We start from the raw sequence: 122,648 nt of genomic DNA, 5'->3' as shown, positions 1-122,648 counted from the left end.
CTGTAAAACAGCCAAATTGAAGACAAAGGGTTACTTTTCTCAGTCAAATATGATTAAAACAAAAATGATTGACTAACTAACTTACCTTCTGACTTACTTACTATGAAGAACAACTTCAATGTAACGGATGAAGTTGATGATGTTATATGTTATTGGGGGTTTAAAATGCAAGTTCATTTGAAAAGGTTACAATTCTATAAGTATTCATCCTAGGATTAAATTTGTCTAAAATAATATTCAGTATTGACATACATATTTAAAAATAACATGTATCTCATATGGGAATTTAAACTTTGGAATTTTAAACTCAGTACACTGACTACAAACCAAGAAAATATGGATCCAACACAAATATCTGTTTCTGTAATAACTGTTCATGTTGCTACACATGCCTATTTAGGTTTAGAAAATGTGCATTAGCATCTCTTCTAAATGTCACTGTCATTATATCATTATAATGGGAGATGGAGGAGGACAATTACATGGAGATTTTGCCATATTTCTTCCCATATTAGAAGCAAATTACTTTCACATCAGTCAAAAGTCAACAATGTGCACAAAGCAATTTGCAGTTTGCTTTTGAAAGTTTCAGGAGACAGTAAGCATCGCACAGCCTGGTGGCTGTTAGCAGATAAACAGCCCCTAAGGTGCTTTCCTTTAGCCCTGAGGATGAGGAAGACATGCTTTAAAGATTCTGTGGAGCTGCATCAGTTCACCATGCAGTTCTCCAACCATAGGGTTTGGACTTGCATACAGTGTCACAGTGTGTGCGTAAGACTGATATATTGATATCTAGTATAATTTGTGTAGTAAAGATAACTAAACCGAGACCAGAATCAAGACCAGAACGTAACGAGACCGAGACTAGGCCGAACCATCGCAGGCTGAAACCGAACGAAGACCGAGTTCATGTGAAGGGTGCAGAGATGCTTGACAGACGTTTGTAGTATCAAATCATTCTAGTTAGAAATTAGTCACGTTATTGGTTGCATTTGAAGCAGGAGGTCTCATCCATCCTTACACAGTACATCACACAATGCATAAGTAGTTTAGTGATATCCCCACAAGTGTGGTCTTGTCCAGTTTTGGAACAGAGTCTGCTTGGTCCGAGACAAGAGCAGGTCAAATGTGCTTGACTCCTTCAAAAAGTTGTCTTGAGGTCAGCCTCGTACCATGACACTGTTTTTTAGAAAAAAGAAAAATGGGGAAAATATATTTTGTGTATAATCCATTTGGAGCTCCTTCCATAACCCGTCCTGAAAATAGTCCTGAAATTCCCATGACAACTTGATGACTCACTCTGGTCTTGTAAAAATGTAAATAGGCAGTTCAGAAACAGTAAAAAACGAAAAAGTTACACATATACGTTAGTTAAGTTAAGGTGTTAAATTAAAGAGTTGATATATTTATCTCCTGTATAAATATGTAACATATTTATTCATATGTATCGACTGTAGACCAGATCTACTGAATAACTGTGGCTCATTCAGTCGATCTGGTCGTCCTCTAAACTGCACACAAAGGCTGAGCCATCGGCGTAATATTGGGTGCGAATACTTATTCCTGATGGGCAGGTGGCAAAAGGTGTGAAAGCACTTTGAGTAGTTGAAAAACTGTGTCCATTTACAATGTATATCAAATATATACATTACAAAACTTTAGTCGATAAGAGGGATTTTTTAATAATATATTAAATATAAATATATTTTTGCAAAATAAACCAAAAAATCCAATAGTGCTATCTTGGCATCTACAATAAAATATGTTGTAATAATATAAGTAGGGATGTATAGTCATAATAAGTGTTCACAATACAATATATTTAAATATCACATATAGTATATTGATGACCCCCCCCCCCCCCCCCCTGTAAGGGGCCATCTGAGTGCACCCACAATTTTACCATCAAAAGAGCAGGACCCCGTGCTGAAGTCAGGGTTGTCTACTGTGTGTGCTGAGTACACAGTGTGGGGGCTGATGCAATCCTGCACTCATATTAGTAGTTAACATTTAACAGAGTAGAACATTAGTTATGCCCCCGTGTAGATTAGTGCTTATGTCTCACTTCGTACTCCCACTTTTTGGACGGAAGCGTGCACCAAAATACCAACACTTTCTTGCATTGTGTCTGTGTTTGCATGTGAAGATTGAACATTAAAGTTGCAACCTTGATGCAGGTTTCACTTAAAGGAGGTACAGCTATTATTATCATCACAATATTTAAGTCATATTTCTCAATCCAATCTATATGTAAACCAGGTCATCTTCTTGTTTAATTAAAAATAAACCGGCCATGCAACAATAACAGAGACCAGCTGTGACAAAACATTCCATTGATCAGAAAACTAATCACTGACATTTGAATTGATCTGAGCTTTCAACAGTCCACTCAGCAAGAAGATACGACATCATCCATGCTGATATTGATCTGATGAACAGGTTAATCATTGACCTGATTCAAGAAGTGTATATAAAGCCCAAGTTCCTCACCAGTTCCTCTGGAGGAAGAGGGCTGCCAGTTGTTCCCATAACATCGAACAAACACTTCACGACAACAAAATGAGAATCACACTAATTCCCTTATTGTTGGTCGTGGCTGCTGCCTGTGTCCCTGCCCTGTGTGGCAAAAAGGAGCAGCCGGTCCTCCAGCCTGACGTCCCAGTTGAAACCCGGTCCCGCTTTGCTGCTCTCGATGATGTGCGTCTCCTGGCGAATGGCCTCCTGCAACTGGGCCAGAGCCTGCGGGAGTTTGTGCAGAAGACCAAGGGACAGATAAACGACATCGTCCATAAGCTAAACATCTTTGACCACTCGTTTTACCAGCTCTCCGTGCTTGCCAATGAAATTAAAGAGGAAGAAGAGGAGCTCAAGAAAACCACTGTGGTACTGAAGGCCAACAACGAAGAGATCAAAATCCTCTCTGTTGAGATGAACTCCAAAGTGGACATCATGTTGCAGGAGAAGAGTCGGCTGCTGAAGAAGGTGGAAGGGCTGGAAGCGAAGCTGAGCAGCATGTCACATGGCCTGGTGACGAGCGGACAGGTGGCAGAGATCGGTGGCCTCAGGGTGAGTCACCTGTTGGAAAAACCTGTTGCTGAGGTAGAAATGCCTCGAAAAAGCATTTAAATACAACACTAACAACTTCTTCTGGGTGAGCTGACAACTTTCTTTGGTCAGCCTATGCTTTCCTGCACAAGCAGGAATTAGAACTGAAAAAATACTTTATTGAAGCAAACACAAATCTCCTACATATTTTCTGAATATAGCTTGGAGAAAAGAGTTGAACAGGATTTGCTTTTTGAATACTTAATGGAACCTCTTAATAATGAGTAGTATGCCATTTTATCCTAAACTATACTCTGTTGTGCAATTGTTCTCCAAATCTATGTCTGCTAAAATATTGTCTGTGATATTATCAATTAAATAACAGCATTCCTTAACAGTTCCCATGATTCTTTAATGGTCTCTGGTCAGGAAGTGATCCTCAGCCAGGAGCGGAGCATCACTGAGCTGCTCAATGCTGTGAGAGAGCAGAGCGACCAGCTGAACCACCAGAGGGTTAAGATCAATATTCTGGAGGAGAAGGTAAATGTTGGGAACATGTTTTGTTGAAAGAGGGGGTTAAAGATGATGTACTTTTTCTTTTTGCTCAGGGTAAGTTGCAGTTTGTGTTTTGTGTTATCAGTGCAACCCAATAGTTGCATCACATTTATATTTTAAGTTGCAACCTTAAGAAGAAATGTTTCCAGCATGCTGAGATGCTTATCTCAGGTGTCATGTAACTGATCGGTCCGACGTGCACGTCAGGATGTAGCATCATCTGATCTAGTTCATATTTTCATGATATTGCGGTGGTCAGATTCATTAGCAGCCACATATCTGGTGCCTGCTCTTGCTCAACAAACTTACCAAATATTACCCCTCCAGTGCTGGTTTTGGACGTATCAGTTTCCAAATGCTACATGCTGTCTTTTCAAAATAAACCTATATCTTTACAAGAACTTAGATTTGGGCAGCAAAACCATTTAGTAAGGTTTCAGAAAAGGGCGGGGTTGATGTTAAATTTAATTTCAACATTTACTTTTGGTTTCGCAAACAGTGGTGTCCTGGACCAAAGTCCTGTGTTTGTTTGCCCCCCCGCACGTCCCCTCCCGGGAGCCCTGAGTGCACTATCGTGCTTTAGATACTATGTCCAGTTGCTCTAAGCGCCTAATAGTGGCGAGGGTGGGCTTATATACGAGTTAGTTGTTCGTGTGAACTCAGTAGATGTTGGGGTTCGCTGGGTGAGACCGCTTTCCCAGTTCAGTGGCTGTAACAGCTGTACTTTTATTTTACTTGTATACTTCTATATCTTTCATCCCTGTTTCTTATATTTTGTGTTTTGTTTTTACTCTTGTGTGTTGCTGCTACTGTCACGACAAATTTCCCCTTGGGGATTAATAAAGTATATATCTATCTATCTATCTATCTATCTCTATCTACATGTTGTACTCATGAAATATAGTGGGTGTAATATATGCACCATTTTTTAAATTATATTCCATTCCATTATCCAAATCACTTATCCTATTTAGGGTCGCAGGAGCCGATCCCACAGGTCACCAGTTTATCACGGGGCACATGTAGAGACAGACAACCATCCACGCTCACATCTACGGGCAATTTGAAAGTCCAATTAAACTGAGCTGCACGTCTTTAAACTGTGAGAGGAAGTTGGAGAACCCAGAGGGAACCGACTCTGCCACAGAGAGAACCCAGGCCCCTCTTGTGTGAGGTGCAGCCCTAATACATGAAATATATTATTTAAAATGTTGGGTGCAGTGTGTGTTGCATTTTAGGGAGAAGGTCATCAGAAAATATGAATGACACTTTTTTTAAATTTCAGCCCCCATTTCCACCCAATCATTTTCATACAGTCAGATTTTTTCCACTCACAGAGCTTTTCCATTTGTTGCTGTACAAAAGTACGCAATACTGAGATTATTTTTCCATCTGTCATCATAAGGACATTGCTCTGAATGTGCTGGTGGAATGAATCTGGAGTCATGGTACTGTGCGATGTAATTTAGACTTTAAATCATTGGAAGAGGGTGCAGACATAATGACAGAGCTGTCCATATTGTTTAATAATCGCGACCAGTGCCTCAATGTTATAGAACATTCACATTTTCTTTTGTCTTTAAAGCACAACATTCATATTGTTACAGTGAAATATATCATTCATATGTTCCACTCTTGCAGATTGACCACCCAAAGTTTGTTATGTGTGGAATTGCCATTTAATCCGCAGTATTTGAGGATTATGTCAGCTAAAGGAAGTTTTCGCAAACTATTTTCCCAGTTTACAGACACATTGACACAGGAGACCATTGAGAGGATGCCTGACATCTTCAACAGTGACGCACCAACACTCACCCCTTATCTGGCCACAAGCTCGACCAGCACCACCAGCATGACCAGTAAGATTGATCATAAAGCATGAGGAAATGTTGAATATTAAGATCTGGTATTTTTTACTTGTGTACATATATTAGCAAGCATAACGGCCAATATTCAATATCACTGTGTCTCATTACTTTCAAAAAAAGTCCTGTCAATTTACAGCAATGTTCTGCTTCACCTTCATACAGTTTGTTACCTGCCTGCATTTACTGAGCAATAAATAATCCTGCAAAAATCTTTTCTGCCAATGCTGCCGATATGAACAGTTGACCGTGAGGTCACAAGTGCTCTTCCATTTCTCTGCTCCTGATTTTCACATTGAAGCTAATCTCTATTCAGGGAAGTTTCAAATTTGACACCATGTCTTTGTCCGTCTCTAAACAGATCCTCCATCAGACTGCAGCGACCTTTTCAACAGAGGGGAGCGAGTCAGTGGTGTCTACGCCATCAGACCCAGCGGAACGAAGACCTTCATGGCTTTTTGTGACATGAGCAAAGGTACTGTACAGTCACACAAACATTTCACTTCAGCACAGGACGACACGTTTATTAAAGACCTGATTTCAAACCTTGTTCACCCTTATTAGGCTGTAATCCGTAATGTAAAGCAGTAACAGTACCGGATGCAGTCATCTTTTGCGTTGAATTCCAAATATATTTAAAGGCAATTTGAATACAGAGTGGGAAGGACGGACATCACCACTAACTATGAAAACTAATACAGAAGAAGTAATTACATAATGTAAATACATTACACAGCTATGCTTAAAATATTTTGAACATATCAGCGTTAAACTACTTAATGTAAATTGTGAGAATTATAACTTCAAATTAAATAATCACTCTTTTCTATTTCTATTGTTCTAGATCATGGAGCAACAGTCATCCAGCGAAGGAGCGATGGTTCAGTGAATTTTGATCAAAACTGGGAGAAATATGAAAATGGTTTTGGAGATTTTCATGGTGAGAAACAATTCTCTTCTTGAGACGTTACTTAAAAATGTTCCGAATTCTACATTACTACTAGCGTATCTCATGATTATAACAATGTAAATGTCATGAAATGGAATATCAGCATCACTTAATAATGCTTAAAGTGCTTAATATATTATGTTAGCTCAGACGGCTCACGGATGTCTCTCTCATAGGGGAGTTCTGGCTGGGCCTCAGGAACATCCACTCTCTAGCCACTCAGGGCAACTCTGTCCTTCACATCCAGCTGGAAGACTGGAAACAGAACAGGCGCTTCACTGAATACAGATTTAACCTTAGTGGTCCTGAGAGCAACTACACCATTCACCTCACGCATCTGTTTGGAGATTTGCCGGACCCCATGAGCAACCACACAGGCATGATGTTCTCCACCAAGGACAGGGACAATGACAACCACCAGGAATCCAACTGTGCCGACACCTACACAGGTACAGCAGGTACCCTTGTAGGATGTTTATCCTCATGGGATGCAACCAGGGGAATTAATGAATGTTTGTCCTCCAGTATCAGCTGCACAACATGTCATTTATGTCATCCTCCAGGTGGATGGTGGTTCAACGCCTGTGGAGACATCAACCTGAATGGGAGATATTTCCACATGAGACCTAAGTGGCGTTCAGATCGTAGGAGAGGGATTCAGTTAAAGCCGGTCCAAAAGGCATCTTACTCCCTCAAGCGTATCCAGATCTCTGTACACCCCGTGGTTACCCCCAATACCACCCCCTCTACTTCAGCCTCCTATGAAACAGGTGTCTTTCTGTGATCCAGCACCAGCATTCTCCGTGAAAATACTACGTTGAACAGTGGCCTCTTCCGGAGAGTCGTGGGAATGCTTCATGTGGACGGCCATGGTTTAAGACGGCTTGGGCAGAGACGATGATGCTGTGTCAATTTGTGTGAATTTCCAGTAGATTCGTTCACACAGGACTCAAAACAAGTTTCACAATTCTGAGTGCTGTGAGAAAGCCAAAAGAATGCATCACCTGAACCATGATAGTCTCTAATGTAATAGAACACCTGTATTGTGAAATCTGAAATACAGTACGCCGTTAGCATTCAATATTTCTTCACTCACTGTATCTCAGAGGTCAACGGTTATGGAGAAGAAATTAAAATTTACAGCCATGTGTGAGTTTCCAACATGTGGTTTCCAACGTGGCGGTGGCCCTTGAAGGGGTCACAAGATACATCTCAGGAGTCGGAAGAGAATTAAGGGTATAGAAAGTCTACAAAACATAGTTGTGCTACACAACAATCTGGTGAAATACTGTCCACATTGTTCTCTTCTGTCATCTTAAAATATACGTTTTGCATCAAATGGTTATTTTCTTCATAAATCGAAAAAATTAAAAAATTGCTTAGACCCACAGTTCAGAAAACCCCGAAATGTACGATCATAGAAGACGTAGAAAACCAGCAATGAATCCTCGTTGACAGGCTAGAGAGGTCAGGAACTGTTGGCATCAATAATTAAAAAGAAAATGACTAAAATAAATGTTTGATTATCAGTATAATTGTCAATACAATTCCCCGTCAGATTAATCAATTGATTGTTTCACTTCCAATCCGATATTGTTTAATTCTGAGGCATTTTTAAGGGGAAAAAAGGTTAGGAGTCATAGCTGGATAACACTTTGGAAACTCTATTTTTGATTCATGTTTGATATTTTATCAATTTGAATCAACAAAGGTGGTGGTGACCAAATATATCGCTAGCATTCATTAAAGTCTGCAGAACTGAAATATATTGAAAACCTTGGAGTTTTTCCCTGATTTCTATAATGTCCTGTTGGTCATTAGGGGCTGATGATCGATGGCACAGAATGTTCTTTTGATGTCAACAGAGATTTGGCCCAGATTATTGTCATCCTTGAACTAAAAACACAAATGTTATGTTAATACCAAAACCTTTTAAATGGATCACTGATGCATATGTGTGCTATTGGGACATACTACAACGTTCAGAATATTGCACTGGGAGGTCTGGGAACACTTTTGTGTTATGTTGTTGGAGCCCTTAACAAACTCTAGAGGGCAGTGTTGCTCTGCCTCATTCAGATCCCCTCACCCTGATTTGATTGTGCTGCGTGTATAATTAGATTTTACATTTTCTATTTGTTTTGTGAACAGATACTTTATAAGAAATTCACACACTCAGCTTTAAGAAAGCGTAAATTTCCTCTCCCAAACTGGTGCTAAGTGCCTCTCCAATGAAATATGTCATCATTGTAACTGTGAGCACAGCTGCAGCCATTCAGAGACGGACACATAGCTCCCATAAGACCTCAGTACTTTCATCCAGACACACCCAAACATGCACACGCACACATAGCACACGCACACACACACACACACACTTCTTTGTGACTGGGCCTGCGGCCTTGACAGTGATCTCCGTGCACATGTGTGAAGGAGCGTCTTCAGTTACTGCCCCTGCCTCTGCACACACATTGGTTTGAAAAGTTATTTAGGGCATCAGATGTGTCACTGTAACCCTGTACTTCTCATGAAATAACAGGAGGAGTCAAGAGTATACCCTGCCATTCTTCCCCTGTGTCAACTGACAGGGGATCTCCCTCTAAACACAGGCTGCGGCTCTCTTTGCTGCTGCGTTGGGTTGGATTCTCTTTTTGAAACAATGGACAACAGTCCTCTGCAGGTGTTGACTATCCCGACGGCACCATACCCCGACCAGAGACCCGGCACCGGCGGCCTGACGAAAAAGGTCCATGTATTCCAGTCAAGGAGACACTATCTCCACAACTTCATCCAGAGTATCTTCTCCTCCATTGACCTCCGGGACCGACAGGGATCAACAGTGGTGGTGGGGGGAGACGGCCGCTTCTTCAACAGAACAGCTATTGAGGTCATTGTGCAGATGGCAGCTGCCAACGGGGTTAGTGTCCCTGTGTGTGTGTGTGTGTGTGTGTGTGTGTGTGTGTGTGTGTGTGTGTTTGTTTGTTTATGTGTGCATGCTGGTAAATTTGTGTTAGTATGAGGGTGGGTGAGTAAGCATGTATGTGTCACCTTGTTAATATCCCTTTGCTGTCATTAGTTGTAACATCCACTTGTCGTCTTAGAATTCAATTTGCAGCCTTGGTTGAACAATATCATTAATAGAATATTATTATTATTATTAATAATAATAATAATATTGTAAAGCCCTCAAATTAAAAGTGTACGGGATACTCTTTCTAGTTCTCCAAATGTTAACACAATCCAATAAAATATATGTTCAATAATTAGAAAAGAAAAATATGATGTTATATCATGATAGTTGTATTGTAATAATGTATAATACATTTACATGCTTGGTGTACATACATTAAAAATATTAATTTGTCTTTTGTCAAAACGTTTGGTTGTGTTAGAAATGTAATACCACACTTTTTTACAATAGTTTTTTTGTCTAATAATAAATATTCAACAAGATTGTGAGAGGAGAGAGTATAATGTAATACAACGGTAGAATAATGTAACTCTGAGAAATCAAAGGATGAACGCTGCCGTTCAAACTAAAGCCTGCTAGTCGCTGCTGTAACCGTAGCTGATGTCTTCAAATAGAAAAGCATACAACCTGTTTTGTTTTTTACGCTCCTGCCAGCACCAGTAATAAGCTCTCTGTGGTCCCAGGACTTACGTTTCATAACCTTTGAGCTTCTGATAACTTTCTCTGTATGGTTAGAGGGATTCAAAATAAACTTACACACAACAGAACTTGCTCTTGATGTGCTCTTGAGGCACTTTAGCAATAATACATGACACACCAAACCTGATATTCAGTGCTATTCCCTCCCGTCCTCCACTCAGATAAATGAAGATACACACTTGTGCCAACCAACTCACACACACCTGTGTGACATTTCCTCAGGTGGGTCGTATGATCATTGGACACCACGGGATAATGTCCACACCGGCCATATCCTGTGTAATCAGGAAATACAAAGCCATCGGTGGCATCATCCTCACTGCCAGCCACAACCCTGGTGGAGCTGATGGAGACTTTGGCATTAAGTTCAACACTGCAAATGGAGGTATGGTAACTGGAGAGGAGGAGGAATGTAGGGGCATCAGCCAAGTGAAAAATAGTGTTACGAGGGAAGTTAACAAGGCTGTGCAGGCCTCATTCAGATATGTGGCACAGACACAGTCATGAGATATTGTTTGAGAATTGTGTGGACAAAAAATCCGGGACAAAGTAGGTTGTTCTGCATGGTTTTACTTTTACCAATCGGTATCCCAAGCAACCCTGAATGGTAACACCACTCTACTGAATGTGAACATCAGTACACTATATTAAATGTAATATCATGGATTTTCTACTGCATCTAGGCCCGGCCAAGGAGGCTGTCACAAACAAGATCTTTCAGATCACCAGGACCATTGAGGAGTTTGCCATCTGCCCCGGACTCCTTGTGGATTTGACAACTCTGGGCAAACAGATGTTTGATCTGGAAAACAAGTTCAAACCATTCACAGGTGAAGCGTTAGTCTGTAAGCCATGATTTTTAAATTACGAGAGGATGGAGGCAATGAGAGGAAAAAAAGATGGTGGATGAATACTAGAGCAGTGACAACTTTCTCTCGAGATACTTGCTACAAAAGCGACTGTAAAATCAGATCCACTATACGAATGGATTATATGAAACATCTTTGCCGTTCTCCGCTGATCGTTCATTGTAATGTTTTCGGATGACATGTGAATTCACGGATTCAAAATACAACTGTGTTTGTCATCTGTGGTGTCCAGTGGAAATTGTGGACTCTGTGGAATCCTACGCTAACTTGTTGAGGAACATCTTTGACTTTGCTGCTCTGAAGGAGCTTCTCTCCGGTGAAGATCACATCAAGATAAGACTAGATGCCATGCATGGAGGTGAGATGATATTTACCAAGAGTAATCGCAGCCATATATTCTCTGTTGCTCTGGAAAAAAAGAACAGAGAGATTATCACGTTAAACCATACACATTAAGTTTTCAATGAATTTTAAATATGTTGATTATCTTTACTTACAAGTACTAAAAAGTATTATACGTTTTTGTAAAAGTACGAAGGTATATGAAGTGGAAGAACCACTGTGATTGCTAATATACATTATATTGGATTTTTATTACTGATATTATCATGTGTTAAAATCATTTTACTGTTGTAGATGATCAAGAAGTAACTAATTTTAGCTGATGCTAGGTAGTTTATAACAAAGATGATTAGGTTTTATATATATATAAATATATATATATATATATAAATAATGAATTTAAGTGCAGTACTTGACTTTACGTTTTACAGAGTCATAGGTTCTAAGGAAAAACAACATAAAACTCATGTTCCTTAAATGTTTGCTTATGGTCACAACATCTACAGAGCTATTGTATTGTTTCTCTATTGACACTGAGCTTATCAATTATATAAATACATCATTTAAATAAAGAGAGGATATTTGTATGTCTATATTTACATAAATACATGTGTATATTTATACATATACATATTATTGTGTTTTTCATGATTTAAAAACATAAATAAACAAGTGCTTTGCAATGTCAGTGGATAAGTGGAATGGGGTTCTGGGAACTGTTGACTTTGGAATGATTCAAAATGATCATGTTACTGAATCTATTTAGGAATAGGAGCGTCCCCAAACACTGAAACTGAAACTAATCGGTGAACAATCCGCACATCCCCCTGGTCGCCCCTTCACAGGAAGTAGAGTTATTATGGGCTAAACATTTTGACATGATAACACACCTCTATCTTTGTGGTCCAAGACTTTCCATCTCATTCACTCTCAAAACAAATCTACACTATTAATTAACTAGTTATAACTCATTTTTAATGATATTCAGATCATGTTGCCTTCGGACAAAGCCTCGCCGTTTCCCTGACTCCTTTCTTTGTGCAAAGCTAAGCTTACCAGCTGATGGCGGTAGCTTCATATGAACCCTATAAGTGTCAATCCTCTCATTTAACTCTTTTCAAAGCGAATAAGTGTTTTTCCTGATATCTTAATCTGTTTATCTAAACAGAGCAACAAGAGCTGACATGTTTGTTGTTGTTGTTTTAGAAAGGGTCACTTTGTGCCACACAATATTGTACTGCAGTATTCATTGTCTTCTTCACTGTCTCTGTCCCCCTGTGGTCCTCCCAGTGGTGGGGCCGTATGTGAGGAGGATCCTCTGTGAGGAGCTGGGCTGCCCTGTCAATTCTGCCATCAACTGTGTTCCCTTGGAGGATTTTGGGGGTCAACACCCAGATCCTAACCTCACCTACGCTGCAGATCTGGTTGACAGCATGAGAGATGGACAATATGATTTTGGTGCAGCATTTGATGGTGATGGGGTTCGTGTCCTGTTATTTGTCTCTTTCTATAGATTTTCTGAAATACAGTAAAAAACTATCTTTTTATCCGTCTGGCTTTCTAGGACCGTAACATGATCCTTGGTAAACATGGTTTTTTCGTCACCCCACCGGACTCTGTGGCTGTTATTGCTGACAACATCTTCTGCATCCCATACTTCCAACATACAGGGGTGAGAGGCTTCGCCCGCAGCATGCCCACAAGTGCAGCTTTAGACAGGTAAAAATACAGCCGGCTAGTTGCACCTCACTGCCACTGATGAGACAGTGATTTTCAACTTACAATACTTGGCACCACTAGATTTGAACAAGATCAAATCTTTGTATTTAACATTCAAAAGTAGACATTCGTAATAATCATGGTATTATTGTGTTTGTGTCGAAGGTTAACTACACTTTCCATGTATTTCCTGCAGAGTAGCCAAGGCAACAAAAATAGAGCTATATGAAACTCCGACTGGGTGGAAATACTTTGGAAACCTAATGGACGCAGGCAGACTGTCTTTGTGTGGGGAAGAAAGCTTTGGAACAGGTTCTGTATCACTTCAGAAAGTTATCAGATCACAGTAATTTAAATAACTTAGTATGTTGGTGTGGACGGTGGACTTATTTTCATGTCCTCTTTAAGGTGGAGACCATATTCGTGAGAAGGACGGGCTTTGGGCCGTGCTGGCATGGCTATCCATCCTGGCCACTAGAAAGCAGAGTGTGGAGGATATCCTTAAAGACCATTGGCTGAAATACGGAAGGAACTACTTTACCAGGTGACATGTCGATACATCTGTGATCTTTGTTTGAACTGTGATCTTTGTTTGTGTGCAATCAGAGTTGAACTCCATCGACCATCAGAGCCACCAAAGCACAGCCAATCAGTGCTTATGTGTACTCTCTTATCTCTACATTATGACATAATGCACATTGTTGATTTGATTAGGATGGAGAGTGGACTGATTGTACAGATACATGTTAAGAAGATACATACGTAACATGACTGCCATCTAGTGGAACATATATGCCATTACATATTACTTAAAGTTCTTTTAGTTTGTCAATGGAAATGCAACATGATCCTGTCAGCACTTTCCTAAATTCTTATTTTGCCTTTGAGGACATACGGTGTAACCAGACAGATCATGACCTAATTCATTATGATATAGTTAAAAAAGTACAACCATTACGGTGTCTTACAAATATTGACTGCTAAATTACAAGGAATGCATTCTGGTTATATATTATTAGACAAACACTGCATTCATAAATAAATAAACATTTGGACGGTATTGCGGCAAAAAAGTCTGATTCAAATTATTAAATTTACTCTCAAATGTTGGACAGTTTTTACCCCATTCTTCAACGACATATCACGATACAAGCGTTAAACAATAAAGCACTTATTCTTTTGACAATAGATGTTGTGTTTTTGTCCAGATATGACTACGAGGACGTAGAAATAGATGCAGCCTGTGAGATGATGATGGATTTGGAGATTTTGATTGTCGACAAGTCCTTCGTGAAGCAGAGATTTGCTGTGAAGGACAAAATCTACCAAGTGGAAAAAGCAGACAACTTTGAGTACACAGACCCGGTAGACAGCACCATATCCAGGAACCAGGTACATGACACACTGAGTTCCGTTCCTATGACGATAACGCTGTTATGAGTACAGTTCCTGGATGGGACCAGCGGTGACTGGGTGCTGGAACTACTCAAAAGTGTAAAGTGTCACATAGTCTGTACTGGGTTGTTTTTGCAGGGTCTGCGGATAATCTTCTCTGATGGTTCTCGGATCATCTATCGACTCAGTGGGACAGGTTGTGATGTGGCGACAGTTCGAATCTACATCGACAGCTATGAAAAGGAGCAAATCTTAGAAGACACGCAGGTAAAATAATCTTAATTTAAATGGTTGTTCGGACTAATTTGGCCAAATATTCCACAATACTTACAGGCAGAGGGTGCTATGATTTGCATTCAACATATATCATGGGGTGTAGTGATATGTGGTTGAGAGGAACAGGAGAGACAAAGGTGAACATATCAGAGCATCCATGGCTAAATGGCAGTCAGACAATTGTGCAAAGCATTCAGTTTGCCTCATACAGCTTAAAAGAAAACATACGGCCGTAATATAAAAGGTTTTTTTATTTGATTTTACATTCATTGAACAAGGGGGTTCAATGAAAGTAAAATCAAATACAAATCATAACAATGTATACAACAAAAAAAGGGGTTTGTTATATACATTGTTAGAATTTAATTTCAACTTCTCAATTAGCTAATTTATTTACAAAGCAGTTTTAACTATTTGGTTCTTGGTAGCTCCAGTTACCCAAACTATATGTGTCTCTTGGGTAGCTTGTTGTTCAACTTCTTCCAGTGTGAAGTAATTGGTATCTTTTAAAGCTTTGCTTTTAAATTAGCATCTGCAACTCTGTCCATTGGTAAATGTTAATGAGGAAATGCATCAGTGGCATATGGCGGCCAGGTGCAAGTGTCTCTAACCATATAATTATTGTTTGGGACAGGTGATGCTGGCACCCCTGGCAACCATCGCTCTGAAGATTTCCCAGCTCCATCACAGGACGGGTCGAACTGGCCCATCTGTCATCACATGATTCCTCCCATTTGTTACTCCATCCTTGCTAAACTAATGCCCTCCTATTTTTTCTTTCCAGATGTTTGTATAAACTGAGCTTCAATTCCAAGTACAGCTGCACAACATGCAACAGTTTGCATTTTAGGCTAAAAATATATTCAGTGTTTTTCTCTGTTCGACATTAAACTGCTTTTTATTTTTGTGTCATTTTTGATCTTTGTGTTTTTTACATATATATTTAAATTTCACTTGGGTTCTCTCATTTTAAAAAATGGGAATTAAATTGAATTAGTCACTGTCCAAAAGCAGCAGGGTTTCAAAACCAGCCATGTTCTTAGCAGTGGTGGGCAGTGGCGTCCCTAGGCTAAAGCCCCGGATGTTTTTTAACCCTTTTCTTTTGTTTTTGTTTGAATTGACTGTTTATTCCTCCTGTTACCTTTTTTATTTTTACTAACATATTTATTTTTTGAGGTCAATATACCCCACCTATAAAAAAAAATCTCCAGAAAATTATTAATTAATATTTCCAAGTTTAAGTTGTGGTACTTTTTTATGTTTGTTTGTTGACTCCCGAAAGAACACCGACATTAAACATTGAATCGGGTCAAATTGACCCGAAGGCGACAGGAGGGTTAATTAGCCCCGAATGTTAATAAAAAATTTTAAAAAAGATTTGGCACACAAGTGGTTAACACCTCCTGGTCGCACGTGACGTCATTCACCCAAAACAGCGGAGTCAGGCTGGCAGCAGGCGCACGTAGCAGCAAGCTGCTGTCTGAGAGTGTTTCTATGTCTAAAAATGTCGCTGCTTCACTCTTCTGGGCTAAGCCCAGCGCCGCCGCTCCCATAACGCGCACTACGTGCTGCGCGTAGGGCACCAAGTCCTGAAGGGGCACCACAAAACAGAACAAGAGATATATTTAATCGCTCAGCACCCCCGTTAACACTTCTCGGGTCGCATCGCTCTGCCGTGATGCGCGCCGACACATCCGCGCACACAGGTGAGCACACTCTCACTAGCACCCCCCACCCCGTCGACAACGCTCGCCGTGGGTCACTTTCCTATCTCAGGGGGGCATCATGAAGGAGTTATGCTTAGGGCACCAACATGGCGAGCAGCTGCACTGGCTAAACCCCAGATTTATCAAAATCCTAGAGACGCCCCCTGGTGGTGGGACGTGCATTTCTACCCAGGCCTTCAATGCCGTCTTACTACAGCTGAACAACCTAATGTATTAGTTCACCAGTGTTCCGGTACAGGGCTTTTATTGTGAAGGAGCAGACGGAAATAGATAAAGTTGCCGTGTTTCTTACGTTATTAAGTAACGTAAAAACCCTCAGTTACACTAATTCAGAGAATCGTATCGTCCATGTATCTGTATATTTATATCGATGTATGTGTGTGTATTTTATGTATGTACATGTGTATATATCAGAGAACCCCGCTGGAGTGATTCGGGATGCTTTGGACTTTCCTCATTGTCCCTGCTGGTGATTGTTTTTCTTCTGCTTTCTGTTTTCTTTACATCTGGTGATTCTACCCCCGTTCCCGTTACTTGCATTTACACAAACACTTTCACAAACAGTAACTTACATAAACACACTGTATTTGCTACATACTCATACATGCACAAACTATTCACGTACTCGAATCTCTAGCACCACTACGCTCTCAAACCCGCTAACAAGACTGTGAGACCATAGCCAATGTACAAACAAACAAAAAAATGTAGAAGTGACATTCAGAAACGTCCTGTTGAGCCCTAACTTCTCGAACTTGTTCGGGAGCCTCTTCTTGTTCAGGGTCTGACTCTGGTTCAAAACGATATGGTTGCACGACGGTATCTTCATCTGCAGTAGCCATATTTCTACAAAGGTAATGGTAGCTGGGCAGGCAGCAGCGAGGCGAGCGCATCTCGTGGAGGAGAGGGGGAGGCATTGGGGGGAGCTGGCTCATTAGCATTTAAAGGAACAGGCACTCAAAACAGGTTAATCTGTGGGGAGGTGTTTTTGACAGGGTAAAAAGGGTGCTGTTTGAAATGATTCTTGTGGTATTTTGACCAAAATATGTTACAAACATTTCATTAAGACCCCAAGGAACCATATCAACTTGTGGAAAAATGGGCATACGATGGGTCCTTTAAAGCCCCAAAATGGAGTTTTTCCCTTTTAGCGCCCCCTTCAGTTTTGGAGGTATTTAACGTTTACTTCAGTGTCGTAAATACCCAGTCACGATAGATGCAGCCTCGCATACACTTGTATTGATGACCAGACAAAGTCAGAAACCAAGAAATGATGTCAACCGATAAGGTAAGAATATTCAAAGATTTTACATAAATATGACTGCATAGTTTTATTCATTGTGATATCGGAGATGAATGCTAACATAACCAAAATAATGACATTTAGTTTAGATGAAATACCGATCGCGTTTTCAGCCTATATACGTTGTTTTCTAAATGTTTGAATGTGGAGTACGTGTGATCGAATACAATATTGTTGACAACACCAAAAAGCTACATATTCATAATTTACATTGGAACGTGGAATTCATTACAAGAGACTTCGCTTGCTTCGCCCTTATACTATAGCTGCGAGCGTGGACTGGCACTATATGACATTGCGTAATCACTGCCAGAAAGCAGGTCGAAGTACATCCGCCCCGGATCGGGCGGCCCCAGAATCCTACATAGCGGAGTTATTTCCCCACAGACCCCCGATGGCAATAGCGGAGCCGCAAATCGCCATATTAAAAGTCATTGTAGCGGCACAATTTTTTTCAAGCTGTTATTTTAAGGTACAATTATTGCATAATGTTACTTTAAGGTGGACCCAAATGCACGACTCCGGAGACAGACGGCAAATAATTATCTTTACTGAGAGAATAACCCAGAACAGAACACTAAGCAATACATTGACTGATCAAGTAACACACGAGGGCTTGGGCTGGAAACACAAGACAATCTGGCAGAGGACAAGTGCAAGTGAGGGGACCTCAGTAGACAGGGACTAACGAGGGAATGGGCAACAGGTGAGATGGGCATGAAGACCAGGTGAAGGGAATGAGGGATGACTAGGGAGTGATCAGAGGCAGGTGAAGGCAGTTGGACTGACGAGATGGGAAGCAGGATCTGGAATGACACGATAGTTAGTGAGACAGGATGAAAACTAGAACGGGCACTCGGTAGAGCGCATACCTTCGCATATAACAAGATCGGGCATTGAATTATGAACATGTTGGCATTGCATGCCAATTGGATACAAATTGACCGCGCTATGGTAAAAAGAAGATTTTGACCTTTTCATGCCCTTGACCTTTGACCCGATCGATCCCAAAATCTAATCAAATGGTCCCCAGATAATAACCAATCATCCCACCAAATTGTATGCGATTCGGTTTAATACTTTTTTAGTTATGCGAGTAACACGCATATAAATAAATAAATAAATACACGGCGATCAAAACATAACCTTCCGCATTTTCAATGCGAAGGTAAAAAGGAAGGTGTGGAGCTAAACTGTTACATAAATAACATTTCTACATGCCCCCAGTGCTCATTTCCAAATTAAAGAACTTGTTGTTTCCTGTCATGAAGCCTGAAATTGTTATTTGGATCATCTGCATTCATCATTCCTTCTCATTCAGGGAAATTAGGAATTAGGAATTGCGGTCAAGTGTGTGGTGCTGGAGGATGAGTCGCTCAAGCATTGCCACAAACACATCTTTCCATTTACAGAGTGACTGTTCGAATAATTACAAAGAACAACAGCAAAGCAACATTATACTATTGTGGTATTAGAGATAAACAGAATTACCTTTCCATTTCTTTTGAAGTGGAGTTCAGAATTACTTTAACTATCTCTCAAACTTATTTTCTGCGGGAGACATTTGAGCTGTCTTGGGAAACAATGTAAAAGAGACGTATCCAGCTCTAGTGGCTACACAATATCCATCTGGAGAGAAACAGCATTAGTCCGCTAACATCTGGTCCAGCTCTGTGATCACACATGCCCTTTGAAGTACTGAACCTTTCTCCTGGTTTCATCTCCATGATACAGGGCACCTGACAAGAGGCCAGCACAGTTTAACTCTGGTTTATCTGAACCATTCATGCGTATAAAGTCTGCAAAATATGCCTTCTTTACTACAGACATTTTGACTTACAAATAGCATTAATGCTGATTATGCTCAATATCAGAGCCCCTGAAGAGGGAGGAATTATGGAATTATGGAAGACACCATTCTAACTTCTGTACCTTATTTATATATATGTTCTTTGTTACGCCATGGAGAAAATCAACATAGTTGCCAAAATCTAGTTACATCATAGAAGCCATATAATACAAATATCATATATATCAGAGATTATTATTATTATTATGGCACAACAGAATCTGTATTGGTTCACAAGAGTTTGTGTTTATATGTTTACATTTCACAGGCAGTTTTGCATATAAGAACGATCGCTACACTTCCAGTATGGTTGCATTTACATGTTATACAGACTATGATCTGGATGCTATGTTAAATGCAGTATGGGATTTGTTTACAGCTCTCAGATCGACCTAAAAGTCAAGAAAAAAGTGTAGGGTATTCCCATCAAAAATGTAGATGTGTAGACGATTTTTTTAAAGCATGCAACCGAAATCCTTAACTAAAGTACAATATCCTCAAATATGTAATGTTCTGACTTAATTTAATGAGTTTGCTCTCTTTATTGTTTAAGCTTGTCCAAGAAGGACACCTGCTGGTGTATTTTGGTATCGCACCTTAAGTGCCTTTGTTTTGTCCCGCCGGCAAAATCCAGTTCTAACGTGTTCAAAGAGCTGTATGGATCGAAGCAGTTTCTAGCGGTCAGATCCTTGGAGTAAATACGTCCTTTTACCTGAAAAAAGAGAGAAAAGAAGAGCAACAGAGTTATCTAAAGAATGAACATCTGAAAGTAAAGTTCATCAACAAAACATTCTGGAGCGTCATTCCTTCTGCACTCTTTGGTTAGCTATCTGTCTATGCCTTGTAAGGATGCACACAATTGCTAGGACAGAATATGTAAATAAATTAAGTAGCCTACAGTAAGTAACGTAGGCTACAGGAATATTTACACCACGGGTATCACGTGCGTGTTAACCAAGCCCTCACGAACAGTGTTGTCGGTCCCATGCTTCTCACCACAAGGGTTACAACAAACATGGGAGAAAAACTAGATTTGATTGACAAAAACATTTGATTAATGTGCCTGCACGCCGCTAATGACGGGAGAGGATCTTCTTCTGTGGTGTTTTACGGCAGCTTGCATCCTTTTAGTTGCACTACTGCCATCTTCCGGTTCCCAGCTACTATACTTTCCCCATCAGTCCTGTTGCTCGCAAAAATTGCATGAAACACCCTCTTCCCAGACCACTAGACCCCCACTCCAATATACTTCCTAGCTCTCTTCCCTTCATCCCTAGTCTCTCCATTTCTTCCAACATGACCTTCCTTTCTGACCTGTATTTATTGCATGTGGTGACAACATGTTGTACAGTTTCTGGTGCCTGGCAGCGCTCACAAAGTCCAGTTGGGTGTTTCCCCATCACAAATAATGTGCTGCATAAATAGCTGTGCCCAATCCTCAATCTTGCCATTGTGACTTCTTCCCTCCTATTTCCTCCCCAGTCGGCAGTCCCTGTGGCGTTCAGGTGTACCTGCATGTTCGGGACACGGTTACAATGCTGGTTAAATCCTCGGCTGTCTGCTACTGTCGCTTTAAGACGGTCACCTGACAAAGAAGGAAAATCCGAGGAGGAAGCAGGAAGTACGTCGAGAAAGAAAAGAGAGCCTGAACACATAAACAAAACACAAAGAAGAAGATCAAAAGCCAAACAGAAAGTTCCACACATTTATTGCAATGGCCGGAATTAAAGGTATTGTATTAAAGTCGTAATGAGTCAGTCGATCGGTGTGATTTACGTTCATGTATTTACGCAGACGTTAATGCGTCAACAACTTTGTCTATAATTTTGGACAACGATAATTAAAGTGTTGCTAAAACGTTAGCCGATTTCTGTTTTATGTCTTGTTGTAACTTTGGACATAGGCTAGCAGTTACCTGTGTAATGTAACGTTCATGGGATGTTTCTCTTGTTTCAGCACTGGTTGGTTTATCCTTCAGTGGCGCCATTGGACTTACATTTCTTCTTCTGAGCTGTGTATTGGAGCAGTACGGGTAAGTTCTTTGTTATAATTAAGTATCCATGTCAATGCATCACATAGACCTGGCTTACATGCAATATTGAGACTTAAAGGGATTGTTCAGTTTAATTTATTCCAGAGTTAATCAGAGATATGACAACAACAACAAAATACAAAACTGTATGGTGGTGCTCCAACTATTTAATATTTCATTTGTAAGTTGAGTGACTTTTAAGAGGAATATTGTCAAAATCAATGCCGCAGAGAATGAAACATGTTGTCCCTTGTCTGGGTCGAGATCCAGAAATGCTGAATCCTACAATTTCCATTATGAATCTCAATAGTGTCTTTCATTAAATGCCCACAACTTTAAAACCCCATACTCCCAGTGTGTAATGCAGGCTTTCTGTTAAATGGCTTTAAACCTCGAGCCCAAGCTTAGATAAGGATTATTTATCAGACTTGGTCACTCAATCACATAAGACATTATACAATTGTTTTTACAGACAGAGTAATACTTCTTATAAGGTAAACTGGGCATTTTCCCAGTGCCCCTTTTAAATTGTTTAATTTTGTTGTGACTGGTTCAATCTTTCTGAGTGATTTGTTTGGGCACTTTTCTTTCTTGAATTTACACCTGTTTTTTCCAACAAACTGCAAACCTGTGCCTTTAAATGTCATACCTGCTTTTAACTGTTATACATCTGTTTCTGTAGGATATACTGGCCGCTGTTTGTCCTGATTTTCTACATATTGAGCCCCATCCCAACCTTCATATCCAGACGACTCAGTGATGACAGTGACTCCTCCAGCAATGCATGCAGAGAGATAGCCTACTTCTTAACAACTGGCATCGTGGTATCATCCTTTGGACTTCCCATTGTGCTAGCCCACACTACCACAGTGAGTTCTCTCTTTACAGCCACCATCATTAGCTGTATTTGTTTGTGTAAATATGTCTGCGCACCACATCAATTGTTAGTATATTTAAAATGCATTTTTCTTGAGAGATGTGCATTGTGCCAGGAGAGCCTTGTGAAAAACAAAGGACTATAGATTTATTTTGGACTGATTCAGGATGAATTTTTTTCCTCCAACAGATCCAGTGGGGTGCCTGTGGTCTGGTGATGACAGGGAATGCTGTCATCTTCCTCACCATCTTTGGGTTTTTTGTCGTGTTTGGAGGTGGGGACGACTTCAGCTGGGAGTAGTGGTAGAGTGCCTTCAGACAGTGGACCGAAAGAAGGACAGATGGATGAAGAATGGATCGGTAGGTGGATAGTTGAATGGAAAGACAGCAGACTGAGAGGAACATGTGTCCTGTATTTTATAGGGCATGATGCTCATGTACATTAAATGCTGCACAAATGTCAAATTTACTGGGCATGTTTTTACAAAAAAAAAATCATTAAAGAGTGTTGGGGTTGCAGACAACAATATGTATCCCATAAAGTGCCTTAGGTCTAGGACCAGAGAGACGGTGATGCCTATCCACCATAACCCATGTATTTGAGCTTGTCTTGCCTCTATTTCAACCCTCAAATCCTCCCTGCTTGATGCAGCTGCCTGCTATTTCATTATGCTTAAGTTAATCAATATATTATTAGCATCCTAAAGAGTAACTCTATTGTAATGCACACTGCGACGCTCACTGCATTATCTGACCTCTTTGTACAAGGCAGGATTGGCTTTACTCAATTATGGTTTGCTTATTGTGAGCACTGTCTGCTATTTAAAGTATGACGGCAGGGCAAGTTATCTTAATCCAAGCTAACTAGTTGTCCGACTCCTCATCAGGTAAAGATATATTTGTATGGAGGTTGTGTGTGTGTGTGTTTGTTTGTTTGTTTTCATTTTGCTACACGACTTAATGTAAGTCTGTTTCTTAATGTAAACAGACTTATTAAAACTGCCTTACTTTTTGTTCTGGTGCAATTGTTTACATTCTCACCAAAGATCATTTTGAGTAAAAAATTTAACATATTCACCATTTGAACTGTGGATTTTGATCTGAAAGCGCTGTTGAGTGAAATTCATACATTTAAGAATCTATGTTCAAGTATTGTGTGAACAGGCCTGAAGAAGCATATATATCCATATTATATTCCTGCAGATGACACAATTCATACAATTGAGCCACTAAGAGCATGATATTAATCTGTGAATGATTATTACATGTTGAATGGTAAATATGTTTTAAGGGCTTTGCCTGCAAGCTCATTCACAAGTGCCTGTCAGCCAGTGTATATTTTGAATAATAGATACATCACTGTGATATGGTTTGGAGTCAGAATGTGGGGATCCATCATCATTCTAATCATAGGCCATTACAATGTGTCGTAGTAAAATCACTTTAACATAATCATGTTATATTTCATCATTACCAGTAACTGACTTTTACTGAGGTTATGACGTTTGTGTGATTAGCCCACTTGACTATCACAATACATTCTAGTTAGTGTCCTGAATAATCTCTGATTTTCCAATTCCTTCACTGCTTTCCGAGGGTAATATTATATTGTATGTCTCAGAACTGACGTGTAAAGAAAGCTTTCTATTGTGATACAAACATACACTAACGAGTTCTGTGGAGCTCTCAAAAGGTTATTTTATAACCTCTGGGTTACATTTTATTTTCTAACTTTGATTAAATCTCCCTGTATAATGAAACTAACTCTGTCTCGCTGTTTATTGCTGGTGTGTGAAGTGGATGGAGGTATGACTTATGTAAGACTTGTCTGGGTAGTTGTGATGGATTCCTGTGGACTGTATAGCACAGCAGAAACGGTGAATGTAACACACCTCTGTAAAGGCCTCCCACGAAGACACAGGCGGAGAAAGAAGAAGAGGTGGTGTGTGTTCGGATCAATTCTGTCTGGCCAGACTTTGTGAGCATACACAGAGATATTCAGGACCGTCAGGCAGGCGGAAATTCTAGTGGAAGCATCTGCTAAATCATTTAGAGATCTTACAATATTCAATCAACGTAGTGCAAAACAGCTCCATGCTTTGCCTAACGGCACATCATTTTCACTGAAAAGCATCTGTCGGTTTTGAACTTTCCAAACACAAAAACATGAATATAGAATACATGATCCACAACACTGCTGTTGTGAGTGAGCTGTATAACAAACGACGTTCTCTTTCCAGGGCTGAATTGGAGGTGGTAGAAAACAACCCTGCAGCTGCATGCAACTTGAGTCGTTTATTCTTTGTTCACGTGCTCTGAATGCACTGAAGCTTACTCACCAGTTCCAGGGTTAAGCCGAGTGCATTTCCTCTGCGCTCACTGCAAATTAATGAATATTTCTATTAGAATGTGGTGCCGCCTCTTTTGAGTGCATTTCTCAAGGGGAAGACGAAGCATGTATGGACTAACATCCCACAGAGAGGTGAGCTGCTTTTCAGTGCTGCTGTGTGAAAAGCATTTAACAAGAAGTGTGTGTATTTGCAATAGATAATGTGTAGCTCAGTTACATATTTCTAAGTGTTTTTGCATGGAAATGCTTGGTTGTGTAAAGTTAAAGAAATTAGCTGATATATTGAAGATTAAATGACACAAGTTGGTCTCTGGAGGTTGATAAAAGAAAAGCCTGAGAGCATACTATTTCACAGTAGAATACTGAAAATCACAGTCATGAAGTCGCAATTGTAAATAAAATCACAGTAACCAACGACCTACTGCGGAAAAGACAGTCACTTATAGTCCTGCAGAAAATCAAAGTAACCAAGAAAAAAATGCTGACAACTGAAATGCATTTAAAACCTTGCTGGAGACGTAGAAATGATAATTGAATTGCCTGAAATATCTTGAAGCCGAGAGGCATTACGCTGCATGAAGTCTGGACTTGAACCCCCCCCCCCATCGCTGCAAGGTGTGCGGACATGTGGCGTAGTTGAAATGTACTATACCAGAAATAGTTAAGGTCGTAGTAGACAGGAAAACTCGGCACCCAGAAAACATGATTGAGAACCATATGTGTTAATGGGTTGTATTCACCACGTCCCGGCCCAATTAAACTTGCAAAGCCCAAGGCCACAGGAGATGGTTGCTATAGCTGCAGGTCACCATATTTCTAAAAAGTCAGGTGTTGAAGGTGATACCCTAAAACTCCACCCTTACAAGACTGGTGTGAATTGTTCTGGGACATATAAGTGCTGGTCCTTTGGGAGCCTCATGAAGCCTGAAACATGATTCCTATGGAAATGACTTGTGGTGTTTTGTAGTAATACTCCTACTTTAACCAAAAATGCACTTTTTGGAAAGTACTGTGTTGTATTGTACAGTTACAAGATTGTTATTTTAACATCTACATATTTCAAAATGAATAGTTGGTTATTGATCAACAGTGACTCAGTCACTTAGGAAAGAAAAGTGTTTCATGAAATACTTACTGGCCCTACTACACTGAAGTTGAGACCATGTGAATACACATATGGTGTGTTGAGTGATGAAGTCAAACTGTTTTTATTCTATGTGAGAGAGAGAGAGAGACATTGAGAGGAACAAGATATGCAGGTGAGGATATAGATGAAGGAAACCCAGGGACACGTTCTTCTCTGTTCCAGGATAGCTGTTGCTTGGCAACAGCAAATGCATCAAGATTATTCCAAAAGAGTGCTCAGTCTGGTTTAAAACACGAGTCAGGTTAACACAGTTTCAGAGCATCACAATGCAACACAGCACATATTGTGTAATATACGCTACTGCGTTACACACAAATAAACAGACATATATATTGTATATACAGGACTGTCTCAGAAAATTAGAATATTGTGATAAAGTTCTTTATTTTCTGTAATGCAATTAAAAAAACAAAAAAGTCATGCATTCTGGATTCATTACAAATCAACTGAAATATTGCAAGCCTTTTATTCTTTTAATATTGCTGATTATGGCTTACAGCTTAAGAAAACTCTAAAATCCTATCTCATACAATTTTAATATTTCCTCAGACCAAGTAAAAAAAAAGATTTATAACAGCTGAGTGTTTGTCAAGGCTCAGGAAACCCTTGCAGGTGTTTCGAGTTAATTAGACAATTCAAGTGATTTGTTTAATACCCTACTAGTATACTTTTTCATGATATTCTAATATTTAGAGATAGGATATTTGAGTTTTCTTAAGCTGTAAGCCATAATCAGCAATAAATCAGAATAAAAGGCTTGCAATATTTCAGTTGATTTGTAATGAATCCAGAATGCATGACATTTTTGTTTTTTTAATTGCATTACAGAAAATAAAGAACTTCATCACAATATTCTAATTTTCTGAGACAGTCCTGTATATATATATATAATATATGGATATACTGTATATATTTATATATACGTAATATACTATGGCATTTGCAATATGCTATTAATTTAAAACGTCTGATAATTCTTTAAAGTTTACATTTGAAATGTTATTGCATCTTCCCTCTGGACCGCTGTGCGCTCTAATGAGATACACCAGCACACAACACAGTTGTTCAACTTAGTCTCAGGAAATGAAAAGCAGACGATGTGGACAACAGTTTGGAGTGACAATCAACTCAAACCCACCGGGGAGTCGAAACAATACAAAGGGGGGGGGGGGGGTGGAGCGGACACATCCATACAGTGCGCCCGGCTGGCAGCGATTCAAATGGACGCAGGGCAGTAGTGGGAAGGCAGAGAGGGCGTGCGCACTGGCAGCCATTGGCAAACGGAAAGATTTGCGTCGTCAGTGTCAAAGCCAATCGATGCGCTCGCGGGGTCGCAAATGGGAACGAGCGCGAATGGCACAAATGGAACCTGATAAAAATGGGGCGCGTGCTTCGGAAGCTCGGCAGAGAAACGGGAGACCACGGTTTAGTGACCACAAAGCCCGTCAGCGCGTGGGACAGCAGATAAAGCCCCGGTAAGTCTGCGCGTGACCATCCGGTGAGAAGCAATTGCCTCATGTTACGCGTAGTGAAGGACAAAAGGGTATTTAAAAAAAAATTGTTTTTAAAAATCGGCCTCATTGTTTAATAACTGGGTGAATAAACACTACACGACCCGCGCGGTATTTTAAAGCTGGGTTATATTTGCACGTTATACATTAGTAGTAAATTAAGGAATACCAAGAGGTAGGCTATGGGGGGAGGGAGGTTGTTGCTCCCTATTTGCAAAACAAATGTATGTTTTACGACGCTCAAGTGGCATGTTTACGTCATTGGAGCTGTACTATAATCGAGGGAACATGAGGCGCCCTGAGTTCCACTGGACGGTCCTCTGAGTCAGTCACATCCCGTCGGCGTGTTGCCTGCACCGAGGGTGTCTCCTCATCTCTCTCAGGACTTTGCATTGTGGGTCGAGTTTGAAAGACATTTGTAACCGAATGGCGTGCTGCTCTGGAAACAGCCTACATGTCTGGATGGGGATGAGGTCGAACAAGGGAAAAACCTTTCAAGAGGAGGAGATTATATTATTGATTGAGCTTTAAATCTATTTGAGTTTGAGACAATTTTAGGTTTTTGGGCGGTGGAAAAACAGTGAATGTTTTGTGTAAATGGAGGGATTGTTGGAGTGGTCTGTAACCAAGTGGCATTATATGTTATGAAACTATCAATCACTGTTTAGAACAGAAGAGTTTAATGAGGTCCAAATCGACATTTAGAAAATAAATGGCACCAGTTAGAAAGAGTAGAAATCAACATCATATTTCTGTTGAGAATTAATGTGTCTGATAAAGAGTCATTATAGATACTTAATAATGACCTTTTTATAGTTTATTAGAGGGGAGATTGTGGGGAAATGGGAAAGTTTTGTATTCATCATCTCCATGTTAGCGTTTGGTTGTGCTTAATCTTTTAAATTATATAATTAAAGTACCAGAATAAGTCATTTGGTATCTACAGCAGGGCACACTCTATATTAAGTGAGATGATGTCAGGATGAAACCAAAGTCGCCCTTGCTTTGCTGCACAGCAGCACATTCATCATGGTTTTTACAAGGTAAAATGAACACCAACAAATGAGCATGAAAGGCATCACTCCAGCTGAAATAACTGATTGGCATATGTATCATATGTTGTTGTCTTTGTCTGAAAACACATTTAAACATCTTAACATATTGCTTGAAAGTGTGGAAATGAACATAAACACATTATTTTTCGACTGTCATATGTTTGACATTCAAACCATATTTTGAACTTCCTAAAATGTTTCAACATACGTATGTAGGCTTGTGTGCAGCATAATTTAGTACAGCAAAACAATGAAGCTTCTTCACTGAGGTTAGTAAAACGGAATTATGAATATTGGTCACACAACAGCAGTTAATCTCTGCCTGGTCCCGGGGACATCACCATCTGAATGTCTCAGCTCACACAATTATATATTCCAGCTCTACTGGCCCTAAACATTGCCAAAAAGGTGCTCAGATCTGAAATGTCATTCCAGGCTTCAGACTTGAGTTGTGTTACACTTGCAGCATTTAGTATGAAAAAAGGAACAAGAGTTTTGTTTCTCTTTAAAAAAAATTGTTTTTGAGCTGTGAATCCATTGGGCATCAAACACAAGCTCTTCTATTTTGCCACCGTGGTATCTATCACGTTTTAGGAAGAGATGTCAGAGGTGCTCAGTTCATATCATTTTTGTACTGCCCTCCGGTCATGTGGTACGTGAACTCAGCTTTTATTCTCAGTCAGTGCTGAGACAACAGAGCACATATATCCAGCTTCATGTCAAACGGACTGGGCTACCAGACCGATGTCTCGCTTACTGGCTGGTTGGCGCCTTTGCTGGTGTTACTTTAGGGGCTTTTCTGTTGCTGAGCACTGATGTTCCGCTTCCAGGTGATGAATTTGCACCGTGTCTGCGCATGGGAACTGTGATTTAAAAAACCCAGATATCAACAGCTGATTTTGAATACAGATTCCCTTCCAGTATGCACTGGATAGTAATCTGAAATGGGATTTACACGTCTCAGTACTTCCCCCGTCATAACTCGACACTTTCCCTTCAACTCTGACTTCTCAAAAGTAACTAGATTTTATTTACTGTTGGGAAATCATGTGTAAATAAAATACATCCATGTGCTTTGTCAGAGGGAAATATATTGCCCCTTTTGTGATATTGTCAGGGGTCTTTGTTGCTGATCTGTCACATTTCTGCTGCCAGATATTATTGGCTGTTTTTTGCTGCGATATGTGAAATGTGTAATCCATACATTGTTTGTCTTTCAGGTCGACAGTTTGCTGACCTGAATTCCCACCCATCCTGTCAACACTGGCTCAAGGTGAAGAGGCTCAACTGTGAGTACATCTTTATGATGTCTGGGTGGGATTCTTGTGGTCAGAGTCAGTTTTTTACTGGAAGCCTTATCGTTGACTAAGTGGTGTATACGATTTATGTATTGGTTTTCAAGCAGAAGATGTTAGATGGCTATGAGTTATGTTGGTTGAAAAAGACACAGTATAGTCGACATTGTATTGTGTATTTTTTTCAGTCAATCATTGCAATACAATACAACATTATTTTATATATTATACAAAACAGAAAGAGTGAAGATGATACTTCCTGGGATTTGTAGCATCTGCAATACAATACACACAGAAATAGTTTTTGACGTCCGCCACTCGTGTGTCCCATGGAACAGATACGCATCCGTTTTATTACTTATCATTCCACCGACTCAGTGAGTCTCGTTTGTAGACCATTTTGAGGACTAGGGATTTCAGGGGGTATCAAATATATAACTGTCACGTCTAGCTTTCATCTTGCTTCCACTCAGAACGATCAGGTGTGGTGGTGCAACAGGACAAAAGGACTGGGCCGACATTACTTTCTGATTTCTTGTTTGAGTTTTTCGATGGCTTTTACTAGAAGGAACACCAGGCTGCAGCACATGAAAAATTAACTGCTTGACATTATTATGTATGAATTTTCAATCAGATTTATTGACTTTATTTGTTACGGCCCACTTTAACCGCTGCATTCATGTATTAATGTAATTGGGAGCAGGCCCTTGCAGCCCTGATATAGATATTGCTACATATTTACTGATTGATTCCCTTCAACCTCAAGAGTCTCAATGGGCACAAGTCAAAGCAGAACACGGATTCATGTCGGTTTCAGCTGTCATCCGAGGGATTTACAGCCATGTTGACATGGAGGTTGCCAACTGGTGGCACTCACCAAAGGCCCCCTCTGTGCCCCAAACCATGCATACTCTGCCAAGCCTTCTGTTGCCTCCTTCATCTCAGAGTCATTTGTTAAAATTACCCCCGAAAAGCTTTAATCATTGTCGCTGACAAGGTTTGTGAATGGATAACAGATGAAGTGCTGACACAGAAGGGTACTTCAATCACAATCCCTCCAACAGACATTGAACTGGGTGATGTGAATACATTGAGGGAATTAGTTTATGTGTGTGTGGGTGTTTAAATCTGACAGAATGGTCACTCCCTCATAATTATTGGGCTCTACAGCAACTCCAATCAAGTGACTCATCCACAGTCACAGCTGCCATGTGTCCTGGTCCACCAATTATTCATTATTTCTTTCTTTTTTAAATGGTTTGATAGGTCTCTGACATAGTTAATCATCTCTAAATACTCATAATGAATCGAGCATTATTAACTTTTAATCTCTAATCTAAACAAAAGGATAACATCTGTGATGAAGGCTAAAGTAGTACTCACAAATAATTATTACATAAAAGAGATGTCGTTATTCTTAATTTAAGGAAGGGGATATTATCCCAAAATTCAAAGATGATATGTTGTCATAATGCAATAAATGGATTCAAAGTGAAATGCAGTTGGAGCCCAATTACATCACAAGAAACAGACAAAGTCTCTGTGCATTCCTTGAGTGCATTCTTTGGAACGCAAACCGCAGCAACAAAAAAATTCTAGCGACAGATAGTGTTGACAACATTTGAGCACCAAGTAGGTTTGATGTAAACAGAGTCCGCCCACCGGAGTCCTGAGGTCCGTTCATTCCAGATCAAGTGCAACTTGAACCTCTGTGAAGACCTCTCGTTGCTGGCTTAAACCTGTAGGCTTATTTCATCCATCTTATTTTTCTTTTACTGGACATTAGCCAGGATTAAGCTGGATAGTGGAGTAGCCTCAGGTCTTAGCTGGGTTAGTCTAGCTCTTCCCATCATAACAAACACAATTCAAGGGAACTCCTGGTCGCAGCATGCACACAAGCCTCTGTCGCCATTTTCAAATTGTTCAAAGACCATGTTAATAGTGATAAGGGTTTCAGATGGTTTATTGCCAGATGGAATGAGAGGGTTCGATTTAGGAAGCGAAAAGGGGTCGAGGGATGAAGGGTAAGGGATGAAGGGGATAAGGGAGAAGGAATGAGGAGGGTAGAGGGGGTCGTGGAAAGAAGATTGGAGGGGTCCGACGAGAGACTGCTGACGTCTGGGTTGTGGTGGGAATGAGGGGAGTGGAGATTTGTGAGTGGGGGTCGTCTCTTCAGCAGCTGTGGTGGTGAAGGGTCCCCGTTGCTCCTGTAATCCAGTGAGAGAGAGAGAGAGAGAGATAGGAAGACAACAACAGGGTTGGGGGGAGGGATGTGGAAACTGAGTCAAAGAGGAAGTGAACGGTTTTGTTGTGCTGAGGGGGAAATGAGCTGTGATCGGGGCATGGTCCTTGTTCCCAAACTAAGTTTTATAATTTTATAAAACACCATTTGCGACACCTTTAACCAATTAAGAGAGTTTGTACTTTCAGTTAGAAAGAGTGACGAACTCACAACTCGACTATTAAGGATATTTACAACGGCACCATGACTAATAAATGGTGTGGCAGCAGAGCCATCCTAAAAAGCCCTTGTGACACATGGCCCGGTGACCATAGACTCACAGAGTCTCTCTCTCTCTCTCTCTCTCTCTCTCTTTGTGCCTGTACAGTAGGGCAGTGGGTTCCCAGCATGCGGCCTCCACGCTGACGTCATCTTTCAGCTACCACAAATGTGTGTTGTTTCTCTTCCTCCTCAACAAACTCCTCTCAGCCTTCACCCGTCTCAAACGTTCCTTTCTACTGGACTCTGCTTCACTGCACTGAATGCAAATACAACAAGCAACGTTTCCATTATAGCTGTTGGGATTAAGTAATCTAAATTGACAATTGTTTGATATTTTCATAGATCTAATATGGCTTTGGGGTATTTGTTAGAAACAATGGAAATGCAATGTTTGCATAAGTTAACACTTTAATTTAATTTAGGAATTTCATTTGCACCTATTCCACAAATGCATCTTTAACATTAACTCTGTCTGTCCCTCTCTGTGTCATAGATGTAGACATACAATACTTTTAATAAGCTAAAATGTATTCATTATGTTGTGGTTGTTATTATTGCAAGTATGATACCTTAAGAAGTGCATCAACTGCTTTGTGTGGAGGACATGCCCACACACATAGTGTGGGAAGGAGGGTTAAGATTAGAAAAGAGTTGTTGCCTTAAAAACGGCCTAAATATTGATTGTTATAATATTAATGTTGTGTATGAATTACATTAAGATGGATTTGTCTACGTTTTGATCTAATCAGTAGATAGGACTAAAGAGACTTGAGAGAGAGCAAATGGCACCCAGTGAATACAGTTAGCGTGTTTTGTCCATGGGAGTCTGTGAACGCCACACGCTGATACAGTAGAGTAGCAACCAGTTTATAAATAATGTTAGTGTCTATATCAGACCAATAGTCCATGTAGATATTCCAGAAATTAGAAAAATACAGTGTCAATGATAAGTCTGTTCATATGCTTGAGTCACATGTTTTCTCTAAATCAAATTTTCTTGGAAATATATAGCGGCAATGTGTAATCCATGTTGACACATAATAGTCTGTGTGATCCAGTGAGGTTGTAGGTATGACTTGCATTATGAGTAATAATACATTTGTATGTAGCCTCTTGGACATTCATCTATAAATATTTGTTTTTTGTTGTCTGCAGGTGTTTTTCAAATAATAGAGCATATATCAAAACCAAATATATGAAAGTCTGCTCATGGGGATTGGACTGCAATACAACCTGCTGCTATAATGTAAAAACGTTGTGACTGCTTCAAAAGAAGACTGACTATAAAGACTTTGTATTCAGGCAGTTCATTCTGTAGAAGAGATGAGGCCTACGCTATTCTTCTTTTTGCTTCGAGGGGTTGTCGACAGTGATTTTGTAACCTTGAATTTCTAAAAGATTAGAAATTGCTTATAAAGAGAATAGGGCTGCAACAACGAATCGATAAAATCGCTAAAGATCGATTCTTAAAATAGTTGCCAACGAATTTCATTATCGATTCGTTGTGTCGCGCGATTATTACGGCGCTCAATAAGTCACGGAGTATAAACAAAGTTGAGTTGAGCGCAGAGCCGCGCAGGAGAAACAAGAGCGGAGTGGAGGAAGAGGAGAGACGGAACGCTGCGTTGTGAGAGCCAATCAGCGCTGAGCTGCTCCTCTGTTGATGAATCTAATTGGCTGCTGCTGCTCATGTGGCGCTGGATGCGGAAGTCATTCACGTCGTCGGAGACATTCACGGAGCTAAGTGCGCCTCCGGGTGACGTTATGAACCCAGACACCAGGGCGCTACGTGTCACGACGTGTGTGGCATTTCCACAAGAGTATAACGTAGACAACGTGGTTATTTGTTCCGTGGCGGATAGCGGAAAATATTTTTCCACGGAGAAAGGCAACGGAGATAAGCCACGACGCCACTCGCTGTGGCTGCGCGTGCAGACAATATTTAACGGAGCGGTGCAGCGCGTGCGCTCTGATCGTGCGCTCTTTTAATGAAGTATCGATACTAAAAATATGCTAAATCACATCGTTTTTAACGTACGGGTACTTTGTTAGTATCGCTGCACCGTGCAGCGTGACAGCAGCAGATGTAGCGGACTAACATTCAAGCTAACCTAACTTCCCACACGCTGTGGACATCTGAACGCTGATTGGCCGAGACTCGACACGTCCCATTAAAGATGTTTTATTGCGAAGAGCACCGCGTCACATTTTTTCCGCGTCTCACTGCAATCTCAACGGCAGCGGGCCAGGTGAACAAAATAATAAATCGGAACGCGTCTCATATTGTTCAGGGTGCCGCTCCACATGGGGACCACTGCTCAGGAGAGTAAACCGCTGTCAGTCTGTTTGTGACGGTTCATCCACATGCTGACCAGTGGACAGGTTCATCACCATGGTGACCAGTGGGTCTCCAGGACCTTTCCATGACTTTAAACCACATTTCCATGATTAAACATTTTGTGAAAACTCTGTCTATACGTGACAAAGTGAGAAGATGTAGTATTTAAAATAACAATGAGAATTCCAAAGCATACCGTATATATACACCGTGTAAATTAACATTTGAATAAAACAAATTTGCATTACTTTTCCAAATATTTTGGGATTTTATTTTTTCAATTACTTTTCTAGGCCTGCTAATCGCCATTTAAAAATGCCATGACTTTTCCAGGTTTTCCATGACCGTACGGACCCTGTTTTGAATAAAGGGTTGAAAATGAATGTTTTTTTGTTTTTTTATCCGATTAATCGATTAATCGATAAAATAATCAACCGATTAATCGATTATCAAAATAATCGTTAGTTGCAGCCCTAAAAGAGAACATGCTTTCAAAATTCAACATGTTACGTAAAATATTCCAGTGAGAAGGAATATGATGAAATACTGAGGTCTGGTCTTTTGACTAAATATAAAGTGTAATATGAGCTGTATCTGAGTTCAGGGAGCTGAACTCACTCGGCCCTTTCAATCAGAACCACAGCATTTCTTTCAAGGCCAGAAAGAAAATGATTTGACCTTTAATGTCTGGGGATCAAATGTGATTGCACAATCTCTTTTATTTGGTCACAGAAGTTCAGCTCAGTGTCTAAACTAAACCTAAGGCTTTTTTTATGTGGAGGATCTGAGTTTGGAGAAGATATGTATATAAAGTATATCTGGAGGCATCAGGGCCAGAAAAGCAATTTTTTAAATGGTACATTTTAAGTGATCCCAAGTGGGATACGTACTGCTGTATTTTATGTGGTAAAACAACACTTCAAAATCTCTTCAGCTTGTGTTCACAACATACCCATTCAAAAACCCATTCAAAACTCCTTTGACTGAAAGAGAAGGGAACTGGAAGTGCATGAACAGGTTTGAGATCTCACTCTATGGAGCGGGTGTTGTGTTGTTTTGATTGAATGGATGTGGGCCGGCCCAGCAGACAAACAGAGTCTGCTGCAGTTGTCGACAGCTGTCTAGTCTTGTGACCAGGACCGATTTCTTCTGCATTTAGTGCTCTTACACAGAATACATCAACACTGGGTAAGTAAAGTCAATTTGCTTAATACGTGCATCAGGCTGTATGTTCTTTTTTTAAATATGACTTATTTTGGTGTTGATGAGTGACCGCTTTAAACGCCTCTGAAAGCTCTCATTGTTTGACGACAGAGTAACAGAACATAATAGTAACATAGTTCCAAGCATGATTTATTGAGTCTTCTTTGTTTTGGCGTCTCAAAAGCTATCTTTGTGTGACTGTCCATTGATTTAAAATCTATCACAGCGACTCGCCCTCTGCTGCTCTCCACTGTGCAAAGACGCCGTGTGACATAGTCAGACGGGTCAGCGAGCAAACGTTCTCACTGCGACCAGCAACGCCGCCCTGCTGACCTCTGACAAAAGAGCAAACATTGGGTGTAATGGTTGCATTGTGAATGCTGCCATGACAACGAAGGCTTGGATGATGGTGCATGACTGTCATTTATAGCAGATACATTCAATATCCATATTCATTCTCTTGACCTACTCATTATTGTTCAGGCTCTGTGGGGATGGTAATGGTGGTGGTGGTGGGGGGGCTGATGTATCTTCCAGCACACACAGGGCAAAAGAGCATCTAACTCGGCCACGAGTAACTATCTCTTTCATACTGAAGCTCATACCTGGGGGGCAGTTTTTAGAGTCCACTTGTTGCACTGGGGCAAGAAACTACACACATCCACTAATCACACGAACCACTTAGCTATTTTTATTATCAACGAATGTGCCATTTCTTGATCTATCAATTTATTATGTAGTCTCTAAAATGTTTGCAAAAAGTGGAATAACGCCTCATTTTCTGGCAAGCTATGTATTTTGGGGAAGATGATGCAATTAATCCACCGTGTTTCCTCTTGAGTGTGCCCTCAGACGACACACTGGATTCGTACATACATACTTAACTCTGACTTCAAGCAGCCATGTTTAATGGAAGATATATCGTCTTCAAAGTAAAGTTGGTCCATGGCCTTTGTAAATAAAGGACGATAGTACACGCCCCGCACAGTGGTCGCTGAAGAGCTCTCAAAGCCAAATCCTTACAATCTGGATCTCGAGTGCTGCCTCATGACCATGCATTCTATTGCCTGCTTCTCAGACACGATCAATTATTTCAAGAGGTCCATGCAACAACAATGGGGAAGGTTTATTGCTGGGCTGACAGAGATGAGAGGTTCCTTGAAGCTTGTTTCTCTAAGAAGTGGAGGAGTGCATGTCTCTAAGATTTAGGTTTAAACACTCTTCAGAGCCTTCGGCTTCTTCATCCCTGGATGTATTCACAGGGCCATGACCTTCACACTGAATTGCTGATAGCAAGGGAACACATTTCATTTAATTACTTTTAAAAGGCTCTGTAAGATTGTTTTTTTCTTGGATACAGCTGCAGGTTTTTTGTCGATAATGAGCTGAGTGATCACTGATTTAAAAGTGTTCATCCATGTGCCGTCAGTCTTCCCTAAACAATTTATTCCAAATGTTGTGTTTGAAAGGTACTTTGTAAACACAGGAGATTATTTGAAACAAGGTAAACACTGACAAAAGATCATAATAAAATGCCAATGGTAAGCCAAGTGCAACATGCCAGTGCTACGATATGTATCGCATTGACAAACATTGAGCAAGAGATGAAATAGACTCTGAAATAATTTGGTGTTTCATTTAATAGTCAATTGACAGACGATTATGTGAATTGTTTCATTCGGCAAAACTTGCCTGATCCAGCTTCCTGGAAAACAATAATTTCTCTGTTTTCATCATCATCCATTTATTATCAGCTAAACAAGCATGTTGCAGATGTCACCTTGGGGTCTGAGAAAGTCTGATGGCCATTTCATTTCACAATTCTTTACATTTTATAGGCAAAACCATTAATTTATTGAGTCAACAGATTAATGGACAATGAAAGACATGCAAAGAGTTGCAGTCCTACAAGATAGCAAACACACATACCATGCTCACATCATTTAAATCCAAGTCCACATTTAAATTACTCGTTGAGCAAAAATATGCAAAAGGACCAAATGGCGTGAATGGCCAAACACAGTTTCATGCTTAAACACATCAGTCGATGCTAATTACAATTACCCTGAGGGAACCGTAACCGTGCCTTATAACTTTCCATTGACTGGGGAGTTAAAATCCTTAGAATGGATCATCTTGAGATAGACATATTCCTTCTCAGACATTGCAAGGTGATGTATCCAGATTTGTTTCTGTTCAACATTGAAATGTCCGGACTTTGGAACAGTGTTGTTGTGTTGTCGGGTTGTTTTACCTGGAACCGTGATGTTCTTACTTACTCTAGATTGTAAAGCCCTCTGAGGCAAATTTGTAATTTGTGATATTGGGCTATATCAAATAAACTGAATTGAATTGAAAAACGAGTCAAAGTCCTTGGCGAAACCACAATCTTTTAAAACTAACTTTTGAAGCACAGAAACAGACACTTAAATGGGGTTATGCCACCTGAGTTGATAAAGAGGGGTCTGTCAGGCTGACCACTCCCCTCATTAAAAGGTTTGGTGTGTATAGTGCATGTGCTTTAGGACACACTACCGTCTCTAGACCTTCCCTCTGATGGTTTGTGCTAATAGCCTTAAAGCTTTGAAACCTGGATAGGATCAGACCTACAAACGCTGGACTTAGGTGACATGATTGGACATAACTTGTTACCATCTGTAATCTGAGCTGCTTGTTTGGTAAACTCTGGAGTCATTTGTATTAGCTCGCCCTTTATGGAAGGACACAGGACAAAGTACTGATATTTATATGTTAATGATTTCCACTGAAATGGTGCTATTGGAGAAACTCATAGTTAAAGCATGTTTTTGACAGAACAAGAGCCGTGGTTTTGGGAGATTATGTCAGTAAACCTTCTTAGAGAATATTAATAGCATTGAAATACAAAACTCTTAAGGCTACGACAATAATTAATTGTGCATTGTTCTATCTACATTCCTCTTCCCGTTATGGTCACAATAACCACCTCATGCTAAACATCCTGAAACCTCTGGATCATGAAGTATGAATCATTTAAATGAGGTTTTTGTGAAACCTATAATGGACACATCTATTCAAACTATATCCACCATTAAGAACTTTTCTCTCCTGCTGAGATTTGAACCAGCTGCTGAATATTACAGATGCTCAAAAAACTAATCCCTGTGTGATCTGCTGTCTCTGTACCTCCCGTGTCTCTTAGTTCACAATAACTGAGGGCACAGGAAGCTGCACACTCACTACAGATGTTGTTTAGAAAGCTACAAACAAGACATGGCTGTTTGTGCAACTGAGAAATGTCGGCAGCACCTGGAAAGCACCGACAGACTGACTGACTTCATCCCGAGGGCACAGTGCCTGGTAAAAAATGGTGATGAGTTAGAACCACAGGGAGGGGGGGGAGGGGCGATCAATAGTGACATGGAAAATATCAATTCATTTCTGTCACAACGATTAGTCATTCATCTCTGCCTTTTGGTGATTTTCTGCCAGCTGCGGTCTATTATTGATGAGTGTGTCGTCGCAGCATTCAAATCAGGAGCACAGACGGGACTGAATGAACAGACCTTCAGGCACATGCACTCTATCCCTCTTTTTTATATGCAGTTGTTGCACATTTTATTTAGCCAAGCTTAGGTAATTGCCTATATTTAACTAAACTGTTACCCGCAAAGCTGACGGAAATGTGTCTGTCGAGTATTAAGACTGCAAACTGGCATCAAATGTCTGGTCAGATTTGTAAGATTGATTTACTTACTTATTTATTTTAGTTTTTTTGTTTGTGTAACTGGGTCCTCCCCTGGAGGGCTGGAGGAATTATATCTCCCGGCAGAACAGAGTCTACAGAGCCATGTCAACTGTGTTTGAACTCCCTTTAAAGTATGTTTGCATTCATTGTGTGCGTTTCACAGTGTAAATGTCCACTTGTACAAACATGTACAAACTGCTGTGGAAAGGTCACAGTTCATCACAATGCAGCGTAGAAGACATCATTACCAAGTCGGAAGAATAACACAAGTCTCACAACACTTGCAGACACGATGGGCACTGTGAGGGAGCCAGAATAACTTTTGGAACTGGTCACTTTATCACTGCCCTCCCCCTCCTCTCGGCCTCCCATGTGCAGGCGTGCTGGTGAAGCAGCCCGAAGCAGGGGAAGCAGGAAAGAGCTGCGATTTCGGAGAACGTATCAGAGACGGGGACAGAGAGAGTCTGGCTGGACGTCCCTCAAGATGAAGAAAAGCAGGAGTGCCCAGGGGGTCATACCAGGCGACGTAAGTCCTGATTTTCATGACTTACATTAATTTCTGCATTCATTACCTTTTTATCTGACATCCTGCATCTCGCCTCGAAAGTTTACAGCCGAATTCTTCAGTTTCCACAGTCGCTGTAGATTGTGTTGAAATGTTTGCCTTCCCTTTGTGTTTCCACCCGGACACAGTGAGCTCGAGTCGGAATTCACGAAGGCAGCAAGGTGCAGTATATCGGTGACTCATAAACAGATGACTGTATTGTACACAACAGACCGGTATCCAGCAGGACACGCTGCAGAGAGCGAGATTTGTGTGTGTGTGTGTGTGTGTTATGACAGAGATGGGGGGGGGACAGTGTGTTTTGTGACTGTACATGAGAGACAGATTTCTAGAAGTTCATAGAGACAGAGAGTTGAGGAGTGATGCAGAGTTTAGAAGGACACAGACCGGGAAGAGGAGGGAAGGTGTTAGTTCACACCAGGAGACATGTAGGGCACGGACCGAGTGGAAAGATGGACAAGATGAGGAAGGACAGAGATCTGACAGAGGCCCGTCTGTTTTTCCTCTACGCCACCGGTGTTGACGACCGGACAGACAGCCAGATCCTTGACGCTGATGTTGTCCAGCACAGGAGCTCAGAGGCCAAGCTGCATCCTGGATGATGTTTTCCTGCTGTGACTGCCCTCCTTCACCTTCAACCCCCCCTAGAATTCGCGACTGGCTAGTTATTAAATATTTTCGATAATGTTAAAACATAGTAAAACTCATATAATGGAGTTATTTTTTCACTTTAATAGATGAAATGCCTCGTGTAATTCAGCATAACTGCTATTAACGTCATGCATAACTCATGGCCATTTTTACTTGCATAGCAGTTGTGATTGCAATCATGGCACATTTTTCAAAATGAAAACCTTTAATTAGCACCTAAAATGCTTATTTAAATCTACTAGCAGGAATGCTTGTCGTGGCTTTTTTAATGTTTAAAATGTCCATTGACTTAAAAAAGTGGTAATACTATCTTCAGGACATTACATGCTACTCAATAGTTATTGTAGTCCATCCCAAACCTAAATATATATGTGAGCCACTGGAATAGGACCAGAGAAGAACAGTATCTGTTCATTTAATTCTATTATTTGTAGGGATGCACCGATCTGATCGGCGCCGATCCATATCGGCCGATATTCCCATTATCGGTTTTGATCGGCGTTCTCAAAACGGCCGATCAAAACGGCCGATCAGATGATGTAACACAGGGGTGCTCACACTTTTTCAGCATGCGAGCTACTTATTATGTGACCAAGTCAAGGCGATCGACCGACTGGGGTGGGGGGGGGGCGTGCTAGTGACTTTTTCTTTGCTCCGTCCGTCCCGATGCGCGCAAACCGGTGTCGGGAGCTCCGCGGCGCACGAGACGGCGGGCAGAGGACTGTTAACGCGACACGTAGAAACAGAAATGACATGCTGCTGCTGTAATGTGGCGCTATAGAGAAAGTGACAGGGGGGCGGGCCAATTTTTTTTTATGTCATGCGATCTACCAATACTACGCCGCGATCGACTGGCAGGTCGCCGCGATCGACCGGTCGATCGCGATCGACGTATTGAGCACCCCTGTAACATCTGCGAGAAAAACTATCAGAGACGTTTCAATCGCGGCGCACCGCAACGGAGACGATGCGCCCGGCGAGGGCCGCAGAGTGAGAGGTCCACGAGGGGATCCTCACCACCGAGCGGCGTCCCCGTCCCCCGAGTTGAATCACTGGGTCAACTCAGCCGACACTCACATGTCTGAGCCCCTAGAGACTGATGTTGACGGTAAACGCATTCGATCCGGAGCGCGCGAGGGTTTAGATTAAGTTAGCGGAAGGATTTAAGTGACAACATCCGGTTTTGCAAAGTTAGCGGAAAGAACCACGTGAAACAACATCCGTTTTTCAAAATAAGATGTCGACAAATCATACACTAGCATATAAAAGTAAACAATGAACTGATTTTGTATCTTTATAGATCGTTTCTTAGATTTAGCTTAAATTATGCTCACATTAAAACATTTTTACTGTACCAAGAAAGAGTTTATAAAAATAAGTCAGACTTTTGTATGTTAAAAAAAGTCCTGTATATAGATTTCCCCAAGAGTTCCAGGAAATGAATAATGCAGATGTGTTCCATACATATCTGAAATCCCCTACAATAGCAATCAAACAATTTTAATGTCTCAATTAGGACATTTTTCAAAGTAAAAGTCCTAAATGTTTAAAGAAATCTGTAATTTCTTTAATGTTTGAGGTGCTTTATATATGTATTTCCTCATAGTCCAAGGCAATAATGCTACACAATAAATAGAATGCTTCAATCGACACCGTGATCGGTGATCGGTATTATCGGATCGGCAGGTACTGATTTCAGTGATCGGTGATCGGTATTATCGGTGATCGGCAGATACTGATTTCAGTGATCGGTGATCGGCACAAAAAACCTGATCGGTGCATCTCTAATTATTTGTTTTGTTTATTGATAGCATTGCAACATTTTGAATGAAAAACACACTTCATTGTAATAGAACAATTAAATCCTGGACATATTTCTATCAATGTTATTGATGTTTACACCGTTTCACATCATAAACAGGCATTCAATATATCTGACATTATGATATATTTTAAAATACAAACTGGATCGTATCAACAAATAATTTAAATCTTGAAACAGACAAGCTAAAAAGACATGTTTGTGGGACGTACTTCAAGATGTAAATATTAAGGATTTATTCGTTAAATCATATTATATTATTATATTTGATCATGGTCATAGAAGCTCATTTTCAAGAAAACTTTTAACATAATTGTGTAAAGACGTCTGTTATTCAACACCTCAACATCCTGAGACTGCCACTGCTGGAGCCGTCTCATTTACACCACCTTCTTCAAAAAGGCTTTTTGGAAGCATCCCAGGGAGCACTGTTGTTTAGACACAGCCTTTCATCTTCTGCGAGTAAAACACCCACTGTGCCTGCGTTTGACACCGGAGATACACGACCTCCGTCTCAGACTCATGGTTTTACCTTTTATGTCAGTTCCTGTCCTTGGATGCCCGTGTTCCGGTACATCTGATGCATCCAGGTTTCTAGATGGGAATGGTTTGAATAATTTTTTTAAACATCCGTATCCGAGTTCTCGTTTATATTCAGGCGTGCATTCAAAGTGAATCAGCAGCATTTCCTCCTCCATGTGCTATTTGGTCCCCAGACGTGTGATCATTCATCAATACTCACACGTCCAGATGTGAAAGGTGTAATCAACACACAATTGATAAATCATTTGAGAGTGAAAGTTGCAGTGATATCACGGTGACATATTGACAAGAGACTATTAAGCTCTCTGATTGGTTGTCTGACATGACTGATCGTGTAGGACGAGGCGGTCACAGAACAGAGTCGTTGGATTCATATTCTGCCAGATTTAATTTTCACCCTTTTCCCCTGGGACAAGAATAATCTGTCAGACAGAAACAATAAATCAGACAAACTGCATTTCCTAGAAAGGGCAGAGGAGTCAGCAGAGCTGTGTTTATAGACAATCAGAAAGGAAGGCAGCTTGCTAACTGCTAACTTTGTCTCCCCTCTGATTCACGAACTCTCCGGCTGCACACTGCTCTCTAAATATTTACTAAATAGCACGTCACTGTGAATACTGTTTGTCACCTACACTGGAAAGAAGAGGTGGGATGTCTTCCTCTTTATGTCTGTTGTCTTCTCTCCCTTTAAATCTTAGATCACTGCAGGCTCTCATGCAACATCACTCGCTCTCAGTTTAATCTTTCCCTCGTTTATTTCAATTTAAGCATTTTTCCTTTTGACCTTTCTTCATGTCATTTTCCATTCTCATCGAGGCTCTCTGTCCTCATCGAAGAGCCAATTTGGACATGAAACGCTGTAATTTCCTTGCTTTAATAAAGTCATTTCAATGGGAGCAGATGAAAGTACTGGCAGCCTTAAAGAGATGCAACTTAGTTACAGTTTTTTGGATTCATCACATCAACAAGACAGATGCGCTTTCACGAGAGACCTTTTGACTTTTTACAAAGCTTAGTTCGATGCTGTTTGTCCTGCTGTTGGATTTGTACTAGTATTACCAGCTGAAACTATTATTTACTTGATATACATGTAACAACTTTGATAGTTGAATTCACTGGTTCAGAAGTAAGGATTTGCTGTTTTTAGTCTTCTATGATAGTAAAAGGTATATCTTTGGACTATTGGGTGGAAAATCATGCCATTTGAAGGCATTGCCTCGGGCTGCGGGAAATAGTGAATAGTAATTTTAGGAACTGATAAGTAGATTAATTTGTTGTGAACATAATCTTTAACTGTGGTCCCGATGAGAGCTAGACCAAAAGATATGCCAGGATCCATATATCAGCCAATATTTGGTAATTACAGATATATCATTACTAGTGTATATGTTGATCAATGATTAATAACAAAATGTAGTCCAGAAATGTCCTGATCATAAACGAGTGTGTCTATTATTTAGAGCATCATTTTTATTAATGTAAAATGTCTTTAAAACAGTGTTGACAAGTTATGATTAGCTGTGAGTTGTTGCATCCCTCTTTTTTTCTGTCCCTCCTCACTCATCTTCTTTGTCTGGTCTACTTGGCCGGGTACACAAAATACACAAATTAATTCCCTGTTCTCTAAAGCCATGTTCTGGGAATTCCTCGAGCCTCCATTCCCCCGTCGGCACCATCGTGCCTCCCCATCTCCCCTGTTTATTTGAAGCCTGTCGGCGGGTCTCATTTACACTCTCGGGCGGTCAACATAAAGTGGAAAGTGATGTGTGCAGAATGAGCGTGGCAGGCTGCCTGTGTTTCCTCTGTGCCCCGGTTTGTTTACAACCCGTCATTACAGTGAAGCACCGAGGGCTCCTTACCGAATGCTTCACACTCGACCCGACGCATTAAACACACAATTTATATTAATAAATATGTCACTCGGCCTGAAATGAGCCTGGCTGTAACGGTTAATTTTGGTCTTTGTAGTGAAGAGCATAACAACATTTATGTAGACAATATACGGTACGGCACTCTGTTAAATCAAGAACACTAGCACAGTGCCCTTAAAAACACACGCGGTCAGATACTCGACCTGGAGTGTTTCTGCTTATACAATCAACAACAGTGCTTAAAAAATATGCAACTCAGCTGTATAGTTATTAAATCAGTCATGTTGATGTGTGCTCAATTGGTTTCACAAATCTTTTCATTTATTTATCACCAAATTCTTTATATCATGCATTACTTCATTTCTTCTAAATAGTTTCCTTTTCATTGCTTTACTTTAGTTTTTTGCTCTATTGAGTATATTCTTTTATTGACAACTTTATTGTGTCCCTAGCACTAAAATGTCCGCTGTAGTTTTTTCATTTATCACCACAAAGCTTATCCGAGGAAATCCGCATCATCTTAATAATGAAATTATCTTTTTTTTTAAGGAGCCTTCTGTGGGACAATTTTCCAGCGGCAGCACACTGGGGGTAGAAGTGTGCAAAGTCCACAGGCGGTTTTCTGGCAACCTGCAGCTGCCTCCATTGTCATGGCGACAGGTGGAAAGAGATAGGGACAGGGTGAGGTCGCTCACACCTGAAGAAGACCCAGTGCCCTGGACCAGACCCTCCAGTCTGCCCATCTCGACTCTGCCGCGCATCGACATCACACAGGCCGACCCCGACAGGTGAGGCTCGGCAAAACAAACAGAGGCGATTGTCACACAGATACAATGTTTATGGTGCAGTTTGCAAACACAAGTCACGTCACAACGTTGCATACCATTCATTATTTTCTGGTGGCTATAATAACATTTCATGGTCACTTTTCTTATTTTAAGAACTGTTTTTATTTTAACTGTCACCCTGTGCCCCAGAGAAGAAGACACATGTTGATAATTTATAAGGCATCAGATGGTACAAAATGATTTAGCAGTCAATTAACTGATGTTATTGTTATTGTTGTTGTGTTGGTGGTGGTGTCTACCCCTGAGGTAGATTACCCTGGGCTGTTTACATGGTGGAATTAATGTAAGCAAAAGGTTTTTATGGAGCTACTTTTGCCACATAAACCATCTTTAGTTTGAACCTCCTTGACCTCCCTCCCCCCACTAAAGCACAGGTTATTATGGGCTCCGTCAGAGATGTATTGTCCGTTGCTTTCATCGCTATCACTCTCAAACTCTGCTTGACTGCCTTTTGAGACGCATGGATTGTATTTTTCTGGATTAAAGGTCAGGAGCTGGACAACCTTCGCTCTGTTTATTGCACATCACTGTGGACTCGCCACGACTTTAAGTATTATTTTCCAGCTGTCATTGCTCAGCCAATAGCCTTGTTGATGTTGTTTGGGGATTTTAATTTGCATTAGTAATGCAGGGGAGGGGGTATCCAAAAGATTTATTTCAATCAAGTTGATCATAAACTCAGAGACATATTCTTCTGAGTATTTTAGGGAATATTTGAAATATATTTCAACAATAATATTAGTGAATTTTACCTCTAGGATAAATCTTTTCTCTCAATATGTCTTTTTGCCAATACAATAACTCCTTATTCTTTTTTAACATAAAACCAGTGAGGTTCTGCTAGTTTTCCAAAATGCCGTCGATTTCTTTGGAAGGCCGTGGCTTTTCAATGGAAGGAAGCGCCTCGCGTCAGTCAGACTTGTTTGTCACTCAGTTGCATGAATGGAAGTCTGTGGAGAGAACGGGAAGTTCCGGTCGGACCAGGCAGACTCATGCGCTGCTCGTGCTGGTCATTCTGGCCGAGATACTTTTGCAGGCAGGTGGTAAACAAGCATCTCTGTTGATTCAGGCGCTTTACCGTTGGGAACACCCGGGAAGCATTTAGTCAGCGGTGTCAGCGGGCGAGAAAGATGTTGTCTCTGTTTCTTAATTCTATTGATGTATTGCATTTTTAGAGAGCCACAGGTGCAAAGGGTATTGAGACATATTTATTAACTCACACATTACCTGAGCAGTAGTTTATTTCAAACTGCCAAAAATGTCCGCGTTCCAGGGTGAGCTCGAGTTCAGGAGAGTCATTTATCAAAGAGATTAATTGGCATGTAAAACACTGGAAACAGATCTTCCCGATATGAAGAGTTTCTTAAGTCAAGTCCAGTCTAGTATATTTATAGAGCCAAAAGTCATGTTTATCTCAGAGGGATTAACAGTTCATACAATATCCAACATGCTCAATCTTTAAAACCGTCAGACAACAAACACTAAAGACAAAGGAAAGACACAATCTTTGAAAAAACCTCAGGAAAAGCAGCAGAGGAGGAATCCTTTTCTAGAATGAACAGATATACGATATATGATGTACAGCGTTCTCAGGAGCAGCAGTAGTATATGTATAATAGATTGGAATTTTTACAAATGAAGACGAAATCTCACCCAGAATCTTGTGCTGCTTTCTGGGCCCACGCTGTAACTCTTCTTTATGCGTGTGAAAGATGATGAAATCATTTCATCATAAGATGTTTCTATTGTTGAAATATTGGGATTTGCTTTAGTGAACGGCAAGAAAAAATGAAAAATTAGTTTTTAACCATTCTGATCAAATCATTGTAATCACGTAATGTGCACCTGTTTAACAATTATACCAAAAAAAACCCATTTATACCAAGTTCTGAAGTGTGCTTACATAAGCTGGTACCAACCAATTTTAACTAATAATAATATGACAATCTGCATCTTTTACTGACACAGGAGGTGTGTGTGTGTGAGGAGCCACAGTCTTCCGGCGCTTTATTTCCGGGATCTGGTGTGTGCAGTTGGGAGTTTTTAAACATTTACTATAGAGCAGTGGTCTTGGTTAAGAAAGCCAGTCTGTATTTTTTCCTCTATCGGAACTTAGATGATAAAAGGAGGTTCTGGTTCTTCTCTTCCAAAGGTCACTCAGTCAGTCACACTATCCGCCTCTGGGGATGAATGAACTAAACTGATGTGGATATACAATATATAAACACTGACATGGTGTTAAATATGCACTGAATTATTATAACAACCACAACTTTATTTTATTTAGGTCATTTTATAAGGATGGCAGTCCTGTCTGTAAATTAAGAGATTCATCACTGAAGTGTTCTACCCTTAGCTAGAATGATTCTTGCATCTCTTTTGAATGTTTTTGCTGACCATGTTGGACCGTTTTATGTCTCGACAACGTCTTGGAAACCTTGTCCCACACACCTCTCCCCTAATAACAGTCTCTTGCGTTCCTGAAAATGCTGTTTCAATTCGTAATAGAAGAAACATCAACCATGTGATTTGACTTGATCATTTTCAAAGTTGAAAAGGTAAATCTTCATCTTTGGTCTGAAATGGTAATGATTGTGATCGGAAGTCGATGTAACCTAAAAGCCAAAAAGTTATGCAAAAAGAGGATTTTATTCCTTGGTAAATATAAATATTATTTATTGATACTTATTATTACACTATTATATACACACTGAAGACAATTTAAAAGTTGACACATAAATGGGGGTCGGCTGTAGCTCATAGGGAGAGTGGTCATCCTGTCACCACAAGGTACCCGGTTCGGTCCCGCTCTCCTCATTGTTGCATGTTGAAGTGTCCTTGAGCAAGACTCTGAACCCCCAGCATCTCCCCGGGCGCTTCACTGCAGCCCACTGATCCTTAATAACTAAGGATGGGCCACATGCAGAGAAGAATTTCCCCACTGGGATCAATAAAAGTTTACATTTCTTTCTTTAAAAAAAAATTGAAATCTGGATTTCCCACTTGTGCCTATAAAGTGCAGTCATAGGACACAGCAGGAGGGCGATTAGCATGATGAACGTACTGACTAATCTGCAGTGGCTTAATATGGAGGGGAAGAGGACAGGCAGTCAGATAAACAGAGCAACTGCGAGTGCTCTAGCCAAGATCTGCCCGTTAGCGTCTGCAAGTCTACGTTATTCCAACAAGTGGCCTGTTACTGCACAGAAACAGGGTCTGTCAGCGGTGTGTGTGTGTACGTGTGTGTGTCAGCGGTGTGTGTGTGTGTACGTGTAAGTGTGTGTGTGTGTGTGTATGTGTGTGAGTGAGCGATCAGCCGCAGCATCACAGCTTTTTGTTGCCTGATGAGACCGCAGAAGGTGAAAGAGAGATAAAAATGCCCCGGAGGTCCCCTCGGTACAGGGTTGGGAACTTTGACTTCAGCGAGGAAGTGGTCAGTCGAGTCCACCTCTCGGCTCCCAGGTGATTCTTTTTGTCTTTTTATTGTTCTTTATGCAAAATATATTATTAAGCTAAACGTTTCATCTGGACTGTCTCTTTGTATTTCGTTGCTCTCCAGTTGTGTTGAGATGTTCGAGAGTGAGCTACTCATTGGTAGATCGGTGGAAATGGAGCTTTATTTACAGCACATTGCCAAAAGAAATTATTTCCAAAAAGAAATACAAGTGAGTTTTATTACAATTCGTCGGACCAGATCCTTGCTGTGAGTGTCCAGGATGTGGATCTGCATCACACACTGTGGTGTACTGCTTCGGGCACATGAAGAGACCACATCTCTAGATAAAGCATGTTGGTAATGTTGTGTGAAGTTGGGATTTGAATGACGCAAAGAGCAGCACAGATGACGTGTATCACTGCCTGTGCATAATCAGTGTTTGCACATTTCACATGAATTTGAGCTTCACTGGCAGAGGTGTGGGACCGAGTGCCTCTTAGTGGGATATATCCCTGTTTAATCCTACATGTTGCACGAATGTGGGGCAAATGGTTCAGTGATCTTTGGACAGTTGGTCCAGTAATAGCTTTTAGAAAAGTTGACGGAGTCCTGATCGTGTTTATGAAAGCAATAAAATGTGTGATTGTTGTTTTCTTTCTTGCGAACACTTTTCTGCTGCACCTGAAATGAGGAATACAACGTTAACGTGTCATATTGTATCCAAGCTACACTGGGGGATTCATGATTTGTGGCATCTGCTATTCCCTCGAGGCATTGATACTTTGACCTTTCACTCTAAACTACATCCGACCTGACCATCTGGTTACGCAATAGCTTGTCCTCTCCTCCAAACAGATCATATTCCCTCTGCATCTGTGGTGGTTTCTCTGTGGGATCAGCACAAACATGCCGGGTGCATGGCCTGTAGATTTTTGCATTATGTTTCCATAAAACATGTCTACCACTGCTTGTTAGTTTGCTTGTGCTCTCAGGATTTGGTCATGTCTTTATAAGTTCACTGATAGGACTTCTATGTGTAGATTGTTTTTTTTCCAAGCCGGAACATTTAAAATTAGCTTGGGATTGAAACTATTTTATTAAATGTGGCATGTTTTCTATTTTTAATTTGTATTTGATTCAGATTAAATTTATTTGTCAAGGACCATGTAGAAAAACATTCATCTCAAACACTGAGAGGAGATGATTGCTCATACTTAGCATCTGTGCAATGGCACAACAGGGCGGTCAGTGGCTAGCAGTTCCGTCTTTCAATCAGAGGATGGGCGGTTCGATCCCCGCTCACAACCCTAGTCGATGTGTCCTTGAGCAAGACGCTTAACCCTGAATTGCTCGCTCTATCTGTGTCTACGGTGAATGTTTGTAAGTCGCTTTGGATTAAAGCGTCAGCTAAATGAAATGTAATGTGCAGATACAAACACGACAACATACGAGGGATCCTTTGGATTTGGTCGAGTGTTTCTGTCACAATACAAATACACAATGCTGAATAAAAAAACACAAGAATATTTCCGACATTACACCACAGCTCATCCTTGTCTTTACTTGTTGCTCTTGATTGGGAGTGACTGAGTGGAGTTGTCATGGACGGTCAGTAGTGAGACACAAAGCAGAGCAGAGCACCAGTTTACACTAAAACTACCCCTCCTCTCACTGACCAGTAAAGCATACTTATTTAATGAGCACAGTCGTTTGGTTTTTAGGCCGTGGATGGTTGGGTGAGTAATCATCGTAGGCTTTATGCAACCATCTCTTTCCTGGCTGGGATTTGTGAACATGTTGCGCAAGCCGGTACTTAGTGGCAGCTTATTGAAAGTACTTAGGACATGATTATGGTGATGATTTGATAGGCAATAGAAATGATTAGATTCAAAATCGATCAGACATATTTAGTAGCTACTCTCCTCTTGATAGCTGATTGCTGTGGTTTATTTCTGTCTTCTTTTAGCTTTGAAGGAGAACATGGTCCATCGGTGTGCTGTAGCCCTTCAGACCTGCAGGCATCCCCGGGTTCAGGTCTGGTTCTGCATCCTAACCTGGCGGCCCACGGCCAGCGTCGGGAGTCCTTCCTGTACCGCTCTGACAGCGACTACGATCAATCGCCAAAGTCCCTGTCTCGAAACTCTTCCATTGTGGGAGAACTGTAAGTTGATATCGGGCTAGGCATTATGGCTGAAATCTTCTTTCTTGATGTAGGTCATCTCTATAACCGTATATATCACGTTATAGCATGTTTCCTGGTACTTCAATAAATAGTCTATATAAAACGCCTATTTTTGTTCAAACCTGTGCCAATTAAATACTTGAAAATCAAAAGTATTGGGTATTTTCTCATTTAATCAATAACTAGTATGAACATAATGGTTCAAGTAAAATTATAGAGAATAAATGACTAATTATTGAGCCTAGCTCTAAATGTAATACGAGTAAACAAAATGGCTGATGAATATATTTTACATGACAGGCGGCAGATATTAAGAACCATAATTAGGGCTCTTCTTGTTTTTACCTTTCTCCCAGTCTCAACCGTTTCACTGCTGTTTTTCTGACATCACAATAGAAACTATATATAAATATTTAGATCATTTAATATAATTTTGACGTCATATATCCTCATATTGCCCAGTTGAAATAATAATTACAAAAGACTGTTGTCAAGTTCACGATGTTCAACCGTGTATTTTCGGCATTTAATAGTTTTCACATCCCATTTCAGGCATGGAGAGGACTTGATTGTGACTCCATTTGCTCAGGTAAGAGCTGATGATGAATACATCAGTCATTAATGATGTTTTAGTATTTTTTGGTAAACTTAATTTTTCACCAAGCTGTGAAGCACCTGATGAATCCAGAAAGCCGCGTGATTAACCTCTCTGCCCCCTGGTGGCCTTAAGTAGCATGACAGGGACGTATAGACAGAAACAACTTGAACAGCAGTTGAGTTGGTCCTGTTGCATTCTGCTCTCTGGTGGTGGTAATGAGCTCCAAACATCCATAATGTCATGTGATGAGTGAAACTCTGGGAAAAATACGACATACTCAAAGTCATCTTTATCGTCACTTCTTCCATTTGTGCAAACATACAGAAGATCTAAAAGTACGTTTCTCACTTGTCCAACATAAAGTGATTCTCGTTATAATAATAAATAGTAATAAAATCATAATAATAATAGTAATAAAGTCATAAGTTTCACTATTTCAGATTGCAGCCTAATGAATGCAGTAAATATTGTTTTTATAATATATTTAAGAGAGAATCCAGGTTTATGAAAATGCTGACTAAAGGTTAAAGAAGTGATTTGGATGGAAGTGAGTTGGCATTGAGAGACCGCAGCAAAGACTGCACACAAGTCACTGCTTAAATCACCCAGATAAAACAATAAGTCAGCCAGGCTGCATAATCAGCTGCCATGTTAGAAAAATAATACCCCCAAAACGTGGTGTTTTTGTAGTAGCCATCACATTATCACAATACTATGAATGTTTTATAAGTGAAATGAGTATATTCTCTTTAGCCTCCTGAGAGTGTCAAATTGTAGTCGTAAAATATTTCTATACACATTTTCTACTTGTTCATGCTGATGTTTCACATACTTCAACCCAGCCTTTGTCACTTGTGTGCTTCTTCTTCTCGATCCTTTCTTTCTTTTCTTTTATTCCTTTAGGTTCTGGCAAGCCTTCGGACTGTCAGGAACAATTTCACCACCTTGACGAATGTACAGTGTGCATCCAAGAAGTAAATCGTCTCATATTTCTATTCTAGTATCTGTTTGTGAGTGACTTGTGTGCACGTGTGAATCTGCACTGGGTTTAACTTAGATTTAGGAAATCTTCATGTGGATTGTTTGCTTTTTAGAAATGTGTTTAAATGCTATAATTCAAGATGCCAACATGCCTCACTTGGGGGCGCCAATGCATCAACAATATGTATAATACTTTGTCTCATGAAGGAAGTTAAACCCAGTGCAGATTCACACGTGCAGATATATTTGTGCTGTGGATGCAAACACTGGTTTGAAGCAGCATTGAGTGACATTTTATTTTATTTGTTGCTGGAAGAGGGGTTGACCTAATCTCATACGTGCATGAAGTCTCCCTCTGGTCACTGAACCAGGCCAGGTCGGTGGATACAGTTGCTGTAGGTCCATGCAACCTCACAGAGAGGTCACTCTGCAGCCTCATAAAGAGGTCACCATGCAACCTCAGAATGAGTTCACTATCCAACCTCACAGAGAGGTCACTATGCAAACTTAGACAGAGGTCACTATGCAACCTCAGAGGGAGGTCATTATGAGCTAAAACTAAATTAAACACGACAATGTCACATGGAAGAAAAACTGACCTGCGTCCAGTTCAGAGAACTGAGGGAGCATCTGTGTGTGTGCTGTTGCAATTATGAATGCTGCTTTAACCAAATCATACAGTAATAACAATAACGCAACCCTTCATCAAACATCAGGCCACTTGTATGAACAGTTTTTGGCTTGTTTCTTTCTGGTTGCAGAAGGTCTCCTGCGAATCAACCTTCTCTCACCAAAGTCTGTCTGTCAGGTGAGTCCTATCATAAGCCTGGCATTGTTTCCATTGTGGTAGTTGTATAGAAATCAAAAGTCGAGTTTGGCTGTTGGAGGATTTGAAAGCTCCAAACGAATGAAAGACCGTCGACTCATATGGGGTCAGATCAGTCTTAATAATTGCAAATGCACACAGAGAGAACGATTCACAAATACATTCCAATGCACACATAAATAAATTACAATTTGTTTGTTTGTCGATCGCACTGCATTTGTTTGTGGATCCTGCCTATTTGTGCACAGGTTTTTGAGACTCCCTCGCTGTGGCTCGATTCACAAATGTGTTTTTTAGAGCTATCTGTAGCCAATCAGATGTCGCTCTCATTTTTACAAAAAATCACAGTTGACAAAAAAGAAAATCTTAAAAACAAAGAATAGCAGTAGCATAAAGCAAATGACTACAGACTAAATAGATTGTGATAGAATGTGCTTTTGCAAACACATCACACTTCATATTTAGTCTGCATGCAAATGTTGACTTGGTGTAGATTAATTTGGGGAGAGCCGTCAGTGCTTATGAACATTTTATATACTTCATTTTGTATTATATTTTATTTGTATACATCTATATCTTTCATCCCTGTTTTTTATATTTTATATTTATATTTTATTCTCGTGTGTTTAGTTTATTGGTGCTGCTACTGTGACGACAAATTTCCCCTTGGGGATTAATAAAGTATATATCTATCTATCTATCTATTTCCATGTCAACAATAATAGATGTTTACACCGCCAGCACACACTCTGTTATCTTTGAGCGTTTTCATACACAAATAGAAGCCGTAATCTTTTGAGTTATTGATAAAAGAAACAGTGACTTGACAAAACTTCCCATGCACCGACTGTGTGACCGGGCAGAAGGAACGAAAGGGTGTGAACCATAAAAGGAGTTTTAATGCCTTTAGATGAGGTAGAAGTGAATAAGAAAGGACAGTTAAAAAAAAAGGAGGAAGGAGGCGGATATATTGGTTTCTGCTGCAATGGTTCTTCAAGCCTGATTGACGTCAGTGTGGCTGGCACACGGCTGCTCTCCACTTCCTATTAGTTCCGCAGCAGGAAAAAATAAAAGACGACTGCGAGTCTTATTGTTCTTTCTCCTCCACACTTCTCACAAACCTTGACCTTTGCAGAGTTTTCTCTGACGTGGGGAAGCATCTCGTTATTGGCATGAGGAAAATGGAATGAGAAAAACAAGTATGATTAACCCAACTTTAAATTGGTTTGAAAGCTCTCCCACTCTGTTCTCTTCTGTTTCTAACTGAGCGTCGTACTCTCGTTACATCATAGAATATCTCTGGCGTCCTCTTTTCCTGAGCAGACAGAGAACATTCAGCACATCTGCAACTCCAGTGAATAATAGTAATTGTTCAGGAGGAGTCTACAATAATTAACAATATCACAAGGGAAGATGCCCTCATATCCTCTCTGGTGCTGCTTTCTGTTTAGTTTTCGTCAACTCTTCAGCCGGAAAGGGAGAACAGATTTTTGCTGTTTTGCGTCTGTGTTAAGTGAGGGAATATCCCCCGTTGTGGAAAAGATGTCATACCTGCATCTTTCTGGGCATAAGCTCAGTGGAGATGGCTGAATAGGAGGTCTATGAAACGTTGATTATCTCCTATAAAGCGATTTGAGTTGGACACAGTTTAGAAGTTAGGAGACTTGTTTGTTGTGTGCCATCCGCAGGACGATGGTGAGCTGAGACACAGAGAATACGAGATATGCCAGATTGTTTCAGGGAGTGAGATGGGAAAGAAGGAAAACACAGCAAAGGTCAGAGAGAGACGTCACAGTTTCTGCAACAGTTAATCAGATGCGATATTACTGAAGCAGAGAAAAAGGTCAGATTGGATGGAAGAAACAAAAGCCTGAATGTGACCACAGCCACTGGGGGAAAGTGCACAAAAAGGAGAAAAGTGTTTGTGTGTGCGTGTGCGTGTGTGTGCGTGTGTGTGCGTGCGTGCGTGCGTCACTGCAGGCGGTGTACACTGTGAAGCATTTTATTCAAATAACATGATGGGATTGTAGTTCTTATCATGTGAGTTTGCGGTTTACGCTTCACATTGGGCCCCATCACGTACGTCCAGTGAGCCCGGCTGCCAACAAAGGGCCCCCTCTTCCCCGACTGATTCAGATAATAGGCCTCCAGCAATATATGTTTGAGGCAGTGCTGCTCAAAGTTCTTAGAGATTTCAGTTGTTTTAATCATATTGAATGAATTAAGGTAGCGTAAACACACCATTTTTCATCCTATTACAGAATCCTTCAGTATAATATAGTCTTGTATTGCAATGTGTTTCCAGGACTCAGGTGGTCTGCACTCAGTGACACGATCTACAGTAATGCAGAAATGGTTGAGCGTAACGTTATTTATTAGCTTATATTAACGTCACTATTCATAATTAATCTGGAAAGTAAACAGCAGTTTTTTAGGTACACAATCAAAATGTTCATCTATTAAAACATGTACTGATGTCAAAAAGCATCTAAATAGAGCTTGTGCATACGGGATCCCCTCTAGAGGAACAGGTAAGCGCGAATGCTTTTGTCATGTTTGCTTGTATCACTGCTGGTCTGGGACTGTCCACATCTGGGCAGCACCCCAGAACATTTCTGATGATCACCCTGATTGATCTATTGTCAAGTTACTGCAGTTTAACCTGTGCAAAAGTGACTCAGTATTCACCTGTTTTCAAACATGCACATTCTCTTCCTTGAAATGAAACCAACAGCTGACTTTGTGTGCACACTTTCAAGGGTGTGGAGCCCACATAACACTATTACTCATCCATCTTTTGTCTCTTTGTGTAAACATGTCTGGAACTAGAAGTAATTAAGGCTGGAACAGGAAGTATAACATGCGTTAATTCCCGGTAGTTTGCGTTTCGATGCCCAATACAAATAAGAACTCACTTTGAAATTAGGGCAAGAGATTTTGTGTGTCGTTGTATATGTTCAGGTCTGTGAGGGCGTGGCTACAGGTGCATGGCACACCTTCTACTGGCAACATTGGTGGAGGCCCATATTGTTTGCTTGAGGTTTTAGATATCATTACTGATGATGAAGTGCACTCTTTCACATTTAGAATAATTTACAAACAGATGTGGGTGCACACACAGACAGCTGACCACAAACTGACCTGACAAGGCACATTTGACCTGTCATTGTCAGTCCGTTCCAGTCCCTTCTGCAGTAGTTACTCTGCTGTGCAGCAGGAATCCATGTTGGGTCTTTCAGGCTCACAGCCAGGAGAGAGGATCTGGAGCGCTGGAAGGCTGGTTAAGTATTTGAATTATTTCATTGACGTCAGCAAAGTCATAAACCTTGCTGCGGCCCATCCCCCAGGCTGGCCCGTGCCAGCACAGCTCCCAGGTGCATTGTGAAGGAGCTGTCAAACAGGCTCTGAGGAGCTGTGGTGTACCTGTTGAAGCCTTTTATTTTGACAGGTGAGGAGATTATGCTCCAGTTGTAAACTATGAGGAGACATAATGAGGAAAGATGCTTATCTACGTCTCTAAACAACACACCATGCATCCAACTAGCCAAACGAAGCAAATAAAATAAAATATATGCACACACATGGTCCCATGCATTGATATGATAAAGATGAATAAATCAATCATACATTTTGTATACATAACACTCTGTCGGAGAACATGTTGCAATACAGAAGCTTTAATTTGGTCACATTTCTTTTTGTACACAATGCGAATTTAGAAATCAAGGTTTGTTTTACGGAAAGGAAGAAAGTCACTGATATAATTCAAGGGTAATTTCCCAGCAGGTGTGAACATAGTTTACTGTTCACCTGTAGACATTACACAACTCCTTTGTGTTGCGATCGGATTGTGGTAAAATATTTGGCAGAATGAAGGTGCTTTTCTCTCTCTCTCTCTCTCTCTCTCTCTCCCTCTCACCCTACCCCTCCCCCTCAACTTCTGATGAAGCTGACGTACATTGGGGATGATGCAAAGGTGATTCACTGTCCGCTCCCTCTCTGTCTCAGCTTCATGTGAGGTGCGAAGTCAAGCACAAACTGCACTGAGCAGGTGCACACGTCAACGTGTGTTTTGTCTTTCACATTGTGGTCCGGTCAAGATGAGGAATGTGTGTTTGCGTACATGCAGATGTCTCGGAGCGATTTATCAGGGATGACTCAAGTCCTTTTCATTGACCCTCTGTTGTCAGTAGCCTCATTATTTCCTGACAAGTCAAATTGGTATGAATAAACAAGACTGAGCCGTATTAGTCACCGTAAAAACACAAATTCGACAGGAAAAATCTTGACTTTACGTCAAAGCTGTAAAGCTGCTTACACACATATGCTTGCTGTTGCTGCTGGTGGAAAGTAACTATTTGCAGTTATTTAAGTACTTATGAACAGTTTTGAAATGTTTTATTTATATTTCTGTATATACTTAATTTAAGTAACTTCATATTTACCGTATATGTATTTGCCAGCTACAGTAACTAGTTCCTCTGCAGGTTAAGATTTTACATACGAAAAATGAAATGATATCCATTGTTTTAATATTATCATGGATTGAACGACCCAACAGTTTATACAATCTCTCTGACCGGCAACGTCATAATGTCCCTTTTATGTTATTATCTCAATACAAATATGAGATTTTGTAATACAATTTTCTGACGATACTTTAAACTTTCTACTTCAATAAATTACTTTTTCATGTAGTTATGACTACTTTTACTTCAGTAAACTGGCTGTAGCTTATCAGTAGGTGGTGTAATAGATGAGGCAGTTCAGCGCCGCACACCAAACCTCTGCCAGACAGCAAAGGAAGGTTTTGCGAGGTTAGGTTGAGAGCACAGAGAGGGACAGTGTGAGGTGGATGAGAGCGGAAGGTGTTTCAGGTGGGAATGGAGGTGGGGAGGGGGGTGTTTGAGTGCAGCCCTGCTCGTTGGTGCAGTTGATGGCTCTCACAGAGGCCGGTTTGTGGCCCTAGAGGGGAGAGGAGTTGGAGGGAAAGGGGGAGCGAGGGGAGGCAGACGGGTTCTGTCTGCACACTGAGGTCTGTTGTCCTCTCAGCAGCCTCCAGCATATGGCCAAAGCATTAGGACTCATCGTAGAAAAAAAATAGACTTTCACTGAAAAAAACGGCTGGAAAAATACCTTGCACTCTGTCTGGAAGCAGGTCTTTCAGACTGAAAGTGCGTCACGCCACCTTTGACTGGTGACGTTGTGAAATGTCTGTCAGCCCATTTAGCCCTGTATTTATGATCAACCAGAGGCAATGATGGATTCAGCAGTCCCATCAACTCTACTCTGTGCGTGTGTGTGCGCGTAACTTTGTTTTAATTACAACTCCAACTGGATCGTAAGATGTCATGTTAAAGGAGCATCCAGCTGTTGTCGTTTGTAGGAAACACAACAGAGGAACATGTGAAGATCTGTTTCAGTGTTCTTGCTGTGGGCGAGTGGCACGAAGTCAAAACCAGTAAATTGTTGTTCTTCAGTCTACATCTGAAGGTTTTTACTGCCATCAGATTCTGGAGTGTGTGTGTGATCAGCCGCCAGTTTCAAAATGCCCTGAGTCCCGGTCATACGGTGTGGATGAGCCAAGCCTTTGATGATTCATAACGTACTTGTTAAAATGTCTAATATCTGAAATGCTCTCATTGGAGGAAACGGGGGTAGGATGTGGTCATACTCTCTTGGCAGCTTCCCCTGCCCCTATGGCTCAAGGCGGCCGCACGTTGGTGTATACCCAATTTCAACAGCTCACCACCTTGTGCATGAGCTGCTTTCATGCTGTGCTTTCTGACTTTTACATGGCTCTGATTCCGGTGGTTCCTGTGAATAGTTTAAAGATTGAACCGCGAAGCTTGGCGTCCAGCATTACATTGCAGCCAGGGGTTCTTTGAATTCTCCAACCTGGAGCTCAAGTAAAGGAAAATTGGTTGGACCTGAGGAAGGAGGCTCGTGCCAGCAGTCGCCCTCCTGTAATCCGAGGAGCCGGTGGCATGATTTCTAATAGCCGCAGTTGAGTTGAAACGGCCGCTGCCATCATGTTTTTTCTGATATCGTTCTCTGGTGGGAGATTTCCTCAACTGCACATATTTTTGTCTAAGATTTCATTGAAGTTCTTTGTGAAACACCGCTGGTCTGTGCGCCATCACTGCGCTTTGAAGCGCTTTGATCCACTATACTGACGGAAATTGGGGAGCAGCACGCTGGCTGTCCTGTTGTGCTAAGCATATGGGGTAAATGTATTCCATGTGTGAAGCCCTATGAAGTAGAGATCAGTCTTTTCCATCAAGAAAGGAAGGTGGGGAGATCCAGATGTGCTCTGCGTTTACTCCCTCTGGACAGAAATTTGTCGAATCAACATTCCCCCTGGCATATCGGGGAATGATCCTTATTCATTGGTTTCCTTGTGTTTCATCATCTCAGTGCTTTTCTCATAAACTCCTCCTTTCCTTCTGAAGTTTGCGGCCGACCGCATGTGAGGCAGAGCTGCTAACGACGCGGCGCTTTCTTCAGATGGCAGCTCTGATTGTCCTCTGCAGTCACTCCACCATTCAGTAATTCCGCCCCATGTTTTTGCGGGAGTTCAGGGCCAAAGAGGAAGTGTTTTGGTTTCTTTGGCACACAGGGAGACTCTGGGCCTGCCCCCCCCCCTGCCCCCCTGCCCAATTCAGGGAGTCAAAGTTTGCCACTCGTGTTGCTTGTGTAAGCACAGAGTTTGGTGTGTTTTTTTCTTTTTTTCTCTCACTCAGAAAGGTTCAGAGAGGTTCAGAGAGGCGAGAACCAGTATGTGGATGATAGTGTTGTGCTGGCTGCTGCTCTTAAAGTGGTCGGCATGTTTCAGAAAGGAAGTCATAGTTTGAGTATTTGTCTTTGCAGCAGTGACAAAGTGCATTCATTAAGTTAATGTAGGTTTTTCTCTTTTACTCCCCTCCGTCCCTTTTCTCTTCTTCCTCTGCTCCCCATAGCTTAGTAGAGTAGATACAGACATCCAATATCTTGGGTCAAAAACATCATAACGGGAGTATAAAAAGCCATTAGGGTCTCTTCACCAAAAGTACCCTCTAGGCAGTGGGTTTGTACCTGAATGTGCATATTATTTGTGTGTGTCACATCAGGAGGCAGCAGACAGATTTGCACATCACTCGTTCAGCAGAGTCAGAGTGATACTAAGAGGGGGGTTAAGCAAGCGAGGGAGTCTGAGAGGGGATGGGCGGGGAGAACCAGACAGAGTGGGAGGGGGTTTGAGGAACGCACGAGAGCGAGGGAATGAGGGTTTATAGAGAGAAAGAGACTACACAGAGAGAGTCTGCAAACAGTAACTCGAGCCTCCAGTTTATCTGAACTCTCTGAGGTGGTGGAGGAGCGTAATAGGATGAAGGAGCTCTGTGCACACACCTCCCCCTCTTCCTCTGCGTCTCCCGGATGTCCTTCGGGCCAGTCCTCTGTAAGATCAAGCCACACTGGGACCCTTGGACCTCCATGCATGGTGCCGGGGGGCTGCGCTATGGACATGGATCCTCTTGGGCCTGAATACGTGTCCATGTGTCTGTTGGCAGATGAGTCCTACCAGAAGCTGGCGATAGAGACCATGGAGGAGCTGGACTGGTGTCTGGACCAGCTGGAGACCATCCAAACCTACCGCTCTGTCAGTGACATGGCCTCTAACAAGGTAGGACAACATATCCTACATGTTATGTGTATGTGGAAACATCTGTGAAGTTGTCCAATGACGGGATTTCAGGTATGTCCTCTGATGGATGGAACCTTTGTTCATGGAATTGGAGCTTGTTATTCAAGACACCTTTAACTGTCATAGTTTCGATAATTAGCTGATCGGAATCATGCATCCTGTATAGAGCGATGCCAGTTACCGCCTCCGTACAATTCTAAGAGGTCAGGCGATTTTATAAACTGTCTTCGGTAGTTTTTAACTGACAAATTGTACATTTAAAAGTTGTAAGATATTATAAACACTTAACGACTGATAATTCTGATCTCATCTTAAACTCCTAATTAATGTGTCACTGTGTCTTTGCCTGCTCTCTCCAATTGAGAAAACACTCCCAGGCACACAGCACACCTACTCGATACAGCGGTGTGTCTCCCAAACCAAAACTAACATGGATTTAGAGGAAAAGGCGATCATTCAGGTTACATCCCAGATCTAATTCCTGTTCAATGTTACATCATTATTATTATCACAGTATGTGTTGTGTAGTACACTATTGACACGGAGCTTGTTATGGTGACCTGACTGACTTGTACACAGCTGTACAATTAGCCTTTGTTGCAGTGTGGTTGTCAATTTGCGCAGTGGATGCAAAATGTAAATTGCTTTTGGCCACATTGACGCACTTGCAAAGTAACAGCCGTTCTGTGGTCGTTTATGACCTGGTATCACATTTTATGGATGTCCTGTCGTGAAGAAATTTAAAAAAAATGCTTTTCTTTTTGCATACATAGCGACTGACTTCCTGTTAAAATATCCTCCTCCCTGTATTCCATGGAAACGGCTGTATGCTTCAATGTCCTTACCTTATTCAAACTATGTGAGACATTGGGTGTGTTTTACCACCAGGCTGAGCTTCAGATGTGCATGCAGTATGAATTCAACTGCACACAGATGCATTTGTCAATCATGTAAATGAGGCAATTTCTCAAGTTATGTCATCATAAAAGGTCACATTTAATTCACAGGCATTAGTTTGTCCAGAGTACTGTTTGAGATGAACAGACAATTAGGAACATTACTAGCTTCAAAGCTCCACTCATTTGTAATTGTATCTTTGTATCTTAGTCAAAAGAAATTTGAGGCAGATACTCCATTTGTTTACCTTTTTATAAGAATATTCTTCCACCAGCTATTAAGTGGGCCACATATATGAGGTACAAGGAAGTAGGGTTGAAATAATGTCTGATGTTCTGTGCTCAGGTTTGTGTCCAAGCACAACATGTCTGCATTCATTACTAATGTGCTCATGCGCACAATATTGCATGTAACAATATAATACATGTCAATTAACTGCAGGCATTTTTGCAGTTAGGTGAGTCAAAACAATAAATGTATCGTAGTCATTTCACCTCATAACATTTGCTTATTAGGACATAAATACAGCTGAATCTGATGTTAATGTCATTAGTGCCGCAGTTATTAAATCATTTTCCAAAGCTTTGGACACATAGAAATACTATATGGAAAGCTACAGGATCAATAAAGCTATTGCATTTGTCCTCACAGGGACATTAATGTTTTACCACATTTCATGGCAATCCAGATAGTTGTTACTCTAAGATATTTCAGTACAGAACAGAAATGTCAACCTCACGATGATGGAGGAATCACCAAAGTCATCGGGACGTCCTGTGGGCACCATGAATATCTACAAAACGCTAGACAAATAGACGTTACCAAAAAGATAAAGCATCCATTCTCATCAATTGGCATGACAGCATATTGTTTTTAATCTTAAAAAAGAAAATTCAGCTTTCTGGTTGGGTAGAAGTGAATCTAAATAAAGTCATTGTGGTGTTTCAAGACAACACAAAGCAGTTGGGTGGAACTAATTACTTCCCTTTGCTTTGATGATGTTTTTTCGTGCGTATTTCGTTTGTGCAGAGCTCAACCAAGTGACAATACAGTGCACAGTATTACTCAACCCCCCCCCCCGCAACCAGAAGAGACTGTCTGGCGGCGTCAAATTATAAACACTCAGGGTGGTGCGTTCCATTTCCGTCTGTATTCTACACTGCGGTCTGAAGGCGATCGGGATGAGGAGGGGTGTTGTCAGACCGCAACGGGTGACTGTGACCGTGACACCAGCTTCCTGTCTCTCTATTTCCCGCTGCCCGCCCCCCCCCCTGCCCCATCTCCTCAGCTCCCTGGCTACCCAACAACAATAGCTGCGCTTTGGCCATGCAGCCATGTTGAGTCTTCTGGGACTGTCGAGACAATGAGCATGAGGCCCTGCAGACGCACGCCAGCACAGCCACTCGTCAGGCAGACCGAGCATATTGTTCGCCCGGAGTAGAGTCCTCCCAGTACGACCCAGCACCACCACGAAGCATTGTTGACCAAAGGTGCTATGAAAAGGGGTCAACAGTTTATGAGGTGACAGTTAAGATTCAGCAGTGTTCTAGATTGTTCTGCAATTTTACAAGGATGGAAAGAAATGATGTGTTGGTCCACTTTCTAATATGGTGTCAAATATGGTTCCATTGATGCAGCAGCTGCAGGCTTTCGCTGCTTTCCAGCATTCAAATGACGTGATGTTTGACAAATAGCCCGCTTCTTTTCAGAACCAGAGAGGATGTAATCGAGCCCTCGATCAAACCCAGGGTGTCTCCACATTCAATGTCCAAGGTCACAGGTGTATCCAGGGCTACGGGGACCACACACCCTGCTGACCGCCAGCCTGGTCGCTGTGACCTCAGAGCGGGGAGCGGCTCCTCTGCCCCTCACTATCATTAGCCCTCGCCACACTTCCATGCCGATGCTGGTGACGGCCTTGGACAAACACTGCCATCTGAATCCAGTTAGAGGAGCTTAGCGCTTTGCGGGTTAGCGTGCGTGCGAGCCCCCGAGCAGAGCGCGAAGCAAGTAGGAAACTTTAATTCACGTGTGGTCACTCCAACTTTGAAGCGCTGCCGTCTTCAGAGGGGAAAAAATGACAAAATTATTGAAACAGATGTAGTGGTGGGTCTCTAGCTGCTGCAGGGGTAATGGACATTAAATTACAGTGTTGTGATTCCGTTTGACTGAAAGGGTGGTGAGCCGATCAGACGAGCTGCAGTTGGGATGTTGGTGCCTAATTGTAATTGAAAAGTGTGACCTCTAAAATGTGCTAATATTATGGGAAATAAGCCAGACGTCGGAAGGTAAATATGAAACCGGATTTTCCTGTAACCCTATTCTTATGTCGTTTTTATCAAAACCTTCTCGGAAATATTTCTAATGTCACTAAACTGTAAATTCCGCCGCGTGTTGACACTGTAAACATCCACACAGGGGACAGAAGCACCGTTGGATCAGTCTGGACTTTGTCAGATTGCACAGCAGAGATATTGCAATATGCAGTCAAGCCAAAGCGTTCTGTAAGAACTGACCTTGGGAACGTCCTTTGACTTTATACCGCATGGCTGATTGTGTGCTCAACAGGTTTTTCGGGACTTGATGAACTCATGCATATTAGTTGTTTGGTGCTTGAGGCCACATTCGTAAGCAGGATGTCTACCAGTAAACGGACTGAATTACTCTATCAAGTTCAGGGGAAGTAGGTGGGGACACATGCTCAGGCCTGTGTCAGAGGGAGGAGCTATCGACCTTTTGTTAGACTGTGTCTGCCAGTCAGTCCAGTCAGCTTTATCCCTATATATTTCCTGCCTGACTTCACTTCAGAGAAGAGAATTGAGAGAGGAAGCAGGCAGAGTCTCAGACAAGTTATTTCTCGTGAAACTCAATAGGATTTCTTTCGGCTTGTGTTTGGTTTTTATAAGTGACAATGGGACCATGCTTTGAAAAGCAGATACAAAACTTTGGAAAGCTTACAAGTTGGAAAAAGGTGAGTTCTTTTTTTCTTCATATTTGGCTTCAAAGAAAACGTTTGATAGTTTAAATGTAAATTAGGTTTGGTGTTTCAACTTACACCCAGACATATACTTTGCATTGCCATTTTGTAAAACAATGACTCCAGTCTGCACCTATTGTGAATATTCAAACGTTATGAGGCATCCATCCGCTCCTCATATTCTGAGAACTAACCTACATCTTTTTGGGGAAGTTCATGAAACTTCTTGAGGTTAGCTAAGACCGGGGTTTGTTCTCAGTGTGAGCACTCTTGGCTAACATAACTGATGCATGTGTTAATGCCATGCATTGGGAAATCTTTTGTAAGGAACACACTCAGAGACTGGTCATCATGTCGTGAGCGTATGCTGTGCGTCTGAGCTGAACTTCATGACCCCGGGTGACGGAAATGTGTCTCTGTGCCTGATGGACACACATCCATGCTGCTCCACTGCTTTATAGAATCAATTACCAGCTCCATTTGAATGGAATAACTTATTCTGATCCCAAGCTCACATTTTTTGTCCTTAAGAGCTCTCTTTGATTTTGATGGACTGCCTCTGGCAGTCAGGCTTTAAAAGCAGCCCATGCTTTGAAAGTGGAATTCTACTTTCACAGTCAAGTAGATGTTAGCAGTCGACTGCACAGCTAGTAGTCAGCTGTCGAGATCAGGAGAGAAAAGACATTGTAAGGAATAAAAAGGCACTGGTAAAAGACAAAAGCTTTTTATTTTTTTAAAGACATTATAAAAACCGGTCACATTTCAGGCATTCATTGCATTCATTGTGAAGATTAAGGTGTTATTTTATATTAGTGCTTCTTTTCTTGGCAAGAAAAGCGATTTTGCATCAGAATTTGCATTCTTTAACAGAAGCTGTCCTTGATGGTCTGCTCTTACAACGTCTAGCCAAGTTGTGTCGATCCAGTGTGTCTCTGCTACAGAGTGTGTATTGTATGCTTGTACATGGTTGTGTGTGATGTGATGCAATGCGTTTAGAGTGGAGACCACCGTGAGAACCATGGCATGGGCCACGTGACTCTGTTGCCATGGCGTTCAGGTTGACGTGCAATTGGTGGCACTCTAGTGGGCGGCAGACAAAAAAGCTTCCATCTGTTTGTCTCCTATCACCTCAGTTCGTGTCAACAACAGCGGAAATTGAGAACAAGACAGGTATTTAAAATGTGCTGGAATAAATATGAACTGGAATGTGCACAGCAGTTCATGGATCTACTCCTGCTATGTACAAAAATAAAGAATTAACCCGAATCTGGTAAATTAATACCCAGTGTCTCCTCTGCCATGTGATGAACACATTGGTGCTTTGAAGCCTCACATTGCGCAGTGTGCGTCGGATCTGTTCTGCATTACTGAGCAAGGAGAGCCAATCGGGAAGGGAGGGAATCCGAGTTGGGGAGGGGTGAGAGAGACCGTGGGAGGGGGTTTGCAGAGAGCTCAGGAGTGAGAGAGAAATAGCTAGAGACAGAGAGGAAGATGTGGGGGGATCCTCCAAACTCCAATTATCTGCAGTGCTGTGCATGGCTCAATGTTTAGCGAGGGTGGGAGGCAGAGAGAGAGAGACAGAGAGAGAGAGAGAATCCACCAGTCTGCCACAGGGGACTCTACAGCTAGAGCGCAACCCCCTCCTCTCCGCCTTTCTCTGTCTCTTGTTTCCCTTCTCCCTCTGTCTAAGAACCTGCCCTTGCTAAATCGGAGCTTGGGAAAGCTGGATTTCCCCCCTGCATGACACGGGATGACATTTGGATGGTGGCAGGAGGAGAAAGAGGTTTAGAGAAACGGACAGAGGCAGTGAGAACCGAATAATAGCGACGGAAATATTGATTGCAACCAGGGGGATTCCATCACTCTCGCCACCGGCTTGCAATCCTGGAAAACAGTGGGCGACGCCATGAGGAGGCGCATTTGGACATGGGGGTCCGCCACAGCCCCTCTCTAGACACTTCAGCTGGGGCATTTTTACCGTAGTCGACCGTTGCAAGGCGAGGATTTGGTGGCGCTTTGTGCTTCAGGTTGTCGGGCTGAGCTCAGCCTTGGGGGTCCACTCAGAGAGGAGCATACAGGGCTTCTGCTGGGGAGCGCCAGGAGCTCAGCACAGCTCAGCACAATGCCTGAGACCAACTACCTGTTCTCTGTATCCTGGGGATACATCAAGGTGTGTCTCAGAGTAGAGATTGCATAGATTAGAGTGTGTGTGTGTGTGAGTGTAGGTGTGTGTGAGTGTGTGTGGGTGTGCATATTCTGTATATTCATGTGTTTTCACTGCAGCTGGTGAAATATCTCAGTATTCTTACATTGATTTTGCTGTGTTTTTAATGCACACTTGAATGTGTTTGATTCCCAGGAGAAATTCAACATGAACATTGTGACACTGTTTTTTTTATATCACGCACTGTGTTTTGTTTGTTGAAATGCTCGCCAGACGCCAGTCAAGTGTCTTCGTGGCTAATTCAAAGCAGGACCAAGAACCCATAAACACTGTCCTTCTATGGCGCATTAAAAAACAGAGGCTATGTTCTCTTGGGACAGTGGAAAATAACAGGAAGTGCTTTATTCCTGAAAATGTATGATCTCATATGTACTTTCTTCAAAAGATCATTGGAACTCATGTATTATTTTTCTATCTCTATTCCAGTTCAAGAGGATGCTGAACCGGGAGCTGAGCCACCTGTCTGAGATGAGTCGCTCAGGCAACCAAGTTTCAGAGTACATCTCCAACACCTTCCTCGGTGAGCACTGCAGCGCTCATTCAGACACAAATATTAATTAAGTGCAACGTACTTAAATGTGAAGTCGTCCTTCAGAAATGACACATACAGTCTATATGCGTCAGAGGTTGTGAGGTTATGCTGTAGCGAAGAAAATCATCGTTAGTCTGCTCAAACCAGTCTGATCTAGTCGGGGGGGGGGGGGGGGGCAGAGAGTCCCCTCGCTCTGACTGCAGAGAGATGGGGAGAGGGAGGGCTGGTGAAACTCGGGGAAGACTTCCCCCCGGAGAGATCAGGGGCAATGAGCGGAAAAGAGGGAGATTGTTTGTGTGCACACGGTGCCATCATGCATTATTCATCAGGAGGACAGCCGTGTTTCCTCGTCTCTCAAAAGCCCGGCAGCGTTTCATGACTCATGGCCAGCCGGTCTGCCCCTCAGGTTTTCCACCTCCCCAGCCAGCTCGCCACCAGCAAACACTCAGACCAGCCAGCTTATCTGGGCTGCGTGCAGACTCATGTTCTCCTCTTGCTTGTAAACACGCCTCCATCTTCTCGCCTCCGAACCGCGGAACCTGAGAGGCTGGATGCATCGTGAAGAACCTGCACCTCTCCTCACAATATAAGTGGTGCAGTGAATCAGATCTCTGCACGATGGAGCTGCTTGGGGAGAAGAAACAAACACAAGAGCGCAGAGAGAATCTCATCTTTGAAGCTGCTCGGTGGTTTCGTTGTCGTCTGTATTGCAGATAACACCTGTCAGGTGTCGTGAGCCGTGCTTTGTGGAGGATGCAGCCGAGACATTTTTCTCTCGCTGCGGTCTATGTGGTGCACACATTCATGCCGAGGGAGTCTTGCATTCACACACACTGTCAGCTGCGTGAGAATCTCATTCAGCCAGCAAAGTGAATCACACGAACCAAACAGACATGCATACTAACAGAAATACAGTATGGCGTAAACATTTTGTCCTAATGTGTGGCGGCATCCATGAGTCTGTGTATTGCTCTAGTTCCATCAGGGCCCTGTTCCTCAGACAGCACAAGCCACTGGAGCTTTGTCAGATATCACAACATCTCAGTCGCACTTCTTGACCCTTCTTGAAATTATTTGCCTTTTGCTTTTTCACTGTCAAGAGGAATTTATTTTGATCAAAGTTTACAGTGACTGAAGGATTGTTTGCCAATTAAACAACTGTCAGCGCAGCTTTAAGGTGTTGTCCTCATGTTAACTTTGTTTACAAGCCAGGAGGCCGAAACCACATCTCCTAGCGTATTCTATTCTTGTCTTTGGAGTATTTGAAAAGCACCTTTTTATATCTTTTTTGTTCTTAATTTGTGACTTATTATCTTCTGCAGACAATGAGTTGGAGCTTCCTTGCCCAGTTCCTAAGTCCAGGGAAAGGAAGAGGAGACAGGGCCAAAAGCAGCAGCAGCAGCAACAGCAGCAGCAGCAGCAGGATGGGACGATGACTCATATCAGTGGGGTGAGGAAGGTCAGCCACACACCCAGCATCTCTGGAAACACCAGCAATCGTTTTGGAGTCAAGACAGACCAGGAGGAACTGCTGTCAAAGGTAAGCGATTGCTGCGTTATAGAGCAAAACAAAGATACGACATGAACGTTGAGTGATTGGCTGATAACCTTTGTCTTGTTTATTATCTAACAGGACCTGGAGGACATCAACAAATGGGGTCTAAATATCTTCAAAGTGACCGAGCACTCCCACAACCGACCGCTCACATGCATCATGTACTCCATCTTTCAGGTCAGTGCCTTGCCTCTTCATCCTCTTCATCTTCCACCTCACCGTCCAGTCAGAATGAGCTCATAATAATAAAGAAGAAGCATGGAAGTGTTCATAAACGCATGCTGGCATAGAAGGCGTGAGGCACAGCCCACGTCAGTGTGTACAGTATGCTCTCTGTTACGTTCAGCTGTCAGTATCACGACGGGGACATCTGCTAGAGGGACATGAGCACTTAAAATTGATTTATAGCTGTGAATCATTCTGGCAGGAGGGCAAACTGTTTTCATATTCAGCCTCTTCAGTAATGTATGATTCACAATTTTTTTCCGATTATGGTTGAGGCATAGATTTGAAGGTCAAATCACTCGCCTGCTGGCAAAAAACAACAACTCCAGGAGATGTTGCTTAAAAAATCCAACGTACACACTGTTACATCTTCAGTGAGGAATCGACACTGTTCCCTTTCTCATGTTCTTCCTCTGTCCTATGCAGGAGCGAGACCTGATGAGGACGTTCAAGATTCCAACGGACACCTTTGTGACGTTCATGCTGACCCTGGAGGACCACTATCACTCCGACATGGCTTACCACAACAGTCTGCACGCCGCTGACGTGGCCCAGTCCACACACATCCTCCTGTCAACGCCTGCACTGGATGTAAGTCTGATAGTGGCATCCCGACTATGTCAGTAAAGTTGGATATGGATGCATTTAGCATACCTTTGCTTTTTGTTGTTGCCTTTCCGGTTGTACATGTATGATTGACATGTAAAAAGGGTCAACCTGCACCTACTTCTCAAGCTCTTTGTTGCTGCTTTAATGCGTTGACTGGCATTGTCGTTGCCGATAATGGCATGCTCCAGAAACTGCATGTTGAAAACGATGACACACGGAAGGATCGGCCTCAAACTATTTCCTGATCTCTCACATTTGTTTTGCCTGTTTACTGGATATAAAGCTCATTGCTTTTTATTTTTCTTCCTTCTCTTGCAACACAGGCGGTCTTCACAGATTTGGAGATCTTGGCAGCCATCTTTGCTGCAGCCATTCACGACGTGGACCACCCAGGAGTGTCAAACCAGTTCCTCATCAACACCAGTGAGTTCTCTTTACTGGCACAGCGCTGAATTTTTTTAGTCTACATTTGCAAAACAGGCAGACATATTTCCATGGTCTAATGGGATATGGCTCCAAAGTTAACAATTTGGGTTTTTAGGGACAGTGCATGGTTACCATAGTTACCTGACCGTAGTTTAAAAAGCTAGAGCTCCAATTTAATGTCTTTCTTCCTGTCACTTCCCCCTCCCTCCTCTGTATTCAGACTCCGAGCTAGCTCTCATGTACAACGATGAGTCGGTGCTGGAGAACCACCACCTGGCTGTGGGTTTCAAACTGCTGCTGGAGGACAACTGCGACATCTTCCAAAACCTCACCAAGAAACAGAGGCAATCCCTCCGGAGGATGGTCATCGACATGGTGAGGAAAACGTCTGCTGCACATCGGTCTGATGCCGCTTTTGGCTTTCAGGCCGATGTCTTAACTGCTTTATTGCTCCCCTCCTAAATGATTTCTTACATCCTTCCTTGTGTCTTTCTCTCTCCAGGTGCTGGCAACTGACATGTCTAAACACATGAGCCTGCTGGCTAATCTGAAGACGATGGTGGAAACCAAGAAAGTGACCAGCTCTGGAGTTCTGCTGCTGGACAACTACACAGACAGGATGCAGGTAAGGGCCCTGCTCGTACACCCACATGATGCAGAGAGCTAAGCACACAAGAAAGAGATGCAATGTGTTGATTTTCTTTTCTTTGTCTTTACAGGTTTTGCGTAACATGATTCACTGTGCGGACCTGAGCAACCCGACCAAGCCTCTGGGTCTATACCGGCAGTGGACAGACAGGATCATGGATGAGTTTTTCCACCAAGGAGACAGGGAGAGAGAAAGGGGAATGGAGATCAGTCCGATGTGCGACAAACACACAGCTTCGGTGGAGAGAACACAGGTTAGAGAAGACTCACATTTAGCTTCCAAAATAGGCTTTTTTATTTATTTATAGGCTTTTTTATTTTCACATTTTTTTATTTGACTGACATCAACCACCTTTTATCTCTTCTAGGTTGGCTTCATCGATTATATCGTCCACCCGCTGTGGGAGACGTGGGCCGACCTGGTCCACCCCGACGCCCAGGATATCCTGGACACACTGGAGGACAACAGGAACTGGTACCAGAGCATGATCCCCCAGAGTCCCTCCCCTCCGTTCTACACCAGTGACGGGGAGGGCGGCCCACTTGAGGAGGTGGAGGGGGCACCTGTGGCGAGTAAATTTCAGTTTGAGCTGACGCTGGATGACCAGGATGGACAGTGTGGAGACGAGAAGAGCGCAATGATGGAGATGACTGACGGTGTGGTACTCCAACCACAGGCCTCTGATCAGGACGGGGTTAAAATGACAACGTGTGACGTCTCACCTGCAGAAACATAGCTGGACTGACAAGTTTAGCTGTTTACTCTGAATTCATTTAATTGCAGTCGAGCAATCCTGCAATATCGCTCTCTGGAGCTGCCTTGCAAATAGGGCCTGACTGAATGTTGGGCACCCGTGCAAACGGGGCTTGGAAACCCTGTGGCAGTTTGTTTTGAGCCCCCTTGAAGGGAGCCGGAAGAGGTGTGTTCTTTAAAGAAGGGACTACTGTCAGACGGCAGAGGCATGTCTGAATCCCTCAGACACAAAAGGTGGACGATATGTGTCCGTGTACTGGGACCAGTAACAATTCCAGACTTGCACTTCAGGAAGTTTTTTTATGTTAATTTTTATTATTTTATTGTGTCGGGATGGGATGTCACTTGGTAAAATGTCCAACCAAAAAACAACTGGTCAGCAAGTTATTTGTACCCAAGTAGTTTTTTTCTGCACAAGATTGTGTGCATTTTTTTCTTTTTGTTTACGTTTCTTTTTGAAAGTGTTTTTATAATTTATTGAAGACATTCATGTAGCTGTAAAACGTGTCAACTTTTCTACAATAAGGACGCAGTTCTCTCACACAGTCTTCCTCATGTTCTGGCAATAGTATAAGCTTGTTCAGTGGATGTATTTCTAAAATCAGACAACTTCCCAGCACAATTTGCACTTTGTGGCATAGGACAAAGAGACAGTGGAAAGCATCAGTACATTAATGTAAACATGTAAAACATGTTTGCTTTTCGCCAACAAGTCATTTCACAGGTCATTTAATAACGTGTGGATCACATTCTTTGGAAATGGAAGAACATTTAGTTTTTTTGAGTCCAAAAATGTCTAAAGAAAAACAAAACCAACTCCAAAGACCCTGTAAAGAAAGCACTTTGATGATTTGACCTCTGTACAGTGCGAGCCAATGCTTGAAGAGACAGGAGTGAAACAAATCAAACTTCTGACAAGAAGGGAAATTGATCCCAGACGTTGTCATGGAGCTCGACGAAGAGTTCGGGCAAATGAAAGCAATTATTTCATCAATTTCACCAAAAATATCTTCCATAAAAGTTAGACATTTCTGTTTGACATTTGTTTCTACCTTGTAATCCTCCTGTTTCGTCACACACACACACACACACACCTGTTGTGGTTAACAGCATTCTTATGAATAGGCTTCACGCCGTGACTCTGAATGACTGTAAGACTGTGTACACATTTAAAAAGACACCTATTAGTGATAGAATAATTGTATCTTGTAGTTTTTATTCCAGCACTTTGAATATGTGGACAGCTTGCAGCTGGTTGCTGATCTGTCCAACACTACCTTAAAGGTACAACCTTCAGAATAAGGGTGGGGGGTGCCAAGGGTGGGGGGTGCCAACATCGTGTCATGACACGACACCTCTGGTGTGACTGTGTGTGTGTTTGTGTGTGTGCGTGTGTGCGTGTATGTAAACAGAGTTGCACAATCTTGTTGCACCCAGCTGAGTTGTTCAGACTTCAGCTGTTTGTAACACTGTATTTATTATTCTCCTTGTATATGATAATATTGAAATTGATTGTTAATATTTCTTGTATATCTGTTATTATTTATATGCACTACCACGTATCAAATCACAGTTTTACTGAACTTGTCTGGTGGTTCTGTTTCATGATATTTAGAAAGCTGTTTTGCAATATGACCGTAACATGAAGTTATGCAACTCAATTTTGACAATTTGAGATGTTTGTTTTGAAGTTCCAGCTAGAAAATGTTGGACAGTCCAAACCAACCACAGCTCATGTGGTGCAGAAAAACTCTGGCATTTGTTTTTGTATTTTGTTCCTGGTGGATTATGAAGGCTGGATGTTTACTGCAGTATGTTCTGTATGGTGACTGGTCATTGTACAGCTATTTGGAATATTTGCTGAAATATATTGCATTGTTTCAAATCTATTTTTTCAGTGTTTTTCCTCACAATATATGGTAACATTATATATGTTGTGCTCAACCAATGTTTTCTATCAGATTATTAAAATGACCGTGTATTACAGAATTTTCTCGTCTGTGTATTATTGGATAAATGAACAAACAAAATATATATATATACAGTATATGCATTATTCTTGACCTTTTAGCAACCTGGTTGGAATTTGTATCTGTATCTCAAGACTGAACGACAGACACTTGTTAGTGTAAGTTAGGAGTTAGAACTAATAACTTAGGCCCTTGTCAAAAGCTTTGGGGACAACTCAAAGCGACAACACCAAAAAAAAGATGGATTTTTTATTTAAAATTGTCAATGGTGGTGAATCAGGACCTTGTGTGGGGGGAGGCTCTTCCAGATCCTGGGAGTAACAACACAAACAGCTTGGACACCTTTGGTTTCGAGGCATGAGTCATAATGAGTTAGCAGGTCAGTAAAGTGCTGTGACACCATTCCAGGATTTGCCTTTTCTTTGTTCCAGTTAAAAATCTAGCAGCTTGCAAATTAGCATTGGTTAGACTGGTTTTGTTGAAGTTCCCGACCATCCAGGAAAACCCATTTCAAGTTAATTGTCAGTAATTACAATAATACAGACTGATGTGGTTTTGTTGACGTCATTGATCCAGTTTTGCAACTCTGAGGGAAAAACCAGGTGGAAATGACAAGCACTTCCCTGCAGTGACACCGCCTTCCTCATATTTGAGTTCAGTCACTGTTGGCCAGCCAGCCAGTGATGTCAACAGGAAGGGTAGAGATAGTGCTGCTATGTGCCAGGCCCTCGGGGCATTCACTCTCCCATGGCAGCGAGCACCTTGACCCGAGCAGATAGGCATCTGGAATACGGGATCAACAGGAGATCCTGCTGGGTCAAGTTGGCACGCGGCCAGAGATGAAGCATAAAGATTTTAGTTTTCAACAACAAAGGAGGGAAGAAAGACACTTACTGATGCTCATATAATGTCAAAGCAGCAGCTCTCCTGACTGTGATTCAAGTTTTCAGTCTTTGCAGCGATCTAGATTTTCTCTTTCGGGTTGATTAATACTATTTAAAAATAATTCTATTGCCATTAGCTCTGAGCTCGGGCCCTGCCATACAGAGCACTTCTCGTTGGACGGGTTTTAGTTCGTAAGTCTGCTTACAAAGGTTTAAAGGTACTTATTACTTGAAAATTACCGGGTAGTAAAGAAAACTGGCAGCATTCACAATATCTCCTTTGTTCCGGAGACAATGTCAAATGCACTGACTTGTAAAATGTACGGCACGTAATAATTAATAAATCACAGGTCACATTTCGAAGAGGATGTTAGATTCAGTTTACTTTGGAGTTTTGAGGTCGTCTGGATGACGACCAGAAACCTGAACCATCCTCCTCTTCTTTGGTTTCGGCAAAAACTGTTTATGGTAAACACAGGAGCGGACGAGGACGTGGGTTTTCCATGGTGGTGGTCCTTAGTGCCATGGCAATGGGCAGCGAGTTTGTTTGAAACGCTAACACAAGTCTTGTGGCGTGTCGGTGACTGACGTCAGCAGGCTGAAGGCAGACTGCAGTGAACAGCCCGGGTTCAGGCCGAGCCGGAGGCTCTGGCTGCCAGCAGATCCAGTTGACAGCCAGTCAACCTCCTTTGTCCACTCTGCCAGCCAGGCTCTGAAAGGGCCCACGGCCCGGGGCCAAGGCAAGCGAGGAAGAGAACCACTTCCAGCAAAACAAACCAAGTCCACTTTATAAAAACACATGTCTTCCTGGAGTTTCTCCTGACCAGCTGCTGTTTGTTTTTCAGTTGAGTTGACAGTCAGGACTGAATCAACGATGCAGTGAGTTGGTGGAATAAAGGGTCATACGGGGCATTCCAGGATAATTCAATAGTGATCCAGGCGTGTGTGTGTGTGTGTGTGTGTGTGTGTGTGTGTGTGTGTGTGTGGATGGCAGATATCTGCTCAGAGTGGCTCAGACCAGTAGACAAGGAAGTGAGAAGGGGGGGCTTGAGGGGGGGGGCTTGGGGGGGGGGGGTTCGGCCTACACAAAATGAACATTTCAGATAAACCACATCTATAGAGCTGAGATGAAGAAAACATTCTCGCTGCAGCACAATGTAAACTCCTGAGATTCCGCCAAAGGTCATCGAGACCCAAAGCATTGATCTGAATCCCACATGGGAGCTTTATTGTTGCATGTTGTCTTATTAATTCTCACCAAAACACACACACACCCACACACAGTTCAAAACAACATGTGGCACAGCTGATGATTTAAAGATGAGATTGTTGTTTTACTCCAGAACTCAGCACTCCTCTTTCCATAACAAACCCTCTCTGAGAGGAAATGAACAATAAAGCTTTTCATGTTTGCCTGGACAAATGCCGAGTCTGCGTTTAACACCGACAGTATTACACAGTGAAGTTTCTGAAAAGGCCGATCTGCCCCACTCTAAAAGAAAAGGATGAATCTAGCAGTCAACTTCCTCTCACAATAATAATAAGAATAGATTTGATCTAATAAGTGTGCTTAACAAATGCAGACAACTTACAAAGGGGGATAAAATAGAGAGATGGATGATAGAAATCGACAGTTAAGCAGCAATGACAGAGTACAATGGTTCGACATTAAAAGACTTGAAAAGTGTGTTTTGGGTTAATTTTTGAAGTCAGGAAGTGAATCCTCCTTCCTCTCAGGCCTTTTGTGTGTGTGTGTTTGTGTGTTGCACGGACTCTAAGATGCGGTATTGGGACAATAGCAGGATGTGTCCTTCACAGGAAATGTCATAAATCATGTAGTTATCAAACACAGCGGCAGTCATCCCAGATACGCCATTGTTTCTTTTCAGTGTGTGAATTTGCCTTTGCATGTAACTGTCTCAATTATCTTAAAATACATAGAATAAGTATGGCAGCAGTTATATAATCCTCAGAATGAGCAATGAAACATGTCAACACACACCCAGAAATCTAAGACAAGAAGAAAAGGGGATGCATGCCGTGTTTACTTCCAACTTTGAGTCATTTTAATCAGAGAAAATTAACTGAATTATGTGTCACAGTTAAGATATGTGGAGGGCAACATATTATGTCTGATGAATGCATTTGCATTGAAGACATGTTGTCATTGGATGTATATGATTTTTAAAAAAGAAGAAGAACATCAGCCCATGTGTTAAGCGCTTGTCTGTGTCAACTCACATTTATCGTGATGCATTTAGGGACACAGCACCGGCCCGACATTTGTGCTGCCCAGCGTGCAGCGATCCCAGGAATTGTTCGGACATAGAAGGGAACATCCCTGTGGGGACGCACACAAGAGCACACTGTCATCCTTGTTAGTTCAAGAGATAAATAAATAAATCTGGGACCATACATGCGTACTCAAACATGACACACACATGGATGCTTACACCCACACAGACACACACACAGACACATAATAGATGAACAGATGTGACACATGAAGTTGAAGGGGTCCTGATACACTTGAGGGGAAAGGAATACATATGGAATGGTGACTATCGATGATGCATGTATAGAAACATCCAAACATCGGATAAATAAATCCAGTTCTTTCGCAGCATGGATGTTGCCTTCTCCCCCGGTTTCCTGCTGTGGGAACCACAGAGAATGAAGGCATTCTCGATGTGAAGCTTGGCTGGTAAAGATAAAGATCTACTGGAAACCAAATCATGTTTAATCCGCATATCCTTCTCTTTATTTTGTTCAGATCGATAATTGTCTTTTTGTGACACAAGGGCGGGGGGCAGGTGGGGGTGCCTGTATATCGGTCGCTATCCGATGTGTCAAAGTGAGCGAGTGCGTGGGAGGAGATGTTCAACGTGGTGCGGTGACTGAAAGACAGATAGAGAGAAGGGGGGCCTACACAAAATGACAATTTCAGATGAACCACATTCTCGCTGCAGCACAATGTAAACTCCTGAGATTCCACCAAAGGTCATCGAGACCCGGAGCATGGATCTGAATCCTACATGTTGCTTTATTGTTTCATGTTGTCTTATTAATTCTCACCAAAACACACCCCCACACACACACACGCACAGTTCAAAGCTGCATGTGGCACAGCGGATGATTTAAAGATAAAGGAAAGAACAATAAAGCTTTTCATGAACTTACACAGTGAAGTTTCCCATGTTCCTTATCATACTGAAACTATTATATCTCTTGTCATTGTACGTTGTGATGCGGGTAGTCAGATTCCTATTGTGCCGTTGTGAATTCCTTTAAGGATCTAAGAGCGTCACGGTCTAAGCATAAGGCCCCGGACTGTTCCTCTCCACCCTGACTCGAGCAGGCAGCAGCTTCACACCCCCACACGCTGCCCTGCCCGTCGGCAGGAGGCTCCTCCAGCCGGGCGCCTCAGTGAGGAAGCGATCGAGGATGCAGATCAGAACGGCTGTTGTTACTGAGCTGACGAAATGCGAAACGGGACATTGGTGAGATAACTTCTCGTTAGTTATTGTAGTGTTTGTGCCTCAGTGTGTGTCTGCATGTGTGGAATGTTTAGAAAGAACATGGGAGGATGTACGAAAGGAAAAGTACCAAAACAACAATCCAAAAATATTCCTTCACAAGAAAATGGTCTCCATTTAGAGAAGAAGTACAGAATTAACAGACTTAAAGTATCAAAAATAAACATTCTGCAGAGGAATTGCCACTGTGACTTGTGTATTTAAAAGGGGATTGGTACTTTATTGTTAGCAATTAATGAATTAGCTAAGTTACATTATCTGGTGTCGGCCCCGCTGGTAGAGTTGGAGCTAGTTTGAACTCCATACTGTAGAGCGGGCACCCTCCAAAGGGCAACAAGATAAACCTGGGAAATCAGGCAATGATTAGGAAATAAAGAAATCCCTCTGCCACTCACATTTGTATTCATGGACTTTCCTCCCGTGATCCCCAAGCAGAGGGCGCTTCTGCGGTTGCCAGGTGCAACGTGGAAAGACTGTAGATCAACTACCGTAAGCTAAAAATGTATAATTAGTTTAAAAGACAGCTAAAAGTAATACATAAATAGAAGAATTTGCCTCACATCTGAAACAGCATAAGAGGCCTCAACAAAACACATCTTTTGTGTAAGGGGTTACAAGGCCACCAGCGACACGTATCTGCAAACGTGCTTTGTCTGCATTGTCAGACCATTTAGCAGATTAAGAAAGCAAAGACAATCTATTAACAGCAGCTTATTCCAGGTCTGCTGACATGTAAATAGGCTGAGCATCTCACAGCTCGTCAAAGGGCAGCGTGGCTGACGGCCTTACGTCCGAGTGCCACCGCGATGACATGCCTTGTCTTCGCTCTTCCCTGTCAGTGCATCTCCATTGTCTCCCTCTCTCTCTCTCTCTCTGACTCTGACTCTGTCTCTAGGTTGGAGGAAGACCTCTACTTTCTCTGGATGAGCTGAGAAAGAACATTGGAGAATCGGTAGATGTCCTCCAGATGCCAGATGCACACACAAATTTATCAAAAGTATCAATACATATCAAGGAAGAAGGTAGTGTGTGGAGACTAAGAAGGAAAGAGCGCTACTGAAAATAAAATACATGGAAGCAGGAAGGAAGCAGAAAGGAAGAAAAAGAAGAGAACTAAGTGAAACTGTCAACTGTCATGAAAGTGTTTTTTTTTCTGATACTTTTGATTTTCTACTTCACGTTTCCTTTTTCATGTTCATGTTTCAAGGTGAGGTTGGGTCTTGTCTTGGCATCGGCTTCAAACAAACAACAAAAAAGTTTCGTTCATCTCGAGAACAAGCTGCTGTGGGGGAGGTTTCCGGTGTTGGGGACATGGTGGCTCTCTCCTTCCTCCTCTCTCTCTGAGAGGTCTCTCTCTCTCTCTCTCTCTCTCTCTCTTTCTCTTTCAGTGTTATCGGTTCAAAGTGTGCTCTCCGGTGCTATTTATTAGCAGAGGTGGAAGTGTGAAGTATCATTGAGGATAAATGCTTGATCTTTATTTACTCTTAGGTCACGCTCACCCAGGGGCCCCCAGGCAAGCATGTGCTATCAATACTCTCATCTCTGCTGTAGATGACAGCACAGATGGTATGCAAATCCGTGTGAGAAGTTGCCTTTAAAAGTGACTTAAAATGCATTCCTTGTATGGAGTTTGCATCGGCAAATACGTGGAACACTATTATTAGCGATTAGAGCTTAAGCTAAAAGAGTCACAGCTGAGCTTTTCTAGTTTGGAGCAATGGATGCCAACATATGAGAGAGGTATAGGATGAGGAGGAAGACAGGAAGGAGGAGGGCGACGACTAAGATCAAGGAGAGCCATAATCTCTGAGATTCAGGCCCCTGTGTTTGATCATGTCAACCTGAATCGGAGGACTGTACACAGTTCATTTGTTTTATATGTAGGACACTTAACATATCCAATGTTGTGATCATTGGGACGTAAACAGTATTTCTTTGGAAATTATTTCACAGTATATTTAACCACATATTTCACAATACTGTATAACACAGAACATGCAAAAGTTACAAGTTTCCCAATTCGACTTTTATAAATATTGTGTATTTTCTTCGTTCAAATAAGGGTGTTATTTGCAATGTTTTGAATGCAGTGTTTAATTTTGCAAGTGTGTGTGGTTCTGGGAATATGAGGTAGGATCTCTGAATAACGCCTGCACACAGTTTCGCAAAACTGTAAGAATACCTCTACAGTGTAATGTAACAGAGTAAATTAGTGCGCAGCACGTTTGCGACACCTCGTGGCAACACGAGGGATAACTGCTGCCCGACTGCAACTGCAGTGAGCCCGCATCGCCAGCAGGCGTCGCTGTTGAGCCGCGCACTGCGCTGAGTGCAGAGACAGCAGGAACCAACCCAAAAACATTCTGCTACAGCTGAATCGGACGCCATTTTTTCGTCGCGAACATAAACAACATCATTCGCGTTGGCATTTGGATGTATCGCTGTTTGGAAGAAAGCGACAACAGCCTCCCCGCTGCAGCGCGCTCCCTTTCCACCGAAGATGACAGTTGACTCGGTCCCCTGAGCCACCCAGCGCGTCGGGTAAGTGTCGCTGTCGAGCAGCCGGGTCGTCAGCTGCTGTTAAAGGGCTTGTTGCGTGCACGAGCATGATGCCATGTCAACAACGCGGCTGTCAATTGCCATGCAACTGTGATATCTCGCTGCCTTTACGCGAGCAAGATGCGGCAGCTGCCGACTTAAACCATGTCCCGACCTCCACACACCACCTGACATGCGCCGACATCTGCAGGCGGCGTGCTAACCAGGCCCCTTGGTGTGCGTCCCCTGTGCATGAAGCCGAAAGAGGTGCTTGCGCCTCGGCGTCTTCGTGAATTAAAGTCAACCTGTTGTTTTCCCCCCACAGAGATGGGAATCCAGGGTGGGTTTCCTCAACGGGAGGGAGCGAAGGTTTAAAGGGGGCGTGGAGGGCAGCAAAGGGGCCCCTTGCTGCTCGTCAGCCCTGAGGCGATGGACCAAGAGTACGAGCGACGGCTGCTGAGGCAAATCAACCACCAGAACCTGCCGACGGAGGCCCGCCTGTCAAAGGTCAGACACAGAGGATGATGGGAAATGTGCAGAATGCTAGTTCATGTCTGTGTTGCAGCATACTGCGTGCGTGTGTAATAATAATAATAATAATAATGATATTAATAATAATAATAACAGAAATTATAATAATTTATCTAAGAGTCTATATTATATTTCTACGAATGTCAGTGGTTCAAACATGAATTAATACAGAGAAATAAAGAATTGTTTTGTTGCACTGCTTTTATTTATTATTTGGGATATGCGAAATATATTGAATGATATTTATTTGTTATATATTTAAGCATGTTATAGCATTCTGTCAGTCATAATTTGTTCTTTTATCTTAATTTTATGCTATGCATCTTTATAGTAGACAGATAATATTCCAACTGAAACAGTATAGGGTGATGAAAATACTATTTGAGAAAACAATTGTAATTCCCCAAAAAATGCTATTTAAATAAAGTGCTATTTATAAAAATGTACTTTCTAAAAATGATTTTTTTTAAATGCACGTTTGAAAGATGCACCTTTGAATTTTTTTGGGCGAAAATGCAACAGCAAAAAAAGCTATTTGGAAAAATACTATTTTTAAATATAAAAAAAAAAGTTCTATACGTTTTTAGTTTTTTAATTTATTTAGAACAAATATTTTTTGAATAACTTTTAAAAAATGGTATTTTGAAAAATGCACGTTTGAATGATGCACTTTTAAAAGATACACTTTTGAAAGATGCACATTTGAACAATTTATTTTTACTTTTTTTTGATACTTGGAAAATGATATTTTGAAATATAAATAATAATAAAAAATATATATATTTTTTAATGCTTTTTGAAAAATACACTAGAAAAAATGCTATTTTGAAAATGATATTTACAAAAAAATGCTATTTTGATATTAAAAAAGTTTAAAAAATCTTTTTTGGAAAAAAAAAATCTTTTTTTTAAATGCTTGTGAAAAATGCACTTTTGAAAGATGCGCTATTAAAAGGTGCACTTTTGTAAAATGCACTTTTGAAATTAGCATCATTTTGTTCTCACATTCTCAGTGTGGTGTAAGCTATATAGCCCAGTAGAAATAACCCTGCTGGATGCTTTCATTTTCCGTCCCAGTTTGTAAGTGCTACTTGCAGTCCTGTCAGCATTAAGTCAGGTGACCGCTTCATTCCCACCCGTGCTGGAAGCAACTGGAGCATCAACTTCCACTCAGCCAATGTAAGCAGCCTTTTTCACTGCCCCACAACATCACAGCTTGGAAATCAAAGCTATATAATGATAATTGACTTACCATTCCGTTTCTCCCTGCAGGAGAATTGCCGTTCCCCAAATCAGATCCATAAAGCAAAAGATGTCACGACAGATTCAAGCAAAGGTCAGACATGTTGTATTCCGTATGAATCATCCAGGTTGTCTTTTTTGGTCCTGAGCTATATCTCTCCGCCATCATGTGGTCCCCATCATCGTTTATACTGCCACCCCTCCAGATGCTGTGGCATATGCTGCCCTCTTGAGGAATGAGTTATTGGGGGCAGGGATAGACACCGTGCCAGACACTCTCACAGACGACCGGCGTCACGCTGTCCTCTCTCAAGACTCTCACAGCCTTTTTAGGGTACGAGGCATGACAAATTCATTCATTCCTAAATAGCTCCGAGAAATCCCTAGTTTTAATTCTGTTTTGTGTGTTTATTCCCTGCAGTACACTGTCCACACTAAGAGAGTGCCTTTCGATAGCGATAATGAAGTCTCACCTTACTCCCTTTCTCCGCTTAGTAACAAGAGGTATGACGTATCTCACCTCTGCACGCTGAGCAGACAGAGTGCCGAAACAGTGCTGTCAGCTAACGTAGGTTTTCCTGTTCCTTCTCTATGTTTCTGCAGCCACAAGCTGCTCCGCTCCCCTCGTAAACCAGCCCGTAAGATCTCCAAGATCCCCTTCAAAGTGCTGGATGCTCCGGAGCTGCAGGATGACTTCTACCTCAACCTCGTAGATTGGTCAGCGGGCAACTTGCTCAGTGTCGGCCTTGGATCCTGCGTCTACCTGTGGAGTGCTTGCACCAGCCAGGTCAGAGGAGGGACTTATAATACATTCATTTACAGTGGGAGTTATATAGAAGAGTTTCTTCTCAGCCTAAAAGGGAAGCAACATAGTCTGTGTCTGATCTGCTTGAGAGAGAAAAGTCAATGTTACATGTCTGTGTATGCACTTTGTGTCCCGACAGGTGACGAGGCTATGTGACCTTTCTGTGGATGGAGACTCTGTGACGTCAGTTTGTTGGAATGAGAGGGTGAGCTGCCAGAAAGGATTATCACGACTGCTTATTTAAGACGGTAGTGTAAGAGAAGATGAACTGCTTGTCGTAAAGAAATATTCTGAAAATAACGGTGTGTTTTGCTCTGGTCCAATCAGGGGAGTCTTGTGGCCGTCGGAACCCATAAGGGTTACGTTCAGATCTGGGACGCCACAGGAGGGAGGAAGCTATCCAGCCTGGAGGGTCACTCAGCACGTGTCGGTCAGTCACAACTAAAGGGAAATAAAGGAGAATCTTTCCTTTTTGAGAGCATTTTTGTTTTTCATTTTACCACTTTGTTTTCAGACTCCATTTTTCTGTATATTGTACCACAAAGCATGCTATTATCATATCAGAAATACCAGATGCATTCCAGATAGCCACAGTGAAATATGAGACGCTCCCTCCCACCCTTTGTGCTCAAGGTGCCCTGGCATGGAACGGCGAGCAGCTGTCGTCGGGGAGTCGGGACCGAGTGATCTTACAGCGGGATGTCCGAACCCCCCCATTGGCTGAGCGGAGGCTGCAAGGTCACAGACAGGAAGTGTGCGGTCTCAAATGGTCTCCTGACCACCAGCATCTCGCATCCGGAGGCAACGACAACAAGGTGAGAGTTTAAAATGTGCATTCATCTTCAGCGTGAGCTCCATCACCAGTGAGCGGGAACCGGGTGAAACGTTTCCCATTCCTTGCCGTCTCCCGCCCAGTTGCTGGTGTGGAACAGCTCCAGCCTTCTCCCGGTGCAGCAGTACAGTGACCACCTGGCCGCAGTGAAGGCCATCGCCTGGTCCCCCCACCAACACGGGCTGCTCGTGTCGGGGGGCGGCACCGCCGACCGCTGCCTGCGCTTCTGGAACACTCTGACGGGTCAGGCGCTGCAGAGCACCGACACCGGCTCCCAGGTCTGCAACCTGGCGTGGTCTAAACACGCCAACGAACTGGTGAGGATACGCGCACGCACAGTTCAAGGATAATAACAATTTGATAATCAATGACATGTAATTTAATAATTGGTTTAAAAATAATGTCATCTTTATTAACTAATTCATGTAATACTCATTTTTAACCACATCTTTGGCATATTTAGCTTTGTATGTCAAATGTTGTTATTATTAAAGTGTCTGGAATAACATTAATATTGCATTTCTTTCTTAATTAGAGGGACATTTTGTAACATTTTGACATTGATATAGATTTCGTTTCCAATATTTCTGTACGCTCACTCCCATATGATTCCATGCAGTATCTCTGCAATAACAAAATAACAATATATGGTACGTGAAGCGTACTGTTCAATATTTAGTCTTCATTGGTACACTTTCAGAAAGTGCTGATTCAACTGTACAGTTGTAGGTGTCTGTTTTGCACTGGATTGAATTATTCTGAGAGTTGCTCCTTTATGATACAATATCAGATGAAGTGGATGTGTAGTTTGTGTACATGTGTCCATATTTATAGATGACTTTTCTTTCTTTGTGTACAGGTGAGCACTCACGGCTACTCACAGAACCAGATCCTGGTGTGGAAGTATCCGTCACTAACACAGGTGGCCAAGTTGACTGGACACTCTTACAGAGTGCTGTATCTGGTAAGATGTCACTAATGGCCGTGAGGGTTCAGTGTCAATGTAACTGGTCTAACAACCAAGCGTACACATGTCCAATGTTTTCATCCATTTATTCAGAGCAGTAGCTATTCAGATGCAATATCATAGTGTAGAAAATACTCGCATACAAGTAAGTCCTGCATTTAAAATCTATAAAAAAGAAGTAATGCCAGAAAAATGTACTTCAAAGTATGACAAGTAAAACCTGTAGTCCACCCACACAGGTGTTCTCACCCATGTCTCACTGGGTGTGTACCAACTGAATCAAAACATGAATCAGCTTTGGGGCTTTACTGGCAACAAGGGTGAACTCCTCTCCAGAGCACTGTGCACGTCAGACAGCTCCAGCACAACAGTAACAACCTGCCATGACAGACGACACACCAAAGCAGTGTTTCTCAAACTTTGGGGTGTGCCCCTCTAGTGGGGCACAGTGGTATTACAGGTGGGTTGCAGGGGGAAATGCATATTTGTTTTATTTCAAGACATAAAACAATGAGGCCATTGCACACATTGCAACCTGAATTGAACAAGACATTACGCACCCACTCAACCACCCCACTGCGAGAACGGTTAGCCAGGCAGCGGTGTTGGTTTATTGGCCAGGTGCGTGTCCACATGCAAGGAACTCAACTCTAAAATGTTCACCCTCTCACCAGCTCGTCTCCGTTTGTCCTTCCTCCTCAGGCGGTGTCACCGGATGGGGAGGCCATCGTTACAGGAGCCGGGGATGAGACGCTACGTTTCTGGAACGTCTTCAGTAAGACGCGCTGCACCAAGGTAAAGTACAGTGTCTTTGTGAATCAGCTCGCCACACAGCTCGGGCTGCCACCTCTTAGTCAGTTAGTTAACCAAGCAGACTTTTTGGCTTCAGTCGTCTGGGATTTCTTTAGTGAATTTTTAAATGCTTTTTGATATTTAATATATATATATGAATGTTTGAATATTTATGGAGAAACCTACAGATCTATGACATCACCTGATCAATTAGTGCTAGTCATGGTTGACAACAATCCTACACAGCTGTTATACACAGGTCGGATGTGTTGTTTACAGTGACAAAATGATTTCTTTAAAGTATTTTCGATGTTTTTCTCATAAAAACATGACGACGCCTATCTAATTTTAAGTTTTTGAACTTCCCTAAACAAGTCTCTTTTTTTTTTTTGTCCCTGAAATGAACCTCCTCCTGATGGACAAGAGGCAACTGTAGAATCAGGGCCAATATAATGTTTTGACATTTCCTTTTATTTCCAGGAATCAAAGTCAGTGCTGAACCTCTTCACAAGAATACGGTAGTGAACGGACCGGGTCTGGACTGGTTTTTCTGGAGGAGCCTCCTGAGCTGTGGTCGTACAGAGTCATGTGGAGCCCTCCCGTCCCAGTGCACCAACAACCAGACGGTCCTCAAGTCCACGTTTTCTACAGAGGATGCAGTCCCAACCTCCAACAACAACTGCCATCCCTCACAGTGACGTCGCCGATTAAAAAAACAAAACAAAAAAACACTCTATTGTCAGGACATATTGTCTGCTTAAAAAAGTCGGTCTTGTTATTTTTTTCTGTTGTGTAAGTGATCAAATTGTTTTTATTATATATTAGCAGAAGTATACACGTACAAGAGTTATAAGCTATATAAAGTAATGTCACATTTTAAAAATGCTCTCCTTCTTCGTAACAGAGAGGAGGAGGAGGAGGAGGAGAAGAAGAAGATGATGAAGCCTGGCTTGGGGGGAGGGAGGGAAGGGGAGGGGTTTTGTACATTTTGATAATATGTGAATATGATCTACGAGCAGCATACAAGAGAAGAGAAACAATAAATAAGTGAACACAAGCACAGTGGATCATGCAGCTGCAAAGAATGACCTGTTTATTGGTGTGTTGTCTGTTGTCAGAGGGAGTGAGGATTTGGATCCATTCCTGGAGATAAGTAAAGGGCAGTGTGACACTTTCTCCTTTAATTTCATCCTGATTGGGCACGAGATGTTTTTCATTAGAAACATGTTACACAGATGTCCACTCATCAGTCCAAGCATTCTGCTTTGTGTTGTCCAGGTTCACCTGCCCACGTGATCAGTTCTATTTGGCAATTGGCACCATTTATCATTGAAACAAAGATATTCTGGGTTTTCTTTTCTTACTTTCTCTTGAACATGGCGTGCTGCCAGCTCAGCCTAGTAATCAGAGTATCCAGACCCCTGCAGGCCTCGACAGAGCAGAGAAAACTCCTTCACGATATCCTTCACGCGCCGCTTGTGGGTTTGCTCCCTGGAAAAAAGAAAAGATGAATTAAATAACATTAAAACAAGAAATGTAACCGTGCTGGGTTTTAGAGGGATCCCAGGATCCTCTAGCTGTGAGGCGACCGCTGCACTACTGAACTTGTGATGTGATGAGGGTTTTGTGTCATTCTTGCAGCATTTTCTTTTTAGAGGCGCACACAGGTGCTTGATTATTTTTTGACTGAATGAAAGGTTTTGAGAACACAACACCTTTTTAAAAAGAAAAACATATATAGTTTTAATGTTTAAAAACTATATTTTACAATTCTATGATCATCACCTCAGAAGCTGCTGACGGAAGGTGTGTTTCTGCTCTGTGGAGACCTGGGCGGAGGGGAATCCTGGGGTCTGGAGTGTTTCCTTCAGCCACTGGGACAGCAGAGCTGGACAGTTTCTGTTTAGACTCAACAGCACCTCAGAGAAGTGCTCCATCAGACTGCGGGGTGCCTCGCCTCCAACCGCCTGAAGCAGAAATGGAAGCATAGCCTTCCATTAGAAAACTCATTTGGTTTTAAATGAGGGGGTGCTCTCATTTTCATATCTAGTTGAGTTTCACGACTGAATCACCTGGAGTATAGTCTCAGTCAGAAGCTTTCCATCACTGTGCAACACTTCGCCGAGCGAGGGCATGTCTTTACAACGAGGCAACAGCTCCGTCTGCCGGGTACCGAGAAAAAAAACACACGAGCTGATGAGATTTCTTTTTTTTAAATTATTGCGAGTTGCACATTTCTGCCTCAACTTACAAAGAATAGTGTGGCAGCTTTTACTGTGGTTGTCTCCGGGAACTTCAGGGAGAGAATCCCTGGAGAACACAGAGGATACAAAGGTGTATGAATGAAGGCGTTGCATCGAGTCAAACATGGGGTCAAATTATGCCTTACAATGAATTGTAATCAGTTTTCAAATAATTTTTTGTCGTTGATCCGTTGATTTCACAGACCACTTATTGGGGTTGGCATGTAATTAGCATACTTGGCTAAATGTTGGATCTATCCTAATCAATGACTGATTCAATGCTCCACCGCTAAGCGGTGACCTGTGGATTCCCAAATGGTGACTTTAGTGTTGGGAGTCGAGAAGCTGAACAAGGAGCAGGTTGTGGAGGGCGTGGCCGTGCCGCTCCGACAGGTGAGTAAGATTACTTTAAATACCTTTACTTTTATTTGAGTAATTTAAAGTGACAGTACTTTTTCTTGAGTAGGCCGACACTATTCTATAACTCTCTCCACCTGTGTATACAGCACAACAATGCAATGATACTCACCGCAGTAAAACAACTTTTTAACATCCAACTGGTCAGACAGGTACATGTCAGGCTTCCTTTTAAGAATCTAAATGAAGCACAAAGTAATTAGGCAAAGTTTCCTTTGAGCTGAAAACATGCATAACAATGAACAAGAATAATGCAACACACCTGAGCATGAAGGTGCATAAAAGATTCTGCAATATCAGGATGATCCCGTGGACCTGTTCAATAAATATAAGATGAGACAAGACAAACAACGTCTCAAAGTAAATTGGAATTAATTGCAGTGTTTTATTACCTTGCTCAAATATCGTAAGTGTGGCAGAAGTCAACACCACAATAAGGCTTTTAATGTGAGAGATGTGATGTTCCTCTCCGGAAAATATGTGAACCAACTAAAGAAGAAAAAAAACAGGGGGAATGACCTATGATCCTAAAAGCATGTTAAAAGTCTGAATTACAGTTTGATGGGATAATGCTTTTAGTCATGCCCTGATCCATACCAGTCGGGCCAGATCCAGTGCTGAGGCTTGTGGGAAGGCGCAAAAGATCTGCACCAGCATCTCACTCAGCTCAGCCACCATGGGCCCGAAATCATGTAGGAGGGTTCGAACGGACTTATCAAACACCTCGCACACCGCCTGGAGAAAGAGAGCGGTGAGTCAGTAAACACACACACACACACACACACACACATGCATATGCATATGTGTGGTAGCGGTGAAAACCCCTCCTACCTCAACTACATCTGAGTCATCAAGCCACTTGCTGAGGATGTTCTGGATCAACGTGAACACTTGCTGTAGCACAACAACAACCTAAAAACAGAACTAGAATGTATATTTTACACATTTCATTTTCATATGTTTGTTTAATTGTAACCCATTTAAATATTTTGCATGTTCAGAAATATTGCTGCACAAGGCCCATTCTGAGGGTTAAACCACGATTTTATTGGTGTATTAAAAAAGCAGCTACGGCCATTTGATATCGTTGAGGTACAGTTGCTGGTATGATTTATGTTTACGGAGCTACACATGTACCCAACTTACTGGATTCTGGGTGCTCTGTGAGGGAGTGAGTCTTGGGCTTGGTGCTCCCTCTAAGCTGTCTGCTTGTCTGTTGATGTCCAGAGTAGTGAACAGACTGGACAGCATCCCCAGGATGTGAATAATAGACTGTTTGTTCGTCGGATCAGGCTGGAAAGGGAAACAAAGTGGATGGGTTTGATATGTCGCCTGGTGAAGACCAAGACAATTTGAAGGAAAGATATTAAATATGACAGAGTTTGTGTCAAAAGCTGCAAGAGTGCTGCAATATAAAGTAGCCAGTATCATCTACGTCATCTACGTTTCTGTCTACGGAGATTTTGAGTTTCTTTTAGCTCAGTAACATGTATTTCATTTTAGATTGACTGCACATATTTTAAATGCAATCAATTACTTTAGGTTTAATATTTTTAAGAAAATCCATTTCTAGGTTTTATTGATACTGACACAGTCACATACACGTTGAGTGTACTCACATGTTAGATGATTGAGGCTAAAATATAATGTTATCAATTTTAAATTGCAATGTCTGATATAAAGGGCACTCACTTCTAATTGATCTGGTTATTACTTTACACTGAACTAGTACTGTAATATGATATTCAAAATCTCCTTTTATTTAAACTTACAAATTCAGTAATTTGTATTGCTCATGAATCCAGGGAAGTACGTACTACTAGAGAAATAATATGTAGCGCAGTAAAATACAGCTTCACTTTTTGTACATTTAGCATCAACATAATGAAGTGCTTCGAATTTACTTGGAGCCCCACAACCTCGACTGCCTCAGGTATTATTTGAGTATTTCTGGGTTTCTGTAGAAATGGCACATGTTTCTTTGAAAGTACCTCCTGCTGGGCGAGTGCATCCAGCTGCTGGACGTGAGGAGTGATGAGAGAATGAAGTCTGCCCAGAATCTCCTCCAATGGCAGAGCGGACAGGAGGAAGCCCAGAGCCTGCATCAACCACATGCACTGGCTGCTCTGCACAGACACACACACACACACACACACACACACACACACACACACACACACACACACACACACGGTACACATCATACAAAATGCCTTCAGAAATAGGCTTGGAGGTGCATTTGAGTTTACAGATCAGGACAGAACTGGTAATTGTTAAAGGCTGTTTACTCACCTTATGGATTTTTTTTACCAGTACATCCTGCAGAGAAACACAGGTGTTAGAGACACCGTAGTCAAGCAAACGTTTTCCTTTCTTTTACAAGTCTGACCTGTGACATGGTCAGGATGTCCTGCGCAAATGGGCTGAGGTCGTGTCTACACTCCCTGCAGATCCTCTTCAGGGTCGATACACTGGACACGGACAGCTCTGCCTTCACAAGGCCCTGAAGCACCATGGGTAATATGCCACCCAACATCACCGGGTGATCAGCCAGCCACTCAGCCAGGGATCCTGGCCAACAAGAGGCACATGTAATGGATAGTGAGTGTACATGGGTTTGTTATAGTTGAGTGAGGACCAGACAGCAGCAATTTACATCCATGACCATTAATAATCCTGGTTGTAATCATGTTTTAATGTAAAACATTCAAGTCCCATGTATGTTATGTACCTATGGTGTACATGACGGTGTCAGCCAGCATAACATTGCTGATGTTGATTCTGGGGATGAGACCAATAAGACCAGGGATAACATCAGAGTAGTTCACGTCTATAGTCTCAGCTATGGACTGGAAGCCAAATAGCAGGGCCTCTGTGTCCTGAAGGAGAGAAACAAAGTGTGACGTTAGGTCACAGGACGGGAATTACAACCAGGTGGCACAGAGCTGCACAAAGGAGGGAAGGAATGAGAGAAATATAATTTAAAAAAGGAAATATTTGTGTTTTGTTCTACATCATGCAGCATAACTCTGCAGAAATAGTAGATGTGCATGGAAAGGGAGACAGTGATTTATGACTTTACCTGCCAGACTGCTGACTTTTGGGGGTCCATCAGCTGTCTGCCCAGCCGGTCATAGAGGTTGCTGAGCAGCTCTGCACCCAGCATTTCATACACGTACATCAGAGTGTCGGAAATGTCCACTCTGAAATGCAAAAGAGACGTGGCTACATCGTTGGAGATGATCTACTTTTTTTAGCCACACTGTCTCAACAGCTAAAAGATACATTGCCATGAAATGAAGTACAGACATGTTCTTTTGGGGCTTTCTTTTTTGTGGGGAAGGATGTCAATTCCAGTTTTAGAGATCCTGAAGAACGTCCTCTGGTTTTGTGTCTTACCTATAGATACGGAACTGCTCCTTGTCATCAGAAGACCAGGCGGCATACTCCTCCTCTGAAGGGTAGTGGGATTTATGTAGTAGTACGTCTACCAGTTGGAAGTAAACGGGCCTGTAGACCTGCAGGTAAACTGCCTGCTTCTCCTCCTCAAATGACAAGATGTCATCCTGAACATGCAAGAGATTGGAACGTTTTGTGTCTAAATCCTTTGCTAGACAGTTACACAAAGACACATTTTAACATTTAATACATAGATGAGTAACTCACTAAACAGAAAATAAAATAACATTTATTGTATATGTTTACATGTTTTGATCTCACAATGTATTATTTCACCGTACTTGCAGAGTGTACCAAAAGGTGAGTGTGAGGGAGCTGCTGGTCTCACTGACTGGGTAGTGCCCAGGGATGCCAGTACAGAAAAGAATCATGTTAACCAAAGCCAGATACTCTTGCCAGTGCTCCACCTGTTCCAACAAAACCCTGTCGTACACAAACAAACATCGAACCAACTAAAGACAAAATCGCCATTTACCGAAGCCAGGTGATTGGCTGAAAGTGTGTATGTGTGTGTGTGTGTGCAGCAGTGTGTACCTGGAGTGTGTTTCCCCCATAGCAACGGCAATACGACAGATACCGTGTGAGGTTTCCATGTCCCCATCCTGAGCCGCTGTCCTCAGCTGGTCATGAAGACCGAGCACTAGAGGCATCAAGTTGACCAGAGCATCAACGTACCTGCACGGACATGTTGGGATTCTCACACCTGGAAATGGATTGTGGTCTAAATGATTTTCTGAAGCTGTGCATTTCTCACCTTCGGCAGTCTGGCTGTGAGATGGCATTGACGATCGTCTCCACAGCCGTGTCGAACAGCTCCGGGTTGGACAGAGCACTGAAACAGTCCTGGACCAGTTCATGACTCTCCCCTAACGGCACATCCAGCCCCACCCAGCTGGACAGGCAGCGCAGCACCTTCTCCTTCACCTGGTTGGAGGAGTCCTGGCTTTGGAGCAGCTGACGCAGCAAGGGACACACCACTGCCCACTCCCCAGCCAGGGCCCCCCTCAGCTGGGTACGACGAGCTTGAGCCAGCCGGCCGCTCTGGAACTCCTCTGGAAGTACGGTGAGGAGCTCCAGCAGTGCGAGGCAGTGCGCTTGAGGGTCCTGGACGGCCTCACAGCTGCCTTCAGAGTCAGGCTTCTGCGGTTGGAAGGCCCTCACCATGTCCGCTACTGGCTGGGACCAAACTTGTGGAATTAAGTTTAGAGCCATCGAGGCCAGGGCGGCACACAGCCTGGTTAGCACCATTTTGGGCCCAGAGGAGAAGTGCAGGATGTGGGAGAGGAGCTGCATCCTCAGGCTCTCATGCTGATCTGTGGGCAGATCGCTCCAGTGATGGGAGATCTTGGTGTGGAGGGTGCTGGCGCCAAAAAACTGAACCTCTGGGAGCTGCAAAGAAACAGACTCACTGTAACAGATGGAACAGCTGCTGTGGACGTAGACAAAATGTTTACTTCTTGCTGTTCTAATCCGGCCTGACATCCAACCAGTTTCTGCTCTTACTCCCTGAAACTGTGTTCATGTCTGAGCAGAAGCAACGCACCTTGTCGGGTCCAAGCAGGGCCCAGCAGAACTGCCATGCCTGTGCAGAGGCCTGGGCCTGGGTCAGCCACTTTTGGGCCACATTCTTACGCTCCATGACCGGGTCAAAGTACAGCTGGAAGAGAGCCTGGAGGAGCAGAGAAGAACAGATATGAAAGAAAAGTTGAAGTGAAAGTAATTTGATAATAACGGACGAGGTCGACCATGTCCGAGAAAAATCATAATCATAATATTCATTAATATCACCATATTTCCTGACAGAATAGATATAGCAATGAATGCATCTGTTTTTGTGTAACAGGTTGTTAGTAAAGTCGCAGAGTTGCATTAACAACAAACATGATGAATGCATGCTAGATGTCCCATTGTTTAAATGGAGTAACACATTTGTTGTCATAGCGAGTAATCCAAGGGACATGGTGATAGTTATTATTAGGACAGCATATGCTTATAGCTGGTATCATGTTACAAAATGTCCAGTATGTCCAATCTTCTTGTGGTGAACTACGATTAACCAACCTCTGTTTTAAATAGTTTTACTATTATTTTAGTTATTGCATAAAATAAAACATACACCCATGTATATGAGATAAAGCAGCTGCAACTTTTCTTCTTGACCAATTCAAATTAGCTTTTGTGCTCTGAACGGTATTACAGAAACTCCATCTGTAGGCATAGTTCAATAAACAATCACCCAGTGAAGATTATTGAATTACTCTTGAAACTTACCGACTCCACATTCTCTACCGTTAACTCCAACTCCACCGGGCTGCCTCCCAGATTGTCTGGAGGCTCCATCTGGCGCAACGTGGAGGTGTCTCCCTACTGCCGTTGGGAATCCCTCAGAAATGAAAGCCTGGTGGTCAAAAGGCAGTGTTTAAAACCAGGAGACTGGTCTCACACTGAGGACGCAGCGGGTCTTTCAGCTGTCCATACAGTACACACGTGGGCCGTGCGCTCAGGCATGACGACACACTGACCTCTGTGGGGGCTGAAAAGTTGTTGTCTCACATTACCAGCAGCAGACACTGACGCCTACTCACCTAACACCGTTCAATCTCTGTAAAAACATTGCAACAAGCGTGCAATAATCATGAATACAGTGACACTCGCGCGCGTCCAACGCTACAGCGCTCTACAACAGGCGCTCCTGACGCAGACAACTGCGCCTCTGACGCACCGGCATCTGATTGGAGCAGGGGAGTACGGCGACTGGAAGCTGATGCATGTCGGAGGAATACATTCAGGGATGAGTGACTGGCAGGAAACCAGAGAGCTGGAGAGTGAAACATGAATGTGCAGTGAGAGGTTCCGCGTCTTTGCTCATTATTGGAGTAATGCGCGTGCAGCCTTCTCTCCTCCTCCCGCCGCCGCCCGCATGCAGCCTGCCGTGCGGCCCCACCCCTACTTCTCTTCTGCCCGACTCCCTCCGGATATTTTTAGCGCTGATGATGTGCCCTGTCAAATCACGTAACGGAAACAGCCTCAGAGCCAGGAGGCAGAGTCGCCGCGAAGAGCCCGCGTTGCTCCGATTTGTAGTGCGATCTGCGGGATGCGATTTGAAATGAATTTGGCGTTTTGCGTGTTGGTGGTGCTTACCGGCTCATCGCAGACAAGAGGTAAGGTGTCATCCTGGTGTGTGTGTGTGTGTGTGTGTGTGTGTGTGTGTGTGTGTGTGTGTGTGTGTGTGTGTGTTTTAGTGTGTATGTGTGTGCGTGTGCGCTTCAACTGACATCATGCTGACGCGAGTTGGACCCGTTATCGATTCCCACATGATGCTCCTGACATATTGCTCTTATTGAACGTTTACACATAGCAGGCTGTTTCATGCATTTTAGGTGTTCAGTTATATTATTGATGTCGCTCTGGACCTCAGCAGATCATTTTGATTCCTCAGTTTAAAAAGATGAGTTTATATCTCCTTGTAATGACTCTTTATTTCATGATTTCTGTTCACCAGTCATTTTATTTATTTTAACTTTTAAATAATGTGCCATTTTAAAAGTTTAAAAAAAATAATTTAACACAGGGCAGTATATACCAACACTCTCAAAATGCAATTCACTGATTAATTGATTCGTCAATTTCATTCAATTGATCAACTAATGTTTGATCTGATGTCATTTGCAAGCAAAATAAAGCAACATCTCTGGTTTAAGTTTGTACTTTTATTTTAGTAAAGTACAGAGTATGGCAGAACAATGATCTACACCTATTATCTTTGATAAGCATTCTCAGTAATGGCAATCATGGTTCCAACTCCTCTCATGTGAATCATTTTGCAGGGTTTTGTCTTTTATGTCAATACACTGCAGATGTTTTGGTTTGGGACATTTGCATATATTTCATAATAGAGAAAACAATGTAATGATCAATACATTTTTCTTATCCTTTAATGTTGTAGGCCAGAGCAGTGCCCTGCCTCCTGTCCTCACCCTGGCTGCCTTCCCGAGTCACACTGAACGATCAGCATCTCCTGACCTGCCAGAAGATCCTAGGAATGAGATCTCACAGCGGACTCCCAGCGGGGATGAAACCTCCACTGAGACCACGACCATCACCACGGCAACAATCCATTTAGAGACTGTGACAAATGCAGTATATACAATGCACTCCTCAGTGGCAACACCTCAACACATTGTCATGCCTGCTCCTTCACCTTCAGGTATTCAACTCACATGTGCATGCACTATTTAAATGCTGCCCATCTTCAAAAGCTTCAAGCCATAGAAATGGTGCATGGTCATCATCTTTTCTAGAATTCTGTAATCGTGCATATATACTTTTTCCAGTCTGCTTACTTTGTCCAGTCCCACACATTTAGAGACGTTTGTTTGCAAACACAGGCACTCTTCTCAGGGTTACTGCCAGCAATGCTTCGGGAACATATTCTTCTCCTGATCCTGACTGCTATGAGATCTAAGAGATTCCCTTTTATAGATCAGATAAATATAACTCTCTCTGCTGATGCCCTGTTGCCTCTTTGAGCATCACAGAAATAACAAACAAAATGACATAATGCCATTCTTTTTACACTCTCGCCTGCTTATTAGCTGCTGTCGTCACTTATCCGTCTGTCTGGAGTAATGTGTAGGACTGTAGGTTATCCCTATACAAGGATACTCTGCCTCTCATTCTTAGTGCTTTGCCCAGGAGCACTAATGACAGTCGGTCTCTTCATTCTGTAAACAGTATAAAGGAAGTCTTGACTTGTAATTACCAACCGTACAAAGTTCCTTGAACACACCGCTCCCCAGCTGTCGGCATGAGCAGTGAAAGAGCCACGTGCGTATAGTGGAGTAACAATATACTCATGTTGAAAGTTTGAAAAGGCAGTAAGCTTGCAGTGTATGTCAACGTTTAGTCACTAGTTTCATAGAGAACATGAAAGCAGTGACTGAAAAGAAATATTAAAACTCTCGTAAATTACGCTGCAAAAAAACAGTTATAACAATAGCTTTATGAAACTACTGTGTTTACCAGGGCTGCCACTAAAAAATATTGTCATTATCCATTCATCTACTGATTATTTTCTCGGTTATATAAATAATCGATTGGTCTGTAAAATTGAATGTTCCCTAAATGTTTTTAAATGACTTGTTTTCTCTGTCCAAACCCTGAATATATTAAGTTCACTCAAAGAGTTAAAAAAGGGAAATATTATTTGGAAAATGCAAAATAAAAAGTTAAAAAAACAAAATAGGGATATATTTACATTTGAGAAGCTAGAACCAGGAAATGATTAACTTAAACAATTAATTGATTATCAAAATTTATAATAATATTGAATATTCTGTCAATCATCTAGATCTATTTTCCAACATTTAAATAAATCAACACCACAATCTTTTCATGGCTATCTTTGTTTGGTGACTTAAAGGTGAGTGTTTGGAACATTGTTGCAGACACATGTGGTTTATCTGAATCAGCAACTGTAAAACTGAAAAGATACCGCAGTGAGCATCCACCACCACCACCATTATGATGTTGTTATTTGATGCATAAAAATACAAACGACAAGTGAACAAGGTATCTTGACACTGTCGTGCAGGAAAGGTGGAACCTGACCCTCATTACCCGGTAGACACCTGTTTACACTCTGCAGGTTTTGAGAGCAAATTTCTCGTTTTTAAGTAAATTAATTGTTAGTTTTTCTGATAAAACCAGAATGTGTTGCTGCAAATCAAAAAGACACAAATCTACCTTCATACTTATGGGGTCACATCAGGGTGTGGTGTGTACTGTGCGTTTCCTTTGAATAATTCTCTGTGCTGTTTTGAATTAATACAGCACTGCCTTCACATCCCCGCTTTCAGCTGACGCAGACCAGCTTTCATCTCCACCGCACGTCTCAACCACTAATGGCGGAGTCTTTGTGACCACAGATCCCTTCGCCACCTTTTCATCTCTGCCAGCCCACACAGTGCATCACACCAGCTCCACAGCCCACGCCTCCACCATGCAGCCCCAGTCTGAATCATGGACCACCGCCTCCACGCAGCCGACAACCACAGGACCTCCTCTGATCTCCGCTCCAGACCGGGGTCCTGCTGGGCCAACATACCAGGAGGTCCCATCTGAGCTCAATGTTGGAGATGAAGGTGAGGTGATGAGAGTATTGTTTTTTATTTTGCATCTCACAAACGTGTTGACTGTTTTATTACGATTCTCCATTTGTGTGTCATTTAGACCTCAAGGGGCCCAGCTACCACTCAAGCTCCCCTTTGGACCCCCTGCTGGCTGGCCTGCTGTCCGTGTTCATCGTCACCACTGCTATCGTCTTCGCCATCCTCTTCCTCAAGTTCCGCCAGCGAACAAACCACCCAGAGTTCCATCGGCTTCAGGATCTACCCATGGTGAGATGATTACATGTATAACAAGTGCGGTTGTGATGTTTCTACGTGAAGGTCAATTTTACTTAACCTGAACCTCAATGTTTTACGAACTGGGGGTGCAGAGTGTAAACAGGTGTCTACCGGGTAATGAGGGTCCAACAAAAGACTCCAGTTGCATTTTGGGAAATGTAGGACATTTATTAAAATTCAAATCTTCAAGATTGCTGCTGTAACATCTGTGTTGTCCCAAAACTTTATGGAATTGCCCTATTAACTGGCTGTGAATTAAAACCCTAAATCAGAAAAAAAGTCAGTTCTTTTATTTACATCATACATTTATTCTCATAACTCCTTTTGTTTATCCCCTTGTTTAGAGAATAATATATTAAGTCACAAAATCACTGATTAAACTGATCACAAAGTGTAAAGCTGAGACGATAAGCATTGACCTGGTCTCTCTGGTACACTCATTCTTAACAACTGTACTAGTATAAATCGAACTGTAATTATCTTCTCCAGGATGATTTGATGGAGGACACGCCCCTCTCCAGGTACACCTCCTGATGGACGCATCCTCAGTCACTTCCACTACTCCAAGAACAGAAGCAAAGCAGACACCAATGGAAGACCAGTGTGTCTCTCAGAAAAGCCTTTGCCTGGATGCTGCAGATGAGTTTTGGGTCAGTGATAGAACAAATATATGTATCAGTGGTTCCATGAGAGGGATCCATACAGGCTTTTAAATGGGAGGTTTCAGAAGCACTTTTTTCCACATTCCCTTTACATTTCCAGAGATCTTCATCATAGTGGAGACTATGTGTTTGTGCTTCAGCCCCCTTGACTTTCTCCCCATGTATGCATAGCACTTTAATGTGGCATGAAGGGTCCCAGTGCCCCCTAGGGGACATCTGAGATAATGTGGATCAAGGTTGCTGATATCCTCCAATGTAAGGCATGTGATGTCAGGTTATCCAGAGAGAAACAAGAGAGTGGGAGACCCGTGGGGAAGTTGCCAACATGTCTAAAATATTTGAGGAATATAAATTAAGATCCCTTAGGTGATAAGTGCACTTTTACACCAAACTGCCAGGTTGATCGTGTTGTCTTAAAGCAGAGGTCTTGATTATACAATTCAAAAGCCATATCTTTGGAAAACAACACAGAATATTGGACAGCAGAAGTCAAACGTCATTCTGTTGCTCAAATTTATTTTTCAACTTACCTCAAATTATATTTTTTAAACGGCATTGTCGCAGCCTGTAATGTCCAGTTACACACGGTATGGAACTTGTCATAATGGTCTAATTCTGGTCTTTAAAACTTGAATTTGTTATTCTGTTTTCAATGCATGTTTAATCCACACTGAGAAAATACCTCGCTAGACTAAACACTTTTCAAAGGAGCAATTTGTAAAGGTATATACACTGTTATTGTTAAATTAGTTGTAAAATACATATTTATAAATGTATTTGTTTCTGCACAAGGCGTTTGTTCAAAGAAGTGGCGACGATGAGAAGATGCAGTTTAGAATGTTACCTGTATTAACTAGAGTGTCATGCAAATGTGCTGAAAACTAATCTGTTGTAGCAGGGTTTGTTTTTTTTACCAATAGTGTGTTCTGAGCTACTTTACTGTTTTGGTTATGTATTATTTAATATGCAGGCTTTAAGAAATTAAGATTTCCTGTTTGATAATAAATCAGAAATCCTGATACAAGAGTCCGAACCTTTCGGGGATTATAGGATGTTGGTGGAGCAGCATTTGGACGGGTTCTTCAGCATTGTGCTGGTATTGTTACCCGTGTGACGCGTCTTTTCTTTTGCAGTCGGCTGTGAGCCCAACAGCTCTGCACATACATAAATCCACCTGCCGCGAGAAGTAATGTAGACTTTGACCAATTACTCGCCTTCGAAACAGAAAGCCACTCCCTTAAACAAACATTGATGTTAACTAAACCTCACATTCAATCAATAACTCAACACCAAATAAAAAACACAAGATATTGTATGACCACCGTAAAATATTTAATATAATTCGTATGACCAGTCAAAAAGCCTGTTTCAAGTATGAGACAGGTCAAAACATATTTTTTTAACCCATCAACAGCAATATTTTTGTTATAACCATTTACAGGTAGTAACTAATATATCACATGGTACATTAATATTCTATCACATCAATCATGGTAGGTCTAATTCACTCTGAAAAATATCTCAGGTCTTGTTGCCAACTACTTTAGGAATCAGAGTGCAGGTGAATACACAATGGTGACAAACTGACAGATCTGGCATGAGACTACACCTCGGCCAGCCATTATCCTGAATGAGGTATTTTTCCTCCTTGGAGAACCAGTCGGGTCACTTTACAAAACCTTCACCTGGCTTCACATGATAAATTGGTCAGAGGTTAGCATACATGTTGCTAAGTATATAGGTTACGTAGTGGCTTTGACTATAAAGTGAATGACTAGGTGTCCTGAAGACTTCATTCTCATTGGCAACATTTAGTGTGACAGAAGGGAAAGATCCGTGGTCCAGTCCAGCCGAGCAGTGTGCGGCCGAAGCAGGCTGTGGACAGCATCATGCCGAGCAGAGCCACGTTCCCGAACGCTCCACGCATTCTTTTCTTAGGATCTGATTGAGATGAAAAGTATTATTAATAATAGCGCATTTGCAACTTGCTTTACATTACAAATGCAAAACATGTCAGTAAAACATGGAATGCCCAACATGTTCTTACCCCCTGAAGAGTACCCATGTGCGTACACCTCTCTGCTTATGATCCATATAGCTCCAAGTCCACTAGTGAGACACTGTTGTAAGACAGACACACAAGCAAATGTAACACTGATTAATGACAGGATTTTATGAACCCTGCATATCGTAAAACAATAGCTTACGGTCAACTCAATTTGTGTGCTATAATTGCTAAATACTTTATATGCATGTAGCAGTATAAAAGAAGTATGATATTGCAAGAATAAACCTACAGGATTGTGGGCACCACCGACTGCGAGGCAGAAAAGAAAGGCGGGGTAGATCTCCAAGCTGGTGAAAGGTGAAAACGACACGTTACCTTTCACATCGTTTCCATTGTTACTATGAATCATGAGAGCGTGGCGCAACAGCAGTCTAGACTCCAGAGGGTGCACATCTAAGTTGCAATGCTCAGATTTCAGATCATACGTACGTGTTTTGGTGCGAACGCTGGATGCAGTTAAAAATGTTTCCAGTTTCTGGGTCGTCACTGTACATCTGAGGATACTGCAAATGAAAACACGTTTATTTGTAAAGGCGATTCAAAGTGTTTTACATGAGCCACAAAAAGAGAAAACACAATGGCAGCAGACTGCAGACATGTTGAGGTGCTGTTTGAATGGGTGGGTGCAGCTCCTAAACCGAATGAAAGAGAGGACTATATATATATATATATATTTTAACACCAATGATCTGCTCACCTGTACGTTGTACTTCTTGCGGGCTTTGCCAACTTTGATGGCCAGATGTCCAATCATGACCATACTGGCAACACCAGTCAGCACCACGTATCCATACTCTTTAGAAAGCGCAACCATCCTGGCAACCTTGAGAGAGGAAGAATAAAAAATTGGTTTGAAATATTACAACCAAAATTGCATGTAGGCCCTATGGGCCTATATATTGTGTTATTTCAGCTTTTGACTAAGTTTTAAGGTAATAATGACATTGATTTTAGCCTGTAGTTCTTAGTATTTCTGTTAGAGGTCAGGACTCGGTTGGAGTTATATTTAGGGTAAACATTACTGCATGTATATGTATAACAATCCGGTGCGTACTTGCTTCCAGCACTCTGTCAAATAATGGATACATTCGACAAACCGGAGAGCATGACCGCAGCGCGGGGGCGCATTAAAAGCAAAAGGTCAAATGAGGATTCAGCGACGCCATCTCCGTCACACCAACAGGTTTCAGAGGAGACGCAAACCCCAAACATTAAAACAAGTTTACCTGAAAGATATCTCGCTGAAAGGTGCTCGTGCTCGACAGCTGAAAACAGAGTAGCCTAACTAACCAATGTCAGTGAAGTCTCCGATCGCGCTCCTCAAGTGTGTTTCCGGGTGCGTCGTTTCCGTCACACCTCCCACACCCCGACGTGCGTCCTGCGTGGAGACTTACGTAACAACACAATGAGGGCGCGATGGCCGCCGCCACTCTGTACTTTTTGTAAATGATTATCTCGTAAACTTGTGTTGTTCATGTGTGCTAAATGTCACGAAAACACTCCACGACGCTCGCGACGCGGCGCTCCACAGAAACGGCAAAGCATCGGTTCAATCTTTCTGACATGGACCATGTACTGCACTAGGGTTACCTTGGTAACCAGCTACAATAAGGCGACTCCATTGAACAGTATTCTATTTTTTATTAGTAGTATTATTATTAGTAGTATTATTACAAAAGTGCTGTGACGTAATGAACATATTTTAAGTAGCTTGCTCATGCCTTCCATTTCATAGTACTTTATACTTCCACTAGATTTTACTATTTAAAAAAAAAAGTTACTTTACCAACATGAATCAAATAAAACATGTTGGCATTTTATAATTTATAGATTCAACTAGCCAGCAGTATATCAAATGTATGAAATGACATATGCATGCAGCCTACATCAACACTAATGATAATACACTGATATTATTTATCAGAGTTTACACTAACAACAGCATTTTTCAGCATTATAATAAATGTATATTCTTAAAAGAGGTCAGTCTATGCGGTAATACCTGGGTACACGGTCTTTCACTTGCAAAGAAGTGTGGTGGTATTATGTGTAACTCCTATTCACAATCTTCGGATGAGATGTTTAAAATAATGAGATCCAACAATCAACCTTTAAGCTTCTCAGTATTTATTCCTGCACAGGAAGGAACAAGTCTGCAGGACGATGAACGTTCAGCAGAGGAGCACAAATGCACCTTGGTGAAGGGCTCAGTTATACTCCTTCCAATGGGCCAGGTAGCACACACACACACATGCACAGTTAGTGAGTGTGTAAGGGCAGAGCTGACTTCATTGTATTATGACGATTATGGAGATAGAGCGCTGTCGAGGGTACGAGTTTACGGTTCTTCAAAGGCCGATTCCTGAGTTGAAGGCTATAACAGACAGATAAGAGAAAGGTGTAACTTATCGGAAAAGAAGCAGATGGGGGGATTTGAGACAAAAATGTGTTAATAGTGGGGTACTCAGGAAGTTAAATGAGTTTAGAGAGGAGTTTCACAGAATAGGGGCCCCTAAAGAATCGTGTCTGCCCAAACATAACATGATTATATTGCGTATGATATGATATTCAAACCTGCAGCAGTTCTAAGTGCAGTATTTTTTTCCATTACACAAGACAATCTAAGTTGCTGGTGCAAATTCATGTTATGAGCCTTATCTCTGTTCTTTGCTTTTTTGTGAATAGTTTTACTTCATCAGGTTTCACATTCAATTTTTTTGTAACATTTATGATTCCTCGAATAGACTCATAAAGTAGATGATTTATGGTTAATTCTAGAAGATGCATGGTACCGCTTCATCTGACAGTGGACTGTGTCAACTTTTACTGCCTTTTTTTTTACTGCAGACGTTTTGACTTGGCGTTACAAGAAAGACACAGGTGCAAGTAATGACATTAATGATGACTCCATTTTTTGTGAAGGGCAGTATGTGAGCAGGTTCACAACACCGGGGCTCTGATCCTGGTAAACCTAAATGGAGGCCTGCCAATAATCTGCCCTGCTTTGAAGTGACCAAAAGGATCTCACAGAACAAAGTTTCCTGTATCACATGTCAGGTCAGTGTGAGGTATGGAAAGCACTGACATGGTGTCTCTTGTTCAGCAGACCAAGAGTCCCCTATACACTGTTATTCTATATGTTCTATTATGTTCTACGTTGCTCTGTCCTTCAAACAACAATTTGGTGCTGTAGTGTTTTGTTTTTTGCCTTTGTTTGACAAAGCAGGTCTTGTGAATGCAGATTAACCATAAAGATAAATATACCATCACTTATTGCAAAGGTATGCTCTAAAACAAGGGATTATATGCTAAGCCTCTAAATTTTGCCATCTGTCTAATGTAGAAGGACAATAATCAAACAATTAAGGCCATTCTTTGGCCAACAGAGATTGTTATGAAAGCAGATTAAAAAAACAAGAGTTCATGTTTAACTCAAAACACACATGTAGCCTGTATATTGAAGACATTGTGTGATGACAACAGGGTCAAACAGGCAGAACTGGTTTTACTGCCCGCAAAGTCATTGTTGCCGTCAGGGCCATCCTGGTTGGTTAAATAAATATATTTAAATAGGTCTATTCTTTGACCCAATAGTATACAATTTCCCCCTTTTGTTTCCCAATAAGAGGATTTTTGTTAGCTTCTTCTGCACTCTGACAGTATCATATTTTTCCAACTCAATGAAGCTGTATATTTAAACCTATACTCCATGTTTTATATATGTCACCATTCCATTGAGTGGAAATAATTGAGATGTCTTGTGCAACACTTTTATCCAAGTTTTCCCTGTATTTAGCCCGACATATTTGCTAACTTTGTAATCTCCTCTAGTGTTAAATATGAAAGTTCTTTGGGTTTGAGCAATGTTGGACTGAATGAGATAACAGTGGGCCACAGCTTCTGCAGAGGTTAAAGTATAAATTGGTGTCCTCAAAAATAATAAAGTAGATTGGATAGTCCAATGGGTCTGGGGTAATTACCAGACACGATGCAAACCATCAGAAAAGAAAATATATGAGCTGATTGTTGCACGCAGCTCCTCACTGTGTAAAACATTACCAGTGTGTGTCACTAGATGTCCTCATGAAGTCACTGAATGTCTTTGACACAAAACAGCTGTGTGGATTAGTTCAGTCCACAGGATGGCAAGTGTGAAAAAGCATTAGGTTGTGCATGCCTATATAGGCCTCCTGCTCTATTTGTGACACCAGGGAATACATAGAGGGAAAATATTCCACTTCATTGTGTGAGAGAGAGAAAAAGAGTGAACGTGGTCAGTGTGCAGCAGCGGGTTGTTGACTGTCTGCAGGGTATAGTTTGTGTTCACGGACTGTCAGTGGCACATCTGTCCTCCTCCTCCATCATGCTGAGTCTGATTCAGCACTTCAACACCTACACAGAGAACCGAGAATAGACTCAGGACTCATACTGAGACCGGAGTGAGGAGGAAAACAACTGCTGCCTGAGACCACCCTGTCACATCTCGTCCCATCATTGGATAGCGGTGTAGTGGGTATAGTTTGAGTTGGGGGGGGGGGGGGGGGTATATAGGCCTCATTGGACAGGTCTATGCTAAGGAACAACATGTTATCTCAAAAACAGATCAGTCATATGTAGATGGATCATTGTTTGATTCTGCAACTGGAGCATTAAGTCACCTTTTTACTCCTCCTACATGGCATGCAATATATATGCATGTCATATGATTTGAGTTTACTTCAATTAACTCTGCTGTGAGTGAGCTTCCCTTCTCGCTCCAGCTCACTCCAAAGCACGTGAGACCACTCCACAACGCACACCCACCCGCGCGCAGTGTAGTGCCACCCTCCCAATTGCATGGGATTCAGTTTCGAAGAGCGAGAGGAAGGCAAACATATAGTGGAACAACTGACCGCGTGACTGTTAGCATGAGAGGACGGTGTGAGCGTTTACAGTGTCTGAATAGCGTCGTTTGGACGGAAAAAAAGACGACAAATAGATGAACTTTGAAACAGCATGAAGGCAGCTGGTTGTCAAGTCCCAGCCAGTGGATGCGCGCCGGATCCAGAACCAACGACAGGATGAATTTAGACATTGCGCGCACAAGTTGTGCTACGGGCGAGCGTAGGGTTTGACCTCTGTGGAAATTATTTCTGAGACAGACAGCTTGGTGAGGATGTATCAATGAAGAATGTGACCGCGTCTGACTCTCACCAAACGGGGTGGATGAAGCCGTCGGCGGTGTCATGCGTCTTGCCCCGCAGTCAAGCGCGCAACCCTTGCGGCTCATAGTTCTGCTCCTCTTCACCGCGAGGGTGAACACATCCCCGGTGCTCTCCTCGAGCTGCCTGGACAGGTGTGTGTGTGACGACCAGCTGGTGGTTCAATGCGCTGGGCAGCACCTGATCACCTTCCCGGTCAACTTGCCGCTGTCCACGCGGCAGCTCATCATCTCCAACAACCGCATCGTGGAGCTGCCGCCACTTGCGCTCAACTACCTTTCCGATCTAGTGTACCTGGACTGCAGCAACAATTCCCTGACGGAGATATCCGAGTCCACGTTTGGGAATCTAAGGAAGCTGGTCTACCTGGACCTCTCCTTCAACACCTTGATCCGGATCGAGGACAGGACATTCGGGCCCTTGGTGAGCCTGGTGATGCTGAGGATGACCGACAACCCGGGGCTCTCGGAGATCCACCAGGACGCGTTTGTAGAAGCCGCGGCCCTCCAGGTGCTGGACGTGAGTAGGAACAACCTGACGGTCGTCAACATCACCTCCCTGATCGCGCTGCCCGCGCTGCGCTCGATGGGGCTCAGCGGGAACCCGTGGAGCTGCGAGTGCGACAACGAGGACCTGTGTCTGTGGGTCCACCTGGAGGGCTTCAAGTTCCAAGGTTTTATCAGTTATCCATTCTAATGTCATATACCGTACACAGCACGACCCTGGTTTAATGTTGCTCTTTTCCGGTGGATAGGCACTATAAAGAGCCAATCACAAATAATAACTGCTGCTTATTAATTATTACAATGCCGGGTTATTGAACTTTTGCAGGTGGCTGCTTTCAATAATCGTTATAAAACTCGTATCACCTCCCATACTGCAGCTATAGGACTTAGTTCCAAGTAGGTAACATGATTATGACAGAGAAAGCAGACAACTTAGCAGATGAATTGTAAAGCACCCTTTGACAATGCATCCTTTATAAAGGTTTCATAAGTTGTGATTATAAATGGTTAATCAATAATTTACTAATGCATATAAGTTATGAGCTATTAAAAAGCCAAACTTTTGGTTTGGAACATTCTGAGAAAATGTGCATGCTATGCTCGGGGCAAAAATGTACGTCTCTATGACCCAAGGCCATATCATATCATATGGAATTTGAATGGTTGTGTGGTAATTTGATTAAATCGTTTACTTTCACAATATGAAGCAAACTATAGCGCAAAACTGAATTTATTACGATCTTAAAACCAGATTTGACCCAGGTGCCCTTTTCGAGACGGGGCCTCTAGATCACGAAACAAAGTCCCTTTGGTGACAGTTTGCAACATAGCTTGCAGTTTATCCTCCTCGAAGAACATCAGCCAGAGAGATTTGTCCCAACCTTAATATGGTTCTTTCCAATGGTTTAAAATGGATTTATAAAGCATTTACAAATCATTCATGAAGCCGATACACACCTTAATAAAGGGTGCTTTATTAAATGGTGGTGCCAAATAAACATAGAAGAAGAAAAGGGATAAGTTGTAAAAAATGTAAAAAATAACGTAGCAGTGAATGTCCCCCTTAGACCCCGATATCTTTTCAATCATCACAGAGCCCTCACTGCTGGATTCCCCTCATATCATAATACTAACAAAGGCACATCTGCACCTTTTGGGCACACGCAACAGATAACGTCATGCCATCATCACCCACATTTCTATGATATAAGCTGCGTTAAATAGTGTGTCGAGCAAAATATGTGGATGTGGAGAAGAAGAATTTACATGTAAGTATATGTAACCATGCCGTTTGGAGAAGTCTGCCAAGTTCATCCCTTGCAGCTTTCAGTGGGATGAGATATGCACAGGTCGGAGGCAGGGAGCCATTACATTTCTCTTCTGGCAACTGTCTTCATTAATTCAGCTCTGCATCCTGCAGTTACGAGGAAAAACAAGAGTCTTTAATCTTGAAATGACTAATCAAGTCTCTATTTTATCCGACTATTCTGCAGATGTGGTTAATGGATCGTAGTTGCACCACCAATATCGATTTGTTTTAGCACCTTTACGCTGATATATGTGACTGATATTTAACAATCTTTGAGTTATTATGATCAAGTTTTGGTGGATGTGTCACTATGCAAAAACGCAGTTGCTATTTATAGTGGGTCTTACTGAGCATGACGCCTGTCATAATTCTAACACCAAGGCTATATTACATCGCCACGCTTATTAAAAAGGCATCCCCTGCTTTTCTCTTCCAAACACACTCGTGCTTCACCACGGTCCCTCTGTGCATCTTAGGCCGAGTCCAAAACGAGACCTGGCAGTGCTTTCCTATTTTCCTGCTGCTCTGTGTCTTTTGTCTCGTTTAATTTGGAGAGGAGCCTCTTCCAGTGACAGCTGCCAGCAAGGGAGAGGATAGCTGCTCACATTCTCTACCTCAGTTGCATATACACAGTCTGTCAATCTCTTTACAGGCAGCTTATTCTCTCTTAAATCGAGTCTCTGAAAATAAGTGTGAAAAGTCACACACACACACACAGAAATTCACAAATACACATTCACCGACTCGTGCATTTAGACACACAACCCCAAATAATACACGTTTTTAGTGCTTGAGGGGGAAAACAGAAAGACAACATTTTGGAGACGACTGCGTTTCAGCTGCGAGCGTTGTCTCCCATGCCTCGTTAGCTCTTGTCCGGGTCTCACCTGGTTCATGCAACACGACTCACTTGTCTCTTCTGGTTAGGGAAACGCATGGCAAGCATGATTGCAATAAAGCTTCAGGAAGGAACCAACAGATTCTCCCCTGTCTCGCCTTTCTGGCTAGATTAACACTCTTTCAGTTGTTATATAAGGAGGGTGTCTGGAAATAGAGCAGAGTGAGGATGGGGGACGGAGGGAGGGGAAGCCCTCTTCTTTGATGCCAGTCTCTTTGGGGTGAGGGAGAGGGGGGTGAAGCCAGAAGGGTTTCCTCCCTCGCTGTCAGGCACACGCAAGGACACACACACACACACACACACACACACACACACATAGCAGACTCTGGAAGGGCAGACATAAAAGATGTGAACGTTAAGTCAAGTGGAGGGGGGTTTGTGCACATGTTAGGAGGGAGTATGCATGTGCGCATGCATGTGTGTCTTTGTTACAGCATATTGTGTGCACAGAAGCAGCCTTTGAGAGGATCAGAGGACACTTTGAATTCTCCGTGTAGAAGGAGCTTAGAGAGGCTGACTGTCCTCGTGTTCTTCAGCTGCACACTGGTTTTCAGATCTGTGAGCCACAGAAGCGCTTGTCTGAGGATAAGAGCCTATGCATGCACTGAATGAATACAATATTAGGAAAAAGGACATTTTAGTGTCCCATAATATTAACTTATCAAGTGTGTTGATTGAAAGCTACAGCATGATCGCTCTCACCCTGTCAAATCTCACCTCCCACTAGCCTGAGTCAGTTATAACACCTTAACACACGTGTTGCTTCTCGGAGGGCATGGACACTAATGGATAATAAAGAGGATGAATAAAATAAATGGATAAACAAGTGAAAGAGTTTGTTCTAAGTATCTGTTGGAGGGCACATATTACGACGATGATTGGGGTTTGATTCCAGCTTTGGGACTTTAGTTGCATCTCTTCGTTCTCTTTTTCCTCATTTGCTGTCTCTGTCGCTCCACTTTTAAATGAGGGCAAAACTGCTCAAAAAATGATCTTAATAAAATGAAGTATTTGATAAATGGTTTGGTTGAAAGTGTAAACCATTAAAGGGATTACTTAAGAATGGATTATTAGTCATAGTTAAGCGGGTGTAAATTATGTAGTGAAGTACAAACAGGTGAAATTGTTAAGGAAGAGTAACTAATACCTTTAGCAGAAGTTGGCTAAAAGTAATACATGAATGATTACAATGGTTAATTTAGCAAAACATAAGAGATAACCAGATGAAATTAAGACCTGAAAATAATGGATGCAAAGTTAGCTAATATGATTGTTAAAATAGATGGACAAGAGTTTGGGATAAATTCTGTGCATTGATTGTGTGTGTTTTGGAGATCATGTCGTTGCACAAAGCAATACATTAGTCAAATGTAATGCATTTATAAGCTTTTAGTGTAGAAATATGGTTTAGGAAAACTTTTCCCTGTTCAATTCTCTTGATCTCCCCCAGTGGGACTTCAAAAAGCTTTGAAAAACCAGAAGCCAATTAAACACAGTGCTCGAATAGAGATGTCAACACTGCTGTGTTTCTGCTGACTGTAACGAAACACTGAGCCAGGTCTTCAGGATTGTTTTCAGTAAAATGCCTCTCGTCAGCTGCTGCAGAGCTCAACATCCATCATGGACTGATAGGCCTTTTTAGGATTAAAAGAGAAAAAACTCAACATTTTATTAGGATTTGTGGATATCAGGAAGGATTCCTCATCGTCATGATGAGAAACGTTGTTGTCTGTCGTTTCAGGCAGACACAAAAGGCCCAAGTCACTCTCTAATCCTGGAGGGAAGAAAGGAGTTTGAATAATTCATAATTCAATTCTGCACCAACTCAGGACTGAAGTACACATGAAGCTTGGTTTTCTGATAAAGTTGTTATGCTAGTGCAGTGTTCTGCAGTTGTATGAACCTGAATATGTCATACACACAGCTCAGTTTGCTGACATTTACAAATGTTATGCAAAATGATATAAAGTAATATGTGAATTCTTTTATGTTTGATGCCTTATGTTTATTTTCCTTGAAAAGTTATTTGTGCATTACCGGTAATATGGCTCTCAAAATATCTAAGAATCCTTTCAATGATAATAAAGATTTATGATAATTATATCAAATATGTGTTTGCTAAATGTAAATCAAATTACTATCCTCAACATTAATTGTTGCTTATTTAGTCGTAAGTGTTTAATGCTGTATAATCATTTTAGGGGGTTAAGCCAACTTTTCACGGACATTTACTCTGACATTTTATGTCTGCTTGTGGTTTTCTTCCTTTATGAAACAAAAGCAATATTTTAAAGACAAAGACCAGATGCAGATTGGTTCATACTGTCAAAGGGCAATCATGTGTATCAAGAATGTCACTCTTCCGGATTAATGTCATGATGTAATGCAAACCCTGCACATGCAGTCCAGATCAAGATGACTCAACAGTCGGATGATGCCCCTCCAGGACAGTTGACCTATTTATGGCTGGAATTGTTATGTATGGGAGAAAATACAAATGTATCTCCAATGCACTTTAGTGTTACAATTATTACTTAGAATTTCCTTCCCAAATATGTAAATGTTTTCTTTTGAGCCATGAGTCATCATTAATCATTCCTTCTTCATGTGTGCCTGTGTGACAGATGAGGGCCAGACGGTGTGCGGATCCCCCGCTGACATGCAGGGCCGTCGTCTGGGTGAGGTGGGCCTCCAGCTGCGGATGTTATGTCACCAGACTCTGGGCTCCTGGGACTACCTGTTCTTTGTCATCATCGGCTTCGTCATCTTTGCAGCCGGCACCGTGTCGGCCTGGGTGATGGGCGTCATTATGGTGCTCTACGAGCGCTACGTCAAGAAGAAAGACGAACAGCTTGATGTGGACGACGAGGGAGAATCTAGTGAGACGGGTCATTCCTCGCGAGCCAGGAGTGACCATGGCAACGGGAATTTTAAAATGTCACAAACTGTCTAGAATATCCAATCCCCCTCTACCCATCACGGATTCCCACAGTGCCTCCTGTCAAATTCCAGGACTGTCATGAAGTCCAACGACACTGCAGTCCAACAGAGTCTGTTTAACGAGCTCAGCTCTGAGAGGACAGAGGAATGTCATACCTCGTGTGTTGTGGGCTTTCAGGTTAGGTAACACAACTTCTGGCGGCCATTGGGGAGGTCCCCCTGCATTTGGGCATTACTGACAGTGTATGGAAATGTCTGACTGTGCTATATGGTTTATTACTTTGTAATATTTGACTGGGATGTGGTCACATCCATTTAAAAAATATAGTTTCACATTTTAGAAAATGTTATTATTCACTTTGTTGCCAAGAGTTAGATGAGACGATTGATACCACTTTATTCATCTTCTCATCTCACTAGGCAAGACAGAGAATAGAAGTGTTTCCCAACATGTCCAGCTATTCTTCTCACCACCATCTGGGTTCACCTGTGACCAACAGAGGAGAAACCAGCTTGTCATATGATTTGTTTGTACCTATATTGTTACACCTGGGGTAGTAGCACCTGTCACTACTCAATATAACAATCTATTTCTAGAACCTACTTAAATAGCTTTGTTTTCTCATTTAAAAGAAATCGCTAGTTGAACTCCACAATGGCAACAAGCACAGTAGGAGACTTTACAGATACCATGTAAATTGTAAAGTGATGTGGTTCATTCCACTCATTTCTACTGAAAGGAGAGGGTTAAATGCATTTATACAAGGCATTTATGTCCGAGTAGATTAATAAATGTGTAACATGTAGCTGCACGTTTGACTGAGCTTCTGCAGATGTGAGCGTGTCCATCTTTGGTCCGGTGATGTGTGGTTTTGTGCAGATGGTCCACCACCTCCCTCATCCATTCGCCCAGAAACAAACGCAGTCGAGGCATTTGTGTTGACGATCTGTTTGTGAAGTTAAGAGCCGGCATGTGCCAACTGCTCTGGTTTGGCAGTGGACTCTACTGGATGGCAATAAACAGGAGAATGTAATAATTGGTTTCTACTTCAGCCTCTCTTTGTAGGGTTTGACTGCAGTGTCATATTTGTTTCTGCATGCACGGTTGATGCGCCAAAAAGCCTTATGCGGTGTGTACAAGCTAATTCAATTCATGAAAGGAAACAGGATTTTCATACAAAAGATTCTACATTTTATCATCTGAGAGTCATTCTTTAAAAACATCCATACATAGATTTTACTTTTTTTCCAAACCTTTACCGTTTCAGAGCAATAAGGTCGCTAATGCTGTCAGGAAAAACAGGGACCCGAATCATTTCTGCCCACAATTGTAAATATCGACACCTGCTTTGTACACGTTTTATTATAACAGCACGATGGTGCCGCGGTTAACACTGACGCCTCACGACAAAAGGGTTCTCAAACAGGCCGGCTGGTTTGGGCCATTCTGAGTGGAGTATGCATGTTCGCCCTGTTTTCACCTGGTCCTCCGGCTTCCTCTAGTCAGAAGACATGCAGGTTACTTGTTGGTTGCCCAAAGGGGTGAATGTGAGTGAAAATGTTGTCTGCCCCGTGATTGACTGGCGACCTGTCCAGGGTGTACCATGCTTCTTGGCCAATATCCGCTGTGATTGCCTTCAGCCCCTCGCGACCCTGTAAGCATAAGTGGTTACAGGTGATGGATGAAAGGCAATATTATTATGAAAGTGTGATGTACCACGGATGTATGCAAATCCTATTGACTGTAATGATAGTATTATCTTGCAGCTGCGCCAGCAAGGGAAAGAGAAAAGCACATGTGTAGCTAATAAAATGAATGATGGCTAAATTAAATCGAGTTGCTTAAATTTCAGGTTATTTTACATGCTGGCTCAGTCACACGACCAAGGCTTCCTGTGGCGCTTGAATAAAACGGAGCGATCATCAGTAATGGTTTGAGTAACACCTGCACTTTTCCTACAATGACAAAACACCTATTATTGTGGCATTATGCGACTTTTACTTATTATGAAATGTGGTGAAGATAGAGTGGTTGTACACAATCTGTTGTCTTACTGTCATATGATTTGCAATGAGAAACATTTCTTCACACATTTACTGCTGCCTGTGTGAACATATTTTTGGGATTTGTCCAAAAAGAATTACAAATATAAAGTTATTGGTTTCACTAACTAACTAACATCATCTGCACACCACACAGTATACCTATACTGGTTATTGAGTGTCAGTGGTGAATGCAAAGTAGATTTTTCCCCATTTTGTAAAACTCATATCAGAAAAAGACAGTCTTGATATCGGTGTAATCTTCCCATTAATATAAAACGGTGAGGAGTTAATCTTGTCTGACGTTGGTCTCGCACTCCCTTGTCATATAAGGCAGTGATCTTGACTCATGGCAGCATGCATAAGCTGCATGCACCGACCTAAACATACTTACTGGCATGACATATGTAACTGGATACCAAAAGCGTTAACGCAAGATAGTGACCCATCTCGCCTACTGTACCTGTAAGTTGCTACTAAAGTAGTGTGCTGAGATGCTCCCATGGCTTTGGGTGTAATATTTGCATGGGTACCTTCAGTGTGTACAGAAGGCATTGCATAATGTCTACGTCTATTGAGGTCGTAGTCGTAAATACTTACCTATATCTGCATAGGATACAGGCATATATGGGTTAGTCGTGGATGGTGTATTACATTCTGCTAAGCATGCTGATTAGGCCATGTGATGCCACAGGCAAGGGTGCGCCCTGGAAATAGGATAGCTGGTTGCCTGAATACATGTCAGCACAGTGGGACAGATGGAATGACAAGAACTAAACATGTACATCGTTGCTATTCATATGTTCGGCACACAGGGCAACACCTGGCTCGGAAAACTCTCAATATTGACAGTTGTTGCTCTATATGGGCCCCTGGGGGTACTGTACAGCAGCAGAAGATGCTGAGCGGATGACGTCAATATTCTGAACTTTTTACACCCCACACTGCAAACCCAGCCTTATTTAGGCACATGTATGCATGTGCTCAGACACACAAAGCAAAAGCATCAGTTCTGCCTCCATTATCAACTCCAACACTCCAAAGTGCTCTGTTCTCTCTCGCGCTACATTACTGTCACTGAAAAACACGTATCAGCTTTCTTGAGTAGATTTTCTTGATTAGAAGAAGCTTGAGACAACTTTTATGTTACAGGCAATACCCTGTGAGCTTAGTTTAGCATAAAAACTTGAAGCAGGAGGAAATGGCTAACTGTTTGCAAACGTTTGCATCAATAAAATGCAGAACAATGCATTATGGGATTGTTTTCACCAACTAGTGCCACACTTTCTTGTTTCATTGTTGCATTGTTATGCCTTAGGGTCATTTTGACCCGAATCAATATTACACCCTCCCCCCGCCTGTGGGTCATTTTGACCCGATTCAATGTTTCACCCTCCTGTTACCTTTATATTTACTAACATATTTTACCCTTTGGGTTCAATTTGACGCCAGCAATTAAAACCTCCAGAAAATTATTAGAATTAATATTGTTTTCCAAGTTTAAGTGTGAGGCACTTTATGTTTGTTTGTTGACTACCGACAGAACACCGACAATAAACATTGAATGGGGTCAAATTAATCCTAAAGCGGGGGGAGGGTGTAATATTGATTCGGGTCAAAATGACCCTAAGGCAACACAAGGATTAACAAACAAAGCTAAGGCTACAGTTGAGCGACTTTTAGCCGTTTCCTCATGCAATCTGTCTTCATGCTAAGCTAAGCTACCAGGCTATGTCTCTAGCTTCAGCATACAAACTCATCTGACTCTTGGCAAGAAAGGGAATACGCTCTTTTCCCAACATGTGAATCTATTGCTTTCAACTGAAATACAGCAGTAGGCCGACTAATAGGGATATTGTTATGTTATGTTTTGTTTTCTCGTTATTCACAAGCAAAGCTGAGGTAATGATCAGGATGTGCTTCAAGACAGAAATGCACTCAGCTGGTTTACGGTCACATCCAAAGCACAGCTGTGACTGCGAGTCTGTTCAGTAAAAAGACAGAAATGCAAACAGCTATTGGATGCAGGCGTGTTTCCTGCCTGTGGTTGTTTGTACCAATGTGTGCATCTACTGACCCGAAGGCAAACAGGCCACTGTAAAATGTCCACAGATGGGACATGTGACATAAAGTAAGAGCAGCTCTAACTGACTGTAATAGATCTCTGACACATCTGCTTACAAACTCATCACTCACACCCAAACACCCAGCATAGGAAGAAAATCCTTTAGTCTCGGAGCAGCGGTATTAATAACACCAAAGTTAGAAATGCAGGATACATTTCAAGAGACTTGAAATTGGGTGCCTGTGTTTCAGTTATTTCAATAAAATGTCATCATTAATCACTGCCACATATGGATGACAGCATCAAATTGCAGTCAGACAATCAAACCTCCCAGAATGCTGTGCTACGGTGATTAATACAGGAACTGCTGCAACTTATATGAAGTTAAATTCATGTATTATGCTTACAATTGTAAACATACAAGTCCTCCTGCTTTGTATTTGTGTGTTTTAATTATCTGTGATCTCACACTGAAGCACACAAAGGCAGACAGAATTAAAGAGATGCCTGTTCTTCACTAGAGGCCCAAAGTGACTTTGCCAGAGTTTTCTTCAGTTTCTTTTCTCTTACTTTCTCCGGTATTCTTACATCACATAATTGACAGAAATAATTTCTCAGCTTGATTTATTTAAACTTAATGGAGTGATTGTGTTTGATTCTATGTTATGTTTTCTATTGGACTTGATATTAGCAAGCTCTGCTTAACCCTGCTCTGTGAAAGTGGCTATTGATTGATGGTGAAGAGGAAGCCCCTGACCCCACTTGGCAGAGAGAGAGGGATGGTCCTATACTGCTGTTACATATCTGCACACAGGCTCAGGGCCCCTGCCAACTCTGTATCCTTCCACAGCAATAAAAGGTCATTGTGCGTCACAGTTCTGCCTCGAGAAGTTTTTTAATTTTTTTAATGTATTTTTGCTTAGTCTTGTTGTACGACCTCTCCTTCTGCTCTTTGAACATTCTTGAACCCCCTATTGCTCTTTGGGTGTTGTAGTGTATTTTACACATATAAAGATATAAATATATAATAATAATAGATAGATCTGGGGCAGAGGCCCACAAAGGTGTCCATAATATACCATGCTTTAGGCTGACCAGATGGTTTACATTTAGTAGCATGAGATGGATGAGGGGGGGGGGAAGCTCCATGAAACCATTGCCCCCCATAGATTCAACACCTCTTTCCTCCTCTTCTCTTATATAATATAACAACACAATAAACAAAAAATTGAACCATCCGGACTCCGACCCTGAAAGTTTTCAGTCATTGTGTGTGTCTGTCTGTACCCCTTGTGTTATAGAATTTGTGTTCTTATCTACACCGTGTCGTCAAAAAAACTTCTTCTCCATCATCTCAAGGGACATGAAATAAACCACAGTGTTCTGTATGGCGGCCTTATCATCTTCACTGAGGCATTGTTGACTCTCAGACATAATGCACAAATACACAAATGCACTACACACTTAAATATGTCTATCAGCACCTCGGAACACTAATTTTCATTTATTGAATGCATATGTGGTGAAGAGCGCCGCACTAATGCAAGTGAATACAGTAACATTATGTGTCGTGTTGGTGAACGCAAGATCAGTATGGCGGCCTCACGGTCTACACTGGGGCCTTGTTGCATTGTACATCACCGATTCTGGATGCCCAGACTAGTTCACAATTATGTTAATCCAATACAGCTGGCTGCAAAAGTGAGATAACGAGATGCTTATTCACACTAAGCTCCAACTCAAAAGCAGCACAATGATATTTCCAACTGAGACAGGGAATCTGCGAATTGGTCTGAGGTATTTTTGCACAAATTACCCTGGAGCATGAAAGGGTCTATAAATTCCTCACTGTGTTTCTCTTATCACCAGCATCCGTTTTTATCCCTCCAATGCTTTATTTATCTCGTCTAGAGATATTTTTGGCCATAAATTCTATTTTTGCAACTGTCAATTTCCCTACAGACATATGCACTCTATATTTTCTCTTTTCCCATGGCTTGTTCTGTTAATGGAATAGTTTTACATTATAGGAAATGTGTTTATTTGCCTCGAGTTAGATGAAGACTGTACGGGAAATATGAAGCTACAGGGTACAATCATCTGGCTATCAGCACCTCTAAACCTACTTAATTATTTATTTCTCCTATGTTTAATTGGTACGTTGTGAAGTTAATGTAGTTAATACAGTGTCATTATGTGTAGTGATGGTGAACGCAGCTCCAGGCCTGGCTCCTCCCACAAACCAATTATCTATTACCAAGGATCAGATTATAGAAAGCTCTCTATTTTGGCCCCCTTCCTGGCTGCTAGTGTTTGGTGTTACAGCTATGATATTAAAGTGATCCCGCCACATGCACACCTGGCAGGCTTTTGATCGTGTTTCAAATCCCATTCTTATCCTCCCTACCTTTATGGATTACTCCAAGTGTTAATGTGCCCATACAGAAGTCGCACTATACAAATGTATTATTTTAGTATGCAGCATGGTGAGCCTTGTTAATCCCAGTTTTCCCTTGTAGGTTCACCAGCTGCTGTTTTACTCCTCAAGTTATCGTCTCTGAATGTTAACCCAACTGGGTTGTGCATTTTTGTATTCGTTGCCTTTCTTTCACTCAAGCAGCGTCGGCCCCTGTGGTGAGGGTCCACACACTATGCATGGGACACAAATGTAGATCGCACTGGTTTCGCTTTGGGGGTTGCTGTGTTACACCTGAGGTGAGTAAACAGTGTCACTCCTCAGCATAGTTTCCTTTCCACCAGTGGCCTCAGCTCAGTCTCATGTTTTGCTTAGTTTATGTTTGACGAGCAGTTTTGGATGCTCTAACAAGTTCTTACAATATCAGATTATGTATTGATGCTGTTATAACAAAAACTGGACAAGCTGTTTTTATTCCCTTTACTGTTGCAGTCATTTCATTTGGCCATTAATATCCTTTTTATCCCCAGCAGTTCCAGTATTTTCCCATTTGATGACTTTGATTATAATAAAACATTTGGTCCGGTCTAAAATTCACATCTGTCCTATGTCAGTAATTAGTCTGTGCCTTGTGTGCCATGATCAAAATAATAGTTAGGATCTAAAATAGTTTCCCCATATTGCCATCGCTGCATGTACAAAGACAGTTAAGAACCCTCCACTCTTGTAAAGGGGTTGCGAGAGTCTAAAGGTGTTTGCTTCTTTTGGGTAGAGGCAGGCGAGCCATTTGTTTGTTATGTTATGTTAAGCCTTTGTATTCCTCTCGGAACATAGGCCATTTGTTTAATCTTTGTTAAACAAAGTTAACCCGCTGTTCGATTCAGCTCCATATGTACAAGCTTGGTCTCTTGTTTTATTTCATCCAAATGGTGGCAAAACATCAACCTGTGGTTTTACAGATGGGTTTAGTTGCTGAGCTATTTGTGCGTTGGAGCAGTTACGAGTGACCAGAGGCTCCACCAAGTCGCTGCTCAAGGTCCAGACACTCATTCTCAAAGTTCTTTCCTGTTTTTCCTCCTGTCTATTTGATAGACTCTCTACCTGCCTGTCTGTCACTTGAATATTGATGAGCTTTTTCAGCCACGAACTTGAGACTTAATGAGGAAATGCACACCACTATTACCCTTTGGTTCATCTGTTCGCCTTGCCGTCTCACGTGCCATGTTTCCCACGTGTCCACCCGACACCAGTGCAAAGTCACCATGCACACTGTACTTGAGTGGCATTTTCCCACACTTCTCTGGCCTTTAACCTTTCACGGTAACATCACACCATGTTCATTACAGGGTGCTTGACCTTTGATTCCACAGCATCGGTAATTAAGTGCTGACCCTGAATCAGTTTATGCAGCTTCTTTTTAACATACATCCTTCTACAAGGAGATTACTAACATGGCAGAACCACAACCCCTCACAGTCTTAATCTATTTCTTAAATCCTTTAAATACCTCCGGGGGATTTAAAAATGGGAATTAAGTGGCTTTGACACTAAAAGTTGAACAGGGTGGTACAACTCAAATATTATTGAGAGGTTGGTTAATTGACTTTTTCAAAAAGATGTATTAATAGGCCAACTTAGAATAGACTCGATGCCTACAAGCAGTTGTTTTTCTTCGAGCTGTATAACATACAATATCATGACAATAGCATCTAGGAGACCAGGAAGGAAAGAGCGAGAGAACATCCCTCAGCCCTGAAAAGGTAAACACAGCAGATTTGGGTTGTTTTGGTATCTTGCTACTTATGTATTTTCTTGAATCTAAATATCTGATGACTCAATATTTTTCATGAACAGATCAAAACAGCCGTGAAGCTACAGTACCAAAGCACCCTCTAGTGACCGGTGTGTGTTACATGCAGGACTTTCAACACAAGCTTTAGTTTATAACTTCAGTTTATTGAGAAGACTTTATTACGGTCATACTTTTTCATATGGAACAGCAATTTGACCTCAGAATTAGTAAATATTAGGACTTTATATCCCGTCTGTAAACTTTTTTTTAAAGGATTTATCATCTGTTGAAGGTAGTTCCTGAAAGAACTGTATATAACCAAAGATTATACTCTATATCAAATATATAGCACTTAATTTATTCCATTATACTTTCAATTCAATCTGATTGATGTGAACTGCGTGTACTTGGATACTGAATCTGAACCTCACGTTTAGCAGATCCTACTCACAGTGAAAAAGACCAACTTCTTTGCCTGTTTGTCAAGAGTTTCAAAACGCCATCTGTTTGTTGACGGACCCAGTGTGACTCAACTGTGCTGCTCCACTACACGCAGGATGCGGTCTGACAGTCCTTTAACGTCGCTGTGTGTCTCTGGATGTGCAGCCAAAGCCCTCAGCAGTTCAGTCACGCCGTCCGTCTCCATCATGCTGCTGTAATGTGAAGCTGGAAGATAATAGAGACGAGATAAGAAGAGCAGGGAAATGGAAGCTTAGTGATAGTCCACCACTTCATCATTAATAGCCTACAGAAATATTTTCAATTAAAAAACCTCATTATCTCAATGAATTTCTTCCCTGTGTATCAAAGTAAAAGTGATGAAATCCTCAGTTTTGGTTGCAGACCGTCGGGTTTGTTGACAGTGCCCAAAGGTACAAGCTGCCGCCAGACAAGCGCCTCCTATTGGTTAATATGCATGACGTCATGGAGGGCTCGTTTAAAGGTAGCTTGTTTGCTTTTGCTAATACTCATTAGTGTATTTTCTATTTACTCGACTTTTAATTATCTATTATTTATACTATTTTATAATGTATCATTCATGCATTGGGAGAATGTTGATGTTAAAGGGGACATATTATGAAAATTCCACTTTTTTAGTGCTTCTATACGTTAATTTGGGTATCTGGCATGTCTCCCAACACAAAAACGCTGGAAAAAAACAACTCACGCGGCTTGTTGTGGTTCCTCTATGTCAGAAACGATATGCTTGAGTGCGTCAAATGGGATCACCACCAACGTCTACGTAGATTTTGAAGCACGCCCATGTAGGGAGTCTGGCTACATGGCCTTGGACCGCCCCCACCACAACTTTGCAGGTAAAGTTTATTTGAAAGTTGTGTTCATATTACAGACATGAGTCATCAAATAAGTCATAAGTCATCAAATACAACGATTTAATAAGTAAACAAGGTTTAAACGCTAATTAATGGAGGTAAAAACGTTACCCCCGCCCCTGCTTGGTCACTTACTGTTGTCAGATAACACTTTAGTTTCCAGATGGAACTTTACTCATGTAGCATTTATATCTTTATGGCGTTCCCGTTACTTGCATTTACACAAACAGTAACTTACATAAACACACTGTATTTGCTACATACTCATACATGCACAAACTATTCACGTACTCGAATCTCTAGCACCACTATGCTCTCAAACCCGCTAACAAGACT

At 41.9% G+C, this 122,648-nt stretch overlaps 9 protein-coding genes and 1 long non-coding RNA gene across 17 annotated transcripts; 7 read left to right on the top strand and 3 right to left on the bottom strand.

Moving 5' to 3' along the window:
• Positions 1 to 2,498: 2,498 nt before the first annotated feature.
• On the top strand, positions 2,499 to 7,562 carry LOC130197794 (angiopoietin-related protein 3-like). The gene is made up of 7 exons (XM_056420683.1): positions 2,499 to 3,066; positions 3,475 to 3,585; positions 5,342 to 5,459; positions 5,827 to 5,940; positions 6,310 to 6,405; positions 6,591 to 6,863; positions 6,978 to 7,562. The coding sequence occupies exons 1-7, from the start codon at positions 2,560 to 2,562 to the stop codon at positions 7,196 to 7,198; spliced, it is 1,440 nt and encodes a 479-aa protein (XP_056276658.1). The 5' UTR covers positions 2,499 to 2,559; the 3' UTR covers positions 7,199 to 7,562.
• Positions 7,563 to 7,666: 104 nt separating this feature from the next.
• LOC130197793 (phosphoglucomutase-1-like) lies at positions 7,667 to 15,597 on the top strand. The gene is made up of 11 exons (XM_056420681.1): positions 7,667 to 9,331; positions 10,307 to 10,469; positions 10,768 to 10,914; positions 11,186 to 11,311; positions 12,586 to 12,776; positions 12,860 to 13,014; positions 13,211 to 13,326; positions 13,423 to 13,558; positions 14,223 to 14,406; positions 14,548 to 14,676; positions 15,320 to 15,597. The coding sequence occupies exons 1-11, from the start codon at positions 9,074 to 9,076 to the stop codon at positions 15,407 to 15,409; spliced, it is 1,695 nt and encodes a 564-aa protein (XP_056276656.1). The 5' UTR covers positions 7,667 to 9,073; the 3' UTR covers positions 15,410 to 15,597.
• A 595-nt stretch (positions 15,598 to 16,192) lies between these two features.
• LOC130198512 (leptin receptor gene-related protein-like) lies at positions 16,193 to 24,236 on the top strand. The gene is given in 7 exon segments (XM_056421688.1): positions 16,193 to 16,391; positions 21,047 to 21,143; positions 21,145 to 21,165; positions 21,167 to 21,294; positions 21,521 to 21,596; positions 22,279 to 22,465; positions 22,663 to 24,236. Coding segments are annotated over 7 exon segments (648 nt in total). The 5' UTR covers positions 16,193 to 16,363; the 3' UTR covers positions 22,774 to 24,236.
• On the bottom strand, positions 18,250 to 21,050 carry LOC130198514 (uncharacterized). Its single transcript, XR_008832633.1, has 2 exons — positions 20,161 to 21,050; positions 18,250 to 18,521 (listed from the first exon to the last, which is right to left on the bottom strand). It is a non-coding gene; the product is annotated as an uncharacterized LOC130198514 (long non-coding RNA).
• A 2,999-nt stretch (positions 24,237 to 27,235) lies between the features above and the next one.
• Positions 27,236 to 74,444, top strand: LOC130197549 (cAMP-specific 3',5'-cyclic phosphodiesterase 4B-like). 5 transcript variants are annotated; one of them, XM_056420263.1, is made up of 18 exons: positions 27,236 to 27,444; positions 29,756 to 29,824; positions 39,980 to 40,127; positions 45,603 to 45,841; positions 51,304 to 51,498; positions 52,072 to 52,108; positions 53,021 to 53,091; positions 53,860 to 53,906; positions 61,475 to 61,587; positions 68,133 to 68,226; positions 69,561 to 69,778; positions 69,872 to 69,970; positions 70,445 to 70,609; positions 70,951 to 71,050; positions 71,274 to 71,428; positions 71,556 to 71,678; positions 71,773 to 71,955; positions 72,070 to 74,444. In XM_056420263.1, exons 3-18 carry the CDS (start codon positions 40,086 to 40,088, stop codon positions 72,436 to 72,438), a joined length of 2,250 nt encoding a protein of 749 aa, XP_056276238.1. In that variant the 5' UTR covers positions 27,236 to 27,444; positions 29,756 to 29,824; positions 39,980 to 40,085; the 3' UTR covers positions 72,439 to 74,444. The 5 variants fall into 5 exon arrangements, with proteins under 5 accessions (XP_056276238.1, XP_056276237.1, XP_056276239.1 ...); XM_056420262.1 differs by lacking the exons at positions 27,236 to 27,444; positions 29,756 to 29,824; positions 39,980 to 40,127 and having other exon boundaries at positions 43,869 to 45,841; XM_056420264.1 differs by lacking the exons at positions 27,236 to 27,444; positions 29,756 to 29,824; positions 39,980 to 40,127; positions 45,603 to 45,841 and adding an exon at positions 49,188 to 49,363.
• A 6,760-nt stretch (positions 74,445 to 81,204) lies between these two features.
• Positions 81,205 to 87,283, top strand: fzr1b (fizzy/cell division cycle 20 related 1b). Its single transcript, XM_056421484.1, has 14 exons — positions 81,205 to 81,386; positions 81,709 to 81,890; positions 82,992 to 83,093; positions 83,187 to 83,250; positions 83,363 to 83,490; positions 83,578 to 83,660; positions 83,760 to 83,943; positions 84,101 to 84,166; positions 84,289 to 84,391; positions 84,595 to 84,776; positions 84,877 to 85,110; positions 85,653 to 85,757; positions 86,463 to 86,555; positions 87,033 to 87,283. Exons 2-14 carry the CDS (start codon positions 81,813 to 81,815, stop codon positions 87,072 to 87,074), a joined length of 1,464 nt encoding a protein of 487 aa, XP_056277459.1. The 5' UTR covers positions 81,205 to 81,386; positions 81,709 to 81,812; the 3' UTR covers positions 87,075 to 87,283.
• A 334-nt stretch (positions 87,284 to 87,617) lies between these two features.
• LOC130198329 (importin-13-like) lies at positions 87,618 to 95,583 on the bottom strand. 3 transcript variants are annotated; one of them, XM_056421482.1, is made up of 22 exons: positions 94,943 to 95,583; positions 94,215 to 94,340; positions 93,426 to 94,060; positions 93,206 to 93,346; positions 92,953 to 93,094; positions 92,612 to 92,778; positions 92,295 to 92,415; positions 91,944 to 92,091; positions 91,602 to 91,783; positions 91,505 to 91,531; positions 91,204 to 91,338; positions 90,359 to 90,505; positions 90,044 to 90,124; positions 89,810 to 89,947; positions 89,605 to 89,701; positions 89,475 to 89,527; positions 89,325 to 89,391; positions 88,804 to 88,862; positions 88,625 to 88,714; positions 88,338 to 88,519; positions 87,917 to 88,043; positions 87,618 to 87,695 (listed from the first exon to the last, which is right to left on the bottom strand). In XM_056421482.1, the coding sequence occupies exons 1-21, from the start codon at positions 95,009 to 95,011 to the stop codon at positions 87,950 to 87,952; spliced, it is 2,901 nt and encodes a 966-aa protein (XP_056277457.1). In that variant the 5' UTR covers positions 95,012 to 95,583; the 3' UTR covers positions 87,618 to 87,695; positions 87,917 to 87,949. The 3 variants fall into 3 exon arrangements, with proteins under 3 accessions (XP_056277457.1, XP_056277456.1, XP_056277458.1); XM_056421481.1 differs by having other exon boundaries at positions 87,618 to 88,043; positions 94,943 to 95,069; positions 95,194 to 95,582; XM_056421483.1 differs by lacking the exon at positions 94,943 to 95,583 and having other exon boundaries at positions 87,618 to 88,043; positions 93,426 to 94,053; positions 94,215 to 94,333.
• Positions 95,584 to 95,694: 111 nt separating this feature from the next.
• On the top strand, positions 95,695 to 100,766 carry LOC130198171 (mucin-2-like). 2 transcript variants are annotated; one of them, XM_056421294.1, is made up of 5 exons: positions 95,695 to 95,832; positions 96,618 to 96,878; positions 98,599 to 98,814; positions 98,903 to 99,069; positions 99,568 to 100,766. In XM_056421294.1, exons 1-5 carry the CDS (start codon positions 95,766 to 95,768, stop codon positions 99,610 to 99,612), a joined length of 756 nt encoding a protein of 251 aa, XP_056277269.1. In that variant the 5' UTR covers positions 95,695 to 95,765; the 3' UTR covers positions 99,613 to 100,766. The 2 variants fall into 2 exon arrangements, with proteins under 2 accessions (XP_056277269.1, XP_056277268.1); XM_056421293.1 differs by having other exon boundaries at positions 98,530 to 98,814.
• Positions 100,767 to 101,048: 282 nt separating this feature from the next.
• On the bottom strand, positions 101,049 to 103,142 carry mgst3a (microsomal glutathione S-transferase 3a). Its single transcript, XM_056421116.1, has 6 exons — positions 103,035 to 103,142; positions 102,506 to 102,631; positions 102,238 to 102,311; positions 102,038 to 102,095; positions 101,788 to 101,860; positions 101,049 to 101,681 (listed from the first exon to the last, which is right to left on the bottom strand). Exons 2-6 carry the CDS (start codon positions 102,620 to 102,622, stop codon positions 101,539 to 101,541), a joined length of 465 nt encoding a protein of 154 aa, XP_056277091.1. The 5' UTR covers positions 102,623 to 102,631; positions 103,035 to 103,142; the 3' UTR covers positions 101,049 to 101,538.
• A 3,426-nt stretch (positions 103,143 to 106,568) lies between these two features.
• On the top strand, positions 106,569 to 114,489 carry LOC130198256 (leucine-rich repeat-containing protein 52-like). Its single transcript, XM_056421393.1, has 2 exons — positions 106,569 to 107,682; positions 112,347 to 114,489. Exons 1-2 carry the CDS (start codon positions 107,034 to 107,036, stop codon positions 112,673 to 112,675), a joined length of 978 nt encoding a protein of 325 aa, XP_056277368.1. The 5' UTR covers positions 106,569 to 107,033; the 3' UTR covers positions 112,676 to 114,489.
• The last annotated feature ends 8,159 nt before the right edge of the window (positions 114,490 to 122,648 follow it).

The sequence above is a fragment of the Pseudoliparis swirei genome, chromosome 8, assembly GCF_029220125.1.
Source record: "Pseudoliparis swirei isolate HS2019 ecotype Mariana Trench chromosome 8, NWPU_hadal_v1, whole genome shotgun sequence".
Classification (NCBI taxonomy): domain Eukaryota; kingdom Metazoa; phylum Chordata; class Actinopteri; order Perciformes; family Liparidae; genus Pseudoliparis; species Pseudoliparis swirei.
This window is presented reverse-complemented; position numbering and strand designations above follow the sequence as displayed.

Excerpts from the sequence above, each read along its gene's own strand:
- LOC130197794 (XM_056420683.1), top strand. The coding sequence starts at position 2,560 with ATGAGAATCACACTAATTCCCTTATTGTTGGTCGTGGCTGCTGCCTGT. Across the intron at positions 3,586-5,341 it reads TCAATATTCTGGAGGAGAAG|TTTACAGACACATTGACACA; the intron begins GTAAATGTTGGG and ends CTATTTTCCCAG. Across the intron at positions 6,864-6,977 it reads CTGTGCCGACACCTACACAG|GTGGATGGTGGTTCAACGCC; the intron begins GTACAGCAGGTA and ends GTCATCCTCCAG.
- LOC130197793 (XM_056420681.1), top strand. The coding sequence starts at position 9,074 with ATGGACAACAGTCCTCTGCAGGTGTTGACTATCCCGACGGCACCATAC. Across the intron at positions 10,915-11,185 it reads CAAGTTCAAACCATTCACAG|TGGAAATTGTGGACTCTGTG; the intron begins GTGAAGCGTTAG and ends TGTGGTGTCCAG. Across the intron at positions 13,015-13,210 it reads ACAAGTGCAGCTTTAGACAG|AGTAGCCAAGGCAACAAAAA; the intron begins GTAAAAATACAG and ends TATTTCCTGCAG.
- LOC130197549 (XM_056420262.1), top strand. The coding sequence starts at position 45,513 with ATGTCCGCTGTAGTTTTTTCATTTATCACCACAAAGCTTATCCGAGGA. Across the intron at positions 52,109-53,020 it reads TTGTGACTCCATTTGCTCAG|GTTCTGGCAAGCCTTCGGAC; the intron begins GTAAGAGCTGAT and ends TTATTCCTTTAG. Across the intron at positions 68,227-69,560 it reads CATCTCCAACACCTTCCTCG|ACAATGAGTTGGAGCTTCCT; the intron begins GTGAGCACTGCA and ends TATCTTCTGCAG.
- fzr1b (XM_056421484.1), top strand. The coding sequence starts at position 81,813 with ATGGACCAAGAGTACGAGCGACGGCTGCTGAGGCAAATCAACCACCAG. Across the intron at positions 83,094-83,186 it reads TCAACTTCCACTCAGCCAAT|GAGAATTGCCGTTCCCCAAA; the intron begins GTAAGCAGCCTT and ends TTCTCCCTGCAG. Across the intron at positions 84,392-84,594 it reads GGGTCACTCAGCACGTGTCG|GTGCCCTGGCATGGAACGGC; the intron begins GTCAGTCACAAC and ends TTTGTGCTCAAG.
- LOC130198329 (XM_056421482.1), bottom strand. The coding sequence starts at position 95,011 with ATGGAGCCTCCAGACAATCTGGGAGGCAGCCCGGTGGAGTTGGAGTTA. Across the intron at positions 93,095-93,205 it reads ATGGGGGAAACACACTCCAG|GGTTTTGTTGGAACAGGTGG; the intron begins GTACACACTGCT and ends TGTGTACGACAG. Across the intron at positions 89,392-89,474 it reads TTATGCACCTTCATGCTCAG|ATTCTTAAAAGGAAGCCTGA; the intron begins GTGTGTTGCATT and ends TGCTTCATTTAG.
- LOC130198171 (XM_056421293.1), top strand. The coding sequence starts at position 95,766 with ATGCGATTTGAAATGAATTTGGCGTTTTGCGTGTTGGTGGTGCTTACC. Across the intron at positions 98,815-98,902 it reads GCTCAATGTTGGAGATGAAG|ACCTCAAGGGGCCCAGCTAC; the intron begins GTGAGGTGATGA and ends TGTGTCATTTAG. Across the intron at positions 99,070-99,567 it reads GGCTTCAGGATCTACCCATG|GATGATTTGATGGAGGACAC; the intron begins GTGAGATGATTA and ends TATCTTCTCCAG.
- mgst3a (XM_056421116.1), bottom strand. The coding sequence starts at position 102,622 with ATGGTTGCGCTTTCTAAAGAGTATGGATACGTGGTGCTGACTGGTGTT. Across the intron at positions 102,312-102,505 it reads GCAAGAAGTACAACGTACAG|TATCCTCAGATGTACAGTGA; the intron begins GTGAGCAGATCA and ends TTTCATTTGCAG. Across the intron at positions 101,861-102,037 it reads TCGGTGGTGCCCACAATCCT|TGTCTCACTAGTGGACTTGG; the intron begins GTAGGTTTATTC and ends GTCTTACAACAG.
- LOC130198256 (XM_056421393.1), top strand. The coding sequence starts at position 107,034 with ATGCGTCTTGCCCCGCAGTCAAGCGCGCAACCCTTGCGGCTCATAGTT. Across the intron at positions 107,683-112,346 it reads GGAGGGCTTCAAGTTCCAAG|ATGAGGGCCAGACGGTGTGC; the intron begins GTTTTATCAGTT and ends CCTGTGTGACAG.